The sequence below is a fragment of the Motacilla alba genome, chromosome 1, assembly GCF_015832195.1.
Source record: "Motacilla alba alba isolate MOTALB_02 chromosome 1, Motacilla_alba_V1.0_pri, whole genome shotgun sequence".
NCBI lineage: Eukaryota > Metazoa > Chordata > Aves > Passeriformes > Motacillidae > Motacilla > Motacilla alba.
In genome coordinates this window covers 109,113,118-109,214,620 of record NC_052016.1, presented here as the reverse complement: position 1 = coordinate 109,214,620, position 101,503 = coordinate 109,113,118, and the positions used below count along the sequence as shown (strand labels likewise).

The 101,503-nt window shown below is 40.2% G+C and overlaps 2 protein-coding genes across 4 annotated transcripts; one reads left to right on the top strand and one right to left on the bottom strand.

Annotated features, from left to right (window-relative positions):
- The first annotated feature begins 3,932 nt into the window (after positions 1–3,932).
- MAP3K15 (mitogen-activated protein kinase kinase kinase 15) lies at positions 3,933–87,962 on the top strand. 2 transcript variants are annotated; one of them, XM_038130578.1, is made up of 30 exons: positions 3,933–4,756; positions 29,945–30,084; positions 33,858–33,881; positions 38,948–39,019; positions 43,328–43,521; positions 45,702–45,870; positions 47,536–47,642; positions 56,910–57,080; positions 57,934–58,046; positions 59,052–59,211; positions 59,827–59,977; positions 60,384–60,491; positions 61,842–61,891; positions 64,839–64,934; positions 66,359–66,446; positions 70,068–70,201; positions 70,902–71,029; positions 72,757–72,887; positions 73,178–73,283; positions 75,671–75,828; positions 79,388–79,571; positions 81,175–81,352; positions 82,004–82,178; positions 83,873–84,058; positions 84,466–84,571; positions 85,737–85,947; positions 86,792–86,904; positions 87,071–87,168; positions 87,272–87,348; positions 87,502–87,962. In XM_038130578.1, the coding sequence occupies exons 1-30, from the start codon at positions 4,441–4,443 to the stop codon at positions 87,614–87,616; spliced, it is 4,059 nt and encodes a 1,352-aa protein (XP_037986506.1). In that variant the 5' UTR covers positions 3,933–4,440; the 3' UTR covers positions 87,617–87,962. The 2 variants fall into 2 exon arrangements, with proteins under 2 accessions (XP_037986506.1, XP_037986516.1); XM_038130588.1 differs by lacking the exon at positions 38,948–39,019 and having other exon boundaries at positions 4,047–4,756.
- A 151-nt stretch (positions 87,963–88,113) lies between these two features.
- On the bottom strand, positions 88,114–100,849 carry PDHA1 (pyruvate dehydrogenase E1 subunit alpha 1). 2 transcript variants are annotated; one of them, XM_038130602.1, is made up of 12 exons: positions 100,671–100,849; positions 99,390–99,404; positions 97,923–97,991; positions 96,394–96,567; positions 95,612–95,738; positions 93,245–93,336; positions 92,793–92,885; positions 91,432–91,587; positions 91,174–91,245; positions 90,474–90,541; positions 89,140–89,248; positions 88,114–88,570 (listed from the first exon to the last, which is right to left on the bottom strand). In XM_038130602.1, exons 1-12 carry the CDS (start codon positions 100,734–100,736, stop codon positions 88,406–88,408), a joined length of 1,206 nt encoding a protein of 401 aa, XP_037986530.1. In that variant the 5' UTR covers positions 100,737–100,849; the 3' UTR covers positions 88,114–88,405. The 2 variants fall into 2 exon arrangements, with proteins under 2 accessions (XP_037986530.1, XP_037986540.1); XM_038130612.1 differs by lacking the exon at positions 99,390–99,404.
- Positions 100,850–101,503: the final 654 nt, after the last annotated feature.

Here is a 101,503-nt window from a genome sequence, read left to right as displayed (position 1 = left end):
GGAGACCTGCTCGCTGTGAGTGAAAATAAATGGGGTAGCACACTAGCAGCAGTAACATTAAAAGATCCATTAACAAAATGTTTGCTTGGAATGGTTTAAACACCACAACTTGCATTATCCTGTAGAAAGTTGGTACACTGGCTTGTCAGGAAAAAATATGGACATCCAAATATTTTCCCTAATGCCTGATATTCCCAATACAGAAAAAAAAAAAAAAATCTCACATCTAGGGTACAGAATTCAGGCTTTTTGGATGCATGTTCATGCAAGGCAGCTGTCACCCTGACGGAGCTCCCTGGGGAAGTTTGTCCAGGGTGCTGCTGCTTGCCTGAGCTGTGGCCCTCTGCCTGGGACACAAGGGCAGGGGAGATGTGGCCACGGCAAGGGCTGTGCCCACAAGTGAGGTGGTCAGTGCCAAGTGCCTGGGGATGGACTCCTAGGCACCTCTGCAGCAGGTGTGATGGATGCCCGGGACACTGTGCTGCTGGGCATCCTTCAGCAAATACTGCCAGGGCATGGCCAGGTGGGTTTGCACCTCAGTGGAACAGCTCAAATCTGCAGGCTCCCCATGGAGCTGGATGTCTTCTGGTTTATTTGCTACTTTCCCAAGCCAAGAGAGCTTGGCTTTCCCTTACACTGCATAAAATGAGAGGAGCCTCTTTACAGGTGAAAATGTCAGAGAACAATGAAATTGCAGACTAACCTTTATGAGTGTTCTAGTCCTTGCTTTCTTTTAAAAGAAAAGAGAGGCTGTAGCTGTATATGCATTAGGGAAAAGGTGGCACATTTGCCTGTGGAGTCAAACTTTATATAAATTTACAGTTTGAAATGTATATACCTTTACAGTTTGAACTGAAAGTTTTTAGCCCTGGGGAAAAAAAGAAATAGTAAAGAATCACTTCCCTTCACTCAGTTATGCTACTCAGGGATTTACAAAATGAAAAAAAAAAAAAAAAGGTTGTTTCAAGGACATCTATTTTCTTTGCAGAAGTGGTAATTAATATTCTGCACTAAGTGGATTTGACAGGTGCAAAGTGCTGACTGAGAAAATTGTACCATCATCTTTGCAGCTCTGTACAAGAGCAAATGTTGACTTCACAAATTGGGATCGGTTTTGTTAGGCTGGGTTCTGTGTAAAGGCAGAAATTCTTGGAAAGTGATATAGAAGCTGGAAAGTGATATAGAAGCTAAATATTAACTTCTGGCCTGGACTTTTAAATAGGCAACCCCAAGGGCAGAGTGGCTCTTTCTATAACCTCATTCTTGGACATTTCTCCAAAAAGAGGAAAGAGTGTTGCATGACTCACCCTTTTTTCTTCTACATTTAACACTTTTTGGTTCGCACAGAGACAGTTCAAATACCCCAAAGTCTGAATCTCCTATTTATTCTCACTCAGGTGACTTGCAAGATCTGAAGATACTGTTGCTCACTGGAAATGTCAGGCACTGAGCCACACTTTATCAAGACAGTCACAGCCTGCAAAATGAAGCTTCTTCATTTAAAAATGGTCCTTGTTTCTAGCTTGAAAGAAAGCATATAAACTCTGAACAAGTTGCACCAGGTTAAACTACTGAAAATCAATGATAGATTGTTAGGAAACATGTCCAAGGAATAGTGAGGTTATGGTTTTGAAAGAGAAATAAAATTAGGAAAAGGGGAAAATATCCTTTTCTAATTTATCAGCATGTAAAATATCTACTAAGAAACTATCACTCTGTTTCAAGACCAAGAGACAGACCTATCCACAAGCAATTTAAAGAAGTGACAAATTATAAAAACTGCAAAGTGAAACCTGAAGACATGTCTTAGACCTAGAACAACCTAAATTTTTAATATAACCTCTGGAAGGCACAAAAGGCTTGTTTACTATGCCTCAGTGGCATCCAACTAAGCAATCCCAGCCTATTTGTTGAAAATTGACACTAAAACAATTTTCAAGATTAGAGAAAGCACCACACCATGCGTATATTGTTCTAAACACATTTAATTGCAATTTGTTTTTTTTTGCATGTTAGTTGCTTAAAGCCCGAGAATGTTCTTGAATAAAAGAAAAGCTTTCCTGTGCAAATAATTCCTTAACTTTGACAGCACTGTACTTTTCAGTTTTTAATAACAGCTGTTCAAACAAACTTTTTTATAATTCAAAAAGTACAAAGTAGGATTGGTATTGGGGAGGATCATAAACTTATGTGCTAGTGCTTTTTATTGATAGAAGGCTCAATGTGCACGCTGACTATATTCTAAATGCAGACTTCAATTCTTCTCCTATTATATCAGGTAAGTGGTGCATTACTGGATCAAGGCTAATAGACTTGGTGTGTCATGCAACAGCTTACTGTTGCCTAAAGAGGAAAGCTGCCAGGAATGGGGGAGATCTCTGATGGCCATGTCATTCCTCCAAAGTCTCATATTCTAGTGCTTCTGTCAAAAATGCACATGCACATCCCCAACCTGTGGACCAAGTCCATATGTTGATTTGTCCCAAACTTTCCAAAATGAGAAATAGGTTTGCCTGTTAAATTATTTATCCACATTCTCTCTAAAATCCTTATGAGCCACTAAGCAAACATGAATACTGCACAGCACTATGCTATCCTCATGATGGAGTGTTTTTTGGAAATACTGGCTACTGCAATTCTTATTAACAATCTCTGGTGTCACAGAGATCAGACCCTGGGTTTGAGGCAGACTTGGTTTATTTTAGCTTGAGCTGCTGGACAGGGACTCTGAATAAAGAAATCCCCGTGCCTTCACACCCTTACAGTCTGTGCACAGGATCTTCATGTGCCCTATGTGTGCCTCTTAAACCAATAGAAATTTATGGTCTAGGATCTTCCAACACCTCATTGGATTCTTTATCCATGTCCTCATGGACAGGCCATTAACTGCTCTTATCTTTCAGCTTGGGGCAGCCTTGGGACCCTCTTTTGTTTTACTGGGTACCGAGGTCTCTCGCCTCATCTGGAAGTGCCTGGTCTTTCTCTGTTTCCTCCCCTGCTGAGTGAGCCATGCTGACAAAGGGAGCTCATTTCAAATTCACCGATAATGTTTTGTGCAGGGCCTATTCGTGCTAAGTTGTAAGCAAGTTACAATTAAACTTAAGCCTATGCATTTCTCATATTCTATAAGTAAATCTATTTAAATCCCAAACAGACAGACACCTAGAGAGGAAAATACCATGCTGTAAGCCTTCGATTGTTGCTTTTGTTGTATAACTTCATTGAAAGGATGGTGAGGCATTGCAATAGGCAGCTCAGGGTAGTGGCTGAGTCACCATCCCTGGAGGTGTTCAGGTGTGGGTGTGGCACTTGGGGATATGGTTAAGTGCTGAACGTGGTGGTACTGGGTTAACAGTTGGACTCCATGATGTTAGAGGTCTTTCCCAACTTCAACAGTTCTCCCTTTCTATGATTACAGCGTGGGGTAAAATCATTGCCTCTGATAGTCACACAGTCTTCACACTCCAGCAAAAGGTGAAGACACTCTTCGTCTAAAACCTCGTCACCATGAGTGCAAAATAAAACGAAAAACTTTCCAGATAGGTTTTCTACTTCTAACACAAATTTGCAGGAGGACTGTGCTTTTGTACTGTTCCTTTGATCACTACTTGGTTGTGGTCTTTGTACGGTGACTTTTGACAGCTGGGGTACAAGGCTGAGGTATTAAGCTATCCAGGCACATGCACCTGGACCAGTAGCAGTGCCGAACCCCAGGCTGCTATCACCAGTGTAGCTAATAAGAAAAACGTTTGAAAATAAAAACTAATTTTATTCTTATAAAGAAGCCAGGAATTGCCACAGAGTTACTAGAAGCTGATTTTGTCATGATCGTGGGAGATTATTCAGAAAAGAGAAGGAATTTAAGGATGAACATTACCCAAACTTCTGGCACAATCTAAATGTGGTCAAAGTCGTGTTAACAACTGGACGGGGGATTCAGTAGGGGAGAAGTCGCGGTGGAGCAGAGGGAAGACAAACGGGCAGCAGCTGCCTTCGCTCCACGGCAGCGGAGCCGCGGGCGGTGCGCGGGGGCGCTGCTGCCGGCGAGGGGCGGGCAGGGCAAGGGATAAACGGGGCGCGATCGCCCCGACGCCGCCGCTCCCTCTCAGAGCCGCCGAGGTCGCGGACGGGAGCGGGCGCATTGTCCCGGGAAGGCACGGCGGGGTGGAGCCGGACTCCGCGCTGGGCTCCCCGGGCCGTCTCCTTCGGGGAGGGCGGTGCCCAGCTGAGCCGAGCCCCGCTCCGTGCCGGCCGCCTTCAACTCGCCTCGTCCCGTCTCCGTGCCCGCCCGCCCGGGAGCGGAGAGAAGCGCGGGCAGAAGGCCGGCACGAGGAGGGAGGGAGCTGCCTCGCCGGGCTTTGCCCAGCCGCTCGCCATGGGACGCGGCCCCGCCTGAGCACCTGCCGGCAGCCCCCGCTCCCCTCATCCCTCGACGCCGCTATGGAGAGCCCCGTGAGCGGCGGCGCGGCCGCGGAGCCGGCGCCCCCCGGCGCGGAGCCGGAGCTGGCGGCCGGGGGCCCGGCGGAGGCGGAGGCGGAGGAGGTGGGCTCGGCAGCCCCGCGGCCGCGCTGCCTGCGGGCCGTGTACGTGCTGAACGACCCGCCCAAGGCGGGCGCCGGGGCGCGGAGCCCCGAGGCCGGGGCGCGGCAGTGCCTGCTGCGGGCCTGCGAGGCCGAGGGAGCCCAGCTCAGCACCGTCAACTTCGGCGAGCTGGACTTCGGCGAGACGGCGGTGCTGGACGCCTTCTACGACGCGGGTGAGCGGGCTGGGCTGAGGCGGGACGCGGGGCGGGGGCTCAGGCTCGAGCCTGCCCCGAGCCTTCCCGGGTCGTGCGGGGACGCGGCCGGCAGGGACGGGGAGCGCTCGGGGACGGCGGTGCCGGGGAAGAGGGGCAGCGGGGCTCTTGACAAGGGGTGCGGGGACAGGGAGATGGGTGCGAAGGGATCCTCACGTAATGCGTCCAGCACAGGGAGCTGGAGAGAGGAGAGAGAAAAAAGTTGAGGCTCTTGAGTCGCCACGGTGCGTTGCCCCAGCAGGACTGTGGATCCTGCAGTACCAACCGAGTCTTAAGGAATAGCCGAGCTCCTGCTGGGGTGGTTTGCTAAGAACCCTCTTCCAGCTCCCAATCTGATGGGGAGCTTAGAGGGATACACAGGATGAAGGCACGCCAGCCTCTGATCTGGCTTGGCCAGAGGCTTCATGTTCCCCACTCTCACTCCAGACTGGACAGTGAGGTTGTATGTGAGCAAAGTGTATTGCTCTGAACAAGACTTGTGGGTTTTGCCCACCATGTTCAGGTTCCAGCTGGTGACAGGTGTCTGTCTGATGGTTCAAAAGAAGGCTATCCCTTCTCCACTCAAAAGCACCTGTCTGGTTTGGCACTATGGCAGAGAACTCTGAGCTTTTTGAGCACGCATTGGATGCTTCTGAGCCAATAGGTATTATAAACTAATCAAGGTGAGTATGTGAACATTTTGCTGGCATGCAGACAAACTTCTTTCTCCTATCTGTATGAGCCAGCATAAGGAAATGCCTCAAATTTACAAACTCCAAAGATGGAAAGTGCTCTTTAAGTCCATCTTTACAGTTCATCTTTCATAAGAACTTTGTTTTGCTCATCAGATGTTTTTAAGAATAAATATTTCCTAAAACTTTAGTCTTATTTTATATTCTCAGGTGATTATGAGTCCATTTCATCCCAATAAGTCACCCAAATATTGAGGAACCTCGCATCCTTTTTTGTCAGTTTTTTTCCCCAGTCAGGAGTTCTTGTTATGTCTCTGCTAGCAAGGTTTACGAGTATGAAATACATGCTTTTTGTGTCAGTACACAAACACAACCTAGCAGTTTCTTTTATAGCCACTCTGAAGGTAAGAATAATGTACTCATCAACATGAAATTATTCCTCTGCTTCTGCTAATAGTGCTATTGATGTATTGGACACACAGCTGCTGTGCATTGTACTGAGAGTCTGAAACGGCTATTTAAAAGGGGTTCTTCAATTACTGCATTCTGAAGTGAGTGCCTCTTCTCTAGGAGCGTGCCCTAACTTTGCAGATTTTGATTTAAGTCATCTTGTTGGACCAAGATTGTTATCACTGATTAATACCACTTTGTAATAGTAAAGTGCCTTTTACTGGATACGCCTTCAACACTCTTATATCCAGGGTTTTTTTTTCAATTAAAAAGTAATTGAATAGTTCATAGTCTGGAATTGTTCTAAAGGAGACTGTTAAAAATAGACTTTTTGTGGATTTCTTTCCAGTAGCAACAATTTGAGATCAGCCACAGGGACAACTTCTTAGTTTGTGTAGTGTATGCTTGGGATTGCTGGCATCTATTCAGTTCTTAAGAACAGCATTCAGAATAAGTGTTAATGTGAACACTCTTATGGCTCATGATGAACTTTGTGTCAGGAAGTTCCCATGTGTTTACTTTAAAAAGAAAAAAAAAATCTAAAGAAGTTTTATTGCTGCCTGGGTAAAATATTAAGCAGGTGTTTCCCATACTGAAGATATCTCTTACAGTGTATTTTTACTTTCTGTAGCCGAGGGGCAGAACCTTGAAAAGCAATTCCTCTTGCTTTGTCACAAGTGGTGGGGTCTCTAAGAGGTGCTAGCCTGTTGCCTTCCCTTGGTTTACTAGTGGAACCTTAACCATCTACTAATGCTTAATGACTGAGCAGCAAAGACCTAAAGACCATCTCATTGTGAGTAGTATTGATGGTTCTTTGTTAAAAATGTTATCTGTTAGCCTTTTTCCCTGACTGTGCCTGAAATTGTAGCCTTTACTCAGCCATTAGACAGCCCCCTCCAAAGTAGTTTATTTACCTTAGTATGAATCCAAAAGTACCTTTTGTGACAGAATCAGCAAACTTTAAGAACCGAGTGCAACGAAAAACTTCAGCAGAAACCTCTTTCCTGTCTGCAGGCAGGTTTTCTGGTAGATGGCTTTTCAGTGGAACACTGAGAAAAGTGCTGAAAACCTACTTAAATTCCATTATCAGAGTACATGTGTTTTCTTCCTTGAGCATAGTCATTACTGCCTTCCCATCATTTGAAATCTTATTGTGAATGGAAGCATGACTTAGGCCTTTAGTTAGATATTGCAGACCTGCAGGTAATGCAGGTGACCCTGATCTTGAGAAATCACTCAGCTTTCTAAGGCTTTGCTTTGGAGAACTACAGCACTTGTGAGAGCAAACTTAAAAGAAAAATAAGAACTTGGTAAAGAAAAATAAGATTTCTTTGCTCACTGTGGGCTAGAAACAAGCTGTCAGCAAAGGAATTGATGTTTTCCAAAAATGGTCAATGATATCTACTTAATAGAGGAGCAACAAGGATGCTTGCATACATTGACTGTATCTCTGGGAAGAAAGAAAGGTAATATTTTTAAACTAAAACTGGGCACAGGGCAGTAGCGTGAAGTTTTTTTGCAGAAAATAAAAGTCATTTTCCCTAGGAACAGTGAGCCTAGGAGTTAACTGAGAATTTTAGAATTCCCCAGAACTATCCCATGAAGAAAATCAAACTATAGGCGCTGTAGTGCATTCATAAACAACTTGAGAGACACAGTGAAAAGGTGAGTGTGACTTGGATATATTGATGTTACAGGTAGACTAATTCATAGCTGCAAAGGATCTTTCTATTCTGAATGTACTAAGAAAGCAAACATGATGTAAAAGTCAAATGTCTGACCTGACCCTCTGGAAGGGTGATGTTACATAGAAAAAATGTAGCTTTTCCTTGTCTGCTCAAAACTTTATCAAATCTTAGTGCCTGAAGTGCCAGGCAGTAGGGTTTGGCTACAGTGTTAAGTAAAGGGGTGTATACCAAGTACAGTTATACTGGTTTTGGGTGTCCCAGTTTGGTTTATGAAATCCTGTCTCTGTAGCTGATCACACTTTTCCCTCATGAGGGATGTGCAGCAATCTGGTTTGAGGCTTGGAATATTTCTTTGGCCATTTGACCACAGCATTTAGAAATTATACAGTCAGCAGGATGAAAATCAGCTGAAAGGAAGACAGGCTAGAGAGCGAGTGGTGTACTGATAAATAGAGCTGTATGCTGACCTAAGTGAGTATTCCTCTCACAATCCAGGAAACTGTCAGATAATTTTTGGGTATAGGGGAATATTTTGAAGTCTGTTTCTCCTGTTTTGCTGTATATGAACTTCTCTAATCAATATCTTGTGTGATAAGGCAGCCCCAAAATGAGGGTGATACCCTCAAGGTGTGATACCTGTCTCTGCAGACTTGACTTCATCCAGAGCCAAGACTTGGGAGTGAGCCCAAGCAGAGACTGAAACATGGGTCCTCCTTACTTCTGTACCATAGTTGAACCACTCTTGACCCGATTTTCTTGTCCCTGAAACTCTTTTTCTTCGTGTTACACTGTGAAAGGGGAAGGAGGAAATAAATTTGCTGGATCCTGCAATTTTCAGGCTCTGGCACCTGCTGGGGGAATCATTGTTGCCTGTTCCTCAGCTGCCTGCCCTGAAAACCCTCTGCCCTCAGAAGGCCAGTGTTCCCACTTCAGAATTGGCAGGGATACTTCAACTTCTTCAGCCTGAGGGCCGAGTGCATCAGGTGCAGCAAACACTTGTCGCTGCTTTAGGGTAATATACAGCGTGGTAACCCGTGTAGCTTAGCTGGGGGCATGGCTTCCCTTGCTGACTCTGCTGCAGGGAGTGCAGTCTCTGACAGGAATGACAGGTGAGGGCAATAACTTCTAAGCAAACTTCATCATACCTTCCTGCTGCAGTTTATCTTTGCCCCTGGGTGTGACAGTGAGCAGTGCTGGAGTTAAGGGTTAGTGCTCTGATGCTTACTTCAGCAGGCAGAGTTTGCTGTTTTTCTGAGGAACACTTAAAATCTTTCCTTTCTTTTCCCACACAGGTAACTCAATGGCTAGGGGTGTATTTGCTTTAAATCTCAAGATATATATATATATACCACAGAATACAAAAGTACAAAGAGAAGCAAACCAGCCATCTTCAGAACAGGAAGATGGTGGATGGGAGGCTGGGCTGGATATTGTGCTGTTTTAGTAAAACAGCAGAGCTGTTGGGACCTGATCTTTTATCTCTGGGTGCTGCTGCACATCTAGAGCGACTTCAGGTGTCTCCAGCAAAGCTCTGCATTGTGACATCAAACCAAATATTCTAATAACAAAATTCTTTGATATACCAGTATTGTAGTCCTCTTATATCCAAGTGAGTGAGGTCATTTTAAATGACAGTAACAACCATCAGGTCTATATGTTACCGTCATAAAACTGTTTAGGTTGGCAAGGACCTTAAAAGTCATTCAGTTTTAACCCCTCTGACGTGGGCAGAGACACCTTTCACTAAACCAGGTTTTTCAAAGCCCTGTCCAAACTGGCTTTGAACACTCCAGGGATGGGGTATCCACAACCTCTCTGCATCATCTGTTTCAGTGTCTTACTATCCTCACAGTAATCTAAATTAGCCCTCTTTCATCTTAAAACCATTCCCTCTTGCCCTGTCACTACAGGCCTTTGTAAAAGGTCCTTCTCATGTTCTCTTGAAGCCCCATTTAGGTGCTGCAAGGTGCTATAAGAGCACAGAGCCTTTTCTTCTCCAGGCTAAACAGCCTCAACGCTCGCAGCCCATCTTCCTGGGAGATGTTTTCCAGCCCTCTGATCATCTTTCATAGTCCTCCTCAAACAGGTCCCCACCCTTGTTACACTGGAAACCCCAGAGCTGGATGCAGCACTCCAGGTGGGGTCTCACAAAAGCAGAATAGATGGGGAGAATCCCCTCCCTTGGCTTGCCAGCCATGCTGCTTTTGATGAAGTACAGGACGCAGTTGGGATTGATGATCTCAGAGGTCTTTTCCAACCTAGTTAATAAATTCTGTGATGGACTGATTGATTGATTTTATGATTAATGCACCTTCATCTTCTTTAGATGGTTTCAAACCTCATGTTCTTCACATAACACAACACACATGGTGTGTTTCTGTTTTTTTATAACTTACTCTGCAAGTAATTTTTCACTGTGTGATTATAAGTCATAGTGAGTCTCACTAAATAGACTTAGAAGCTTTTACACCCATTACACCCATTACAAATGACTTCAAAAATTTGAACATGTAAGATTATTCTGAAGAGAGGAACAACTGCATCTATTGAACTGCCTTACTTCTGAAGACCAATTATTGTCACATGGCTCTTGAAAACACTGCAGTTAAAGTGAGTTTTGCTTGTTTGTTTTTAATTTTTTCTTTTAATAAAACTTGCAGCACTTTCTGGAATTCTTTATATCAGTGAATGTTCTTCTGATACAGTTTTTTTTTTTTTTTTTTTTCCTCTGATAGGAGGAAAGAACTGTGCTGGCTATGCATACCAGTCTGCAAATTCTAAAGGTTCTCTTTTTTTTTCCTAAGAATTATATGCAAACATATTTTTCATGTAGTTGAAAGTTAGTTTCCCTAAGTTGCTCTGGAGGAATCTACTGTGCCATTTGACTGTGAGATGCTGGCTAGCAGATCTCTGGTTCTGCCTTTTTGTATTTCAAGTTGACTCTCAGTGACTCCCAGGCACTCCTATCCTTTGCAGTGACTGCATGCTTGCTCAGTCTTGCTGTGTTGTGTGTAGCATGTTCCTCATAGGTGTAAGAATTGTTTCTCTTAGACCTGCAGTCTCAAAATTAGGTTAAACAAAAATAAAGGAAGTGTTAGCTTATGTGGGTTAATTACATTGCTTTAATTTCCATCCTCCATAAAATAAACAAATTAAGGTTGATATATGGTAGCTCATATTATGTTCTGCAGTCATGCTCTTCCTTTATCAGTGTAATCATACATTGCTTTTTAAATTGTTAAATTACAATTGCACATGGTAGTTAAAAGGTAATTAATTAAACACAGTTGCACATGCTAGTGAAAAGGTAGCCTTTACAGGCTAGTAAAGGTAAGTTCCTGGTTTGCCTTGAGGTAAAGATCTGCTGACTTGTAAGGACTTGTGCAAAACCTAGTTGAGAACTCAAGATGATTTGGTTTCCTCAAGATGGACTTGTGTCAGAGTAGTCAAGAGGTCTTGGCCAGGAACAAGAAGTAGGATACAGTGATTATGTGCATGATTATTATTTGATTTAGTGCTAATTTAATATCTAAATATTACTGTAAGGCAATATGTAAGTAACTCATCTGTTAAAACAGATAATAGTGCAATAGGGTCATGGTCTCTCCAGTTATGAGCTTCAGTGAGATCCCCCTGCTTTCTAAACTCAGAAGAGTTTATTATGTGTGGCTAGGTCCACTTAATCTCAGATTTGGTCAACAGTTTATGTCCAAAGGCTTATAATAATAAGCAGGTTTGGCTAGAAAAGTCCAGGTTAACAGTCTTCAGCCTTGGAGAGTTCAACATTCCAAAGCAAGAAAGCACCTATGTAGCTGCTTCTGGATTTTGTCTCCGGGTGTGACCGGGTCTTAGTGTTTTTCACTCACTATCAAAGTCAGTGTTTCCCATCTTTAGGCTGCAGGCTTCCATGCTGGGAGGAGGCTCCACCTGGAAGCTGCTTGCAACACCAGGAGACCAGCTGGCCCAGTCACTGCCAGCACTTTATACCCTTGTGCAGGCCAACGTGCACCAAAGTCAGTCCTGAATATCGTGGCTCCCCCATCTCTGGAGTGCATTTATTATGCGTTCAGTTCCTCCTGCAATACTCACCAGCTGTTCCATTCCTAGGAACAAGCCTCATGGCCATCAGGGACTGCAGGAAGGGGGACGGTATGGGGCTGTGTGTGGAGGTCACATGCAATGGCCCAACTATCTTCTGTCAGCATCACGAGCCTCAAATTCAAACTCTGACTGCAAACCTAGGTTCTGGAGATACTCAGGGCATGCTGAGATACTTCCATGCGTGTGGAGGAGCAGCTGCAAGGGTGGCCAGCATTTGGCAGCTGAGATGCACGTAGGTGTCGGAATCCAGAACATCCCTCTGGGTGCCCTGGATGGCCAGAGCCGCTGGCAGGGGGCTCTGAGACCCTGGCCTGCAGCCAAAGACACTCTTGGGGTTTCAATCTTAGCCCATGGAGCAAATTACCAACTCTGTATGAAGAATTACAAGCCACACACACACAAGTTTAGATAGCATAGTAGAGATAATCACGAAGTGAAAGGAAGGATTTTTGAGTGCTGTACAGGGGGGTTTTAAGCCTTGTACGCAGGGGTCCAAGTTTTGTACATGGGGGTCAGGGATTCTAAGATGGAGGGATTTGGGTGTGCCCTGTCCTCCTTCTTTCTCCTTCCTAACCTCCATGTCTTTGGTGATATTGGCACTCACAGATTGGTTTAGAGTAGAAAGTCACCATTCAATATAGATAGTAGGCATTGGGGAAAAAGTATAAACATGTAACACGTAATGTGTGATATAAAAGATGGCACCAGCCCCCTGGGAGGGCAGTGTGCCTTTGTCTGACCTGCTGAACGGGCCACAGCAGTTCAGGGAGAAGAATCTTTTAGATAACCAACAATAAACAACCTTGAGAACAGACAACAGAAGACTACCGAGTCTTTCTTCGAAGGCACGGGTTGGAGGAGGGACTTTTCCATCTTTTGGGGTCATCCCAATCCGGGGGTGAAACCCCACACGTAGGGTCTTGTTCTTAGGAGGGCCTCAGTGTGGTTTGCCACTTGCAGGTGATATCCGTGAGCACAGTAGGCTCTGGTTGCCATGCACTTCAGGAGGGCTGTGAATTGCTTTAGCCTCAGGCTACCTTTGAACAGTAGCAAGGGTGCCTGAGGCTGAGCCAGGAGAGGGCTGGCAGCTGTTGCTTTGTCCTGCCCCCTGGCACAGGCTGGCTATAAACAGCATAGGTCCTGTGTCTGCTGAGGTCAGGGATTCAGCGGGCAGCCAGTGGGTCAAACGTGGCTCACAGTATGATTTCACCCCACCTGTCTTCTTTCAGGAGTGCTGCAAATATCTTCACCTTTTCCTGCGAGGTTGGGCTGGTTATAGAAATGTGCCAGGAGCAAAAATTGCATCACTGTTCTCTGCGAGGAGAAGACATGAATTCTGACACAAGTACTGGATCGCTGTGTCATGAGAAACCACTCATGCTTTTTTTATCCTTCGTACTACTCAGCCTGATGAGGTCAATGATTGTGCTGTGGTGGAATTGAAACTTCTCAGATATTCTTTGGCTATTCTTCAGAGTATTTAAAGTTTTGTCTGAGTAGTTTAACAGCTGTTATGTCTTGGAGCGCAAAGCCCAGTGGGATTCACGACTTTAAAACATGTACCCCAGCTTTTATTGCATTGAAGCTATATGATCCCAGCCTTGGTTAGCATAGTCTTTCTTTAACTGCAGTGGGCTCTGATGACAGGCAGAAATCTGAAATGTAATGAAACAGTAATGACACTGTTAGGACTACATCCCTAGCCTTCTGCTGATGTGGGATGGTACAGCTAAATCTGGCAGTGAGGGAAGTACTCCAGTTGATCACATCAGAACTTACAGCTCTTTCTATTCTAGTAAATACTGCTTTTATTAAATTGTGTGTTTAAAAAGTCTTCAATATCTCTTTAAAGCAAAACACAAGGAGGAGAATCTTGAAGTGCTTTTTTATCCCTGTTTCAGTATAATCTTTTTTAATTTTGTGTCCTGTTATGGAGGGAAATGTGTCTGGATTCTTTGCATTTTGTGGGCTTTTTTTCTCTTCTGTAAAACAACCCTTCATGCACAGAACTGTAGCTCAACCACGGGTGGTCGAGGGCCTCTCAACAATTTGAAAAATGTTTATCACATGATAGATATTTATCATGATTTCTAAAACTTTTGAAGTGTACGCCAAAAATGCACTAGTTCTGGAAAACAAACAAATTCCCATGTAAGTCAGCATGATAATGAGCTTTCTCTAAAATTCTTCAGTTTCCTACTGGTGCTGGCAATGCTTTCCATGAATAGTGGTACTTTGGTGCCTCCAAGCAAGTCAAAACCAGTGGTAGATTCTGTGAAACTGATTGTGGGGAAAATAACAGAGAAGTTACTTTTTTAAACTTGGGGTAGTGAATTATTTGCCACTTGATTGCTGTTCTTTCTCCCTCCTTCCCTTTAAAATTTTTACAACTATTTAGTAGCTAGAGCAGCCACAAGAAATTGTGCTGAATCAAGTGCCTTTGCCTTAGTCACAGAAAAGCTGCAGGTTTTTTCTATTGCAGAAAAATATCTGCCCATAATAATTTCACTCAGCTGAAGATTAGCTGCAATAACTCTACTGTTGCTGCCTTTCACTCACAGAAGCTGAAGAAAGAAATTTCTTTCTGTTAATTTGTGTGTTGAGGGAGACATTCATTGTTAGTTTTGCCTTTGCTTGGGGAGTGACAAGGTGAAACTGGGGTTGGGAACTGGTAAATGAAAACAGTACAAGGCTATATTCTGTCTGTGTGTGGCTTTCTAACAGTGCTAGACCAGTCATCGCTGTTGTGCTAATCTTAGTAGATAATAAAAATTTGCAGGAGAAAAGCTAATGTTTACAATGGTGCTACTGTTTGGTACTGGGCTGCCTTGCTTAGCAGAGCTTCTGTGTGCACAATCCTGTTTCACACAGTAACTGTCAGCTTTTATCAGCATCAGCTCTGCCTTCTCTGGAACTGAGATACTGGTTTTAGATATTGTCTTTGCCAGTGGATGTTTGGTATGCTTCAGTCTTTTTAAACCCAGTTTGAAAAGAGGACAAGATTACCAAGCTCAAAGCCAGGCACTGTGCTTGTTTTTACTACTGCTGCTGATGGGGCTTAAGATAACTGACAAGCTATGGGATGCAGTCAGCTGGAGAAAGTATTCAAATCAGAATGAAGTCTGAAAATTATTGAGATGGATTTCTTGATTTCATGATAATTAAATTGTGGAACTGATAAAATTAGCTTTTTGCTTATTATAGTAACTAAACTAGGTAAGTCTTCGTATTGTTTCGGGAAAACCAGAAATTGTCTTGACTTTCTGGCTTGTGATCAAGTCAAAAAAAGAATACTTGATTATTTAAAAATTTTTACCCTTTAATACCTCTTCAGATTCCTAGTTTTGCATTAGTGCCTCTGTGATGGTATAATATAAATTTTGAGAAGAATAACGCATTGAGTTCCGTAAGTTTGGGTATTTCAGATGGTTTTAAAGATGAATATTCAGAATTTAGCATCTTAAATCTAAACTTTCTTGCATCCTCTTACCATGACAAGGTACAGGTTAGCCTGGGGATGTTGGTGGATGAGAAACTTGACATGCCCCAGCACCCCAGAGAGCCAACTGCACCCTGGGCTGCATCCAAAACAGCGTGGCCAGCAGGGACAGGGAGGGGATTCTTTCCCTCTGTTGTGATGAGAATCCCTGCAGCTCTGGGGGCCCCAACGTAGGAGGGATGTGGACCTGTTGAAGCGAGCCCAGAGGAGGCTGTGAAGATGATCAGAGGGCAGGAGCACCTCTCCCATGAAGACAGACTGAGAGGGTTGGGGCTGTTTAGCCTGGAGAAGAGAAGGCTCTGGGGAGACCTTATAGCACCTTGCAGTACCTAGAGAGGGCTACAGGAGAGCTGGAGAGGGGCCTTTGACAAAGGTTTGTAGATAGGCCAAGAGGGAATGGCTTTAACCTAAAACAAGGCAGGTTTAGATTTGATATAAGGAAGAAATTCTCTACTGTGAGGGTGGCAAGACTCTGGCACAGGCTACCCAGAGAAGTTGTTGTCCCTGGAAGTGTCAGGGCTAGGATGGACAGGGCCTTGAGGAAGCTGGACTAGTGGAAGGTGTCTCTGCCTGTGTTAGAGGGGCTGAAACTGGATGACCTTTAAGGTCCCTTCCAACCTAAACCATTCCATGTTTTTGAGGTGATGCATCCTGCTCAATGCTGGAGACCATGTTTAGGGGTTTGTTTGTTGCAAAATCACAATTTCCTGTGATTCATTTTGTCTGAATCACCATTTGGAAGTGCTAATATTCCTTTGATTCTGTAGACATCTTTGGGAATAGGTTCCCCTGTTTAATATTCTCTGTCTATGTGCTAGAATTTATAGAATTATATATGTACTGCATTTATAGGGTAGTTAAAGACTAAGTAGATAATAGCTATGACTCTAGAAAGACCCACTTCTACTAAAATTCTTGATTTTATTGATCTCTACATAGTGTCTTGAAATTTTCTCTCATTTTTTAATGGAAGCTTCCAATTTTTTAAATTACAGCATTGAGTGGTACATAAGGATTTTTTCAGTGGCACATGCAGTCTCTTAGACTGGCACGTAAAGCTTGTACTGTTTACAGGAAAGATAAAAATAGCAGAGTGGATCCACATCTGCCCAGCATCCGGAGTATTATATCAAGGACTCAGTATCTGTATGTGAGTGCAAGTCTCTTGGCTGACAGATGATGCCCTGGCTTTATGTAAACTTTATCTGCATTTGCACTTTAATAATACTGCCTTTCCCCAATTAACATTTTTTCTGTGTGTAACTTACTGTGCTTTATGTGGGTCCTAAATGACAGTACTGGAGTCCATCAACATAAAGAGGAAATCTGTGATATAGTTATGAGGTGGGATACCTCAGTCTGGTACGTAAAAATTCCCAGTGCTAATGATGGAGACATTGCTTGATAATTGTTTTTGAGAAACATATTTGGGAAAAAAGAAGAGATTCAGACTAAGAAAGTCTCAGTTTCTTAATCTGCTATACACTTAAATAGAGAAAGGAATAAGGTCTTAGTTTAACCCAGACTTATGAGCTTTAGTGTACTGAAATATTTCTTCTATTTTAGTTCCTTGTATTTTGATTACTTTTCTTCTTATTATATTTCTTTGATAATAAGATAAAGATCAGCATAATTTTACTTCTCCAAATTTTTTATATATATATGTTGTTGGCCAGTGTGTGACCTGTGGGAGATGTGCAGATTTAGCAAGTTTTTTATGTTCCCCAGCCAAGGTATTCAACATTAAATGATGGGCGATTCTCCAATGGTTTAGTTTGGATAATTGTCTAAAAGGTTGAAGCTTATCTAACCTCCTTGGCCTAAAAATTTATTTGACTGCAGCTGGGGAGAAAGGGATAACGTTCCTTGTTGAATTTCATACTCTCTTTAATTTCACTTAGGCCAGGTTATCCAGTTATGTAACCTTTTTTGTTTTTTTCCTATACTTCATTCCCTTTGATGACCCAGTGTAGGAAGTGCAGAGGCGCAGGAGAAGTTAAATAAAGTTCACCTTTCTCATTCCACACACACACCCCCCTCCAGTTACAGGCAAGGTTCAAATTAGGTTCAGGCTTGGGGTGTTTTTTCTGCGTGCTCTCTGGAGCTGTCTGGCTCCACTCTAGTGCACCGCAGTGGAAATGGTTTTGTGTGAGCCGTGGCACACTGCTGGTGCAGCTGGCAAGTGTGAACTGCCTGCTTTTAGTTTACTCTGCTGTTTCTTTTCTTGTCTAAATAGGGCAGAAAAATGTCCTGTAGAATTAGTAAGTTCTTTGGCTTGCAAAAAAAAAAAATAAGGAAAGGCTGTTATTCTTAATGACTTGGCATAGTGAAAAGTATGTATGATGTGAGACAGTCACTCATTAAATCTGTCTGGCATCTGTGTCAAAATTTCTAATATACTGAGAGTATACAAACAGGGAAAATCATATTGAACAGGTGTCTTCAGATCATCTGTGACTGATAAGTGTTTTTTAAGTGTTCTGGATACATAGATTTAAAGCAAGAAATGAGCAACTTCTGGAATCTTCATTTGTCTGCATCTGTGAACAAAAAAATAAGGAGATGAATGTGGGTTATTTAAATACTCTTTAAGAAGTTCAAAATGCTGCTACTTTACTATTCATTTGTGTTTAAAGGTTGAATAAAAATGGTAATACCTGTCTTTTTGAGGTATGAATCAGGCATACTGATTGTTCTGTAGATGCTTAGCTGTTTTGCAGGTGGAAGACTGCAGATGCTGAATCAGAGACTATTCAAGTTCTAAGTCGTACCAAAGTACAATAGGATGATAGAAGTGAATTGCTTAGGTAAAATAGTAGGAATTTTCTTCCCTCTGAAGGCATTTGGTTTGTTACCTTTGGTACCTTTAAAATGAGGCCTCTGTTTTTCAAAGTCACTGTTCCTGTTTCAGCAGGGCGTGATTTTTCCTTCTGAAACTCAGAATCTTAATAACTGCACGGTCAACAAGCCCATCTCTGAATGCCAGTTTGTTTCTAGGCTAGCATCACACAGCTGCTGTGGGGTAGGAAGAAGCAGGTATGGAATTCAGTTTCACAGGCAAGCATTCAGCTGCTTAAGCCATGCTAATGCCCTTTTTATCCCTGCAGTGCTGTCAGCCTCTGCCATGGTGTCATTGCTGAGGTCAGCAGCCGGTGAGGCTGATGGAGCTGCGCTGTTCCCGAGGTACCCCACAGTCGCTGGTGTGCCCCGAGCTGTTCTCATGGGGTAATCCCAGCAGGCAGCTGAACAGCACTCACTCACTCCATCCCTCACCAGCAGGCTTGGAGAGAGAACTGGAAGAGTAAAAGTGAAACAACTTGCGGGCTGAGAAAAGAACAGTGTCATTTAAGGCAAAAGTTGCTTGTGTTGTTATTTGGCACCAAGGCCAGCTCAGGTTGGGTCACTGCTGCGCTTGCACTGCTTCTTGTAAGGCTTCTCCTTCTGCTATAAGCAGCTTTTATGACATGCAACTCAAATCATGGTTGCAGCCATGTAAAAGTGTGTCTATTAAAATCTGCACCCCTGCTCCCTTTGGACCAGTCCATAGGGTTTAAAATGGCAATGAAAAAGAAGAAAAAGAAAATTTACTCGACCTCACTATCTATCTATCTATCTATCTATCTATCTATCTATCTATCTATCTATCTATCTATCTATCTCTTCTGTCTATCTATCTCTCCTATCTATCAATCTGTGACAGAGAATTTCACAGTATATACAAAGGAAGGATTGTTTATCCTGAAACTTGTAGTGATTAATGGTTTTTGCTTTTTATGTTGTACATGGTCAAGTGAGCGATGTCAATCTGAAATAGCAAATTGCTTTAATTTGTCTTTTTTTCCCATTTTACTTTTTATGGCTGCATGTTTACGAGGTTTAAATAACAGTAATTTTTAAATGTAAATACTTTGTTTTGGCACTCATGAAATATGATTATAATTCAGTGGGGATGATTCTAAGAGATGTGTACCATCTCAACCTAGAGTCTTTTTCATTATATACAGAACTGGATTTTTAAGTTACAGATGCTAATGTCTTTTGTTACACAATATGTAAAAAGTGAGTTGTCCTAAAATTAAGTTTTTAGGTGTTATTTCTTTCCATTGTTGTAAGTTTAACAGTTTCTTCAAGTACTTTACCAGGACAATAGTGTGAAGCTGGTAGCTGATACCACTGACAGGACTGATTAGCTACAGTGACAGAGCTTCTGTCTGCTACTGTGCTATCACTGAGTTAGCCAGAGATTGCCAAGTTAAAGGTTGATGGATAAGGGGAGAACAGGACAATGAGAGAGACTCAGAGACAGTGGATCATGTGAAGGAGGTAGGAGTTGCAGGTAGCCATAAGCATTCATCTGCCTGAGCCACAAAACCAGTGAAAAGGCTAAGATGCAAGCAATGAGCTCTCTCTCCATTCCTAACTTGGGATCTTGAACAGCGTAGTTTTACAAAGAAATGGTATAAATATTGATCTCTTGTGCATGTCGCAAGTTCTATAATGCATTTCTTACCAATGTGTAGATCTTGGCAGCATCCATCTGATATGATTATGATTGGTAACTAAAGATCTGTGACTGTGGTCCCAGAATGGGTAAATTTTTACAATCCTTCCTCAAGGAAGGGAGGCTGTGTAAAGGGGTCTGTGCTGTGAGTTTCCAGAGACAGTGTGTGTGGACATTATCTTTTTGACTTCGACCTCTCGCACTACTGTGAGTTAACTCCTTCAGACTTGAGGTTGTGTTGTTCCTGGGACCTCACAAGCTGTGGTAGGAAAGGGGAAAAAAAATAGAAGGTTAAGTCTATTACTAGCTTTTATATTAATGACTTTGTCTTGCAAGGAAATGCAATGCTTATATTTGGCTTGAAGTATATATTTCATTTTTGCTGAAAATTTAATTCATTTGTAAACTTCAACCATAGGTGGGGAGGTTATAGTCAATGCTTCCATGTAATTAAACAGGTTATGTGAGTAAGAGAAAAGACTCTGGGCTGAGGTAGTACCTGCACAAACACCTCTTAAGGAACAGTCATCCCCACAATTGTATAATAGTGAGTGCCAAAACAAACAACATTGTAAACTCAAAAATGAGCTCTCAATTTATGGAAGACTAAGGAAGAGTTTGGTGTTTGAGAGATTCCTGGAAATCTTAGGTGGGGGTTTGAATTGTGACAGTGTTTCCTCTATCACAGGTAGAGAGAATGGGAGTAAAGTACTGATGAGAAAGATCTGTAGTCCTTCTCCGTTGGCCATTTTGTTGATTAACTGGTGGGAGCACATCCAGGGAAGCATCTGCTGAGATTATATAATTCTTGTCTGGAATGCCTTAGTGGTTAATGAAATCCCCCAAAGCAGAGCTGTGAGGCTCTGTGGAAGGGGCATGGTGGCACTGAACACCTTCAGTGTGGGTGTCTGCAGTTGCTTGGGCTCTCCTCATAGGCACTGGAGAGAAACTGGCACTTTGGGCTGCAGTTCATCTCCTGAAGCTGGCTTCTGACAGATCCGGGGAATGGGGCTGGAAAAGTGCTTTTGCTGTCTCTGGGCTGACAGTGAAGGTAGTGATGACAGGCCCATCTGAGACCAAACATCTTCCTTGTGACTCTGACCAGCTCAGTGCCCATAACTTCGCTTCGGAACAGCATTTCGTGAGGCTGAGAGGAGTTACTTCCAAACAGCTTCACCCATCTGACGAGTTTCTGATTTGGTGCTTGAAAGGCTGCTTAATTTGGCATGAGAGGATGTTTAACAGTGGCCAGAAAAATAAGTTCTCCAGTACACTCTCAAAATTACTTGAGTTGGTTTTAATTAAATCTTTTAAAAAGAAGAAAGAAAGAAACAAAACCCAACAACCTGAAGCAAAGACTGGCAAAGTTAAAAAGGACTGAAAGCAAAGCTTTGCCATGGAAAATACTAAGCAATTTCTAAGCCTAGGCATGCACTGTTTATCGTGAATTATATATTTCCTAACTTCTGCAATTCAGTATTTCAATAAGAGTTCTTTGAGGATTAGGTCTTTGTTTCCTTCTTTCCCTAAACTGCCAACTGTAAAAAAAAAAAAGACCAAAAAATTCACAAATTATGCTATCTTCTGAGAGAGGTTATTTTCAGGTGTATCCACTCATACAATATTTTTCTTCTTCATACTTGTGCAAAGCATTAAAAACACATTCTGAGCTTGGATGCCTCTGTATTAAAATAACTGCATTACTTTTCTTCCTGTGCCAGTTCTTGTGGGTGCTGGTTGTATTCTGATTTGGCAGTCTGAAAGACTCTCCCTGAAGATCCATTAAAAGAATAATAAGCATAGGCATTCTATTGGCACAATTTTTGCTTTTCTAGATCAGTAGAGTTGCCCTATTCTTTTAATACAGTGTCTTGCCCTGTTTGAAACTTAGTTTTGCTGTGAATTTAATAGTATTTAAGAGGTATCTAAGATATTTCTTAAAGCTTTTGCTGTCAAAGGTTTTTGGAAGAGTCCTTGTTTAAGGACTCTTGTTAAGTCCATTTAACAAAATAGTTCCTAATATGCAATTTCAGGGCAGAAATTTGAAAAGCTTCAGATGATGTATCTAATGAATAAGAAAACCCCAAACCATAAAAATGAATGAGAATTCAGGCTAGAGATAAACTCCTAGAACTGGCAGTGTTGCCCACCTGATGTAATTTGTTCTGTTCCTCTCAACTAAAATGTAGTTTCTTGGGTGATGTAATTTTTGGAACAGACATTTAGCTATTAAGGAATATGTATTAATTATAAATATGGCACAAATACTTTGTTGTGGTTTAGAAAAATGAGTTGTTTTAGATACTAGTTTCTCCTGAGTTGCAATAAATGCCACTGAAGCATGAAAAATATGTTCTAATTCTATTTTTAGTGTGTGTTCCATGTACCAGAGGACAGATGAAAGATGCAGTATCTGTAAAGTAACACCACAGCACTGACATGGTTACAGGCTGCAGTGTTCAGGTCTGAATGTAACCCTGTGTGGAGTTGTTTGTATGAAAGGGGGGTTTTGTACAGAATTACAAAAGCCAGAGATGAGCACTGGCCCCTCAGTCTTGGCTGTTCTGTTGTTTTGCATGGTCTGATGTTCACAGTATCATCTGAGGGTTGATTTTGCTGGATAGGAATTGCCAGTGAATGTTATGATGTTATACAGTGCTAAGATAGCCTAAGACTAAAATTTTCAGATGTTGCCAAAGGTAGAATTTGAAATCAGAAGGACCAAAGGCTACAGGTGAGAGCTGATCTCAAGAACGAGAAGTTTCTGTCTAGTTATGATTCCACCAAATATTTAAAATAAATATGGGTTTTATATTCTTTATCTGCATTAGAATGCTGTCAGGCTCTGTTTACGTGGTGCTGTGCTGGTTGCATTCATCACTAGTTTCACTCCAGCTACAAGTGCCTCTGTTTTTGATGCACTGGATTATTCTGTTTTCTGCTTCTTTGCACTTCACATTTCATCACCTGCAGCAAGGCTGTTCAAAAAGTGCTCATTCCTGTGCCATTTCAGGCCAGTGGGGGTTCTCCCAGGGCTTTCACTGCTGGAAGCTGTTTGAGGCACTCCTGTTATCTATACAGGAAAAAAAAGTGTTCCAGCTTTCTTACCTCCACTTTCAGACTGTAATCAGACTGTAAGCACTACAACTTTTCTTGGTAAGTTTTAACCATTCTGCATTCTTTCAGCTTTTTGTGCCGGGAGCTGAGAGGATTGAGTTTGAGTGTTCTGAACTTTTCATGTGCACAGGAAGGAGGAGCTGCCTTGCTGGGCCACATGAAAGGACTTTCTATCATCACCCAAATGCTGTGGATAGAAACACGTTTGGTTGTCAGCTGTTTCTCCTCCTCCTCTTCTTCTTCCTTTACATGGATGTGTCTGCTTTCCACACAAAGACCAGCTGCTCCCAGAATTGTCTCTGGAGGTGGGACGTTGCCAGTGTTGATGTGTTGTGTGTTAAGTGGAGCAAAGCAATAATTTGAATTGCTACAGTTAGCAATGCTTCTGGGTGGTGGAAAGGCTCATCTGAAAATGTTAAAGTTTTTGTTTTTTTTTTTTGTTTCCTGGTAATAGCAGAGCTCAAGATTTGCCTAGTCCTTTCAGGAAAGTTATTTAACAGCAAGCTTTCCTTAGTCTAGAATGCTGCTGCTGCTCAGCTAATACCCAGTTCATCTTCAGCACTCCGCATCCACATTCGCTGAGCAGAGCAGTTTCACAGGGGAGGATGGGAAGCTGGTTTCCAGAGCAAGATTTGACACATAAAAAGGAAGAAAGGCAAAAGAGAGCTATGACTTTCCCCTCTGTGTTTGTGGTTATAAGTCTGCTGGCTTTTATAATTGTTAGGTACTACGAGGTTGCTTTCCATATTGCTTGGTGGGAGGAGAAGTGACACATTTTGGGGTGTGCTGGCCTTTCTCTTTAGTAAATCACTTCATAACATTATAATTGTTAGGTACTACGAGGTTGCTTTCCATATTGCTTGGTGGGAGGAGAAGTGACACATTTTGGGGTGTGCTGGCCTTTCTCTTTAGTAAATCACTTCATAACATAAAGCCTGTGTGCAGATGTAGTGCCACAATTAAGTAAAAGGCAAATGACAATCTCAGTCTGAGAACAAAAATTAGAGGTGTTTCTCTATTTTTTTAAAACAGCACACGTCTGAAATTACCATTTACAACACTTCCTGTGTTTTCCTGAGCAAACTAGACAAACTATGGGAAAGCACCTTTCAGAATTTTTGCCACTTGATGCCCAGGTTTTCAGAATTCCCAAAACACTTGACAAATCTATTAAAGCTGTCGAAAGGAAGATATAACTATAGGATACAACTATAAGATATAACTAAGTTTAGATTTTGCTTCATTTTATAGTCAGACTGTGTATATGGATAATGTATTAGAACTGGAATTCTCTGTGTTATCTTCTCAAGGTAACAATAATTTTAAAATAGTGAATTCAAAATTATTTGGCCAGTATTTAAGTATTCTGTTCTCCAATTCGTGGTTGGTGTCATTAAAAAAACCTGATAATGTCACTTTTTTTTCAGTGCTTACTATATGTGAACAGAAAGAAATCTTTTTTCCCACACTAATATGAGGATTCATACCTAATTTAATTCTTATTTTTCCTGTCCTTTGAATCACTTCCTTTTGCCTTTGAACTAAACACCATTTCCAAAGGAAGTGCCCTCCGTGCATCAAAAGGTTTCAGACATCCAGTGTGCATGCTTGTGTTTCCTGTTCTGAGGAAGGCTGGAATTTGCAGTCAAGGCTTCAGCCACTCTAGGATTCTTTTGCAAAAGTTGCAGCTTATTAAACAATCTTCTTAAGGTGCTTTCTAAGCAATTTCTGAACTATTGTAGTTCATTTTAATTTTAGTATTTATACAGAAGTGCAGCACTTGGTTTTAATCTACAAGAAGCTAAGTGTACCCTGAAATATATATGAAGTTGTTTTTAAAATGCTGTTTGATGTGATTATAACATATACAAATCTATATTGCAGGGCCAATCATTACTGATTTGTTGGTTTTTATTTTTATTGCCAATTCTAGCCATATAGCAAACCAGTGATGTTAGCAAAGTTCATGCTATAATATTGCAAACTTGAAAAAGTTGAATTGCAATACCAGAAGTTCCTAAATTTAAAAAAAGAGCTTCATCATCTCCTGGGTCTTTCAGCATCTAAGGCAATATCTGGGTTTAATTTGGTGCTTTAAATTATAATTGGAACAATTTTTTTTTCTGAGAAAAGTGAGCAGATTTTTACAGGATACCATGATTATAAAGCAGTAAGATTTAAATGAGACTTGATTCGTTATGAGAGCCATAATATCATCACAAATATTGACAGTATTTTTACACTTACATTGGCTTGTGCCTAGGATCTAATGGAGGGCACTGACACTTTGCTGGTATAGCAAACTGTGCTGAAAAATCACTTCAACAGTTCTGTTGGTAGTTGCTACAAATGTGCTTTGTTACCTTGAGCTTCCCAGTTTCTGGGAGTATGGGATGTATTAAGGTTGAGAGTGGTGTGCCATTTGTTTTAGCTGAAGTGGAAGCACAAAGGGTTCCTGGTTTTCAAATACACCAGCTTTTAACATAGTTATTTCCCTGTAAAAACTTTGGTATTGTCTTCTCTAAAGAGCTGTGCAGAAATCAAAATTAATGTGTATCCCGAATTAAGGATTTTAATTTCTTTTTCTTTAGGAGTATTGTTCTTCTGAAGAATTTGACAGTTTTCTTCACTGGTTTTCAAGGAATTACATATTTTTTTACTTATTGACTATGATGCAAGTAGCCAATCAACTGAAGCAATATTTATGTAAAGGTTCATAATTTGCAGGGTGCTAGTGAATAGCAAAGGGCTGAGTTCTGCATTTCCCTCCAATAAGATTTCTATTGTCACGTTAGGTTTGGAGGTGTATTTGAAATCTGTTATGTGTAGAAAGGTTCCAAATGCTGAAAAATAATGAATCCAAAGTAATGGTGTAAGGTTCTTGCTCTGCACATGGATAAGGCTGGGTGGAGGTGAGTCTTAGATTAGAAGTTGAAAGCAGTGCAGACTTTTGACCTTTTTCTTCTCTTAGGCCTCCTAGAATCTATTTAACGATCAGCATATTTCAGGCTATTAATTTTCTTCTGTTTATTACTTCGTAACTTACAGATCCCAAAATCTGATGCCTAAATTGTCCTTTTGGTTTTGCTAACAATTTCATAGATCATAAAAAAGCCACGTGAAGACTTGTGGTTTATTTAGATCATTAATTATAGGATGTCTTCAGGTGCATTTTGATATAGAGAAATAAGTCCTCTGGTCTTAACCTGTTTAATAATGTTTTCCATGTTGAATTATTTATTAGTTTCATAGTCTCAGATTTTACCACAGTTAATGATGTCTAATCTTCATTTCAGTTGTCACAGTTATTTGTCTCTTCTCTGTTCTCCTAAGACACATTAGTGTTAAAATATGTAAACTGTGGTAGAAGAAATGAATTATGTGCCATCTGCTGCAACAATGCAGAGACCTAATCAAGACTGTGTAAGCAATAGTGCTGAATTACCTTAATGCACTACAAATGCACACATACCATAATCATTTTATAGTGGAAACAAAAGCCTAGACAAATGAACTGCAATCACATAATGAATTGAGATCAGTTTTTGGGTTCATGACAAAAATTGACTACTTTCAGGATGAAAATTGTTTAATGGGCAGCTTCTAGAGAATAAAATGAGTTGAAAAGACATGCTATGCTTAAGAAGAAATGAGGGAGAACACATTTTTATGGGTATGCTCTTTTGAACACGAGTTGCTAATGCAGAAAAGGAAGCCAAAAGTTTAAATATTCTGTTCCAGAATAATTTGAAATTGGTCATATGCAACATTAAGCACATCCCCACGCCTCTACTGCATCTGGTGGATGCATTGTACAGATTTTCACTTGGAAGCCTTCTGTCTTTCCAGAGGGGCTGTACCTTCCCCTGCTCTCTTTCCTTCTGAACTTGGGAAACCCTCTCCATTGGTGGTTTAGACCTGTGTGAAATATTTCATTATCACTTAACATTCCTCATGTGTGATAAGATTTGATAACAATTGCCACTGGCTTTTGCTTCACCCCTGTCTGTACTGGAGATTGAACCTAAATTTGTCAAGGGAAGTCCAGAAGTACATTTGGCTGACCAGGCTCTTTTGTTATGGAGAGTGGGAGTTGAGAATGAACTCTGATTGACTTATGTTTCTATTCATAAATCAAGTTTTGCAAAGCCCATACTAATGTTGAAGTCTTTACTTTTAATGTGTCTCTGCAAGTTTAAGGAAATTCTTATCTCTCTTATCAGCCATTCTAAATGCACGGTTGAAGTGCAGGGCTACATATCTTGTTTTTAAAAGAACTGTAAATGAAGAATTTTAGCGTAAATTATGAGAAAAATGCAAGATAACTGAAACAGAAGTATTTTTGGTGTTGCATACTAGCTTTGTTCATTACATGACTCACAAAACTGCCTTACTCCAAGAGAGATGTACCCCTGAAAACAGTAGTTCTCAGGGGCGTGCTTAGACCCAGCCATGAGTGACACTGAGCTCTGCACTCTCAGCACCCCATGCACTGGGTGCATCCCAGGGATCCACTGCTTTTATTAGTGCTTACTGTGGGTCATATTTTCTCCACCCAAATGTGCATTAATTTCATGGGCCCTCTGTCCCCGTGCTGCATTAACTAGCACATTAGTAAAGCTGCTTTGTAAGTAGATCTTTTTCCTCCCTGCTCCAAGCCTGCTGCTGTTACTCCTGGAGGACTTGGAGAGCTCCAAAGGAATGCAGTTTGTCATCTCTGCTCTAGCCCACAGCCAGGAGCACTTTGCCTCTGTCTGCTGTCGTTTACTTCTGTGGCATTCCTTGACTTCTGTGCTCAAACTGAATCCACTCAGTTGTGTTCCTGGAGCTTTTTTTAACTTGCATACATATTTTTGTGACACATCTTCATCTCTACTACTCTGCATTTTGTTTGATTTTTATTTTGTCTTATTCACGCCTGTGTTTCTGAGGTGTGAATTAAGCAAGGGAAACCTGTTCTCATAAATCTTTTAATCATGCGTGAATTAATATCTAAGGGATGAATAACTACTCTTCTAAATGGAGGGGCTTACTTCTCTTCTTGTGTCCATTTCATGTGCTTTTGATACCACTTACATGGCTATGGAGCAGCAATTAACAGAAGACAAATTTCAGTTGTCAACCAGATGTGGCAATGAGCTGTGTATAGCCCTGTTTCAATGAACTCTGCTACAAATCATTGCTCTCATTGTATTGTAAAATGTAATATCTGTGCACTGTAAGAATGCATTATCTGAATTCCCTTACCAGGATGATGATGATTTTAAATTCACAGTATGCTGATTCCCCAAAAACACTCTTATACAAGCAATAAAAACCATCCAAGCTCCTAATTTTTTTCCCTAGATGGTATTTAATTCTCAGTCTGCTTGTTCGTTTCTCTTAAATTTGTTCTATAGATAATTTATGTTTTCCAAAAGGATTTTGCAATATTGGAGTAATCTTGACTCTATTGAGTTTCTGGAGCTGGTGTTTACTTCTTCAAGCTCTCTCAGTTTACATAACACTATGGTGTGCAATACACTGAGAATTTTATTCATGCTGCAGACAGCTGGCTAAACACTGGAACTGGAAAGATCATCTGTAGATGGTGCAGGATTTTAATTTTATATGAATAAGGGGATTTTCTTATGCCTTGACTTTGTGCTGGGATTTTGTTTCTTTGGTGCGGGAGGGAGGTGCATTTGAATTTTTTTGTGTGTTTTGTTGGGGTTTGGGATATTTTGGGGTTTGGGGGTTTTTAATGTTTGTTTGGTTTTGCTCCTGAACAGTGATGTTTTGGTCTTAAAGCAGGTCTTCAGACTCAAAATGTTCCTTGTGCTTTAACAGGGGTCTCATAGTAATCCAAGGGACTGGCTGACCTCCATGTGGTGTGTCAGAATGGGCTGAAGGAATTGTACAGGAGCATATATTTGTGGCAGGTTTTTCCAAGAAACTGCCTACTAAGTATGGAGTATTGATTCTTGTGATGCAACCAAGGTTAACTGGCTGCTGCATTTGGGTCTCAGCCATCAGATCTGCTTTTAGATTTCTTGTTTACTGGTAGCTCACCCTTCTGTCTTTCCCCACATGTACCAGGCACTGTCTGTTACCCCTTCAGAGCTGTAGAATTTACTGCCCAGCTGCACTGAGTCTCTGGAATCTGTTTTGAACCTCAGACTCCCCTGTGGTTTCAATGCTAAGGCTCTCTTCTTATGAATACTTTGGATTTCAGTTCATCCATCTATCCCAAAGTGGTGAAAGCAGACAGACATTTAGATACAGACCTCTAAAAAACTTTAAAGCAAAATTTTCTTAGGAATATATAGGATATAAGGGTCAAGAAATAAAAACTCAGCATTAAGTGTCCTCTTCTCTGGTTACCCCTTCTTCCTGCATTGCTGTTTAGGTTGATATGAGAACGAAATGATGAAGTCAGAATCTTTTTTTGTCTGTATCTCAGCTGTTCTGCATAATATGGGATGTTTCTCACTAGCTCTCTGCACAGCTCTTCTTGCACAGATGTAAATGTTCTTACTTGTGTTTCTGACTTTCATTTCTGACTGGAGCAGTAAAGAAGAGCAGTGGAAGTCTTGCTCTGGCTACTTGTGACTGAATTCCCTCATTACAGTGCCATATCTTGAATATCTTGCCTGTAGCTTTTTAGAGTCAATTTTCAGAGTAATTTCCCATTCTTCAAACCTCAGCCTCTCAAAATAAACTTGGTCTCACAGTTTTCCCTGTTTTTCTAATTTACATTACTATTTTTAGATGTTCCATCCTGAATATTTGAAACTTCTGTCCTATGGGTATTCATGCTGTCAGGCCTCAGGGAGCAAGTGCAAAATTGCTTTTTTACCCGAGGCATTCCTGATGCTATGATTTCAAAACCTTAAGCAGGATTGATAAACTCAGCCTCGCAGTTAGTGTAACACTGTGATAATTTCATGAGTGGCTCTTATTTTTTATATGAAGGGTAAAATTTTCTTCTCTCATAAGAAAATGACCCTTAATTGAAAATGTTGACTTTGTCCAGTGTCTGTGTGTAATTTCAGGGTTTGTTTTAAATCTTGTGTAAGATTAAAATTGGGTTGAAGATTATTATTTTTTTTAGCTTTCTCTCTTCCACTTCTCTCATTTCAGATGTTGCAGTTGTGGACATGAGTGATATTTCCAAGCAACCATCTCTGTTCTACCACCTTGGCGTGCGTGAAAGCTTTGACATGGCCAATAATGTTATTCTGTACCATGACACTGATGCTGACACTGCTCAGTCTCTCAAAGTAAGGTTCTCACTTCACAATGTGCTTTTCAGAAATATCTGTATACCTGATCCTACAGATGTTTGTGTTTTTTTGAAACTTACATTTAATGTAATTCCTGATAGCTACATAATTAAATCCTGCCAAGAAAAAGCAACTATTAGCAAAACCAGTAATAATAGAAGAAATAAATGCTTTTTCTGTGAGAAAAGATTCATAGTGTGGTGCTGATTTTGCTTCAGGTAGTTAGACTTGGAATTGAGAGTACGGGTCCGATTTTTTCCTTCCTTTCCCTCTTTTAATTAGACTACATGTAACAAAAAAAAATTATAGCCTGTATAATAATAACTTGAACAAGGGCTGTATTGCAGCCTACTCCTATGTAAGCACTTCTGTCAGATGAGGTTTGTATTTCCTAGGTGCTGACTAGCTAAGACTACTCGAATCTCCTTTTTATTGCTGTTTGAAGATAGGAAAAGACATCCTCACCAAATCTTTTTATAGGGCTGTTGTTCATTTTTATAGTAGGATAATACATGCTATACACTTAAGTCCTGAAATTGCTGTTCTGGATGCAAGTCATATATTGTGGATGTTTCTGCCTTTCTCAGTGCAGGTTGTCTTTATTTTACATCACGTTTAGACTTTTGTCCTCTATATCATCTGTTTCTGCTTTTATTATCATCCATTTTCTTGCTACCTTCACTGAGAGAAACATTGTTCATGCTTTGTTGTTTTTTTCCTTATTTTGAGTTATTGCCCCTGGCTACTTCGTTTTTTTCTACGCCATTAGTGTCCAAAAATCCTTTTTGGAGTTCTCCAACCTCTCTTGATTCTGCAAGAATATTAAGTCTCTTTTTTCCCCGGAAAAGCTCTGTTCTGTCACGGCTTCTCATTCTTCTTCTCTGCTCTCAATGTCTTTGGTTTTGCTCTCATGTGTCTATAACCCATACTTCCTTTCTTCATTTGGTCGTCCACATACACATTCACATTCCATGTGGCCTAGAGTCCCAAGAACTCGGAGCTGGAGCCTGTCATGCTCTTTGCTCAGTGAGATTATCCGTATGGATACACGCTAAGGTATTACTGGCATGTCCTCTTTTCCTCCATCTAAAGAGGGTGGGCAGGCATTTGGCTTTTCATCCACTACTGCTAATGTACCTGACTGCCATGAAATGCTTCATGAACATTTTTATTTTTCATTAACACATTTTTGTCTTTCTTTATGCTGTCACTCAGATGTTCACAGAATCACAGAATCACAGAATTTCTAGGTTGGAAGAGACCTTTAAGATCATCGAGTCCAACCCATGTTCCAAGACCTCAACTAGATCATGGCACCAAGTGCCACATCCAGTCTTTTTTTAAACACATCCAGGGATGGTGACTCCACCACCTCCCTGGGCAGATGATTCCAGTATTTGACCACTCTTTCTGTGAAAAACTTCCTTCTTAATCCCAGCCTGTATCTCCCTTGGCACAGCTTGAGACTGTGTCCTCTTGTTCTGTCTGTTGTTGCCCAGAGAAAGAGACCGATCCCAGCTCAGCACAGCCACCCTTCAGGAAACTGAAGAGAGTGATAAGGTCACCTCTGAGTCTCCTTTTCTCCAGGCTAAACAACCCCAGCTCCCTCAGTTGTTCTTCATACAGCTTGTGCTCCAAGCCCCTCACCAGCCTCGTTGCTCTCCTTTGGACATGCTGTCTGATCAACTTGGTTCTCCCAAGGATGTGCCCAAGTCTGGGAAGCACAAGCTAGTTGTTTTCTATTCGTTGCTGCCCAGTGAGGATATTGGCTTTGATTTCTGCACTTCGTGCCAAAGATCCCACTCAAGCCCTGCTCCATAACTGGAGTGTTGAAGAATCTCCAGGATTACATCCATCTGTGGTTGGATGTTCAGACTGATTGTTGCCAGACCGTGCAAGTCTTTGCACTGTCAGTTCTAAAGCTTTTTCTCTAATAATGTAATTCTCAAGTCCAGGGACTGGGGAACACCAGAATGTGACGGGGTCACTTAAGGCCAGAAAAACTATTATCTGCCTTCATCTTTCTTCTTCTAGGAACTCTGTCAGTGGCACTGATATCTTACTTGTCCTTCAGTTACTTGCATAACCCCCTTGGCCTATAGCATATCTTAGATGGGATCATAAGACTTGATTTAAGTTGCTGGAACCAGCTAGGACATTTAAGCTGTTTAAGCTGGACACTGAGACTGGGTTCAGTGTTCTCTTGTCATTGATATCTCTTCAGCAATCGAGCCCCAGTTCAGTGTGGATAGCATTCAAATATGCTGATATGCTTTTCTAAGGAATACTTCAGAAGATAGGCAGGGACTGTTCATGGGGTATTTCAAAGAACAGTTCATGACACATTTCCCGTCATAGGTGCTGGATGGTTTCAGAAGAGTTAATTTCCCCCTATTGAGAAAGATTTAGCTGCAGTAGATAAAGCTCTGTTGGAGATACTTGCTTAGCTAGATAGACATTAGTTTCCAGATATGTAGTATTTCAGCTGTCTAAGCTTTCCATCACTTTTGTTATTAAGTATTTTATTTGGCTTAAGGAGTTTAGGCTAATTAGAAATTCCATTTAGGTTTTGGTACCTTTTTGATCCTCTGATGGTGTTTCTTTATTCTGAAGTTTATGAGCCATTTAGTCAGGGTTCATTTCTGTTCAGAATTGTATTACTTCACTTGGACCTAGGTTGCTGTGCACCCTCTTAAAAATGGTGCACAGCCTGAGTGTTTTAAAGGCAATATTGATGTTACAGCTGTTACTTTTGCTGAAGATCTGTGAAGTTCTGGCAACCTGACTTCATACAATTTATCTTGTAGCCATCCTGAAATTGTCCCAAGAGTTGTCTCTTGAGGTTTACCAATGTTCTTTCAAAAGAACCTAGTTCTGAGGATATAAAAGAAGATGTAATCTGGGTTTCAAGAGAGTCATATCTATAAAGCTAAACCTCTTAAATGCCCCCTGATACTTTTGCCCCCTGTCTTTGAGGAAATGGGTGCATGGGCATGGGCTGTGCAGTGGTTATCCAAGTGGATTTCAGGCTGTCAGATACGAAGTTGCTCAATCAGAATCATCTCAGGTTGTCAGAGCACATTTAATTCAACTGTATTGACAGCCTTGATTAGAAACAAGTCTATGTCTAATATTTGTAGCGTGGCTTACCTGACCTCTTAGTTGGACTAAGCCGTGTTCATTGAAGGTATAATTCATCACCCAAGAGAAGAGGTTACTTATCAGCAACTAGATATCACTGAGGTCTGGTTTGCATGCCCGTTAGTTTATCATCTGCTTCATTGTTTCAGTATCTCTCCTTAGATTTTGAGGTGAGAAGAATTAGGATGTAGAAGGAATATGTTGGTGTGTACCAATCTGTGTAACAAAGGGGCTTAGGTGTGTGAATTATACTCTTTCAGAGAGAAAAACCCTCCAGCTTTGAAAGCCTTTGCCTCACAAATGCTCAGAGAGTGACTGGGTGTGCCCAGTCTGAGAAACTGCAGTTACTGCTAAGTACAACTTTCTTTATTTTCTGAATACTTTTTTAAAGTAGGTTTTTTCGCTGAATTGTTAATTTTTTTCCTAACCTGAGCTTCTGAGATTCTTCTTGATGTTGTTCTGTCCCTTTACTGGGAATTTACTGGGGCAGGAAATCTGGATTATGCTGTGAAGAACACATTTGTGTGCGTACATATATATATGTGTATGTATAGCAGTGGTTTTTATTGGAAATAATAATTCACAGTAAAAACAAATAAACATTTCTATTATCTTTTTTCCCCCCACAGGATATGGTCTCTCAGAAAAACACAGTAAGTATTAAATCCACATTCATTTTTAAACACAAAATGAAGATCCTACATTTGAAGCAACTTTAATACCGAAGCTGCCAAGCATACATATGCTCTGTGTGATTAAAGGCAGTTGTTTTACCCATCTATAACTCAAACTTTTGGAAAACTTATTGACACTCCAAAGTAACACTAGATTTTAAAGCTACTTTTCCTTATCAATTCCTTTCTAAGTTGTAGAAAAGTGCCAGTAGATATAAGTTTTACTTGTAGGTTGACAAATCCAAATATAAACTCAGAAATTCAAAGTCTCTTTTTCCCTCTACCACTATCACCCATTTGTGCAAATGTGGATGTTTGTGATACCTTAATGGGATTTGCTTTTGTATCTCTGTATACCTTTCCTCTAACCTAAAAATTCACAGATTTACTTAGAAATGCTTATTTCTTAGAAAAGCTTATTTCCCAAAGTAAAAATATTCTTACACCTAATGCAAATAAAGCCAAAGAAATAAGTTTGAAACAAGATAAAATGTAGGAGCTATTAAGGCTTTTTGAAATATGCCACGATATGTTATATAGTTGTATATTTTGCCACAGTTCACACCATGTCAGTGGTTATTTTCATTAAATCCTCTGCACTGTTATTTTGAGGACGACTAATTTTTCAAACCTCTTCCCCTTCCATTTATCCTTTCTGTTTCCTCCCATTCACTGTATACTTTTATTTTCTTCTAAACAATATTGAGCAGGATTAAGAAAATTAGGTGTTCTTAGAGTTTGATAGTAATTTTAAAGAGAACTGGAAGAAAGAATGCATTAGTCACAGGAGTTTATTTTGAGCTGCTGTTACGACTTGGCCACAGTGCTCCACATAGGCTAAAGATAGATCAGGTTTAGCACATGTAAATGCAGGTCACCCTTCCTGGCTGTCTCAGGCATCTTTGAACCAGTTTGACCTATGTGGTGGGAACTGCATTTACTGCTCTGTGGCTCTGTGAAGGGGAACTCAGAATGTGGCAGATTTGCTTGTGGATGCTACTATCCATCAGCTGGTGGATGACCAGAATTTCAGGAGCGTGCGTTCTCCCTTCCAGAGCAAGAGGGAGAATTGTGAATGTGCTGTTTGGTGGTAATATCAGACACGGAGTAAACAAAGGGGAGGGTGGCAAGTTCAACCTTGCAATCAGATTAGCAGCCTACAGTCTTTTCTTTTGGCAGAGTCTTTCTCCAAAAAGGGGGGTATTTCCCTTCACACTGAACAGAAGATTGAATTACAGAATGTGCTGAGTTGGAAGGGACCCATCAGGATCATTGAGTCCAACTCCTGGCCCTGCACAGGACACTCCTACGTCACACCACGCACTGAGAGCATTGTCCAAACACTTGGTGAACTCTGTTGAGCTGTTGCTGTGACCACTTCCCTGGGGGGTCTGTTCCAGTGCCCGACCACCCTGTTGAAACTTTCATTGATGTCCAACCTAAACGTCTCCTGACTCAGCTCCATACCTTTGGTTCCAGTGACATGGTTTCTATGGTGGGGTCTGGTATTGGACCTGTAAACACCTTGTGGCTCGCAGAAGGGGCAGGGAGACATCCCTAAGCTAGGATCCTTAAAAAGGAGGGATTGTCTAACCCACTTTCTTCAAGCACTTAAATTAAGAAAAAAAATTGTCAGTAAGATACAGTGAGGTAAAAAATGAATGACTTTAAATACCAAGTATGGATCTTCTTTCTATTACTTGAAGTTGTTCATACCTTCTATTATTAGATAAATGTGCTCCCACATTTTGTTCTTTTGTATCAGTATTTTTTTTCAGAAATCAGAACAAACTCACAAGCAAGCTAAATAATTCGCAGGATAAAACTATGGTTTTTTAGGTCGAATTTGACTTCAAATAGACAATTGATTTCCCCTCCTTTCAAATCCAGTGAGTTGTGACAAGAGGTTTGCAGTTTACCACTGATCCAAAATGGTGCCACTGCTTCATTGCTTGGTTAAATATTTTACAACTCTTTGGCAATGTCTTGTTTGAAGTGAATTCTAATCAGGGTTGCTGTGCTTGTTAGGTAGGTACATAATTGGCATGAATTTGTTAAATCTAGTCAAATATATAGTTAGATAACCATTTCAGTTCAATTGCTGAATATTAGATGCAATAGTTAATTCCCCTGTAGTAGAGCTTTGTGTTTTCCTTTCACTTGTCCTGAGTGTAAAATGTGGGTATGCCTCTGCTGTAACTGTGGAATAGCAGAGCTTAAATATGCTTTTTATCAGGGGCTGGAGGCATGGTGCAAAGAGGAGAGATATCTCCTAAGCCTTCCTCCAGCCCAGTGGTAGCCACAGGAGTATCATTGCAGGAGAGGTTTTCTCCATGCTCTCCAGGCTCTGTGGCCATGCATCTGCCGGGTATGTAAGGAAAGGGGAACAGCTCAGATTGTTGCCAGTCACAGCACACCTTTGTTCCAGCAGCAAGAGTGAAACTTTCTGCGCTGGCTGCTGTAGGTTAGAGCTTTCCCTGAGGTTTCCCTGCTCTCACCTTTCCTATTTATCCTACAAATCTCACATCATCTACAAAGATGCAGAAAAATCTTGGCAGAGAGGAGATGTAGAGCCATGTTGAAGTTGCAGAGAAGGTGCATGTCTAATGTGTCATTGGGGCAATTTCCTTTGTGTATCACAAGAAAGCCTTGAACAGAATGAATATTTTCCTTGTAGAGAAAACATAATTCTGATTCAGCATTTAGAGGAGGCAAGAGCAAGGAAACTGGACATAAAGCTGAAAACAATGCAGAGAAAAAAAAAGTCAGCATTCAACTGAGAGTTGGCCTGAGTATAGCTGATCTAACGGTGAAAATTATACAGCAGACAGCTGCAGTGGTGGGAGCCTGAGAGATTTAATAGCTTAAAAGAGTGTGAGTAGGAGAACTTCCTTCCTTCCTTCCACCATCCAGGAATGCAGTTTTCACAGATAAGATGGAGAACTGTGATTCAGTTGTACTTGACTTCCCCAAAGAAGCAGTTAAAATTCTGTATTGACAATTTATTGCATACTTGGATGTGAAAGGAAAGAATTATTGTCTATGGGAGTTCAGTTCCTAAGGAAGAATTGCCCTGGCATGAAATTCAAGATCAAGATTCTGTGTCCCATTAGTTAAATTTCCTTCTGTAGAGCTCCTCTGAGCTTTAAGGACATTTCTGTTAGTTTTAATAAAGATTGCACAGCTTCCTAGTTTCTGTCAGAATTATTATCAATGAAATAAATGGCCAATATGCAGTCTTGCAGAGCAGGTGCCAATCTGGAATAATGGACTGAAGGACAAAGGAAAGAAACTTACTTACGGAAAATGCTTGTGCTTTGGAGTTTCTGTAGACGTCAGCTAAACATTGGTTTACTGGAGAAATGAAATTTCAAGGATTTTCAAAATCAAAAAATGCTTTAAAAAATAATGTTTCCCCAAACCAAATGTAATAGATAAAATCCATTGGGAAGTTTTTCTATTTTGATTCAGATGGTTTTTTCCATCCTTGATTTTTTTTTTTTTTTAAATGACAGAAATTTCATCTGCTTCTACAGGATCATAATTAAGAAATTATGAATAAAAAAAGTTCAAGATTAAGTGAAGAAAAGAATGAATAAGGGGCTTTAGTAAACTGCTGGAGTCAGGAAGCAAAATGTGCAGTCCTTTGGGCAATAGGATAGCTCTAGGATTGGTTGCACATAGTTTGAGATGCACACTTCAATCCATTCAATTTGTTTGAACGAGGCATTGAAAATACAAACTAGAACTTTCCACTATGGAAAAATTATTATACCGAGTACAGAACATAAGGAGAAAGACTAGTTATTTGTTCTTTAGTTTATAATATGCCTGAAGAAATTTTAATAACCCTGTTAATTGCATTCAGGGAAGATGCTGAAAGGAAGGTAGGCTGGCTATTTAACCAAAAGGTTATATCATTGTGTACTTAGGCCTGTGGGCCTGGTGAAATATTTTTAGAGATTTAAATGGTTATTTTTCATGGAATCCTGTAGCAGCTCTTATATTAAGCAGTGAATAATATTTGGGCCATGGAGGAGTCATTAGCAAAAAATCTTCTTGATCTAAAGGGAACTGGATTGCAATTTATCCTTACCACAAGGAATTTTTATGTTGAAAACTCTTTTTTTTTTTTTTTTTTTGTAATTGGCAGAAAGTTTCTTCAGAGGTTTCAGTAGCTGTATAAATTAGACTGTATATACGTTTCAAGGCAATGAACATTTAAGAAAACGCAGTGGAAAGATTTTGGCACTCGGACTCAGATTCTCCATTTCAGTAGCCTCTGTGGATTGTAATGAGAGCCAAGACTCTGAACTATTATTACATTATATGAACTTAATTGTCCAAAGTAGTATTATTGCAGAGTTGCTTTCTATTTTTTATTTTCTGATTATTTTTACAATGTATAATAGTTTATATGATACAGTCTTTTTATGATATATTTCTAAAAAGGCCTGAGGAAGCAGAAGTGTCAAAAGGGATTATAAAAGGGCACAGAATGAAAGAGCAGGAACATCTTTAATTCAGTAATTTTTCTTTTTGGGGGGAAAATAGTGCAAAGGCAATGGGTAACCAAAAAAATGCTGATTTTGATGCTTTTAATAATTAAATATGCCACTGTTATTTTAGATAGTGAAAATTAAGGATTTTAAAATTTTTGTGTGAAAGTTAGTTTTTTATGGAAATATTACCGTGTCAAGCAATATGTAGTGGCTGGATTACATTAAACTAATCAGATAATGAATCTGACAGGTTCATAAAAATAAGAACTGAAAACATCCTAATGATGACACAGGAGATGTATAGCCATATAAATCATAAATAAGAGAAATCCAAAAGATAAGACAGATAAGAGAAATGACAAAGTTTTGAACTGTTTTCTTTGCCTTGTAAATATAGTCTTGCTGCAAATATCTATATTCATTTTCTGTTGTTTCTTTCTTTAATTATTTCTTTATTCATGTCTCATGTGTGTCTTTTTGTTTCTTATGGTGTTTTGTGGTGGTGTGTTTTCCTCTTTGTTGTTTTATTTCAATTTGGAGTAGATTGCCAACCTCAAAGCTTTTCTTCGTGTTCAAGTACCTCCTGAATACCACAGTGGTAATCTAATAGGCAAAGTATGTATCACTTTAAATCTGCTTTCTGTTGAATAGATACGCCATTCTTTCACTGTGTTTCTAGCCATGTAAACATACATAAGGATGATTTAAGAATAATGCTTGGCAGGGTCCTTCCTTCAAGGAGATTGGAGTACTTGCTCCTTGCAAGCTAGGTCCCAGAAATTTAAAGTGTTTGTCTTGTGATAATCTCTCTTCCCAGTCTTTACATAAAAAACACTGCATTTATTCAGCTTTAGAAGAGGAAGTATTTTTGGAAGTTTATATCTTAATCACTGTAGTGGGTTGACTGTGGCTGGATGCCAGGCACCCACCAGAGCCACTCTCTCACTCCCCTCTGCAGCCAGACAGGAGACAGAAAATAGAACAAAGGGTTCAGGAGTTAAAAACTGGGAGAGATCACTTACCAAACACAGTTATGGGCAGATCAGGCTTGAATTAGAGATAATAATTGAATTTATTAGTAATAAAATCAGAGCAGGATAATAAGAAGTAAAATAAGACTTTAAATACAGCTTACCCCCTGCCCTCCCCACTCTCTCCTTCCAAGCACTGCTTCCTATCCCAGCAATGCAGGGAGACAGGGAATGGGGGTTATGGTCAGTTGATCACAGGTTGTTCCTCCCACTGCTCAGGGAGAGGAATAATTTCCCTGCTCCAGTGTGGGGTCCCTCTCATGGGAGACAGTTCTCCATGAGCTTCACAAACATGAGTCTATCCCTCAAGCAACAGTTTTTCACAAACTGCTGCGCCATGGGTCATTCTTCCTTGGGATGCAGTCCTTCAGGAACAGCCTGCTCCTGCGTGAGTCCCTCATGGGTTCCCAAGTCCTACCAGGAAACCTGCTCCAGTCTGGACTCCTCTCTCTACAGGTCTGCAGGTCCCTGCCAGGAGCCCACACCAGCATAGGATTCAAATGGGGTCACAGCCTCCTCTTACACATCCACCTGCTCTGGTGTGGGGCTCCTCCATGGGCTGCGGGTGGATCTCTGCATTCCTGTCATCCTCCATAGGCTGCAGGGGGCACGGCTGCTTCACCATGGGCTTTACCATGGGCTGCAGAGGAATTTCAGGTCCTGCATCTGGGCACCTCCTGCCCCTCCTTCTGCACTGCCCTTGGTGTCTGCAGCGTTGTTCCTCTCATATAGTCTCGCTCCACTTGTCTGTGACTGCACTTAGCATCTGTGCAATAACTTTTTTCCTTCTTAAATCTGTTACCACAGAAGAGTTACCATAATTTCTAATTGGCCCGGCCTTGGCCAGCAGCACATCTGTCTTGGAGCTGGCTGGCATTGGCTCTGCTGGACACGGAGGAAGTTTCCAGCAGCTTCCCACAGAAGCCCCTCCTGTAGCCCCCAGGGCCCTCCCACTACCAAAACCTGGCCATGCAAATCCAATACATGCTTATATGGCAAGATGGATAGGAATGTGGTGTCACAGAAAACCCTACCACTTGAGACAACAGTGAGTTAAACTCCCTGAACACTCAGGAGTTTGTGATATCTTGGAGTCAATGCAGTTCCTTTTACATTACTTTCTATATTTTCCTTCTAACTCTTTAGTGAGGGGGAGTAAGCATTCTTGGTACTTGAGTGAGTGGTAAAATTAATAGCATGGCTCTAGTAAAATAATTGTGCTATTAGTATGGCAGGAATAATTCCCTCCTTGACAGTGCAGAGATTTTTACTCAACATTACTTCATTGGGAGAAAACCTGCCTTTCATTCAAGTGTAGCATCTCTGTCACAAAGTGACAGTTGCACCAGAATAACTTTACCAGTACAATCTAAAAAACCTGTTTATATTAAGATCAAAAGTTTACTTTTAACAGCATAAAAAAACCCCTTGGAAAATACTGTAAGACAAAAACCACTCTACATTTGGCCTGGTAGCCTAAAAATGGCCTCTGTGGGCCTCACCCTTTCAGCCTCTCAGCAAAGGCATGGCTTTCTGCTTAATTCCTTTAACTATTTCACCTTTCTCATCTTATTTGCAATTATTCTCTGGGTTGTTTTTTTTTTTTCATGTTCTTAAATTTGTGGCTTGTTTTGTGATTTTAAAATGTTGTGATTAAATACAAAAGTTTCGGTGCTGGCATACATTATATGCTGGAAGATGAGCTATTCAGAGTTTTGAAGTTTTTTTCAGTCTGCTTGGCTGTAATTTTAAACTTAAAATTTCCCAAAATCAGACAATTAAAATATCCTAGCTTCTAATCCTGAAATTAACCAACTAATCATATAGTCTTGATAAGCTATGAAGTTATAATTTTATTACAATTAGATAAGTAATAGTTTATAGATATGTATACATATGTAGGTAGGGTTGCTACATACATTACTTACACCTAAGCCATTTATTAATTATCTTTAAAAAGCAATAGTTGGTCTCTGACAAGACAGTAATTTTCAATATTATTAGCTTTTGGTAAAAAACAGCATCCTGAACACAAGGTCAGAAGAAGCAAGGGTGCTATATTCAGCCATCTCTAATTTTGTTAGCATAAGAAAAGTAGATGGACTATTTTTTTACGTAATAAAGATAGGAAAGACTTTCCTAGGCCACACTGTCCATATGAAAGGGTTTTATAATTTATTATAAGTAAACATTGTACAGAAGAAGCTAGAAGACAGGAGTGTTTAATTGCATAGATTTCACTCTACAAAAGGAAACAAGAAATCTAAGTGAAATGGGTGATATGTTGGCTGGATAACAGTACATTGTTTGAGGATAAGATTAATACAGTGTTTCACATGTGTAATTATTTTTTTCTAAAAATTTCATTGCTTTTTCAATAGATGGCTGCAGCCCTTTGCATCTCAAGATTTTCAAATTGGATGGGCTTTTTCCATTGCAGGAATTGCTAATTTGCTGTTAAAGGTTTAAGAATAGACTTTATAGACAAGCAGCTTTTGTGTAGCCATGAATTTACTGTTTATTTGAATAAACCTGAGACAAAACTGTGCTACCATATTGGTGGCTTGGGTTGCAGTTTTTCTGAGTTTTTTGTTGGAAAGTAAAGATAAAATCCAACAGATAATTATATGTCCAACAGATAACTGAATTGTCCAACAGATAACTGAATTATCCAACAGGGATAATTCAACTTAGGGTTTGTAAGGAAGGAATATTACTTGATCTTTATCTGCTAGAAATAATTTAACATTCTAAATCCTCGCTCAGATGAGCAACAGGATGCACTGATACAGGTTTTTTATCTGTAGTTTTAGTAACTGCATGCTGTACATTTTTAACTTCCTATGAACAATCTGTTTCTCCTGTCTAGTTTACTAATGCATTCAAAAGTGTGCCATCTTCATATCCTTTCTTTTCATGATCTCAGCCTTCTCCCATTGTTCAAGGTGACTCTAAATGGCTGTGGCTTTTCTCCATGCTTAGAGTACATGAAAAAAGGACAGATATGATTTTGCTGTACATGTTCAGTGCTGAGATGTCTCTAACGCAGTGGTAGTTGATCATGGCAGGTGTATCATGTTGACCTCTGCCTCAGTGCTCCCATCCAGTTACTCTCAAATATAAAGTTCACCTTCCTTTAAGCAAAGAATTGTCACAGCTGGAATGGGATCCAGGTGCTCCTCCTAGCTCTGGAAGCCTTCACAGTGGTCTGATTTCTGGGGTCTTGCTCTGGGGCTGAAAACTCTGAACTTGCTGGTTTTGGGCTCTGAAGGGCCATTTCTTCTGTCCTCATCCATTTCAGCACCGTGATTGTATTTACACATTTTATGTGGAATGTTACTTCTAGAATTTTATATACGAGTCCTACAAAGTCTGTTACAGAACATTTCAAAGTTTTGGGGTTTGGCTGGTTAGGCTTTGGATGGTAGCATGCAGCGGATATTTTGTAGGCTCCTCTGGATTAAACATCTCTATAAAGTCCTTCCAGTGTCTATGTTTCTGTATTTCTCTTATTGTGGGGAATTCTGCATCATATCTTTCCTAGCACAGGGTGAGCTTAGAGGATGCAAGTATGTCTCTGAAGCAAAAAAATTTTTAGTAGAACATCAGCTGGACCCTACTAGGGTCCGTGCATTACATTAAAAGGAAAAATTCAACAGTTTTGCTGTATTGTCACTTAACAGACCTGGAGCCTTATTCATCAGCTTTGTTAATATTTGTAACTTTTCCACACAAATTTCCTTGAACTTCATGCTTGTAAATCTTGTGTTAAACAGTGCACTAAAACTTCTTACACACCAGCACTACTCTAGCTGTTTTTTCTGTCAGCAGAAGATTCTGTGTATATTTCCACTTTCATTTGTTTTCTAAACTGTTCCTGTTTTTATTTTAGGCTTCAAGTGGCAATTATTATTTTATTCCATACATTGTCACACCTTGTGCTGACTACTTTTGCTGTGAAAGTGATGCCCAACGAAGAGCCTCTGAGTACATGCAGCCCAGCTGGGACAATATCCTGGGGCCATTTTGTGTCCCACTGGTGGACAAGTTTCTCAGCCTTCTCAAGGATGTCCATGTTACGTCATGGTAATGTTACAGCACATACAGTTCCAGCACCTTTGATAGTCTCTTTTTTGATATTATGAAAAAAGAAGATACGGAATTTCTAGTAGCATTGATTATAAATTTTTTATTTTTCACTGCACTTAATGTAGTGTCAAAAGAAGCTGCCAATTTTACTGCTTTTTGTATTCCTGGCCTGCAGGTGTTGCAGTTAACTAACCATGTTGTGCTAGAATTTGATTTATAGTTACTTTCTAGAAAGCAAAGGCAGTCCATGGGTAAGAAAAAGTGCTTAAGTTTTACAGTGTATAAGGTCATAATAGGAGCTAAGCTCAATAGATTCTTCATAGAGTTCAAAGCCAAAAACTGTCCTTTTCTGTCATCAGATAAAATATATACATGGTAGCAATGGGCATAAAGTTGTAATTCTCATGATTTGTTTTTATTTATAAGTATTAACCTTCTGGTACCGCTTAATAAACATGATACTGCTTAGCCATTTCTACAAGGGGCTGTTGGAGTTTTGAGAATTGGGGCTGGAGAAGGAGGTCTTTTCTTTCTCACTTGGTCACCCTGTATTCTGCAGCTATTTCTGTTTTGTATGTATTTCTGGAAAACACTCTTGGAGACTGAGTTTCTAGTTTTTAATTTTCCTAATGTCTGAAGCATGAGGTAGCACTGAGGGCCCTCACATTTGTTTCCTCATTGCCATCCCACCCAAGTGAAAGGCTTGTCTAAAAAAAACTACTATTCTTTTTGCAATCCTGTGGATGACCCTCCTGTGACATCCTGCCCTGAAGGGGAAGGGAGCACCCAAGATTCCTAGATGCTCATGGTTGAAAGGAATGACGGAAGTCAGAGGGTCTGCAAAAGTCTGCAAAGTTTTGTTAGTAAACTGCACACTTGGCATGGAAATTGGTGTTTTAGTCCTTGACCTCCTAGTGTAAGGCACAGCAGAGGGTTTTGGATAAAGGGTGTAGGGTGAAAGGGAAGAGAGAAAGAGAGAGATAAATTAAAGAGGGGCAGAGAGGAGGAAAGAAAGAAAGAGAGATCACCCATCTTGGCTCTGGTGTCAATCCAGCTGGGGTTTCTGTGGTCCTGTAATGCATATGCAGGGCAAGCACCCTGGAATTTTTTGGGATTTTTTTTTTTTTATAAATAAGTTTTTCCCACTCTGGAGATCAGTTTCTCATGTGTATGCAAATCAGTTATGTGCAGTCTGTACTTGTTGATCTTTCTGGAAATGGGTTTGAAGTCTTTGGGGGCTGTTGGGTAGTCTTGATCCCACCTTGCAGTCCATGCCTGCTCTTGGCCTCGTTTCTGTGCTTGCACTGTATGAGGCTGTGCTTGCCAGTAGTGCTTACTGTGTTCTTGTTGCTTTGATTATAATGTGTATGAGACAGAGAACTTAATTTTCTTTGCTCATGCTAAGCAAGGTTTAATACTTTGAAAGACTCATTTGTAAACAAGAAGGGGCTTGTGTGCACTGGAGTATCTGTCAGGTGGCACCTGCTAAGTTCCAAACTAGAGACTCCATGACCTGCTTCAGGATAAATTTACCCCTAAGTAGCTTGTTGAGGCCATTCATACTTGTCATGCTGGCAATATATATATCCTTTTTCAATTTACAAAAGTGCTGATGTTGGATTGTGCACTGATGTTAGTGTAAATAAGATGAACTTATTGGAGCCTTTTACAGAGATCCTGCCCACCTTCTTATGTATTAGTTCATCAAAGAGATTGCAACTAGATCAGCTTTTGTTGGCTTGTTTTTGTTTTAGTTTCTGTGTTGGAAAGTCTCCTTCCAACTTTCATGATAAAATAATATGCCTCCTCTTTACATCACATTGGTGTTTCTTCTCTGTGTCACTTTATTATCTCAGGTGCAGCCTTTATGACACAAAGTGCCACATCTGTCAAGGTCAGTAATGGGGCAAAGAAATGCTCCAGTTTTCCTGTGTTGGTAAAATTGCTTCAGGATCCTGGTTATAAGCATGTTGATACATAGCCCCACGGTCTGAGGTGGGGCAAAGTGGACTATTTGTAAGTAGTTATTGAAAAATATTGAAACATTTTATGTGGGCCTGTCTTTGAGTAGATGATACTTTTTCTTAGGAATTATACTTTTTATTAGATGCGTAGCCATGTTTCATAAGAAATGTCTAACAGTCTTCTTCCCCTATGTCTCACTTCTATTTCTTTAGTGCCTATTACAAAGAAACACTGCTAAATGACATTAGAAAAGCTAGAGAGAAGTACCAAGGAGATGAACTGGCTAAGGAGCTGGCCAGGATTAAGCTTCGTATGGATAATACCGAAGTGCTGACTTCTGACATTGTCATAAACCTGCTTCTTTCTTACAGAGATATTCAGGTATGTGCTTAAAAACTAAGGTGGATTATTTTACTGTGCAATTTTCTTGTTTGTTCTCCTGTGCTTCTTTGTTTGTTAAGCAGAGATTCAAAGCTGACACTAAATGGGAGCAGTTGTTACATTGTTTAAGTTTGGATTGTCTTTTGGGCAGTTTAAGGGGATAGAGACTCTTACTTATTTTGCCTGTGAACAAGAGACTCAGATTAGGTGACTTCCCGAGGTCTCTCCCATTGCTTTTAGTAATTTTTAACTTCCTTAAAAAGAAAAAAAGCAAAAATCCCTACTGAATCAAAATGCTTGCCTTGCTCTTCTCTCCCCTACCTTTTCTCCTTCCCCCCAAAAAATTAAATATATTTAGAAATGAAGAAAACGCATTTGTTATGACCATTGTATTGGTTAGAGATGCCCAAATTGAGAACTATAATTCAATGAAACATTGATTTGCTTTTAAAATCTAACTGCACCTTTTTTTCTTGTTTTAATTTTTTAAAATAAATTCCGCTTTTGGTAAAACAGCTATTTTTTTCCAAATTGACAGTCTGTGTGTTTAACATCAATTTTCAAATATAATTTCAACCATTCTGTAGATTTTTTTTTTCCCATCAGGAGCTAGGTTGGTTATTTCTTTTGTATAAATGGGTTGTGAGAGCAATGGGTGACCACATCGTCCTTCATTACCAAACCTTCCATTCTGAAATGCATATTTTTCTTACAGCACTTTATCTAACTTCATTTGGATTGGCTCTGGTTCCCTTGAGAAATGTACTCGTGTCAAAACACATTTTGAACAAAAAGATTCAGTAACACAAGGCCCTTTGAAATGCCAGTACTAGCCTCTTCAGCACTGTAGATGTGGGTTACCCCTGAAAAACCCAAATGAGTGCACAAGTGGCTGATGCACTTCAGAGACAGCTGTGGCTGAGTCCACGGTGACCTGGTGAGGTGTCATTCACAAGAAGATCTTGATAAGGCTGGAAAAAGCCAGACTTGTCATCTCTGCTTCTGATATTGGGAGAGTAATTGATCACATTGGCTATAGGGATTCAGTATTTTGGGCATCGTGGTGAGGAAGAGGCAAGCACTGACATGGACAGAAAAAAATCCCTGTGTGCTTCTACACAGCCTCATGGCTGTTTCTCTTGGGAACAGTCACCTGAGAAGCTGTCTGTTGGGGTGGTCTTCTGGGCAGTCTGGACTTGGTGAAGGGAAGGAGAGATTTTGATTCTATTTCAGAAGGCTGGTTTATTATATTATGATATATATTACATTAAAAAGACCACACTATAACTATACTACAAAGAATAGAGAGAAAGATTCATCAGAAGGCGAGACAGGAATAGAAAGGAATGAATAACAAAGTTCTGTGGCTCCTAGAGAGTCCAAGAGCTGCTGCCTCCTGGATTGGCCACCAAGTAGAAACATCCTGCATTGACTAAGCAACAAAGCACCTGCTGCATTCCACAGTAGCAGGTAACAAATTGTTTATACTTGAAGCTGAGGCCCTCTCAGCTTCTCAGAAGAAGAAAATCCTCGCAAAGGGATTTTCATAAAATATCATACTTACAGCTGTCTAGTGATCGTGATACATTTTAGCTTAATGATGCTTTCCTTCTTTCTGTTTATTCTACTTCAATCCCTTTTTTTTTTTTTTTAATTTCACACCAGGACTATGATGCCATGGTGAAGCTGGTAGAAACACTAGAAATGCTTCCTACCTGTGACCTGGCTGATCAACACAACATTAAGTTTCACTATGCTTTTGCATTGAATCGGTAAGGGTGATTGATTGAGGTTGTTTCATTTTAGTGCTGTTCCACATGGGCTTATATGTAAATTTATAATGCAGATAACATAAAACTCCCTTCCCTTTCTGCACACGTTCATCACAGTCATCTCTCCTTAATGCCATACTTACTCTGCACCAGGACAGTTTGTAACTTTTGAAATTGCTCTTTTCCAACAACCATTGTTTTGTCAATGACTAGGAGAGAGTAGATCTGTTCCAAAGGCCACCTGACTAACTGCAGAAGACTCCAGTGACACCAAGGGGTTCTTGGTTAGTCTGAGGTTGTTTAATATGAGTCACTGATTATTCTGAATGTCTTCAAATGGTTAGTGTGACAGAGTTATGAGTGATTTATTAAAGTAATAGGTAAAAAGCGCTGCTTGAGCCACGAGTACACATTCATGATAGAGTTTGCTTGGAAGGCTGGATGGTCATCAGGACCTGCAGGCACATCATTACTTCAGGAAACACTGGAATATTATTGAACTCTTGTAGTTAGGTACAGACTTTTGTAGTACCTATATATAATAATTACTCCTTTTCTAAAGAATCTGCATTAAGATTGTCAGAGAAAATAGATCCCATGCAAATGAAATGACATTTAATAATAAAAGTAACTGTCTAGATGCAATCCACATACTATTAAAGATTGTGACCTGGCTAACTAAAGCTAAACTAAATTAGCTAGCTGATTGTGAATTAGCTAACTAAAAATCAGCATTGGACAACATCAGGATGGCATAAATCAAAAAGATTAAGAACTTAATAATAGATCTGGAAATGCAGTTCCTATGGCATTTTCTGGAAAATAGTAATAAATCTGTTCCTATCTGACAGTTTAATCAGACACAAGAGTAAGCAGTAAACTATTGCTCATAAAAATACTGCATATGGATTTAGCCCTTTTTTTCAGAACTTTAAAAAATTATTTCAGGAATTTGACTCAAAATGTTTACATTTGCCAGTAAGAATATTGCTAGAATCATGCCTTGTCCTTAGATAATGTCTTAATATAATCAGTTTTTAAAACTTTTTCATTTAGATGTGCATAACAAAATTGCCCAGCTCCTTTACTGTCTTGGTCTTCAAATTCTTTGTATTTTGAGCAGCATGTGCAATCCCTGCCATTAAATCTTCTGTTTTGACAATGCCAATAGCACCCTGGTAAGACAAGATAAAATTAATTGCTCATGAACTTGCTTTGCCTGTCAACAGCTTTCATTAAAATTATTATTAGCCCAATCCAGCATGATGCTCCTTGTTTTCTTTTGGGAACTATTTAAGCATTTCTATAGAAAAGGTTTTTCAGAAATAAATGAGTGGTTTTTCATTAGTAAGAATGCAGAATTTAGCTTCTACAGATGTTTTTGCCTTCTTCAAACAGAATAATGGACAAGACTCAAAAGCTGAGACTTAAACATTTTTTGAGCAAGTCCACTTAGTTCAAAATGACCCCTAAAATGGTTCATTTAGCAACTTACTTGCCTGAAAATTTTGAATCCCTAATTTTGTCTGTTTTAAAACCAAATTACTTTTAGTGATTTCTATCAGAAGGTATCTTTAAATAAAGAACTATATTTTCAGTTCTTATTCTATTAATTTCAACATACAGAACAGTATTAATGTTGTTAAGTAAAGCTGATTGAGCCCACCAGGAAAAAAAATACATCATATGTAGAACAGAATTAGCAGCTGTAAGAATATGTGACCCTGCAGAATGTTAATGTGTGCTTTGTGGTTGTGATATTTTGTGAAAATCCCTTTGCTAGGATTTTCTTCTCCTGAGAAGCTGAAGGGCCTCAGCTTCAAGTGTAAACAATTTGTTATCTGCTGCTGTGGAATGCAGCAGGTGCTTCCTCGATTGCTCAGTGTGGGATGTTTCTACTTGGTGGCCAATCCAGGAGGCAGCAGCTCTCGGACTCTCTGGGAGTCACAGAACTTTGTTATTCATTCCTTTCTATTCCTGTCTCGCCTTCTGATGAATCTTTCTCTCTGTTCTTTGTAGTATAGTTATAGTGTGTTTTTTTAATGTAATATATATCATAATATAATAAACCAGCCTTCTGAAATGCAGTCAAGATCTCTCCTTCCCTTCACCAAGTCCAGACTGCCCAGAAGACCCACGGTAATAAATGGTGACCCCAGACGTGGCAATAAATGGTGACCCTGGACGTGGCAATAGTGCTTAATTTCATTAAAAAGTATACTAGAACTGTGATCCGGAGAGAGTACTTAGTTTATTTCCTCTTGGACTCTGTAAGTGAGTTCTCCTGGCCGTTAGTGTCACTCGCATTGTCAAGTCAGAGTGACTGTCGTGCTGCACAGAGCCAGCCCCGTGGCAGGAGGGGCTGCGGGGCTGGTTCTGGGCACCCCAGGGCTCTGCTGCTTCAGCAGCTGGGCACAGGCCCGGCCTCAAGCACAGCTGGCTGTAGGTCCAGGTTAGCTAAGGCAAGGGACAGGAATGTTTCCCTTTAGGTTCTGTGCCGTTCCAGCCTAGCTGCATGTCCTCCACCTCAGAGCCAGCCTGGGTCTGCCCTGGCTTGGATCATGAGCAAAGCAAGCCCAGGCCTCACTGATGGGTGCTGTGCAGACAGGTCCTGTCATATGAAGGGCAGGCAGACACTTCCATGCTGATTTCTGGAGCCCTGATTCATCCTGTGGCAGGTGTTTAAGCACAGCCCCTTTCCAGATTGCTGTCTTCCTCTCTGGCTGCCATTTCAGAGCAGAGTTGAGAGCATCTTGGAGTTGTCATCTCTCATGTCTGTTATCAGAGGCTAACAATGGATGTTTGCAATTACAGGCTTGTGCTTGTTTCCAAGCTTGGGCAATCTGAATATATCACCGTCCTAGGGAGCAAAGGGCTATTGCTTTTCCAGTGTCTTAAGCAAAATAATTTGGATGTAACATAGGAACAGAGCAGACAGTGCTCCCTTCTGTGCAGGCACAGGCTTGTTTAATGCATTGTTCCTTGTTGCCTCCTAGCTGAGATGTAAGTCTGATTGTATCTTAATTTAGACATCTTTAGGTGTAAGTTCAGTCTAAATGTGCAACATGAGTATTTTCAATATTTGTGTTCACAGCTGTGGTGTGAAGTAAGATGCTGTGCAATTGAGGGCTGGGTGTTCCAGAAGTGGATGGCTGTTTGTTTCAGTCCATGGTGCACCTTGCCAGGGAGGCAAGCACTGTGTAAGGACCATTTTCTAATTGGTCTTATTTACCAGAGCTGGAGTTATAATGTCCTGGAAACTTGCAAAGAGGCCCAAGGGTATGCCAAATTCTGTTCAAAACAGAGTAGACTTTAAAACCAAACCCAGTCCTGGCATGAGGCCAGAACTGTGAAAATTTTAGTCTTTCCAGAGCACTTTTATCTTCCTTTATATTAAAGATGAGGACAGCTGCAGTCACTATTATTTAACTCAGCATGCTGTGTTTTAACGAGCAACATATTCCAGTACCATAATAAAAGAAGGCAATTAACAAGTGAAGGGTGTAATAGGGTGCAAGTAGAAAACCACTAGTAATTGTGAATAATACTAGTAATTGTGAATAATAGTCGCCACAGAAAATTGTTTCCATTGTTAAGCACTGGGGTATTTAAAATGTTCTGTTCTGTGATTACTCAAATTTAGTAAAAAAACATGTTGTGGGCCTCCTCCTTTTATATGCCTGGCTTTCATGAAGTACCTGAAGTGTATATGAGGGAAGGAAAAAAGCTAGTTTTTTAGTTTGTCATATGTGTCTGGAGGCGTGCAGATTTAGTTCTTGTCAAAGCCTAATTTAGGGTCTTGTTTTCCTTATTCACTGTTTCAAATATTGAAGATTCTACAAGCAAATTACATCCTCAGTGAAATGTATCTTAACTCAAAAATTAGTTTCTGGTTTTAAGTGAGAATACAAGTGTACTAACTCTAATTAAAATGAGTTCTCAAATTTCTTAATAATTAAGATTTTTAAAAAATGTTTTTGCTGTCATTAAGACATGAAATGAAAAAGAAAGCAAATGTGTCTTCCCTTGAGAAAATACTTTCCATTAATACAAGAGTTTTTTGGTCATATACAGTCTTCTCCATCTAGCTAGATGGAAACAAACCATACAGGGGAAGATGTGAACAAAAAGCTGAGAAAAAAAAGATTACAGCACCTGTTACCAACAGAGTGAGCTAATTCTTGTCCCAGTGAAATGCACACTGTTCGTGTTGACTTTGTTGGGCAAAGGCCTAGTTCACTGAGTGTCGTTCTGGCTCTGTAACCATGCCAGTTCTTTAAAGCTGGTAAAACCATTCTGTGAAGCAGGAAGATTTTTTTTCTTGGTTTAGGAATGTTTAAAACTAGGTCTCCTTATAAAGACTAGAGTGTAGAGAAAGATTCACCATCAAGGGGATGGATTTGGAGAGCAAGAAAGAAGCTATGATATCAAAGAGAAAGGAAAAAAAACCCACTTTTTTTCTTACTGTGTGTTCCAGGTGTTGTTCCAGGTGAGGTGCTGTGATAGGAGTTTGTTTCCCTACTGAGTAATTCAGGGAGGTAAGATGTGGGAATTCAGGACACTCTTCTGGGTGCCCTGGATGGCCAGAGCCGCTGGCAGGGGACTCTGAGACCCTGGCATGCAGCCAAAGACACACGTGGGGTTTTGATCTTAGCCCGTGGAGCAAATTACTAACTCTGTATGAAGAATTACAAGCCACACACACAAGTTTAGGTATTGTAGTAGAAGCAGTCACGAAGTGAAAGGAAGGATTTTTGAGTGCTGTACAGGGGGGTTTTAAGCCTTGTACGCAGGGGTCCAAGTTTTGTACATGGGGGTCAGGGGTTCTAAGATGGAGGGATTTGGGTGTGCCCTGTCCTCTTTCTTTCTCCTTCCTAACCTCCATGTCTTTGGTGGTGTTGGCACTCACAGATTGGTTTAGAGTAGAAAGTCACCATTCAATATAGATAGTAGGCATTGGGGAAAAAGCATAAACATGTAACACGTAATATATGATATAAAAGATGGCAGCAGCCCCCGGGAGGGCAGTGTGCCTTTGTCTGACCTGCTGAACGGGCCACAGCAGTTGAGGAGGAGAATCTTTTAGATAACCAACAATAAACAACCTTGAGAACAGACAACAGAAGACTACTGAGCCTTTGTTTGAAGGCACGGGTTGGAGCAGAGACTTTTCCATCTTTCGGGGTCATCCCAATCCAGGGGTGAGACCCCACAGTAAGACAGGGAGACAGATGCAAGAGGCTTGTGTAGACCAGGGAAGTGAGAACATTGCTTCTGTGTTTGAAGAAACCTGGTAGGGTCAGCAGGCAGATAAACCACGTGGCAGAGCTGCAGTGAGCAAGCTGGCAAATTGGCAAGTGAATCAGCCAGCAGTTTCTGGAAGATTTGGTTTTGCTGCCAGGCAAAACCAAACTGGCAGCAGAACACTGGCACAAATTTTGAGGAAGTGATTAGAGGCTATAAAGGTGGCCTGCAGGACAACTTTTGTTTTAAGAAAAAGAATTTCTCTGTAGCCATTTCTGTCTGAAAAACCGTAGTTTATTAAAGATTTCTTCATACAGAAATGGTTCTGTGTCATTGATCATTCCCTCAGTTTGAATTTTTTTTCCCCTAATCCTAATAGTTCCGTTTCCTTTTTAAATAAAGCTTAAAACTGTGCACAGTACTGATGAATAATGTGCTGAGTATTTGTAAAAGACATCATGATTTTTAATTTTTATTCCTTGTTCATTTCCTTTTAATTCCTAGCATTGTGCTTGGGAAGACCTGGCAGTGTTTTATTGAGCACTGGGATATTTTCATAACTGCCCTAGTTTTTGGAAGTAACTCTCAGGTCTCTTTCTTAACTGGCAGCAGTTTCTGCTGCTGTCATGTTCAGATAATGTAGATTCATTTTCTCTGTTTGGTTTCTCTGCAAGTTCTCACTAGGTAACAATTGCAGTAAGAGGACTAAAATGTACTAACAAAGGAACCAGTAAGGAAAAAAAAAAGTAATTTTATGAAACACTTTCCAAGGCCTGTGGGGTTTTTTAATGTAGTTTCTAAATAAATTGTACTAGTACTCTTTTTTCTTACCCCATTGACCATTAAAACTATATTTTGAAAGAATTTTCAGATTGTGAGTAGTGATTCTAAAAACTGTGCCCCCTAAACCCCAGAAAAATATGCAAAGTAGCTCATATTTTCACTGGATGTGTATGCAAACAGGTAGGACATATTTTCTTCCGGATGTGAAGAGTTTAACAGATTGTGTGTTGAAGAGCACCTTTGAAAAATGCCTATTTCAAAATTCTGTTTCATTCCTAAAGTTGACTTGTTTGTGTGGTATCATGAGGGACATTTGTATTTCAGTGCAATGTGGCCTGTAAGCACCAAGGAGCAGTAAAATGACCTGTTAGGGTCATTTCTCTAGCAGCCTATTGACATTCTGCTCTGGCTTATAAAACATATTCAGGGGATATACTTTGCAAATCTCACCTGGTGTACCAAGTTAATCCATAAAGAGAGCATTTTCTGCCTTCCTTCTCATGCCTGTGCATCATCATATGCAGTATTTCAGATTGCCCTGTTCAGAGAGGCTGTGGCATCTCCATCCTTGGAGGTTTAATAGATTGAGCTTTTCAGCCACAGCCAAGGCTGCTATGATCTAGTGCTGGGCCATGGACCTGCTGTGAGAGGGGGATTCTATTAGATGACCTCTAGCAGTCCTTTAAGACATGGTTTTTTGTGATTTGTTCTAGTGTGGCTTTAAATGGGGGCTGGGGAGCATGGGGAAGCTCACATAGTTGAGATTGGTTTAAAAAAAAATTGAAGTCAGTGCTAAGCCTTAAGGGTTTATTGACAACACCTTCTATTGATAACACCACAGATCTGTTTCGAGGCACCTTGAAACAAATTATGAGCTGTCAGGCATGCAGACCTGACAAAGTGTGGGGTCTGAAATAAGAAATGAAAATCTGTCTTGGTCAAGCATAACAGGTTCTGCATATTATCCAACACAATATTTTCATACTGACTTCAGAGGACTTGCTTGGAGCTTATGTGATCTGTCAGGTTTTTTGGGTTTTTTTCTTTGTTTGCCCCCTCTTTTTTGGGATTTAGAAGCTGATAACTTCCTAAATTTGTAAATTATTATAATTGGTGTATAGGTTTTGTACTCTCCAATGGGCATTGAGTTCTGCTGCAGTGAAAAACAGGGACTAAATATAAAGATACCTAAACTGATTATTGTTTAATTATATCCTGTTAGATGAATATATACTTGTCACGTGCTAAATTTTGTTTATTTTAATTATTTTTAGCAATCATTTTTTCCTTATAAGACAGAGGGATCTTTCATTTTAAGTTCTCTAGTACAGGATTTAGGGCTTGGTGCTTTGTAATGCTGTCCTGGTGTTGTATTTGGTGTGTACAGGTTCATCCTTTGATGACCAGAAATGTTAATCTGCACAATGTCCCACTTTAAGCAGTGTCTTGCTTTGTTCATTGAATTTCTTCTTTAGTTACACGTTTTTCAATCAGTACCTAACACCTCTTCATACCAACATTAATAAATAACTTATTTCACAGAAGGCTGACTTGAGTCAAGTCTAGGAAAGCAGTGATTTTTAGATTTTTTTGTTTCCATGCTAAAGTGGAACATTAGCTTTTAGTTGTGCATTTCTTGTGTTTTCAGGAAGAGCTCAGAACACATGCCAACTTTTGTGATCACAATATACAAGACCAGGGAACTGGACTTTAATATCAGGGTTTAATTTTGTTCTAAGCTCTGTTTACTCAATTTTCTGTGCTTTAATGTTAACAACAGTGAAACTTGGGTACTCCTAGTGAAAGAATCTGGTTTGTCCAGAAGAGGTTTGGTTAGAGCATACTGACCTGTGCAATGGATTTACCCCAACAGTTTTTACCTCCTGTTTATTTCATGTAAAACTGATAAAAGATACCAACTTTCTCCTTGTGTGCTCTTTAGAGAAGACAAATATTTATTTCAGAGCAGTTAATCTGAAGAAAAAAGGCTTTAAAAATATTCAAGTACTTGCTGTGAAAGTTTATGCTCTGCCAGTGACATCAAAGGCAGGATAAAGCCTTCACAACCAACAACAAAGCTGTTTAATCTTATTAGATGTTCTCCATCACCTAACATGCACAGAAGCCTGAATTTTGCTACAGATGTGCTGTTACTGGTCTTATTGCATCAGCTGGTTACCTAAGGAACAGAGTCCCTTTACAGTAAATATTAATCCTTTTGGGGCATTCAAGTAATACATTTACCAGAAACCATTATCTGCTACTGGTGTTGCTGACAAAGTAATCATAATCCTTGTAGGCCTGTTCATGGATACCTAGGTGGGGATTGGACAATTGTAAACGGCTCTAAAAAGGGGTTGGTAAATATTTTAAGTCTCTCTGGTGATGAAAAAAAGTGTTGAAGAGGCTATTAAACTCTTCAGCTGTGTTTGCATTACTCTTGCAAGTAGACATTGTTGTTTGTTCTAAGTGGCTTTTTGCAGTGACTATTGATTTCTGAACTTAGAAAAACAGCAAGGTAAATGGAGGCCAAAATCCTGTTTAATAATAATAAGGAGTGGAAATGTTCTTTAATCACCATTTTCTTATTAACACAATTGTTAAATGTTTGTCAAAACATGCCGTATCACAGCTGTTTGTTTTCCAAATCCTTTTCTAATCTGAAGAATTTTAATTAAGAAATACAGTCCAATTTCACCCTTCTATTCTTGTTGGAGTTCAAAGGCTCCATATTGAGTTTTGTCATTCCTTTGGATAAGATTGGACTGACCTGGCTTATCCTTCAATTAGTTGGTATTTCCTGGTATTGTTTCTGCATCCTCTGGATTCAAGATTACAAATCTTGGACATAGCTGAATGATCTGTCACACTGAATGCTGAAAATGGCCATTTTTCTTAAGTGTTGTTCAGAATGAACACTAAACAGGCACTTTTTTCTCATTGCAGGATGTTCAGGGTGTGCTTGTGTACACAGGAAGGAATCAAATTAGATGGCACATTTTTGTCAAAGAGGAGTTCTGGGTTTGCATCAGTTCTTATGTGAGCTACAGACAGAGACCAATGACAGGAGAGTGAATCTGGGTTCTATCAGTCAACCAACAATTGTGCATCAGTCTAAATAAAGTCAAGTGTGTGTATGATGGATGGATTGTGGGATAGGTGAGGGATGCTGTTCTCCCATCTTGCAGTTACTGTTTCGGGTCTGAACTCATTTATATTATTCTCTGTATTTGATTTCAGAAGAAATAATGCAGGTGACAGAGAGAAGGCACTACAAGTTATGCTTCAAGTCCTGCAGACATGTGATCACCCTGCTCCAGACATGTTTTGCTTATGTGGGAGGATCTACAAGGATATGTTTCTTGATTCTGACTGTAAAGATACCAATAGTCGAGATCATTCCATTGAATGGTAACAGAAAAAAAAAAAACAAAAAAAAACCCCAAAAAATCTTTAAAAGAATTTTCAGACTTTTAATTTCTGCATATGAAAAGCAGGACTGTAATAATTAGAAGATCAGTTTTTCTACTTATCTGTTTTTCAGGGGTTTTTTTGAATAAGTGGTTTACTGAGCATCAGATCTTTGTATATGTATTTCCTTGCTTCTCTTTATAAACTCTCTTGGAAATTGGATGCTGCACTTTATTGGGAGGGATATTGACTAACCTGTGTCTATATTGAGGAAATATGTAACTGATGTGTCTTAAGGCCAAAATGAAATACAAGTGAGATCACGGAGTTATGTTAGTCCTCTGGGCAAGGATGGTTTCCATGCTCTATCCCCAGGAAATGCAATGATCTACTTTATATAAGGAAAACCAGTGATAAACTGTGTTATAAATTTCCTTAAGACATTAAGGCGTGCATGTGCATGCAGGCTCTCAAGACATACTGTTCATATAGGTGTGTTTGTATAATTGTACTTCTGAGTACAATAATTTTAGCTATGTGGGTTTGAACTGTAATTGTGCAATATTCTTCCCCACCACCTCTTTTGCCCACCATGCAACATGGATGGGTAGCAGTGAACTTGCAAGCTTCAGGTGGATCTCTTGATCCTGCACCAGCAGGCATGCAGCCTGTGACAGCTGTGTCTCAGTTACCTTTAATGAATATGAAGCTTTAAAGCAAAGGGTTTGGAGCCATTGGTGTCAACTAGCCATATAATCCTTACAGTAAATCAATAGTTTAAAATACCTACCAAAACTTTGCAATTTCAGTTCTTCTAAACAGTGAGATGTGAGTTCTTGACTCTTCTCTGCAGGTATCGCAAAGGATTTGAACTCCAGCCAACTCTCTATTCTGGAATTAACCTTGCAGTGTTGCTGCTTGTTGCAGGACAGCAGTTTGAAAGCTCAATGGAACTGAGAAAAATAGGTAAATAGCCACCCACAGTGCCACAGACAGGTTTTCTGCCTCTCTCCCTATGAAGAAAACCAAATACTTGGAGTGATGGGTTGCAGAGACAGAAGGGGGTTCAGGCTTTTTCGTGGTGGGTCCTGGATGGCAGTCTAGAGCACAGGGATCTCAAAAGCACATTTTCCTTCTGGCTGCCTGGGAGCAGCTTTCTGGTATCATGGCCCATCTAAAGGGCCCCAGAGACTGGAGAACAACAAAGGACCAACTTCAGCACCATCTGTAAACTGCCTTTACTGCATCACAGAGATTATCCCATTGGAAAGCCAACAGGGCACAAAAACAGGAAGAGACAGAGTGGCCCAGTTCTCCTCAGGAATGCCAGGAAAGGGTTTCTGCTGTCACTGAATTGAGAGATCCACAAGAAGTATTGCCTGGAAGGACCTACCAGGAGAGTGACTTGTTGTCTACTTAGAGTCAGTCACATCTTCCATGTATGTGCTAACTAAAACACATCACTTTACATTTACAAAGAAATCCCATAATAGAAACAGATATGCAGATCTTCCTAGGGAGATGATAATTGAACATTATATTTGGAATCTGGTCTTGTCTGAAATGCATGTTTGAGCCTTAAATGTTAAGACTGCAAAGGTGGCTTTAAGTCATTCCTCTGACCCTGCTCTGAGGTGGACTTGTGTGAACCTCTAGCCATGGATCTCTTGCAGTAAGTGCAGATGAGGACACAGATTTGTGCATCTTACACTGAGGATCAGGAGGCAGACAGCCCAGACAGGAAGTAAAAGAGGTTTTTCAGCCCTGTGTGATGGGAGTTCTGTACTGGAGGTATGATTTGCAGATCCTGCAATGTGCAATGTTGTTTTCTGGGAAAAACTTACTCTTTATTTTCATCAGTAATGCTTAATCAAGTCTTAAATTAGTCTTTTACTGATCAACTTACCAGTAAAAAACACAAAAGAGTGTTTTACTGATAGAAAATTGTGGTTTCCAATTGAAATTTTACAGGTGTACGGTTAAACAGTTTATTGGGAAGAAAAGGAAGCCTAGAAAAAATGAACAATTACTGGGATGTGGGACAGTTCTTCAGTGTGAGCATGCTGGCAAATGATGTTGGTAAAGCAGTACAAGCAGCAGAGAAGCTTTTTAAGCTGAAACCTCCAGTGTGGTATGTGGTAGAAGGCTGTTGCTCAAGTACTAAACTATGGGGAAATACACAAATTTTAAAAATCTTGCAGCCCCATGGATAACTTAACTGGATTTTTCCATCTTAGATTGTTGCAACTCTGACTTCTGTGCTCTGCTCTTTTATTATGAGAAGGAAAGGGGAAGGTGAAAAATTAAGTTATCCAACATTGTCAGGTTATATCCCATTGAAGCACATATTTTATAAGAAAGAATTTGGATATTAGTAATGACTCCTTGTGAAGTAATTGTGAAAAATTGTGAAACTGTTGTTAACCATTCAGAGTTAAGATAGCTGCTGCTTCCCTCCACCATCCTCTAGTTCATCATACCTTGTCTAATCCCCATGTAACTACTTGTGTAACTGTACCCATTTGCAAAAAGCTACTGTTCATGAACATTCATGTGAGCTTATGACTCGAGGCTTTGTCTAAACTTGCTATTCTTTCCAGAAATCTGTAAAAATCAACACTACCAGTTCCATTGTGGTAGCTTTTAAAGCACATTTCATTTTGGATGTCTAAGTCAGTGAAGTGGTTTTAGAATCTGGTTAAATTTTTTTTTCTCTCTGTTAACTCACAAATTCAATACATTCTAGGTACTTGAAATCATTAGTTCAGAACCTGATGTTAATTCAGCGTTTCAAGAAACTCACCATAGAACATTCTCCTAAACAAGAAAGATTGACTTTCTGGCTAGATATAATTTTTGAGGCAACGAAAGAAACAACTAATGGACTGAGATTTCCAGTAAGATGTTATGTCTAAACAAGTTTTGTACGTTTTATGTTTCTGGATAGGATATTACAAGAATTGGAAGACTCTAAACATGATACTTGAAAAAATTAACTGCCTGTTGTTTCACTGCATGAGCCAAACCCCTGTACTTTCTTAACCTTTATGCTATAAAAAAATTAACCCACCACCCTAAAAGCATTCTAAGAAATACCTGTAAGTCTCCTATAACAAATTGTGATACTGCTGTTCTGTTGTTCTTAAGAACACAGACTTTTCCTGCCTAGTCTTGGCCTCCTGTCTCCCTTAAAAATTTTTTAGGTCTTACTTCAAAATTACCTTTTGTCTATATCTGAGCATCTGAAGATACTATAGTGTAATAGCTACTGGTTTATTAAGGAAAAATGCTTTCTGTCTTCAGGTTTTGGTGATAGAACCAACTAAAGTCTACCAACCTGCCTATGTTTCAATCAACAGTGAAGCAGATGAGAGCTCTCTGTCTTTGTGGCATGTCTCTCCCCCTGAAATGGTAAAACTGTCAGGAAGTTTGTTAAATGTACTGATTCATTTTATAGAAAGTAATTTTTTACATGTAGATTTTGCAGCACTTCACAATAATTTTAAATTTACTACATTTCTGTGCAGCCCAAGCCTCAGTATGTCTTTTGTGCAGATACAAAAGTTGACATTTTAGACAGAAAGTAAAAGGAGTGACTGTGATTAGAAAGCAAGTGGTTTTGATGTCGTTCAGATTTAACTTGACCATGTCTCTTAAAAGTGCATGGGTTATTTGGTCTGCTCATAATATTTCTCAGTAAAATTCTGTGATTATAGTTAATATGCAGGTCAAAGATCAAAAGTAAAGATAAAGTCTGGAATTGTGTTCAATGTTTTAGGCATTTTAACGTTTTACAACTGTAATATCTGAAACTAGAAAAAATGGCAGCCTGTGACAAGTAAGTGTCAAGAAATAAAATATTTGGTGTCTTGGATTATTGGATAGGCACAGGGGATTAAGAAAGGAGTAGGCACAGTTATGAACAGTGTTAGCTCTTAAAAATGAGAAATAATTTCAGTTTCATATTGAAAGACTTGAAATCTGCAATGTATTTTGCCACACTTTCGTAGTATTAGAACAACATAGATGGAGAATAGACCAAAGGCATAGGGAGACAAAGTGTGGAAAAGAAGCATGTTGGAGCAGGACAAGACCACATAATTACCTGGATCTGTGAATAAATTTTCCTGTACATTTTTCTACTTCACTGTTTCAGGTGAATGTGTCTTCTGACACAACTTTGCTTCACGGAACAAATTTTTGGTGCATATCTGACATTGCTAAAAAAGATCCAGCTCATAGCTATAATTAGATTTATGGAGGGCTGCAGTCCTAGACACAGGCTGTTCTTCCTCTGTTTTGCCTCCAGTGTGTTCCCTGGGCCAAAGCTGTTGGCTCAAAACCTCTTAGGGAGACTGGTGAATTTGCCTTTCCCTTTGAGCCTAGATAAGAGTAGGACATAGTCTGCTCCATGTTTAATGTGAAATGTAGATGTATTGCACCAAAACGTAATGTTTGGTAAATTGTGCTGCACAACTTATTCTGTAAGTTGAATTTACATGAGGAAATGTGACCTTTGCTTCCACCCTGTGCCATTTATATTCATTTTTTCTCAATTGAGTAAAATAACAATAATATTTAAGTTATTTACCCATGTATTAATCTTATTTCAAAATTTGGGGGGAGGGGGGTGGAAGAAAGAGAGAGAGAAAGAGAGAGACATGTTGGAAAACCTTTCTTTTGCTTACCATGCTGTTACTTTGTTTTCAATATCAAGTCAAGGTTAAACTGTGGTTGATTTTATCCCTTTGTTCTTTACAGAAACAGATTCATGAATGGAATTTTACAGCTTCTTCCATTAGGGGAATAAGGTTGGTATGTCAGTTAACAGTTCAGTGTCTTTTTGTGTGTGTTTTATATTTCCCTTAAGTGTGAAATCTGGGTTCTACCTTAAATCTCTCTCTTCCAATGTCTTGTTATAAAAGCTTGTTCTGTCCAGCCTGCCTTGAAATGTCACAGAGGAGTTTGCCTTTCCATGCACGGGCAGAGCTGTACATTCCTCACAGGAGCACTCAGATCTGAGAGGGTTATTGGGTGTCTGTATTCTCTGGTAGACTTTTTTGTTTTCCACGATGTAACTGATTTTTGTAGATTTTTCTAAATGTTTCACTGAAGTTATTGCCATCTCTCCATTTAAATCATGGAGGGCAGAAGGAAAGAAAAGCCCTTAGTGCTTCTTGCTTCCTTCCATACGTGAAAGCAGACTTTGTTTTCCTTTAAGTAAAGGAAACCATAGTATCTGTTTTCTGTTTAAAATTCAGAAATGCTTCTGATACGGCTTTATTTAAATACCTGCTAGCTAAAACTTGAATTATTAGAGAACTAATAAATGAGGCATAAATGTAGTTTTTGCTAAGGACAGAAAATAATTCTTAAGCTGTAAGTAGACTACTAGTGGAGTTTCTCAAGGACTAACCTTTAAATAGTTAAGACAGTTCCATTTTGTGATGCTTAGATCAATGAAAACACTAGCCACAAGTAAATGGGTCAAAATATTAGCACCAAAAAAGATCAGAATCTTATATGGAAAGAACAGGATTGTTCTGAGAACTGAAAGGATAGAAAATACTCACATTTGGTGTTAATAATTGCCAAGTGCATGACTACATTTAGAAACTAGATTATGTATGTTAAGTTGGGCTGCTTTGCTGCTGGAAGGGTGAGAGAAAGAACACCAGGAGAGGAAAAAAAAATTAAACTTATCTCTTCTCTGAATTATGCAGACTGCAGCTAAGAACCAGAGGAGCTGTAAGTACAGGGAGCACCAGGTGGGCTTTTGCCTTCTTTCTGAGCTCCTGATCTCTACACTAGTGGATCTGGGCTTTCTAGGGATATCTGTTGCTGTCTCACTTGTGTGACTGCATAAGCTTAAATGCTTGACAAACCTTCTGATTCAAGTGCAAGAAGAAATTCAGATACTTAATGGGTTCTGTAGTTCTGAAAGGAGAGGGCTTCTAGGCTTTGGTCTTGTCTAAGAGTCCCTAAAGTTTTAGGTCCCAGGTTTGCCTTCCCTGAATTACTATAATTTGCCTAAGCAAGTGAGCTCAGTGAATTATTTCTCTGACTAATATGAGTGGTGGTTGAAAACCTAAAACTGTGGATTTGGACATAGATTCTATCATAATTTCAGTCTTTTCTTCTTAAAAAAAAAAAAAAGCAGGCTTTGGTTTAAATGAATTTTACAGGGTATTTTATTCGCTTACTCAAATGCAATGTGAATTACTGAAGTCTGGAACTGATTGAGAATAATTCAGCATAAAGTTTCTGTACCACATTAATTACCTTCAGTCAACACAATGCACAGAAATTAATCTTTGAGAAAGATAACTTTAATCAAAAGGAAGCAAGCAATTAATTTCATTTGCTTTGATTTTTAATCACTGCTGAGTGATTAAAAATTCACTGTATTACAAAGCTCAAAGAGGCAATCCTTTTTAAATTTGTTGGAGTTAGATGTTTGCTTTATACGTGACAGCTTCAAATTACTATACTTCTGAAATTGCATTCCTTTAAAAAAGAAGTGGTCTCAGTTAAAATACACTCTATCAAAACTCTTAAACTATATTTATACTAACCAGTTCATCTTATATACCCCATACATGACAGTGTTTATAATGCAGTATTGTTACTTAGATACTGTCTTGTCTGTCCTATATTTGCCCCTGGAGGAATCACCTTGCTTTGTCTCTCAGTTCTCAAGTCTGATTTGTGCTCCTCTGACTTGTTAGACTGGAAATTGCTGTACTAAAGAATATGCTGAAGAATGGCATAGTTATTATTTCCACATATTTATAGAAAAGTTTTCAGGCAAAATTTGTATTTTTTTAAGCTTTTTCGAGATAGCACTTAATGGGGCTTCAACAGGCAACATCAATCAGTCATGTAACATGTGGCAACTTTGCTTAAGTGTGCTGTTATGTATTTTAAGTCTCAGCAGAAGGTATGCAAAATAGAAGAGTTTGACTGAACAAATCAGGCAAGAATCTAAGAAATTTTATTAACTTAAGGCACAAAAATATCTTGAGAACCCTAACAACTTGGGATTATGTAGCAAGATACTTCAGTGCAAATGGTTGGCGTAAGAGGTTAATTCTTAGATTTATTTTCATATTGCTACTGTGGTTTATGGCTTTTCAATTTTTGCTTCAGTGCATTTATATGGGATGTATATGGCAAGACACAATATGCAATAAATAATCCCTTTGTCAGAATTACTGCTGCAATTTGGAGTAAATATTGGTCATCCCAAAACTTGTTTTAAGGCCATAAAACTCTAGACTGAGAGGGATCTGTTACACTGTTGGTATTTCCCAGTTCAGTTTTTTTTAATAGAAGCAATGGAATTATAAAAACCTGAAGTGCTTTTCAGTTTTTAAGGAAAGGTTTTCTGGATAGCTAAATTAGTGTCAGAGCAATTCAGTTTCCTCGGAGGTGTTATCAAGTACCAAGGAATCTGATGGAATTGTGTAAAAGTGGAAGTGGACGTGAACAACAAACCAACCTCAATACATCTCAGTATTTTACCAAATAAGCAGCAACTTATTTATCACAATGGAGATAGGATTGTAGAATATATAAATAAGCTGAAAACTCCTAGTTATAAGCAAAAAATACATAATTACATACTGCTTCTCTGAGGTAATTAACTGTGAAAAATATATTTATTAAGTGTTCATAATTTAAAAAAAAAATCCTCATTGCCCTATATCTTACAATAGTTATATCCAAAATAACATTTTCCTAATGTGAATTTTACAGCATTTCCAAGTTTGATGAACGATGTTGTTTTCTTTATGTCCATGATAACTATGATGACTTTCAAATCTACTTTTCTACAGAAAACCAGTGTAGTAGGTGAGTTCAGTTGGTGTGGGTGTTGCATGCCTCATCTATATCCGAAATAAAATTGATTTTGTAAAGATTGAAAACCAATCTTTTTGCTTGAGAAACAGATTATTTATTTCTTCACTTATTTTCTCTTGATGAAGAAGCAACGTAAACGGTGGGGCTTGAGGTGATTAGAGCACCCATTGTGCTTCCTGTGTGATGCTGGTTAGTTTATCTCCAAATCATTATGTCTGAAACAGGCTTAACCAGTTTTATCTAAATTACAGCTATTATCTTATTTTTCTTCATCTTGGCCATGTCATGTAAGGTGCTACATTGTTTCATATTCCTTTTTGTGTCTGTTGAGTTTGATTTACATGAGAATATCTAAGTGTAAGAAGAAATGCTAACTCACATTGTCTCAGAGATCCCTGTTACTGATTGTACCTGTAATGAAATGTTTTCTGATGATCTGCTGTCTCTGAAAAGTAAGCAGGCTAACTGAATTTTAGGTCTAAATCTTTACAGGCTGAATTCTGCCTTCTGACTGGTAGTTGCAAGTACACCTTCTGAATCATGTAGGAGGGAGTTGTTAATACACTTAGGTTTTGGAGCATAATGGTATATTCACTATTTCTTGCAGTAATTGCTACTTAGGTATTACATGGAATAAACTCAGATTAAAGAAAATTACTAGCTTTGCAGAGTGCATTGCATAAAAGGTAAGGAAACACTAAAATTAATGTTACCTCTTCAGCCTTAATTTGGCAGTGCAATTTGTGTCTTGTGAAACATGGCCACATTTTTCATGCCATATTCAGTGTGCTGCAGGAGTCAGTTCAAGAGATCTGTTATTTAATGAACGAGATTTATGAAATGAAATTATTAATATTTCTTTAAATTTTAAGTAATTGTCAACAATTTCTAATAGAATTTTGGAAAAATGAGTGCCTCAGGCAGGGAACGACAGGAAAAAATGTTCTTGTACTTAAGTATCTCCACCCTAGAGAACTAGAAATTAGTTAAAACTCTGTTCTTCTAGCTACATTACTACTTTTATGCTTTTGGCTTTCTGAATGCCTGACAAAAAGTTACAACATCTGATTTTCTGAAATACTGAGTAATCACACTTGCAGCCAAACATGTACTGAAAAAGTGTTTGAGTTGAATCTACCAAGATTTTACTATGCAATTGCAATAACACGTAACTATCAGGTTCTGCCACAGCAAACATAATAATTTTGTAAATAGTGGGGCTTTTCAGCATGTGTTTGATGTTCTTCATCATTTAAAATGGGATAAATATGGAGAAAGTCAGTAATGAAAGCAAGCTGTGAACATGCTAGTCAGTTTATTAGCTTGAAAGCAATGCCCAGCTTGCAAGAATCTGTTTAGTCTGCTTCCAAAAGGGTATTCTTCTTTGATCTTGTGCTTTGTATTTCTTTTTTTAGATTCTGTGGTTTAGTGAAAGAAATTTTGTCTGATGCAGTTGGTAGTACTTTGGAACTAGAAGGAGAAATAGATGGAGACACGTTAGAGGTATGTCAAGGATAAAAGATCTGAGAGCTCTGAAACTTGTTCTCAGTCTTCCCTGCACTTTCATATCAGCATAGTAGAAAGATAAACAGCATTTAAACTTCTTAATTGTATATGCAATTTAAATTCTTTTGAAATTACTGGTACATGAGATTTGCATTCATTTGAAAAAACACTTTTTTACGAAGTGGGTCTGTTGCTCCTGTAAACTGCATAAATCCTTAATGAAATGTGTTACTGTGTTTGTATTCTCTTGTAAACAATGTATAGATAAGAATCAACTGTTACCAGCTGGCTCAAGTGGATAAAAAGGATAAAATATTAAATAAATGCTAAGAAAAAGCCATTACAAAGGTACTTCAGTTTTTCTACTCAGTACCTCATACCATTACTACTCTAGGTAATTTCATTTGACAGGCTTCTGTCCCCGAGATATTGCAGGTATTTAGGATCAGGTTAATACACTGTGCTTTTTTCTTATCACTGTAGCATCCATGTTAGGAATCCAGTAGCTGTAGGCTTTCTTTCTAATTAGCACAGAGAGGAAAAAAGGAAAAGCAACCAACTTGGAAAGGGTTATTCACATTTCATGTGGCCTCAGCTTGGGATAGGTGAATCCATGTCTTCGTAAGAGAAAGTGACTCATAGCAGATGTCCACATTAAATACATACCCTGTGTTTTATTGTTCTTCCTTTTATTTGTCTTGAAATCTGAAAAGCCACCATAGAAGGTAGGTTCTAAGTTTGATTTGTGGACAAGCAAATTTAATCAATCAGTTAATGAGCATGAAAACCCTCCAGTGGCTTGTTTGAGCCGGGCATCTTTCTGATTGTGTCTCATTCCAGCAATTCTCTGAGGCCAGCCATTCAGAGCAGCTGTTCATGGTGGTGAGCTTTTGTAGGACTTGAGGCTTCAGGGGACAAAAAAGAAAATATAGAACTCTCTGCTGTACTGCTAAATGTAGTTTCATATAGTGGGAGAGATGAGTTTTTGCACTGGAGTTTGTTTGGCCGCAGAATTCTTTCCTCAAGCGGAAAGAACAAACACGCACATCTGTTAAGCCCAGTTTAATACATCCATCTGTGGTCTTGACACAGCTTCAGGGCTCTGCCTTGGTACAGACAGTGTATTAACCATAGCTGCAGATCTTTATATTACATAATGATGTACTCAGCTAATAGCAGGGCTGTCTCCACACAACACAGTCTGTTCGGCTGTGTAACAGTCTCTCAGAGGATGTGAGCTCATCGTGGCTTGAGCCTTTTAAAAACTAAACTGAAAAAATCACTTGACAATGCATAGCAGGAAGCAATCCTGCATGAATGAATGACTGCATGGAGATGTGACTACAGAAATTAATTTTAAATCTTGGAGCTATATCATTCTACCTATGTTGAAGTTTTCACAGTTGTCACCTTGTACTTATTGTCTTAGCTTATGACAATGAAACAGAAATCAGGACTTCTGAAGGGGAGAAATAATTAATTTAGTGTATAAATGAAGAAAGACAATGCCTTCCTGCAGCTTGAGATCTTACATTTAAGAAGTGACAATGAGAAAAATGCAGCTTTATGTGGTCATGATGGGCTCCACTAATACAGAGAAAACAGTTTGTACTGTTAATAAAACAGTTGTTTATATTTGGGGAAGAGGAAGAAATAACCTCCTGCAAAGTCTGGGGCAAGAAAATCTGATTTCAGTCAGAATCTTTATAAGCATGTTGTTGCTAGGGATTGTATATTTCATATATAAACTGCAGTCTAGTTTTACAGCTAGCAAGTATTTTGAAGGAGTGTGAATGTTGCAGTTCCTTCAGCCTTGGGATATTCACTTCCGTATATTGATAAGAAGTTCTTATCACTTTAAGAATACCTGCTGTACCCCAATTGGGTAATCTAGAGAACACTCTGTCTTACAGAAGGTCAGATATGAACACTTGTTTACTTGTACCTACTGGTTGGATTTCACAGCCAGTGGATCACTTATTCAGATTTTTGGCAACCAGTGGTGGTTTATTCAATATTTGTAGCTGTTGGGACGAGAAGAGGCAAATGTAAAGTGACATCAAGTATAGAAAAGTCTATTAAACTGTCTGCTAACTAGCACTGAACTCTAAATACCTGCAATTTTCACGTATCATGGGACCCAGACTGGAGAACATAGATTTCTCCACGGTAATTAAAGGGTTGGCTTAGGACCAGTGTGTTGCAGATGGGGTTGCTGTCAATCCTAAATTCTGCAATGTGACTGCTGTCTTTTTTTTTGCACAGTTTTATGTCATATGATAGCTGTGAAAGCTGGATCTGCTCCTACCAAAGAACCTGGCAAGTTTTTCATGTAGCGTTTTGGGTCAGTTATGCCTCTCGTGTAACGAGATTATGTTGTGAACCGTGAAGTGCTGAAATGTGGTAAACGGAGCTGTGCTAAAGCTGTGCTTGCTCCAGTTTAGTTCCACTGAGCAGAATATGCTGTTAGGATAAGTGACAGACGGTTTTCCTTTAGCACATTCCACACAGCAGCATGAAACTTGCCGTCATTTCCGAGGTGAAGAGGGGGAGTGTGGATACTGCGGCAGCAGAGCCGCGATGTGAACTGGGAAGGCACATCAAAGAAATTCTCCAAGGTTGCATTCTGTGTCAGAGAGTTACACTGGACAACACAGAAAAAGTAGTAATTGACAGAAAAGTCAGTAGTTATGGCCACTGTAAAGTTTTGTTGTTTGTTTTTTCACTAGGGAAATCACATAAGGCCACAGAGAATACCCTGCAGTTTTCCCATATGGGACTTCCTTTTGGATGTGGGAAGATACTAGGGGAGATCTGTGTACTCCTGACAATATCTGAGACTATGAAATTGTCTAGTTCCTTTCATCCTTCATAACTTCCCTGATTTGAATCATGGATGTGCTGTTCAACCCAGTTTCCATAAGAAATTTGGTTTTATATAGTGTCTGGGATACACTTTCATTAAGCATCATTCACTCCTTTAAAGTAGGAGAGTTCTGTCACAAGGTCACTATATGAGGTGGTGTAAATTAGTGTAACTTTACTGAAGTCAGTGAACCAGCATTGAGTTATTCAGCTGGAAATATGACCCAGCACATTTCAGCAGCAATGGAAACCACCATTATATTTAATAATTTGTTGACAAGATGAACATTTTTTTTCTGCCCTTTGGAAAATCCTCATAGTTAGAGGGGATGTCCTGGGGTGATTATATGGTCCAGTTAGTTTTATCTATTCATTAAACCACTGGTTTCAAAATTTTAGGTTGTGTTCCATGTATTTACATGTTCTGAAGGCTCTGTCAGCAGTTCTTAGAGACAATGTATGAATGGGTCCTTTTGACAGCCATGTTTTAGTGAATTTGGTTTATTGGTATGTTCTCTGTTTGGATGAATGCATCTTTCTCAAAGCTAGTTAAGGAAGATTGTATTACACAGCAAGTAAGAGGGAGATTTTACAAGTTGTGTAAAGCACGAGACTGGTGGGTAACCTGCTGTCCTGCAGCTGCACTGCAGCAACACCTTTGTGCTGTGCTAAACTGGCGTTAAGCCTCTCTGTAATGCCAAATGTTAGTGATAACAATTCCTGTGCTGCTTTGTTTATCTTTTCTGCTTGCAGTATGAATATGATTATGATGAGAATGGTGAAAGGGTGGTTCTAGGGAAAGGTACTTATGGAATAGTTTATGCTGGAAGAGACCTTAGCAACCAGGTCCGAATAGCCATCAAAGAAATACCTGAGAGAGACAGCAGGTAAGACCTAGTTCAATGTTATATACACACTGTGAAGAAAAATGCAGTTGTTTTTTGAAAATTTGGCTCTTCTTAGCATGTGTTTCTGTGTGGTTAGTTTATAAAACGCCAATATACTGAAATTCAATTACTATTTCCTCCTTCTATCCAAAAGTACCTTTTGAGAATAAAGACTTTGTATTTTTGGGAAAATATATTTTATATATATAATAAATATGACCGTTTAATAGCCTGTATGTGTATCTTACATTCCAGGAGAGATTGGTTTTAGGTTGCATTTGTATGTCATTTGTGTTCTTTTTGAGAAGGGTGAAAAGCATGAGGGGAGCTCTGGAGTCAAAGACAGTGCTATGTATTGATACAGAAAACATATAAATTTATATATATTATTATTATTTTTATATATTATATATAAATATATATATATTTATTTATTTATTTATTTATTTATTTATTTAATATATAAATTCTTGGAGGGCATGTTTCTCCACCAGAGTTCCTCTGAGATCTGTCTCTGTACTTTTTTGGAATAGGCAGTGAATGTCACTGCATTTTAAGGTCGTGGATGAGATGTTTGCTGAGAATTGGAGTGGTATCCCTAAAATCCATTCTGTTGTCAAACTAGCATTTAAGCATAGCCTAGAACCTTTTCCTGCATGATGAAATAATCCTTGGTTCTTTTTGGTTTTTTTTTTAATAGGTATTCTCAACCTCTTCATGAAGAGATAGCACTGCACAAATATTTAAAGCATCGAAACATTGTCCAGTATCTTGGATCTGTTTCAGAAAATGGGTACATTAAGATTTTTATGGAGCAGGTGCCAGGAGGTTTGTATCATGCTGAGTTTGGTCTGCCAAAGGAAAAGCATTTGGGACTCCCAAACTGACTGAAAGTCAATAGATAAGCACTTAATGTGTTTGTGTACTCTGCATTGCTTTTCTGTTGGAACCTTAACTGTATGAGTTCTTTTTCTCATAGAAAGAGTAAATTTGAAGAGTATAGGTCCCAGTACCCTCCCCCCTTTCTATAATAATTCTAAACCTAGAGAGAAGTCATTAAAAGTATTTGGTTTCAAATACTCATGTGTCAGAAAATAGTGGAGTTAGAGCTGTTTAGTCCATTGAGCTCAAGTGTCTGAATGATGACTGGAGCTTTCAGTGTAAGTTTCTCTTTGAGCAGCAGTACTGATAGAACAATTAAGTACTGTTTTTTAACTGCTGTGTACAAGGAACTGCTGTTCCCTAGGAAGATTAGAGATTAAAGTGAGATGTGTTCCTTGCTCATCATTTCCAGTTTTACTCCTCCAACCTTCTCTTCTGGGGAGGAGAATGTGAAATCTCTCTGTAACCTCTCTACCTTGTTTCCATCTCCATTTTACTATTTACTCTTCAGTGTCAAGGATGTATCAGAATGAGTGTTAGATTTTTGCGTTAATTTAATTTGCAAAGTAAAAACAGAAATAAGAAAAATGGGGGAAAGTTCAGATTTTCTAAGGAAGGTCCAGACAAACATTCAGAGTGTAATTAAATGCATCCAGGGCATTAAGGGATGTCAGGAAATTATTTCGTTTTTGAATCTTTGTGATCTTCTCACCTGACAGCTGAGACACTGACTTGCATGACTCATGCAGATGTGATGAAACTATACCAACACTTCCCCTTGTTTTCCCACACTTGTTCACAGTGTCAGCTGGTGTTGTTTTCTGTTCATATATGCACAGTAAAGTGTGCTGTGATTAGTTGTTAATGGCAAGATATTACGGAACCAATTTAGGTATTTTTAACTCTGTAGCCACTCTTAAAAAGGAACCAGCTGTTCAGATTATATGAGATTCTTTGAGGAAACTTTACTTTAGAAAGCTGTCGTTTCCTTTAGCTGAATTTTTCTGGCCTTAAGTAGACCTACTGTATTTAGTTTATTTTGTGCTGAATAAGTAAAACTGTTCTTTATTTTGTCCCATGATTTAAATATTTGTGTTCTTTAAAGATGAGTTTTATTAGAACTGGGGATGTGTAGATGGCCCATCTCCTACTCTGAACATCCATTCAGAGTTTTTTCCCAGAGTTTTCTTTCTTGTCTCTGAATATTGCCAGCAGTTGATGCCATATTTGTAAAGAAAAGGCTCTTTCTGATATAGATTCTACCCTCCCTGCCTCAAGAAAATCAGCTTGTCTTTGCCCATACTTGTGGTTCACGAAGTCCAATGTACAACATGGTAGAGTGTTACCTTTAGTCCTTGTTTCATTTGGGCTACATGGCTGCTGTTGTAGTGTCAGCAGTTGTTACAGTGAAGTGAGGGAGATCGATCCAGCTCTGCCAGAACATTTATTCTTGTTGTAGGAGTAGAACCTGACCTGGCAAATAAGAAATAATCAGTCCAGAGCAGCAGCAAATTTTTTGCTATGAGTGATCTAGCAAGAATTTGGCTTAATCATAGATACTGCTTTTCTTTTCTATTAGGGTGTTGAGCAAAGGCTTTATCCAGACTTTACATGTTTCATGTTAATTTGGAGAATCTGCTATCTTGACATGCTTTCTTCCTAAACTCCTGTAGGCAGCCTCTCAGCTCTCTTAAGATCTAAGTGGGGCCCAATGAAAGAACCAACAATTAAATTTTACACCAAGCAGATTCTGGAAGGCCTCAAGTATCTCCATGAGAACCAGATTGTACACAGAGATATAAAGGTAATTTTTCCTTTTCTGTGTCTTGCTTGATTTGCTTTTTATCTTTACTTCAGTTAGTTTTGCTTTAATCTGAAGTAGAATTTTTACTGGGATTTCATGGAAGCTGAAAACAAAAGGAAGGCATAAACCACCTCCTTCTCCTGGTGCTCCTGGAATACTGCTTTGTAGAAAGGTGTATTACAAAGATATGTGCAAACTTGAAGAAGTATTGAGATTGAGAATCTGTATTTTTCTGTCTCCTCCTCCCTGTTCACCCCCTCCCCTCCTTCCCTCTCCTGTCCAAACCACAGGGGGACAATGTTCTGGTGAACACCTACAGTGGCGTAGTTAAGATATCAGATTTTGGTACTTCCAAACGGCTGGCAGGAATCAATCCATGCACTGAAACCTTCACGGGTAAGATTAATCTAGCAGAGTTTATAAGGGTTTTCATGACAGGTTTAGCATTCGAGCCAGGAGGCTCTTTGGCTTGGTGATGAAAACACTGTTGGGTCTCTGCAGGGCAGAGTAAATGGAAGTGTGATCACCATAAACGTAGGCTTGATAGCTTTCTTGATTTTTTTTTTTTTTTTTTTAATTTAACTCTCTTCCACTTTACTTTTTGGGGGTAAAAGTTCTTCTTCAAAGTGTTCCTTAAGTAGCAATTGATTGTTGCAATTAGGTCTGGAAACACTTGAATTTAGCAACTTTTTCATTTAACAATCTTGGTGTTAGTAACTGACACTTGCACGCTTCCTAGATGGATGTTTAAAAGTGCAGAAAACCAGACTCAAACTTATGAATACTTTCAGTTTTGAGGTATTAATTATAAAACCCAACCAACTGGATGACAACAATAAAAAGAACAGTTTACAGGAAAATTTTAGGCTGATGTGTTACAGAACAGCTTTCAATGCAACAAGGTTTTAAAGACTTGTAATATTCAGGGGAAACAAAAATTGCTGAGCAAAAGGGGGAACTCCACATTAAAAAATGAATATGTGGTCACATAGTTTTTGTCATCAGTGGATGTGGGTAACACGGTGGTTTTGTTTGTTATATGGCCTTATGCAAAGGCTGATATCACAAGCCTCTTACTTGCCTGCAGTTTAAGTAAATGATACACAGACAAAGCCATTAGTCATGGATGGCTTCAGAGTGGAAGACAAGAGATAACAAACTTCACTAAAGTGAAAATCAAGAATTCCCTTTGCCTCTCTGGTATGTCTGCAGCTCCTCCAGCTTTCTTACAATGGAAGCCATGCAAATAAAATTAAGGTTGTGAAGTAACTTACCTTTCTCAGTTATTTTTACTCATTATCTCATTATTACTCATTATCATTCTCTTTGCCTGTATTTTACATGCTCTTCAGTGACTTTTATAGCAACTCATTGTCAGTAGGGATGATATATGGAGAAATGATATCTTAAGAAAAGTCACCATACTGTAATAAGAGGAGGTAACTCTTTCCTTGTGCCCTTCTTTCTTCTCTTGCAAATTTTCAGCCCTGTTTGTGCCTTTGAGATGTAATTTGCTATGTGAATAAATACTTCAGTTATCATTTTGGATTTAAATCAGTAAGCAGGTAGCTATGCCCCAGGGGACCTTAAAAGGTCACTAGAAATTTGGTTTTGTTCTGTAATGCAGTACATAAACCCTAGATTGTAGGCATTATGTAATAAAATCACATGGTTTGAAGTTCAAGACTTCTGATGGTTTAAACATTGCATCCCTCCATTCAAGACACGCAGCCTGAGGGCAGAGCTGTGGCTTGAACTTTCATTCTGCAGCAGTCACATTCAATGAGCATATGATACCCTTGTATCTTCCCCATATGTCCAGTACTTGATAGCTCACAGCTCTATGGCAGTATAGTTTTATTGCATTCCTGAGAAGAAAAATAATTTAATTTAAAGATGTCATAACAGAGCGGATAGAAATTCAGGTGGAGAAAGAACTGTAGTGTTCACAACACTCTGAGCATATAGAGGTTTCTGCTGCTGGTGGTGTGGACTCTTTCTGTAGAGACCTCATTAGCTGTGTTAGTGAATGGTTCTATAACAGTGATACCAAATTGACCATCTTGTATTTAATTTTTTACTGTACTGTTCTTTATCAGTATTATTGCTAGTATTACACTCAGGTTGTCTACAGGCAGGATCTTATTTTGTCAATCTGTATAACTTCAGAAATTCTAACTGGTTGGTTTGTTGGGTTAGCTTTTTGTTTGGTTGGTTTTTTGGGTTGTTTTTTTTTTTTTTTTACTAACCTTGGATGTCAGAAATGCCAAGCACATTCAAGGCATCCTGGAATTCTAGACCAACTATGATGAGTTGCCTTTGTTATTGCCCTGTATTTGCAAAGTTAGCTTTTTTTTTTCAAACTAACTGTTTGAAATTCCCTGTCACTAGTGTTCTCATTATTGAGGTAAAATATGAAAAACTATTCTCATGAAGACTATCTGTCACTTCTCAGATTTTGCCATCTCTTACATGCATAATCTTTAAAAGTTGGTGTCTGCAAAAATTTGATATAATTTTATTTTTTGGGGAAGCTGTTGGGTTATGTGGTGTATAGATTTTCAGCATTTGAAACCTTGTGTTAGAAAGGAGGGGCAAAAAGATAGTTTATAAAAAAGATGCTGTAACATAAGTTTTTGTCTAGTTTTCAGTGGTGATATGGGAGATAAGGTATTTAGCTATACAGGTTGCATTTCACAATTTTTGGCTTGCTGAGTGTTGTGTTAATCTTCCTTAATAAGAATGAAGAATGTTCACTTGACTGCTCTTTTTGTCCTGAGCAGGGACCTTGCAGTACATGGCTCCAGAAATCATCGATAAAGGACCACGAGGGTATGGTGCTCCAGCTGACATCTGGTCCCTGGGCTGTACCATTATTGAGATGGCAACAGGCAAACCTCCATTTCATGAACTAGGGGAGCCTCAAGCTGCAATGTTCAAAGTAAATACAGCTTTTTTGCTTTAGAGTTGATGCATTTTCAAATATAGCTGAATTTCATCATAATAATTGGTAATAACATTGTCTTGCATGGGTTGTTTTGCACAAAGCCATAGTCTGACCTCTGTTTTTAACTCTTGCTGAAAGATCCTCCCCTTCTCTAAGCTGTGCTGCTCTAGGGGGTGATCAGTTATTTTTGTGCTGGAAATAGGTCATGACTCAGAGCAGCAATCTGAAAAATGAGTGAAGGCTTATGAAAACTAATATCCCCTGTGTTACTTTTTTCATCTCCTGCTCTTGGCTTATCATTTCCTTCTTGTAATCAGTCTCCCAAATAAAGTTATTTCTACTGCTGTAAGTAATTTTTTAAGCTTCCTTCCCAAAGGAAAATGTCTTAAAGGCCCAGTCTCTGCAACAGGGATGCAGGAAGATGTGATGGAAAAGGGCAGGGGAATAGCTCTCCAGGATTTCCAGCATGTATTAAAGGAGTAAAATACTGTGTATTTTGCATTCCAAATCCTTCAGGTCATAGCTACCTCCTCAGTAAGCTGTTGTCTCTATTATATTGTTTCTCTTAGTGTATCTGTTTTCAAACGCAAAAATTAACACATGAGAATCCTTCAGATAGTTTGGATAATAAAAGTTTTTAAAAAGTTACTTGTTCTAGCTCTGTAACTAACAGGAGTGTAACAACTATCATGTGTCAGATAAGTAGACTGAAAATTTTTTGTCATTCCATTGGCTTGCAGTGGACCTTTAGTAAAGCACTTAAGTTTTCAGTTATGCTTGAGAATTCTCATTCTTATAGTGGGGAAAATATCCCATCCATAACTCAGCCAACTGCTTTAAATTATCAATGTTGTAATTTTTTCATATATCTGGTTGAAAGCCACTGTGTGAGCTTAGTATCATCATAAATGCAACCATGGTGGCAAAATCAAGTCTCTGTCAATAGGTACAAAAATCTGGGCTGCAGTTCAGAATGACATATAATGTCATATATCATACTAGGCCTGTGAGGTGTCCCATGAACCACTATTACCGTGGGTCTTCTGGGCAGTCAGGACTTGGTGAAACAAAGGAGAGATCTTGACTCCATTTCAGAAGGCTGGTTTATTATATTAGGACATATATTACATTTAAAAAGACCACAATATAACTATACTACAAAGAACAGAGAGAAAGATTCATCAGAAGGCGAGACAGGAATAGAAAGGAGTGAATAACAAAGTTCTGTGACTCCTAGAGAGTCCGAGAGCTGCTGCCTCCTGGATTGGCCACCAAGCAGAAACATCCCACATTGACTAGTCAAAAAGCACCTGCTGCATTCCACAGCAGCAGATCACAAATTGTTTACACTTGAAGCTGAGGCCCTTCAGCTTCTCAGGAGAAGAAAATCCTAGCAAAGGGATTTTCATAAAATATCACAACCACAAACCACTGCTAAAAGGCAAAAAAAGGATGATTGAGGGTTTTGATAGGCTTATTTCAGTGGTATAATAGGTCACCCTGGTGCTGTCAACTCGTGGCATACCTCAAAAGAAGCTGCCTGGCTGAACGTGGTTTGGCTCCCTAAAGCTTTCCTGGGGGAGCCATGGAAAGAGACTGTTTTCCACATCACTGTAAGTGTCAGATACAATTCTGTTGGCAGGTGCCTTTTAACCTTATGTACCTGGCATGTAGTTGTGACTGCTCAGTGAGTTACACATCTTATTTTTCAGCACAGTTATTGAAAGTTTTTAGCATTCTTATTGCAGACTGTTTTAATGTACTACAAATAGACATTTGGTTTTGTTTCCTGTCTCTTGGCTTTTCTGGGACCTGTTTGGAATTGTGTCTTGCTAGGCACCACAGGTTATAAACCATGTTTTCTTTTTCTGTGTAATGCAAGTAAGCAAGCTGGAAGCTGGATTTGAAGCAGGCTGGCTGGGCAAACATGTAGAAAGAAGTCTGGAAAACTTGGAATATTGAACTTTTGAGGTCCCCACCTCCACACATGAATGCTTTGTTGTGCATAGGACAGGTGAGGAGAGGGAAGGTTTAAGTCTCCCTTAAGTTTAAGTGCAGTCACTTTAGAATTTGCAAGTGATCAAAGACTTGGACAAGGTAGAGAAAAGGGGCTACAGTAAACCAAGAACTGGATAGGTCCTGGCTGGCTGTGCATTGCATGGTATTTATTATATGAGCACAGAATGTGTGCACCTGTGTCCATGTGAAAAGAGTGCAAACAAATGGCATTCAGTGGAGACAAAGTACACTGCTGGTGTTGCTATAGAATTTGCAGGTGGTTGTGACAAAACTTACTCCCCTTGTGCAACAGAGGTTAAGGTAAGATCAGAGACAAGCTTTCAAACTTCCTGATCCTGGATTGGAATTTTCCTAGATTTTTGCTTAGTGCATAAGAGTGAAACCTGGCACCAGAGTGCTGCCAGTTTGTGACACAGAGTCTTGAATGTGCTCAGGCCATGGTTTGGAAGGCCTTAGAGCCCTATTAGCATTTTATTACTGCACTGTCATTCAAACAGAAGCAGGACTGCTCAGCATTTTTTCCTTCAGCTTGTATTCAAGCTGAACCAGTATTGTGAGCACTTAACAGTGTGTTAATGCAGCTCTGTAATGAGATTATTTGAAAGCAGATGGCACTTAACTGCTGGGCTGCTGTCTCTCTCCCTTGTGGACACTATCTTTGTGCTTGTTCTCCAGGATGTATTTTGTGTAAAGATGCTGAGACTACAAACCATAATCTCTCCAGACATGTGCATACAGGTTATACAGCTCTGGCTTCCAGACAGTTCTGCCAGATTGACAGTAGAGGATAAGAAGGCAGTGAGGAACTGGAAAAATCACTGGGGAGCAACCTGTAGAAGCACATTTTTCATTACTTAAAGATAGGCTCTTAAAAGAGACTCTTTTATGTAATGACTTAAAATTAAAGTCATTACTTAAAGAATGGTTTAACAAGGATCTTGTTAAAGCTTTGGACATCATGTGATTTTCCATTAAATAACACTGAAAGACTCAGGAAGACATCTGGCCCGAGAGGGGGGTGGTGACAAGGTCTGGCAAGGCCAGTGTGTGTATTTGTGCAAGGAAATTTGTCAGTGGCAGGTGCAGAAAAGGTGTAGCCCCAGGCTGTTGGTGCTAGAGAAGGAAATTATTGCTGTTCTTGGCCATGAATGTGCTGGAGGAGTCAGCAACTGAGAGCCATAGCTCTGAGCAGGGAAACCTGTGCAATAGCTGGAGGGGTTTGTGGCTGGTCAGAGTATTTGAAGCACTTGGTGTCGATAATGCCCAGATACCAAGATTGCCTGAAAGCAGATGATTAGATACATCCATCGCTTGACATTTATCTAATATCACATGGGTGTTTACACCATGTTTGCCATGAAATAAAGCAGGATTAGAACCTTGCTGTCATTTCACTGCTTTATGTGGGACCTGTATCACTCCTTTTCTACAAGAGCCCGGAGAAGTGGGAATGACTGTATTATAGGAGCTTTGGCCCATGGTCTCCTTGAAGTTGTTTCATAAAAATAATTAATATTTGTGTTTTACTTGCCAGGTTGGGATGTTTAAGATTCATCCTGAAATTCCAGAATCAGTGACTGCAGAAACAAAGGCCTTTATTTTGCTCTGTTTTGAACCTGATCCCAGTAAACGTGTTACAGCATCTGATTTGCTCAGAGATTCTTTCCTGAAGCAAGTGAACAAGGGCAAGAAAAGCAAAATTGCGTTCAAGCCTTCAGGTAAGGAATTATCAGCCAAATCCAAGTCAACATCATCATTAAGTGTTATATAAAAAATTGGAATCATTAAGCACTTTCATTTACAAAATTTCTTGTGCCAGGAAAACAGCAGGAACTCAGCTGTTAAAAATGTCTGTGACTTTTGATTAGACATATTTAAATTTAATAATTCCCAGAAAATGAAGTCCTGCTTATTTTGTGTTTTGCTTGCTGAAACCTCCCAAGGTCGTTTTTCCTCTCTCCAGAAAGAAATGCCTCATTTGTAGTAAATGAAAATTAGAAGAGTGACGTGTGACAAAGACTTTCCAAAGCAGTTCTGCATTTTACATTCACAATTACATAAACTTCAGAAGTCTGAGTTACATAGAGCAGGTGTTTGACACCTGAAAATGTGGGTCTGTTAGGTGTTCGGGTCAGCATTTTTGACTTGATAAACAACATTGAAATTTGGCACAAAGGTACTGAATTTGTTTTATCTGCATTGCATGTTTCCTCTTCCCTCCCCCCCAAATATATCAGCCACAGTGATAAGGAACCCTAATATAGACCTGCCAAATAAATCACATGAAGGAACTGTCTGTTTCAAAGCAGGGAAAGCCATTGGTCTTGCTGCTTCTTCCACCTGTCTGCACACACACACACTCCCAGTGCAAATTGAAGTTCTTCCTATTTTTCAGCCCTTCTTCTTGGGACAGCAGCTCTCAATTTTCTGTCACCCTGAGGTGCCTTGCACCAGGTTTCATGAGGTGGCATACAGTGTTTAATTTCTGTGGCTGTTTAACCTCAGCCATTTGAACATCAGTCATGTGCCATGGAGTATGTCAGAGCTTTCTGGACAACTTTCAACTTCTAGCTCTCTTCCTTCCCTCACCTCCAAGGATTTGTAGTGACAGGCATCAAAAGCTTTTGTCATATTTTAGCTCCGTGGGTATGTTCACCTTGGGTTGAGAGAACTTTTTTATCTTTCCTGCCACACAGCTGCAAACTGGCAATCAGGATTACAGTAAACTCTCAGCATCTGGGTTGGTTTATTTTTTTGTTGTTGTTTTGTTTTTAATTTTTTCTTACTTTTAAGATGAATTGGAGAGGGAGAAGAGATTTCCTTCAAGCCAGTGCTGAGAGAGAGGGTCCTTGCTAAGGACAGGGGCACATGTGAGTGAGGCAGAGATCTCAGATATGGAGAGGGCAGTTTGATGCCCATTAAAGGTGAGGAGGGCACGTAGTAGAGTGGTCTCTGCTTAGAGAGACGGCTGTGGTGGAGCAGCAGATGAACTTCTTGGTTCAGTTCAGGCTCTTTAAACTGCTCATATCCATTTGAGCCACTTTGTGGGGCCAGCACCAAGGGGGATTGTGTGTATGTGTGAGAGAGGGTAACAAAATGGCGTTTCCTGTGAGTATCTGTGCTGTCTTTGGGTTTAGCAGTTAACTTGTTAAAACCTTTTATTGCTTGTGCATGCCACTGCTTTTGATCAACAAGGTTCCTTCTCCCTCAGCCGTTTTGCAAAATGAGGTCTTGATATCAGTGAAGATGATCACAGCTGTTTAAAGCATGTTGCCCTTTTTGGCCTAGTTCTGTCACACGTTTTACCATGTCTGTTCCCAGATTATGCTCGGAACACATCCCTGCCACTGCCAGTCCATGGGGAGCAGGCTGGCAGTAGCAGCAGTGAGCACGGCTCTGTTTCACCTGACTCTGATGTGCAGCATGATGTGTTTTTTGAAAGGCCAAAGAGATCCATTTCAGAGATTCAGACAAAGCATCCCATTTCTCATTTACTGAGGTAAAATATTTGCTTCTCACTTGACATCACTGAGGGAGTCTGTGGATTTAATTCACATTTTATTTTATCTGAGGGCAGTTTTTTTACATAGTGGTTAGGTAAGCCCATGTGTTAATCAGTAAGTTGCATAGACAGATTACCAGTTAATGTAAACATTGTCTATATTTAATAATGAACAGTCATTCCTCTCCTTTAAGGTTTCCGTGTACACTTTTCTCCTTCCAGTGAGTAAATATCAGTGGCCTTATTGATTGAGTGGACATGGATTTAGGAGTTAAGTGAGGATTTGACCCTTCCATGTACTCATGACAAAATGGGAAGCAGAAATACAGTTCTGCTTCTCCCAAAGTACAAAGCAATACTTCCAATTGAGTATGTCACAGTATGGGTCCAGAAAAAATGAGTAGTTTCAGCTTTCCTCCCCAAAGCTGCCATTAATGCCAGCTTCTTAGCAGAGGGTGTGCATTTTGAGTCAGCAGAGGCTCTGAGCCATCTTCTGTCTCAACAACAGCATTTACCAGTCGGATCAATCTGCTGCTGTAGTTTGCACTGAGTTTTTAACCCCAGAAGTGTCCTTGCTCCCTTCTGGCAGTCCTGGTGTCTTGCTAATGCTGAGCTCTCTCTCGTGCCTGTGCCGGGTGGCTGCCACAGCGTCCCTGATGAGGGCTCGGCCTCGGAGGACAGGAGCGCCTCGCCGTCCGTGGAGGATAAGGATTCGGGGCTGTTCCTGCTGCGCAAGGACAGCGAACGCCGAGCAATCCTCTATAAAATCCTGAAGGAAGAGCAGGATAAAGTTGCTTCCAATTTGCAGGAGTGTATCGCACAGGTAATTTCACTTCAGCTCAGCTTTTCCCGTGTCAAAGGGAAAATAATGAGCCAAGTCAAATTATTCCTTTTCTGAAAATGAATAAATGAAGGTGTTTGGATTGTTCCTTCTGAGTATCTTTAATCTCTGAGACCTGTAACTGTGTGAGCTGTTTGCTGTTGTGTGAATGGGTAGCAAACATCACCTTTTGGCTGTTGGTTTTATATGAGGGAGAGGTTTGGGCATGTGATGTGGGATTATGGAGGACTGAGGTTGGTGGGTTGGGTGGTTTTGATGTTGTCTTTTCTTTTGGCATTTAAGGACATGGAGCTAAAACACCACATAGTAATAGGTAAATTCTGCTTTAAAGGTGCTTTAAACATCTGATTAGCAATTTTTAAGAAAATGTTTGTTAACGAGGTGCCAAGATCACAGTACGTGAATCTTAGGAAAGCTAAGGTACATTTTCTGAAGAGGGGAAGGTTGGGTGGGAAGGTTTAGTTACTGTGAAGAGGAGCAAGAAAAAAATCATAGAATGGTTAATGCAGAGCCAGACATTGCCACACACCTGTAACAGCCTTTCCTTCTTCATGTCTGCTTGTGATGAGCCTCTCTGGTGAATCTGACTTTTGCTCATACCCTTGTCAGTGATTTTTGGGCAATCTCCAGCATGCTTGTTTGTGACACTCTCCCATCATTTATTCTTACTAAAGCTCTGTTTTTTCACCTGGACTGCACTGCCATAAAAGGGAGTATTGACTCTTGGGGTGGGGTCCCCAGCCAGCTGTTGACACCTGTGGCTTGGCTTCAAGCCCTGCTGCTCTGTGGTCAGCTCCACACAGCCCAGGGTTTGCTGCTCCCTGAGTTCCCTTCCCCAGCAAAGTGCATCACAGGGGCTCCTGTAGGGCTCTACAGACCACAAACTCAGGCTGAGAAAGCAACTGGGATGCATTTTTGCTCTGAGCTTAAACTGCAAAACAGCTGGTAGCCTTAGAAACAATTAAAATTCAGAGTGAGGAGTAATCTGGGCTCCAAGCATTTTCTGCAATGAAGGATTATTTAGTAGCAGCAAGTCCTGGTTCAGTCTCCAGCTGTTTTGTAGCACTGCTGTAATCATCTCTTTTCCATAATTTATGTAATAGTCCCTTTACCTTTTTAATTACAAGGGTAGTTCTTACAGCCATTTGGATGGCTTTAACTGTGGGGGTTATGGACTGAAAATCATCAAATAAACACTGGTGAATCACTGTGTCATTTTAGACCTTTTTTTGACTTGGATAAATGGATACATAAGCATACTTTTTTTCCTAAGGAAATCACAAATCTGCATGATTAGGTAGAAGTCCAGATTCAGCTTATTGAAAGGATACTATCTAAAAAAATTGGGTCTCTTAGTGACTCATTTTGCTGTTTTTATGGAGGAGAGCTGCCCTCTGCAGTACATTGTGGGAATGCATAGACATAATTTGGAACTGCTTCCCTTTGTGACAGCCACAGTAGCAGTAGATTTACAGGGTTTTTTTGAAAACAGAACTTACTCTTTTTTTTTAAGATAAAAACTAGAGACTTTGCAGAAACAAAAGTTCTGTGATTCTGTTCATCAATGTGAAATATACAGAAGCAAAGCTATGTAACCCTAAGAATATTAATGCTACTAAATAGGTGTTTAATGACCCTGGGATTCATTTGATGTACATTCATTATCTTTTCTCCAGAGCTCTGAAGAACTGCAACTTTCAATGGACCACATCAAGCAGATTATTGGGATTTTAAGGGACTTCATACACTCTCCCGAGCAGAGAGTGATGGCTTCTACAATATCCAAGTTGAAAATGGATTTGGACTTTGACAGCACTTCCATCAATCAGATTCATCTGGTGCTGTTTGGATTCCAGGATGCAGTGAGTTCCTTTCCTGGTGTAGGGGCAGAGGAATTCTTTGGAGCATCACAGAACGGTTTAGGTTGGAAGAGATCTTAAAGATCATCTATTTCCAACCTCCCTTCCATGGGCAGAGGCACCTTCCACTACATCAGGTTGCTCCTGGACAAAGCTCATGCCAGGGGTTTGCAGCTTCCCCATTGTTCCTCACTCCTCTCCCTCCTTGTACTGTAGAAGAGTTTGAATGTCCCAGTCTGGCTTGAAATGGTCTGAAAGCTGTAGCCTAAAATTGTCAAATCTGTTTAGTCTTTGAAAGGTGGAAGGTTTTTAGTGCTGCATGCATTTTTTACCTTATAAAGCTTATTATGACTATTGGAAAATGAGATTCCTAAGGTGTGAGCAAATGGTTTTTGCCGCTACTTTTACAGGTGAACAAAGTGTTAAGAAATCACTTAATAAGGCCCCACTGGATGTTTGCAATGGATAACATCATCCGCCGTGCAGTCCAAGCAGCAGTCACTATTCTTATTCCAGGTAAATCAAAGCAGCTGAAAATAATCCTTTTTTTTTTTAAAAAGTGTTCTGCATATCAAAGAGCTGTAGCAAATGGAACAGTTCAGATGTTTACTCTTTCAGCATGCCATTAACTGCACCCCATGTGCCACTCATCAAAAGACATGGGGTTGGAGTGTTGCAGAGAAAGAAGCGTTGATCTGCAGGATTACTGCTGTACTTGCAGTACAAAAGCACTTAATGGGGAGATAACCAGTGGTTCTGCACCCCCACTGTGGTCCAAACATGACCAAAAAAAAAAAGGCAAATTAAATTCAGTCCAAGCTGGAGATTTTCTAGTAAGAAAATTATTCTGTACATATTAATGACATCCAGCATGGTTAACACTGCACAGGTCTGGATATGTGTTCTGAAAAATTATTAATGAGCTATGGAGCAGATGTGTAGAAGGGAGTGCATCAGTATGAGAAAGAGGATGATTCTGGCCCATAGGTGAACAATGGGGAAAACCACCAGGAAGAGAAATGTCTAAGTACTGCCTAGGAATGAGTTAAGTTGGAAATATTTAAGTAGTTTTGTAACTGTTTAAAATGCTGAGCACCCCTTCCTGTATAGGAATGTTCTGAGACTTAGTAGCAGTGAGCCCTTTCAGTCCCAAGTTGCCATGGCTTTTAAAGCCAAATTGGCCAAATTTTTTAGGACTTTGTACAAGAAAAATTGCAGCTGTTCTTTGGTAATAAGGGTGGCCACCTGCAGCAGGTTCTGAGAGCTGGGGCTAGAAATTCTCCCTGGAGAAGAGGAATGCTTTGTACACTCTTTGGCCCAGGGCATTAGGGAAGAACACTTTATTTTTTAAATTTTCTTTCTCTTACTATTTAGGAAAAATGCAAGCTTTCAGGGGTTTCTCCTTAACATATTTTGACTGTGTTATTATTTATCTCATGAGTAATACTACAACTATGACCTATAGCTCTACCTTTGCTGGTGCATTGCTCATTCTAGACCCAGTGCCAGGGAACCTGTGCTCCAGCTCACATGAGGCTTCACTACCCCCGTGCTCAGTGTTGCAATAAAACAAATTATGCAAACAGTCTTCTCCATCCACAGTAGTGAAGAACAAACTGCACAGCCTCTGAAGACACAATTACCAAAATAATCTTGTTCTTCTCCTCATTCTTTTTACCAGAGCTTCGCACTCACTTTGAGCCAGCATCAGAAGCTGAAGGGGGGGACAAGGACACTGATGAAGTGGAGGAGAGTTTCCAGCCCTCTGAACAAAATGGGGCTGAGGATGCTGCCATCACATCGGGGGTCAGCAGCCTCAGTTCTGTGGTGTCACACAAGGCTCAGCAGCAGCTCAGCCAGGAGCTGGGCAGGCTTAAACACGACACCTTAAGGTAAATCTCCTGTAAAGACTCTGGATGTATGTTCAGGCAATCTTTGAAAAGCTCTCAGACTGTGCTTTCTACACTGATGGGTACATACTTACCCATAGTACTGCTCACCTATTGCCTTGCAATAAAGCCTCCCAGGCACACAAGTGGATTTGAAATACACTGGCAGTACAGTATGGCAACTGACCACCATTCTGTACAGCTTTTGTTTCTGTGTAATTATTCTATTAATTGCAGAATGTCACATTGGATTTCTGCAGGGAAGTAATTGCGTTTGTGTAACTGTGCCAGTTCCTCACTACTCCTTGGATGCTCCCTGACTTGGTGTCAGTGCCTCAGAGCTGTTCCAGCAAGGAAAGGCCACAGCAGCTCTGTCTTGGATCACAGGACAGGCTGGCCATTAATCAGCACCAGCAGAGCTCAGCAGAGCCCTGCCCTGTTTCTCATGGGTTACGTGTGTAGGGTGCTGCCAGCACGGTAACAGCTCAAGTTCCCATTCCTCTTTATGTGATGTAAATCCGTGATCAGAAAGTCCCTGGAAAAACATCAGTGTTACATTGTTCAGTAGTAAATTACAGTATAAAGGCAGCAACTCTGCCCAGGGAGGCTGCAAAACAGTAGGAACAGAATTTATGAGCTATTTACTAAATTCTGCAGGTGAAAGCCTTCAAGTGGCACCCCTGAGTCTCAGACAATCAAAGTGAAATCTCTAAGCCATTAGAGATGTTACTTACAACAGTACCCCTCACAAATGCCTCTGTCCTGTGGTACTTATTAAAAATGATATTTTTTTCAGTTAGATTTATACCGAGTGTGGTTGTGTTTGATCTTTCTTACATGCTACAAGGCTTTTGGAAAATCTCATTCAGAAGGAGAAAGAATATCAGACCCTCTTACGACAATCTTTGGAGCAGAAGACTCAGGAATTACAATTGCTTCAATTAAAACTTAAACCCAAAGGTATGAGGAGACACTGCAGAATTAAGATACTGCAGTTACACAAAAACATATGACACCATGTGTTTGTTGCAAGGATGCAAAACCATATAGCTTAAGCTTCAGTTACCTGAAAACAACTACTTTTGCCCTAGTTTTGAGGTGTATTAACCTTTGTTTTCTGTTAAAGATTCCCAGCAGTCTGCAACAACTTTTAGAGAGAATGCAGACCCTGAGCTCATGAACTGGCTGAAACAACAAGGAGCAGACTTGGATACCATTAAGAGGGTAAAAATAAAATCACATTTAAAAAACCCTATTAAGTTTAGTCATAATTAGCCGTTTGGTTTCAAAGAAAGAAAATTTATTTATTAATAAATTTGCCTTTTAGTTTGCTGAAGAAGATTACACACTAAGTGCTGTCCTTAATGATATCACCAAAGATGACTTGTGGTATCTTCAGCTGCGGTAAGAAAATGCTTTTTAGTTCTGCTATGTACTGTCATGACTGCTCTATCCTTGGGATTTCTCAGTTTTACTTTTTGCTCAGTTTAAGGCAGCGGAGACGAGGGAGTTCTCCATTTCCAGTTTCTCCAAACTGTTCTCCATTTCCCTTCACAGGGGAGGCCTTCGCTGCAGAATCTGGAATGCAATCCTAAACCACCGACAGACATCCGGCAAGAGCTCGGTGCAGGTCAGCGCTTCGGAAGAACACGAAATGGGAATAAGCAAATGAAATACATTCCCAGCACCTAAACTGTTAGATGTATATATTTATATGTACAGTGGCCTTGCAGGTTTTGCACAGTGATGTAGCTTGACTATCAGTGTAATACACAGTGAATAGTAACAGCTTTTAAGTCAGTGTCAGTGTCAATGTAAGTTATTTATGACAAGACTAAAGCATACAATGCCTGTCAATGTGATACAAAACATTAGCAGAGAAAAAACCCACCTGAACTGGCTTCAGCACTGTGAAAACTGTGAACTTAAAATGTGTTACTTCTGCTGGCTGATGGTTTGAGCAGGGAGGGGATATGCTAGAGCATGTCACCTTGTTGTAGATGGATTTATACAGCTTTTTGTATTAAAGCTACTCTCACTGAACTACTGGGAAAAGCCTGGTGTGAAGTTTTCAATTAGTGACTTTCCTGCAGCAAAACCAGAGCATGTAAATGATATTTTTGGTGGGGTTTCTAGGAAAGAGTTTATGAAACAAAACAGACCATTAGATAAAGGTTGATAAAGTTTAATTTTTCTTTTTCTTTTTACACTGTACGTAACACATACAGTGATCCAAAGAAAGTCAGTAAAGCAAATATATAGCACTTTAAATAAACCACTTTCTTTTGACTTAGCTTCTTCTGCAACATTCAGCATGTTTAAGAAATTCCATACTCAGATGGATTTCCTTACACATTTCCTCTTTTGAAAGAGCTCTTAAATAAGCTTAAGAGTTGTTTATAATAGTTCCTGTAAATGCATTCGCTTATTCATAAGAATAAGTTACACCAATAAAAGGCCTTTAGCTGACAGACTTGTACTTTATCCACTGGTTTGGGCCACGCACTTCAAAGGGTGGCTCATTGGAGTAGATGTGGTGACCCAGTTCTTCCAGGGGAGGCTCGGGGTCAGTGGTAGCAAACTGAGCAGCTTCCTCGATCTCCTTCCTTACTGCCACATCAATTTCCTAAACCAGAAATGCATGCTTATTAGAAGACAGCTCAGAAAAAGCATCATGATTTTGAATGTAAGTGCTATGATAAAGTATCAGTCAGAATTAGTTAACAATGACTAGAAATGTGAAATTAAAAAAGTTTAGAACTCCTTCCCTACTAAACTGCATCATTTTGGGTAGTACTGGTACCTTACTGACCAAGGACCATGACCTCACTGAGCCTAGAGGGCTCCTCACGGTTAGAGAGTTCCTCACTCCTTCACTAGGATTCTTCACCTTTGGTCATTTCCCTTTCCAAGACTCCCCTTCCTGGGGAGTCAAGAAAGCCCAGTTAATTTGAATTTCTATTAGGAAATTACACCCCCCCAGCCTTACTTAGCACATAAAAGCAAAAGGTCTTTCCAGCAGAACACAACTTCAGGAGCTGGTCTGCAACAAAACTTCGCCTTCACAAGTTACATTAAAGCAAACCTTAAAGAACTTCAAAGAAAAGCACTGCATGCTGCCCAGTGATGTGCTTTCTGGAGATCTTCAGCGTGTGACTGCTCAAGAGCTTCCTTACAAAGCAACTAAAACCATACCTTTAGTTCTTCAACGCTAGCAAGGTTGTTGTTGACCATTCTGTCCTTCAGCAAAGTAATGGGATCACTTTTGCTTCTCACTTCTTGAATTTCTTCTCTAGTACGATAGCTAGGAACAAGACAGGCAAAGACATGACCCTAGAGCAGAGTGAGGTTCTGGACACAGCTCACTTCTAGAAAAAGAGTCCGAAGAGTTGTCTAGTACTGTGGGTCTTCAGGGCAGTTAGGACTTGCTGAAGGGAAGGAGAGATCTTGACTCCATTTCAGAAGGCTGGTTTATTATATTATGATATATATTACATTAAAAAGACCACACTATAACTATACTACAAAGAACAGAGAGAAAGATTCATCAGAAGGTGAGACAGGAATAGAAAGGAATGAATAACAAAGTTCTGTGACTCCCAGAGAGTCCGAGAGCTGCTGCCTCCTGGATTGGCCACCAAGCAGAAACATCCCACACTGACCAATCGAGGAAGCACCTGCTGCATTCCACAGCAGCAGATAACAAATTGTTTACACTTGAAGCTGAGGCCCTTCAGCTTCTCAGGAGAAGAAAATCCTAGCAAAGGGATTTTCATAAAATGTCACAACCACAGTTGTTGGGGATGCAGTGACAACACAGAAAATTCATCTTCCAAAGGATGGCACAGCAAGAGCCAGAGGTCTCCAGAGAGAGATCTGTAAATACAAACTGAGCGGAAGTAGCTCCAGACTCAAGGGAAACGGGAGCAAAGCCAGCCTGAGACAGTTATCCTGAAGGGCCTTATTTCCTCCTAACCCTTCCCCCCTGCAGAGGGGGCAGCATGATGTGCACATGCTTCCAAGTCACTGCAAGTTTCCAGTGAGGAGCTGGGATACACCTCTACTTCATGCAGACACATTCAGCTTTGTCAGTTGGAGCAATGCCCAAATCTCTCTAGCACCTGCTCTTTGTACTTTTAGGATGTGGTCTTGTCTGGGCAGTCCAAACTGTTCCTGTAATTCTACCTTACAGAAAAGCACAGTGCTATTCAGCCAAACCTTCATCAGGCCACACCGTAAGGCCACACTGAAAGCAGAATTCATTAATAGAGAGCACAGAGGTTTAACTGACTTTGTGCTTGTTCTAAACCCACATCTTTTAATTCTGCATTAAAACAAGTGTGTTACATGGCTACAGATTATCAGCTGAGCAACCAGATGAGCGAGCAGGCTGCTCATAGCAATTTCATTGTAACCTCAAATGCATCTGACATCTGATTTAAACACTGAATTTCACAGCTTAATCTCTTAGAATCTGACCATCAGTACTTCTTTTCAGTGAAAAGAAAGAAGAAAGAATGTGACAGTACCTTATTCCAGGGTCACTCATACTGTGGCCATGGTAACGATATGTCTGTAACTCCATCACAAGAGGACCCTTGAAATGAACAGAAATACTGAGTGTTGCCACCGTGAGTGACCAACTGGTTACAGCAGCAACTATTTGCTTGAGCTGAGCTGCACCAGTGATCGATTATTTTAATTCAATAGGTTTTTCTCAATTTAATTTACATACTATTAGCACATACAGTTTCACACAGTAAAATGACACCTAATTCTTTTTAAGTGAAAGCATGTGCTGATATTGCAAGCATTTATTTTCATGTTCTCATTGAGCAGCTTTGCAATTTCCTTCCTTCCACCACTACTCAGAATATTTCAAATTACCTCACAGAACCTTCATTACTTCGAGTATTGAAAATCTTCAAAACCAGTGTATTTGGGTGACAGACTCTAACATTGACTCACAAAACCTTTACTTCACTTTCCATTTCTTGCAAATACAGAATGATTATTACCTTCCTTGATGCTTCTCCTAACTAAACCCAGAGATCACAACTGCCTGACAGTCATAACACCTTTCACAATAGAATGTAACTGTGGTAGAAATGGGAAAAAATGACAGTATAAATTTTAAGTGTTTGGTTAATTCAAATTGAGGAACTACTTATGCAGCAATAGCTTGCAAGAATTCCACCCATGGAGAAGGAATGCCAATTACAGACTTACTTTTCCAGATCTACAGTACTCGGCTGCAAACTTGACTGCTTCTCGGACACAGAGAACATCCATGCCATCCACCTGGTAATAAGAAAATACACGTTAAGGCAAAAAAAATCCCAGTCTCCAAACTTCCAATCTCAGTATTTCCACAAGTCGAATAGAATTCAGCTTCAAGTAAATATATGTAGAAATAAAAGAAATACCTACGTATGCATTGTGTAGGTATGTGGACAAACATTCCCCCTCAAAAAAAGCTGTACCCACCCTGAGACCTGGAATGAAGTATCCTCTTTTGTAGTAGTCAGTGCTGGCTGCAGCTCTTTCAACTGAGGTTCCCATTCCATACCGATTGTTCTCACAGACAAAAATACAAGGCAATTTCCATAAGGCAGCCATGTTATATGTTTCAAATATCTGGCCCTGAAAGAAAATTAAGTTATATCTCATCAGGGAGCTCAGCCTTCAAGCATGAGGCTCTACTGAAAATTCTTCAGTTGCAGAGGTCTAGAAATTTTAATGCTAAAAGTGATCTGAAACCAGCCATTTGCTACAGCTCAGAAGGAATAAAAGGGAAGCTACACTACACAACTTTCATCTCAACCAGTAGTTTACAGCAGTTAATTTTTAAGCCTGAATCAGTATCTGTGTTAGGGTACCACAAAACCTTCAACTTTAACTCAGGTATTTCAGCAACAGTCATATAAAAAACTTGACAATTGATTAACTTGGCAGGATGCTGCTACAGCACAGTTAAGTTTGACTGCAGTGACTGCAATCAGCCTTGATTGCTACAGGTCAAATTCAGGGAAGGCCATGAATTGAGCTCTCCACCTGTGCTTTGGAAGTGTGAAAGTGTCTGTGGTACACTCTAAATCTCCAACTGCTTATCTGGCTTATTGTCTCAGCTGGTAACATGAAGAGACTGGCTGGAATATCAATAGTAACTGGCTCTGCTAGAATGCTCTGACCTCTTCCCAGTCTTCAGAAACCTGATTTACTCATCTCTCCCTATCCAACAGCACTGTCATCTTGCTGCCATCCTTCAGAGCTCTCCTGACAGCACACACAGTTCAGGGTGTCACACTTAGGTGAGCTGTGCACAACTGGAAAGAGGGTAAAGAGTAACTGGAAACCCCTCCTCCCAAGACTCGTGTACCATTCATGTAATTAACCATTAGCCTCATTCACTCCCTGAGTATCCAGAGTGTTCCAGAACCAAAGGAGCCAAAAAGCTTTCCCTCCACTACAGGTACAAGGGCCAAGCTCAAAACAGGGGTGGGGAAAGACAGATGTTTACACAGGTCCAAAATATGATACAACACTGCAGGCACATGCTACATTCCTGGTATATAAAGAGCACCTAGCAATTAACTTCTTAACTGTTCACCTGAATCACCCCTCTGAGGACTACAGTTGTAGGAACACATCCCTGCTCAAACACTTAAATAAGAGGTGGCCATGTCCAAAATCTGCAGCATGCCTGGCCACCTCCATGGAGTTCATCAACACTGCCTGGGTCGCAGGTACACAGGGAGGGCAAAATGTGCTCTTCCACCCCTTGGAGTAAAGGCAGAGCTCGCAGAGCACAGAAGGAAAATTGATTCTCCCCAGCCACGCTGCTTTACCTGATTGGCTGCACCATCCCCATACAAGGCCACACAGATTTCATTTTTAGCGAAGTATTTACAGGCCAGAGCAATCCCGGCTCCAAGAGGAACCTGCCACAGAGTACAGGACAAAACACTTTAGATCAACATTTAAAGGAGTTGAAGATAGGCAGCCTGAGAACTTTAAGGAGACATTTAGGCTGTTAGAGACCTGCTGGACAAACAAGCTGTTACTCACCCACTTCCCTTTGTTACAAATGTTATTGCAGCCAAAATACAAACATGGACGGTGTTCTCACTTTGAATTATTTTTGCTACAGTTTACAACATGGTGGGAACACCAGAATTAGACATACCAGCCACAGAGCAATGGTATCTGCACACAAGCTCACACACCACAAAAACTGAGAGCAAACACAGGACGCGGGCTAAATTCAGCTTGTGCTTTAAAACAGAAGAAATGCACGTACCTGAGCACCAACAATACCGTTGCCACCGTAAAAGTTTTTGGTATACATATGCATTGAACCTCCTTTTCCCTTTGCACATCCTCCTTTTCGACCTGAAACATGAAGAACAAGCAACTTCTTTTCTGGAGGAAAAATAGTCTACAAATTGGAACATCTAATTTAGTTCCTAAAGGTAGTAACACTAAGACTACTAAGATCTGGAGTTAGGACATGATGGCCTCTCTCATACAAGTTTACAGTTAAACATCTCAGAAAACAAGTAAGGGGGGAAAAGAGAGAGCAATAATGAAAGCAGAATTCCAGAAACATGGATGAGATTAAGAAATTTCAAAACCAACCAGAAGTTTCTGTGTCCTACTATACAAAAGCATTTTCAGATAAATTTGAGGTGTTTTTTTATAGACAACAAGGTCCCATATCGTAATCTGCAAGAAGTAAATTATTACTTTCAGCTTCAGCAAGAAAAGTAAGACTAATGTTCCAAATTAGTTGCAGTAATTTAGACTTGTCTTCCCTTTGACAATAACCAAATGTAAAAATTACCAACAGGACACTGAAAATAACCCAACCACTCCCAGCTCCCCATTCTACCCCAATAAAAACATTAGTCACCCAGCCCAGCTTTATTCAAGGTGTACTTTGAAGATAACCCGTGATCCATGAAGCATTACAGCAAACCCTATTTAAATGAGCCCATCGAAGAACACAGAATTTCTCATCAGCCCATTCCATTTCCTAGTCTTATCTGTCTTGTTACTATTCATAGAAGATTGTATTTTATTTCTAATAAGCACAGCTTGTCTGTTTTTTTTTTTTTTACATTAGCCTTGGTGTTTATTTTAGAAGTGAGTCTCTTTCTGAAGTTTGTACTTCTCTTTCTTACTTTACAGTGGATCATTTTTATTATTGATATTTCTCATACCTTTCCTATGTTTATGAACTGGTTAATTTGTTTTGTGGGAGCTGTTACAGATTTTGCCAGCCAGGACCAAAGAAAAAAAAAAAAAGTCTAATTTTTAGAAAAATAGTTTTATGAATAAGTGCAATTTACCTTTACTAAGCTCCCTCCACTTTTTGTACACTCCCTTCTTGTATTTTAAAATGTATTTAAGAATTCCTGATTAAGCAATGTTACTTTTTGCTACATTTTCTACTTTTCTTAGAACACAAACTCTTTTGCCATGTAATTGTCAATTCTCCTGAAAAGTCCTTTTCTATAGCTTGTTTCCTACAGAATCTTAGCTACTGGGGTTTTTTTGACTCTGCTTCCTTCCCCTTCAAAGATTTTAATTCTGTCATTGTAACTCATGCTGTCTTTCAGTCTGGCATTTGTAGTCAAGATCTTTCTTTGCAAGAATGGGCTCTAGCAGCAGTTCTAAGAACTTCCCCCAAGTGTCCTTTTCTGGAATAACAGTCTCTTTACCACAGCCGCTCCTTCCCAACTGAAAGAGCCCCAGTAAAGTCAAGTATAAAGTTAAAGAAAATTTCATGTCATGAAATGTAAAATAATCCCACTACATTATGACTCATATTTGTAGTTTCAGGACCCATAGTTGGCTTTGGTCATGACAATCTTCCCATTTACTTTCTGACTTGCCAGTATCCAGTGACACTTGGCAAATCAGTCACCACTGGATTCTGGGCTTTTGTGCACATTACGCATAAGCATTCTTAGCACACACAATTCTTAGTTTACAAAATCATACCACTTGTCTGACCCCCAAACAGGCTTTCCTACACTAACATTTCAAGCATGCAGATTCTTAGATCGAGTCTTTATTATACCAGTGATGCATAAAGGCCTTCAAGCTCCTTACATCTGTTCACAGATCTCCTAAGAGTTCATCAGGCTGATCCTCTCTTCCCTGCTCCATCCTCAATCCTACTGTGGACAGCCATCTCTCCATTCTGCAAAATTTCTGTCTTGATTATCACTTAATATTCTTGTTACAGTCAGATTTTCCCAAATCATTCAGTTTATCATTACAGGCAAAGTTTACCAGTCTTATTAAGACTTAATTCTGGAAATCCAGGTCTGTCTCTTAGGGAGGATAATGCCCTGTCCCACTGAGAGCAGATGCCTACCATCAGCAAGTTCAAACCTGGGGCAGCACAAAGAATACAGCATATGGTATCCAGAAAAATCTTACAAATTTGTGCTTTAGAAGTACCAGCACTTAAATATTCCTTATTTGTTAATTTTCACAGTAAAAATCACTGATTCATAAAACTGAATCCATTCTGCTGTGTCACTAAACTGCTTCTGAAGGCCCAGTATACTTTGTGCATAGACATCACTTTGAATTTGAGAGAAGAATTCTGACACAAGCACAGCAGCAGGCGATCCTCGCTCCGCCGAGCGCAAACCTGTGAGTTCCGCGAGAATCTCCCGGACGGGCACTCCTCGGGTGTAGGTGAAGCCGTGGGCTCTGTACGCTGTTATCACGTGGTCTGTGGGCTTTATGGCAGCCTCGATCCCCACACAGCAAGCCTCCTGTTACACAGGACAAGGGAGTTTAGCAAGAAAGAAAAACACACAGCTCCCACAGTCAGCACTGCGGCACATTGCTGATCCCACTCATATCGAATACTGGCAGGTCACAGGAAGAGCATAGGTACAGGAGACTGACTTAAATCCCAAGGGTTGGTAACAGGCCTGGAGCTACAACAACCTTGAGCTCTAAATTCCAACCTGATTGACTAGCAAAGGCACATGGGAGGGGAACCAGAATCTGCAAATATCTGAAGAATTCCCCCCTCCCCACCCCAGTGAAGTATCTCAACAATCACAATTCAAAAACATCAGGGGATAACTGACAGGCAGAAAAGTTTCAGTAAGTTCATGAAGTTTCTTCTCCTGGCTGTTGCTTTTTAGTGGGCACATGATCCATGAGATACAGAAACAAAAGCCATCAATGAAACCTGAGGGGGAAAATGCAGGCCTTCAAATGTGCTCATTCCTCACATTCAGCTGATCTTCAGCTGCACTGTGCCCTTCCCTGTCTTTGCTTCTCTCCTCCTCCCTCCTCTCCTCCCTCTCCTTCTCTCACCATGTACGCAGATACTCAGTTCTTCACTGTCCACTCTATTAAAATCCCTACATTAAATAAGGTAAGAAAATATAAAACCTCCTGGCCAAAAATTCCTACCTGACCATCATATAAGTGGCAGAAGCCACGAATGATCTTCTGCTTGTAGAGCTGGTCAGACTTGAGCTCCATGCGCCGGATGGTCTGCATGGTCTTGTAGTACTGGAGCCCCTCCTCTCGAGTCATCACTGCCGTGGTGCCCGGCCCTTCCTCCAGCCGATGGAGGTCACATTGCTGCAAGGTTAAACAAGTCATGACTTCCTCAAAATCATTCATCCTATTTACGAGTATTACTTAATTGTTTTTTAATGATCTGCCATTTTCAAATTCAGAGGGTGATCCCTTCCAGAAAAGAAAGGCAGCAAAACCTAAACTCATAGGTCAGGACAACTGTGCACCGTTTCAAAATGCAGGGAAGTAAAACTCTTACTTTTAATAAAGACAGATTTCTACTCAGAAAATAAAGCCTCATTATTCCTAGAAGCAGAAGATGAACTAAAGTCCTCCAGAAATATGGCAAAAAGCACACTTCCATTGTTGTTGCACACCAAATACTAGGTAAGAGCTACAGAGGCTTAGTGAAGAGATAAGAAAGATCAAGAGTTTCCTCTGTTAAACAGTTTGTAAGATCTGGCCCTAAGACTGGCCCTCACCTCTGCTACCTCCGTTATACATAAACAGTAAGTTCAGTGGAACAGACTAAACAAATTACTCTGTCAGTGCAGATTAAATGGCCAAAATACTTTTATACAGGTTAAAGACGGCATCTGTCAAACCGAAAGTCACTCCAGAGCAAATCCACTGACATCTAGACAAACTGGATACAACACCTGGGCACACTACTCAAGACAACTTTGCTTCAAAGCTCACAGAACAACAGAGACTCTGGAGTCTTGTTATCAACACAGGATCAAAAATAAACCTTGTATCTACGCAAAAAAGCATTTTCATATAAACATATATTCCTTCCCTTCCACCTGAAACAATCTGCATACTTCACAGGCACAGCCAAACAGGGAGAGGGTGGAAAACAACACAAATTATTTCTTTCAGATTTTCCTTCATCAATTCCTGAATGAAACACTGGCCCAGAAGCTACTGCCAATAGAAACATCACTTTTTCCTAAGACCCAGCCAGAGTGGAAAGCTGACAGAACATAACACACATTTTCTGAGCAGCACCAAGTCAAACATTGAAAGGATGCCATATTTTTTCCTCAAAAACCCACACAGACTTCAATCAGCTGCATGTTCAGGATAGACTGCAAACACCTAATTGTTTCAAAAGCATCAAGGAAACAACAGAATAGAACAGAAGAGGTTCCTTAGCTCCTTTCTAACTCTGTTCTCACAGCTGCATTGTAATATAACAGCTGCAAAAAATCACAACTTCACATTCTTAAGAAACAACTAACATTACCACACACTGCCAACACAGAACTTCCAGCTGCACTTCAGAGAGCGAGGGGTTTGGTTCTGGAAATTCAAACCATATTTTCTAACTGAAAGAGATATGGGGACCAGTCCATCAGGTTAAGATCTCTAACAAATGCTTACAAAGAGTGCCAGTATTAAGTGTTCTTCTTCACCTTAATCTCAAACGTAGCTTCACTGGCGAAGTCTCCATAGTTACGTGATGCTACCATCACTCGGGAGGCCTTAAAAGAAAAGACAAAACAGCAGCATGAGCAACGTTTAAATGCAATTATCAAGGAAAAGTATGTGAGTTTCCAAGTAATTTCTAAGAAAAATCAGGCTGATCCTCTCTTCCCTGCTCCATCCTCAACCCAGTATTCCCAAACTGAAATAAATTAGACTCAGCAGTGGCATATCCCATAAGACTAGGGAACTTTTATTCTGTATGCCAAAGTCCTTCAAAACCCATTGTTTAAAATTAAGATTAGAAAAAGAGAATTTAAACAGGTAATACCCTTGATTATCTAAAATAAACCCAGTAAGTTTCAAAACTTTTGACAGTGAAGAGCATCAAAACCACAAAAATAATTGTTTATCCCTTCACATGCCAGGCTGACAATATAAGGAGACACAGCCAATGCAGACTTTGATTGCTGACTCTCTGTGCTAACTGGAATTTTGACTAGACAGAACAAACAAAAACCCCCAAAACCAACCAAACAAAAGGAATCCAGCAGGTATCTGAAATATAAACTACTCTCACTTTTTCTTTTCAATAGGAAGAGAAATTGGGGGGGATTCAAAGCCATAACAATGGAGAGAGAGCATCACTTCAGTAACAGCATGGCAACTACTCTAAAAATTATGTGGAATACAAGAAACACAGAACAACAGAAAGGGTGGCATGGTAGGGGAGAGATAGGAAAGATCTTTTAAAATACATTACTGCTCCCTCTTAAAGAAGGAACACAGGGTGTTGACTAATGAATGGTGGTGATTTTGGATGTCTTCAGCAAGTTTCACTGCAGCATCAGACAGGATGGGCCTGTGTCCATGCATGCACTGTGGCCACAGCGTAAGGAACGCTACATCTTTACTGGAAAGACTGTTCTGCTAATTAAGTTACACAAAAACTTCAGCAGCTCCTTCAGCCAGGGAATCCACATACAGCTGAAGGTAGATTCCACCAAAATTTTGAGAATGTTCAGGTCACCATCTTCAAAAGAGTTCTGAGTGACACGTGTGAAGCTTGGGAGAAAATTCTCAACCCATCCTGGTTACCTCCTGTGTTGTATATCGACCAGATTTATCGGTAACACTGTCATTCACCCTGCCCTGTTATCAGATTAAATATTTAGAAGTTCTAATTTAAGCCCAGTTTCTACAGTATTTACCACAAGGCGTCAGTATTATCGGTGAAGAAAAGCTATTTTACTTCTAGAGCTGGAAGTAAATCCACAGTTTGGATTCACAGCATCACAGAATGGCTGGGGTTGGGAAGGATCTCTTTAGGCTGCTTGGTTAAACTCCCTACCCTGAACAGGACATAAAAGCACACTGAGGAGTCTCAACAAAAGCCCCCATATGTGGGCAGTACACCTATGAAAAGTAAACCTAAACAAGACTGGCTGAGGCCTTACCTCGCTAACGGCTCCCTAGGTTAGCAGCGTTTGGAAGGGAAAAAAAAATGAAGAAAAGTAAGTAGCTGTATCAAATAATGAGGAGAGGAGAAGTCAGCAAATTACTATCCAACTAGGACAGAACACTGCAAGTGGTAGTTTCTATACATGGAAATCCATCTGTACACTCTGGAAAATGCTCAAAGCCTATATAAGATACTGCTTTATGGATTAAGTCTACCTCTATTGGTAATTTATGCCTTCATTACAGAGGCAGAGGAACAATTCAAGACAAATATTTACGTATTTGGTAAGCAGCAGGATCCAAAAATCTTTATTGAACTATCTGAACGAGATTAACTTTGGCATTCCAGGAGAACACAGTATCTACAGAGCAGGCCAAGTACTTACAGTGAGGGACGATTTTTAGGCACCCATATTTGCAAAATTTAATCTAGAGATTCTGTCTGTGAAGTAGGAAATGCTCCTAGATATGCAGCCCAAAGACAGAGAGCAAGAGCTTCCAGTAAATTTTCTCTCCTGTGTTTTTCTGATGGATCCAGTCATCCACAAGCAGTGAATGCCTGGGTGAGAGAGCTGCCTCAGAATGGGGGTGCAGCAACACATCTGCTCTCCATGGCAGAAAGGCACCTGATTTCCAGTTACCTAAAAGTACCTTTTAACTCTCGTCTTGCCAGCAAGTTTTTTTCAGCAGGGTTAATTTTTCCTCATGGCCACAGTCATTACAGTGGGATAAGCAGCATGAAGTGGTAAAAGCGCGATTTTTTGACACAACGAAGATAAAACACAACAAGTGACTCACACTAAAAACAAAAGAATAACGAACTTTGAAACAAAATTCATGCAGAGGTTGAAAGGGGCTGTTGGCTGAGCAAGGGGAGGTCAAGCAGTTCAGCCAGACGCTGAACTCCAGTGGGGCCGAGCAGATCCCTCTGAGGGTCCTGACCGGTGCAGTCCAAGTGTGCATGGACAAGATCCATCAAGTCCAAGTGTAAACAAGATCCATCTAGGACCTGCGCCATCATGGGCTTAAAAAGCGAGCTCCTGCACGCGACGACCATTTTACTGTCACTCGGGATCGTCACGCAGAGAGGGGGAATGAAAAACCCAGGTGGTTTTTTGATTTTCTTCCGTTTCTCTCCTCTGCCGCCGGAGCCGCGTTCCCGGGCGGCTCCCGCCATCTCTCCCGGGCTATTCCCGGAGCTGCGCCCCGCGCACCCCTCCGACACCGCACCACCCCCGGCCGGGCCGGCACCGGCCGCGCTGAGCGGCCGCACTCACCGTCCTCCCGGCGGCCGCCGGGCCCTGCAGCAATCGGGAGAGCGCGGCCAGCAGCATCTTGCGCATGGAGCGGGAAGGGCGCGCAGCGCTGCCGGGGCCCGTCCGCGCCTCTCCTTCAGCGCCTCGGCCGCGACCGCCGCCCGGCCTGCGTCCCCCGCGCCCTGCGCATGCGCGGGCCTGCGCTGCGGCGGCAGCCCGGGCAGCGCTCCCTGCTGGGCGGCAGGGCCCGAATGTAATTAAAGGTCATTAAAGGTCAATAAAGGTCATTAAAGGTCATTAAGGGTCGGGAAACGCGGGACGGATCGCGTTCCCTCACGCAGCCCGCGGGGCGGCGGGCGCACGGGCTAACGCGCCCCTTGTGCGGCCTAGGCGTTAGGAAGAATCGTGGCTCTTCGGAGGAATTTCTCCTCAGAATTCTGAGGAGAATTTCTTCTCAGAAAGCGCCATTGGGCGCTGAAATGGGCTGCCCAGGGGACTGGGGGAGTCACCGTCGCTGGAGGTGTTTAAGGAAGGAGTGGACAGGGCACTCAGTGCCGTGGTCCAGCTGACGTGGCGGGGCTCGATGCTATCAGAGGTCTTTTCCAGCCTCATTGATTCTGTGCCTCAGGTTTGGGTGCTTCATGTGCTGCCACGCCAGAGCTGCTCCGTGCGAGCGCACTCCCTGGTTTTTAAATGCACAAAGTAAGTGCTGAAATGTTTTCCCTTTAACGTCACAGGCATCCATCCCTTGGGAAATACACAACAAGGTTAAGATTTAACTTAATGCTGCAGAGTCCTCCCACCGTGTGACAGCTGCTGATCTCTCCAGCCAACCTCCTTTCTCATGCCGCTGG

Bases quoted from the DNA above. Each gene is read 5' to 3' on its own strand.
- MAP3K15 (XM_038130578.1), top strand. From the start codon at position 4,441: ATGGAGAGCCCCGTGAGCGGCGGCGCGGCCGCGGAGCCGGCGCCCCCC. The intron at 64,935-66,358 runs GTGAGTTCAGTT...TTCTTTTTTTAG, and splicing joins ACAGAAAACCAGTGTAGTAG to ATTCTGTGGTTTAGTGAAAG. The intron at 87,349-87,501 runs GTAAGAAAATGC...TTCCCTTCACAG, and splicing joins TTGTGGTATCTTCAGCTGCG to GGGAGGCCTTCGCTGCAGAA.
- PDHA1 (XM_038130602.1), bottom strand. From the start codon at position 100,736: ATGCGCAAGATGCTGCTGGCCGCGCTCTCCCGATTGCTGCAGGGCCCG. The intron at 92,886-93,244 runs GTACGTGCATTT...ACTCTGTGGCAG, and splicing joins ACGGTATTGTTGGTGCTCAG to GTTCCTCTTGGAGCCGGGAT. The intron at 90,542-91,173 runs GTAAGTCTGTAA...GTTCATTTCAAG, and splicing joins AGTACTGTAGATCTGGAAAA to GGTCCTCTTGTGATGGAGTT.